The 121,896-nt window shown below is 40.9% G+C and overlaps 3 protein-coding genes across 7 annotated transcripts; 1 reads left to right on the top strand and 2 right to left on the bottom strand.

Moving 5' to 3' along the window:
- The first annotated feature begins 50,349 nt into the window (after positions 1-50,349).
- On the top strand, positions 50,350-57,692 carry tecrl2a (trans-2,3-enoyl-CoA reductase-like 2a). Of its 2 annotated transcripts, XM_076888055.1 has the most exons (11): positions 50,350-50,410; positions 50,591-50,642; positions 54,566-54,669; positions 54,759-54,874; positions 55,051-55,156; positions 55,506-55,578; positions 55,663-55,706; positions 55,777-55,834; positions 55,952-56,040; positions 56,140-56,185; positions 56,325-57,692. In XM_076888055.1, the coding sequence occupies exons 3-11, from the start codon at positions 54,628-54,630 to the stop codon at positions 56,450-56,452; spliced, it is 702 nt and encodes a 233-aa protein (XP_076744170.1). In that variant the 5' UTR covers positions 50,350-50,410; positions 50,591-50,642; positions 54,566-54,627; the 3' UTR covers positions 56,453-57,692. The 2 variants fall into 2 exon arrangements, with proteins under 2 accessions (XP_076744170.1, XP_076744169.1); XM_076888054.1 differs by lacking the exons at positions 50,350-50,410; positions 50,591-50,642 and having other exon boundaries at positions 52,959-54,669.
- On the bottom strand, positions 57,212-88,396 carry abca4a (ATP-binding cassette, sub-family A (ABC1), member 4a). Of its 3 annotated transcripts, none has more exons than XM_004569522.6 (51): positions 88,268-88,396; positions 87,717-87,828; positions 87,333-87,426; positions 87,085-87,226; positions 86,787-86,926; positions 84,637-84,764; positions 83,887-84,084; positions 82,031-82,120; positions 80,266-80,500; positions 79,106-79,245; positions 76,784-76,900; positions 76,308-76,505; positions 74,197-74,402; positions 73,940-74,116; positions 73,509-73,731; positions 72,532-72,753; positions 72,068-72,272; positions 71,895-71,972; positions 71,529-71,741; positions 70,410-70,587; positions 70,184-70,315; positions 69,913-70,052; positions 69,651-69,788; positions 68,797-68,975; positions 68,450-68,552; positions 67,840-68,045; positions 67,505-67,559; positions 67,236-67,316; positions 66,423-66,580; positions 66,144-66,268; positions 65,867-65,965; positions 65,593-65,782; positions 65,348-65,442; positions 65,230-65,262; positions 64,908-65,013; positions 64,699-64,773; positions 64,415-64,584; positions 64,096-64,273; positions 63,868-63,983; positions 62,009-62,156; positions 61,766-61,889; positions 61,279-61,408; positions 61,018-61,138; positions 60,845-60,907; positions 60,655-60,761; positions 60,363-60,504; positions 60,137-60,271; positions 59,908-60,011; positions 58,899-58,991; positions 58,523-58,772; positions 57,212-58,327 (listed from the first exon to the last, which is right to left on the bottom strand). In XM_004569522.6, exons 2-51 carry the CDS (start codon positions 87,780-87,782, stop codon positions 58,208-58,210), a joined length of 6,966 nt encoding a protein of 2,321 aa, XP_004569579.3. In that variant the 5' UTR covers positions 87,783-87,828; positions 88,268-88,396; the 3' UTR covers positions 57,212-58,207. The 3 variants fall into 3 exon arrangements, with proteins under 3 accessions (XP_004569579.3, XP_012779678.3, XP_012779679.3); XM_012924224.5 differs by having other exon boundaries at positions 62,000-62,156; XM_012924225.5 differs by lacking the exon at positions 67,236-67,316 and having other exon boundaries at positions 62,000-62,156.
- A 281-nt stretch (positions 88,397-88,677) lies between these two features.
- Positions 88,678-121,436, bottom strand: arhgap29a (Rho GTPase activating protein 29a). Of its 2 annotated transcripts, XM_004569524.4 has the most exons (23): positions 121,202-121,436; positions 119,620-120,013; positions 105,466-105,609; positions 102,529-102,625; positions 102,140-102,212; positions 101,599-101,659; positions 100,848-100,994; positions 99,924-99,988; positions 99,716-99,826; positions 99,527-99,607; positions 98,908-99,090; positions 98,540-98,677; positions 98,200-98,390; positions 96,197-96,366; positions 95,613-95,741; positions 94,086-94,184; positions 93,793-93,956; positions 92,856-93,044; positions 91,913-92,050; positions 91,400-91,635; positions 90,967-91,282; positions 90,667-90,775; positions 88,678-90,577 (listed from the first exon to the last, which is right to left on the bottom strand). In XM_004569524.4, the coding sequence occupies exons 2-23, from the start codon at positions 119,885-119,887 to the stop codon at positions 89,676-89,678; spliced, it is 4,011 nt and encodes a 1,336-aa protein (XP_004569581.2). In that variant the 5' UTR covers positions 119,888-120,013; positions 121,202-121,436; the 3' UTR covers positions 88,678-89,675. The 2 variants fall into 2 exon arrangements, with proteins under 2 accessions (XP_004569581.2, XP_004569582.2); XM_004569525.6 differs by lacking the exons at positions 105,466-105,609; positions 119,620-120,013; positions 121,202-121,436 and adding an exon at positions 103,552-105,448.
- Between the last annotated feature and the right edge of the window lie 460 nt (positions 121,437-121,896).

Raw genomic sequence — 121,896 nt, forward strand, 5'->3', positions numbered from 1 at the left:
GAAAGGCGTTTTCTGCATTCTTTGCTTATGTGCCCAGTACACAAACAGCCAAAACAAATGCGGTTCTTTTTAAGAAAAGAAATCTTCTCATCATGAGGTTTCTTATCAAGCAGAGCGCATGACTCCAGTGTGTGTCCGCCTTTGCAGAAAAAACAAGCCTTCACAGTGCTGTGACGATCTTGAGCCTCTATCTGATTCTGTCTCTCAACATCAGAGACTGTTGTGGCGAAGCTACTTCCGTTAGCTTTTAGATGTGGAGAACATTTCCCTCCATTGCTGCCCTTGGCTGCTAGATGTGTTGCTGGAACGTCACATAGATTTCCAAAGATGGGATCTGTTACAATTTTAACTTGACGCTCAAGGAAGGAAACAATGTCAATGAATGCGGCTCTGCGATGTTGCCTCTCCTGAATGTCATATGCTACTGTTCGCCATTTGTCTTTTAACTTATATGGCAGTCTTCTAATCACAGCAAGCATATTGGCAGGTGTATTTAATTCAGAGAGATCATCAATCTCTTCCATTGCATTGCAGCATCCACGTAAGAACAAACAATATGCCTGAAGAGCTTTTCCATCTTCTGATCTAATCAGTGGCCATGAGTGAACTTTGTTTAAATAAGCAGATGCAATCACATGTCCATTCCCAAAGTGCTCGTACAGCAGAGTCTTTGCCTTTACATATCCAGCACTTCCAGACATATGTTGACAGCTTTTAACAAGTTCATTGGGCTGCCCCTTGGTGTACTGTGCAAGATAATGCAGGCAGTCGCCAGCATCGCCAGTCTTTGCTTCTATGACCTGTTCAAACGAGCGCATAAAGGCCTGAAAATGTAAAGGGTCGCCATCAAAGGTTTGAATCTCCCTTTTGGGCAGTGAAGAAAGACTTTGCTGATGGACCAACATACAAGTTAATTCATTTTGTTTTTCCATAATGGACAACAGATTTTCATTGGCTACTGGAAGAGCAGCTTGTGGCTTAGGCAAAGGTGGAATTGATCCAAAAGCGTCAGAAGGCCCCATGAGAGCTGGTGCAGGCCTTTCCCTTTTCATATTCTGTTGCACTGTTTTTACTTGAAGCTCTGCATTCCCAGTGATTGCATTTCCTTTTGCAAGCATCTGAGGAACAAAAGTCTCTGCATCCGCATTAAGAATTTCAAGGCTGTTTCCCTTTGTTTTAAAATATGATTCCATTCCATTAGATTTCCGTGAAGCGACGCTCCGCTTAGTGGATCCAGTTCTCAGCACGTTCACCTTTGCAACAGTTGCAGCTATATCTGCTTCAAGCTGAAGTTGTTCTTTCTTTCTCCTCAATTGTTCCTCTTGTTCTTCAAGAGAGTGTTTTTCTTTCAGCATATGTTGACGTGCGAGCAAGGCGGCCATTTCAGCTTCTGCCCTGAGACATGCAGATGAAGTAGATGATACTCTTGAGCTTGACCTACTGCCTTGATTTGACACACTGTCGGATGGCAACACGTCATCATTAACATCATTCTGAGGATTAAGAGATAATTGAGGTTCTTTTCCAGTGTGCTCTCGCACCTCCATTTCTCCTCTCAGGGAAGTTTCCTGTGACTGCGCTTTGTCAGATGATGGCCTCCCCGAATGTTTATCAGTTTCAGAAAGCCATATCTTAACATCCTCCATAAACCCTTTATTGTATTTAGAGATGCTTGAGAACCATGTATTTTGTTTATCTTTCTCATCAAATGAGATTAGAGAAAGTAAAGATTCATGCAATGCACTGGCATCCTTAAACAGGTGTGTTAACTCATCAAACTGTTTTTTGACTTGTGAATGATTTTTATCATCTTTCATTAGCTCTTTAAGAGACATAATAACACTTTTCATTTTGTTTACATGCCTTTTCCGATCTGTTTGGATGGTTTCAATTTTGTTTGCAAGAGCTTTCTCAGTGAGGGAAGTTATTCTTTTATCCTTTTCAGTTTTTCCAACAACAGATGCAGCCTGTGATCCACTCATTTTAAGCATTCAACATAAGCAGCATGCCAAAATCCAAAACAAAGGCAACAGCAATTCCTTCAAACTCAGTTGAACGCCTGCAGAGCCACAACTCACACACACCAAATCCAACAGCAAACGTAGCGGTGGGCGTGTCACAAAAACATCTTCGTATGGTCAGAATCCAAACTGCGTTCAAACAAACAATACGCAGCACAAAAACACAGTTTACATACCACCGTCGTCTTCTCCTTATCTGTCGGTCTAGCCGCTTTTACGGATGTAGTGGCGGCGGTGTGTGGGCTCGCATCGGCGTTTATTCAGCGCTGATTGCGGGACGGTCCATTGCCGTCGCACTTTTTGCTGACAAATATTGGCGACTATCAAGCCTTTGAGTCGCCGAGCAGCTGAATAGGGGAATATTGTTGACGCGCCCGCTGTTTAAAACGTAAGTCAAAGTTCCAAGTTAAAACTCCTTTATTTGTTATCAAATCCTTAAAATCCGTAGAAAAACAGTGATCAAAACATTCCAAGCTTGAGCGGTCAGCAAAAGTCGACTTCCCCCATCACCCACTCATTCACAAAATTTCCCTCGGGCCGTGAACAGGTGATATAGCAATCACTATTACAGACACCACGTGACCCAAAGCTACGCCTATCCATAACAATGCCCCTTCCTGATTCCTTATGTTTTAACATGTTTGTTACACTTACATGTTTCCAGTTTCAAATGTTAACACAGATGTTCAGAGTAAATACAGATTGTAGTTTTTTAAATGATGGTTTCATTTAGTTTGGGGAAACAGCTCCAACTTTACCTCATGTAGAAAAAGTCATTTCCTTCTAAACCTAATAAGTGGTTTTGTCATCTAGCAAGAACTGCGATCAAGCATTTGCAATAACTAATAAAAAAGCACTTGGGACAATTGTGTTGGTGACAGCTTTTGTTATAATATCAATAATATTCATATGAATATGGGATACTGTTACATGTTTGCATAGACTTTTGTGGAATATGGAGACACTCCTGGCATTATATGAGCAAAGTGAAACTCAATTTTTAGGGTTCATGGAGATGAGTGTGAAGATCCAAACAATCCCTGTCAGTGATGGAGAAGCTTTGATGAAAATATTTGGTAAAAAGTTCACCAGCATGAAGGAAATGAAGTTTCAAACTTTCCTTAGGAGGAGCCCAGCACGCCTGCTTAAAGAAAAGTGAGTGTGGCGATGTGGATGCTTGCAGCGACTGCTGTATAGAGGCCATCCTGCTACACATGAAACACATCAGAGTCATAATTGTTATTTTAGTCACGTTGTTTATTATCCTTATTGTTTTATCTGGGACTGTTTGCAGACATCTCAGAGAGAGGAGACACCAGCATCTGAACAGAGACTCAAACCAGCAACCTGCAGCTCCCTGCTTGGCTGCTCCAGTTTTCTCCTCACTCATGTTGCCCACCAGTGATTTCTAGCTGCCCACCCACACAGCAGGCTAGAATATGTGCTGAGCCTCAGCACCCAATACTTGGACATGTTTTCTTTATTAAATAATGAACCAGACCCCAAAAGTAAACAGCTGTTATTGCTAGGCAACGGGAGCAGCATTTGGTCATGCAGCACCTGACATTCCTGACCATGTGGGCGGAGCATGCATGAAATGGAATGTTCAGTAGAACTGTGCAACACAAGAACTTAGTTCCAGCATGTTTCATTGTATCCAGACACAGCTAGAGACACATCTACAGCAGCATCTCTGTGCAGGACAAACGACAGTTGACGAAGAAACATCGAAAACTTCACTTCACTCCTCTACAAAACGTTGGCTCCTTTGTTTAAAAGGCCAAAATGAATCGAGGGAGAACGAGAAGAGGATCGGCGAGTGCTTCACCTCACAATTCAGTACAGCTGATTAACCTGCAAGAAGAACTTCAAATGATACAGGCTGAAAATGTCAAATTAAAAGAAGAGGCAGAAAAATCAAGAGGAGAAGCTAAAAATTCACAGTTTGAAACTGAAGTAGTATTGCAGGAATTACTGCATGTGGGCCTCAAACTTAAAGGAGAGAAGATGGGAAAACAACAGGCAGAAAAGGAGAATGAAAAGATGAAGAAAGAACTGTTGGAAGCTCAAAAAGCATTGGAGGAAGAGAAAACCACAGCACAAGAAGCCAAAAATAAATATCAAACTGCAAAGAAGGAGGCAGGAAATGTGCTGCAGGAATTACAGGAGGTGCAGGAAGCTTTTGAAGAGGAAAGAAGGAAAATGCAGTTGGCAACTCAAGAAGCTGCAAATGTAACGGCTGAAGCTGAAACACTAAGAAAGGAATTACTGCATGTGAAGCAACAACTTGAAGAGGAGAAAAAACGTAAACACGAGGCAGAAAATGAGATTGAAAATATGAAGAAAGAATTGTTGGAAGCTCAAAAAGTGTTGGAGGAAGAGAAAATGAAAATAGAGGAAGCAAAGAAAGAAATGGAAGATACAAAGAGTCACAATGAAAACATGAAGAAGGAACTGATGAAAGTGCAAGAAGAACTTGCAGAAGAGAAAATTGAGGTGAAGGTATTGAAGAAAGAAATGACGGTGACCAAGAAAGGCTGCAAAGACGCACTGAAAGAACTACGAAAGCACAAAAAGGAAGCTAAAGAGCTCCTCAAACACAAAGGGAAACTGGCCAAACAGCAGCTGAAAGAAACATTTAAAGATGCCGAGGAGCAGCTCAACAAGACCTTAAAAGAACTGAAGGCAAAAGAAAAGCAAGGCGAGGACAGGAGGGGATTCTGGAGCAGACTGCTGAGGAAGAACTGACCCAGCAGCATCTCAATAGTTTCTTCCTCCTCTCTCCACCTTTCTTTCTCCCCATCCTTCTTCTTGGGACGTTTGCTTGTTTTTTAAAAACTCTAATCTAAATACATGTACTGAAACACACAAATAAAATTGCCATAACTTGACCTCATGTTGCCTGCTTCTTTTCTTGTGTGTCTGTGGATGTAAAACAGTAACACACTTCCTGCTCTGTGTCTTTAATTGTAAATAAATGCAATGTTTTCATTTTAAGATGCAGAGCAAAAATCTTCTGCTCTAAATCTTTTTTTTAGCAAAAAGCTTTTTTTTTGCCTGTTGTGGAAGTTTTCCATTAAATAAAGCCTGCAGACGAGCGGTGAGCGGTAGCTAACATTCTTTAATCAAACACACAAAGAACAGACAACCAAGCTTGATGAAGTCCCTGCATGACCGCGGGACAGACGGTCAGCAGAGTCTCCCTGAGCCCAGCATGGCTCTCAGTTAAATACCTTCTCCAGGAACAAAAGGCAGCACACAGCTGTTTCACACCTTAAGGTTCACACTCCCTTGTTACCTCCCAGAGTCCTCGAAGAGACAAAAGACTCTTCCTGTGGAGTTGTCTGCTTCCCCCCAACTTCCTTACTACACCCCCACCATCTGTCTTACTGTATGAGTGTGAGACATGTTTAAATCCAGTGGCACCAAGGTATCATACAATAAAATAATCTGATTAATACATAAGTAAAAGAAATTCCTATACATGCCTATTGGCGACTATCAAGCCTTTGAGTCGCCGAGCAGCTGAATAGGGGAATATTGTTGACGCGCCCGCTGTTTAAAACGTAAGTCAAAGTTCCAAGTTAAAACTCCTTTATTTGTTATCAAATCCTTAAAATCCGTAGAAAAACAGTGATCAAAACATTCCAAGCTTGAGCGGTCAGCAAAAGTCGACTTCCCCCATCACCCACTCATTCACAAAATTTCCCTCGGGCCGTGAACAGGTGATATAGCAATCACTATTACAGACACCACGTGACCCAAAGCTACGCCTATCCATAACATTCCGGCCCCTAATTATTACATTTTTACAGTAATAATTACACATCCAACACCATACTCACAACACACACTTCATCATATCACAGACACCCAGTGAGACAACATAACATACTCAAAAAGTCCACCAAAGTTATTTTCTCATGTCTTCTCTTCTTTTCTTCTGTCTGCACATGGTCAGTCAGTCATAGGCCAGAGGTTACCAGCACTTAGCCTAAATATAGTCAGTCTTATGTACATCTCATAACATTAAAGTCAATTCAAAGTTAGTTATGTCACACTGTGTCAAAAATGTCATAGTCATGGGTCAGAAGTCTCCTGAAGAAGGCATATCTTTGTGATGGGTCTGCACACATGGCTGGTTGGGGTCTTAATCCAGACCTGACGCACAAGCCCCTTTTCATCTGGTGCAGCTCTGGTGACTCTCCCAATGATCCAGGAACCACGAGGTGCAGAATCATCCACTATAAGGACCACATCTCCGGGAACGAAGTTGCGTTTAATCCTTCCCGATTTCTGGCGCTCTAATTCTGTGACTGGGACTCTCTTTGCATATCCTCTAGATATAAGATCTGTCATGAAGGCAGTGTAGTCTTTGTGAAAGTCTTTATCTCTGATGAACCTTTCCTTCAAACCTAAGGCTCGTTGCTCAATTGCACGGTTGTCAGGCATTCTTATGTCTCGGTCTTTCAGTGGCAGGGCAATGCTGTAGTGCCCATCCCCCAAAGTCACCGTCTTGCTGGCCAATTCCAGGAACTTCAAGTCTTCCTTTGACAGCCCCATCTGTTCATCATCGCTGCTCTCGGGAAAGTCCATCTTGAACTGCTGTTTCCATAGTTTGTCCAGTGTGACAGCAGAAACTCTGTTGACAGTGACTGTTGCCAAACATCCTGGCCTTCCACAGCATTCTCGATTAAGTGGCCCATTCACAGTCCAGCCGAGCACAGTCCTAATGGCAAAAGGACCATCGCTAACACTCCGGATGACCTCCAAAGGTTCTAGAGCTCTGGGCATATTCATGCCAATCAAAAGCTCAACATTGGCCTTAATTTCTGGCAAATGAACATGCTTCAAATGTGGCCAGTCATCCAGGTCCTGTTGATTTGGGATGTTACCAATATCTACAGGCATTTTATGCTGAGTGAAGAGGTTAGGCATATCACAGTACATGTCACTGTCCAATCCAGCAACTTCAAGTTCAGGTACAATGAAACTGTCCACGACTTTCTCCTGTCCCATGGTGCGCAGGAGAATCTTTGTCCTCCTCCCAGCAATATTCAGCTTGTCCATAAGACCCACTGTACAAAAGGATGCTGAACTCCCTTGGTCCAGAAAGGCATACGTTTCCACTATTCTTTGACCTCTCTTTGATTTTACTTTAACTGGCACAATGGCAAGCTTACAGTCCTGTTCACCGGCCCCAGTAAGACCACTAGTCTGGATCGTAACAGGAATGTTATCTGCCTCATTATTAGGTTTGACTTCATTCTTCTCTTTGTGGTGAATATGGAGTATACTTGCATGTCGGAGGCCACAGATTTTACATGAAAGGCGTTTTCTGCATTCTTTGCTTATGTGCCCAGTACACAAACAGCCAAAACAAATGCGGTTCTTTTTAAGAAAAGAAATCTTCTCATCATGAGGTTTCTTATCAAGCAGAGCGCATGACTCCAGTGTGTGTCCGCCTTTGCAGAAAAAACAAGCCTTCACAGTGCTGTGACGATCTTGAGCCTCTATCTGATTCTGTCTCTCAACATCAGAGACTGTTGTGGCGAAGCTACTTCCGTTAGCTTTTAGATGTGGAGAACATTTCCCTCCATTGCTGCCCTTGGCTGCTAGATGTGTTGCTGGAACGTCACATAGATTTCCAAAGATGGGATCTGTTACAATTTTAACTTGACGCTCAAGGAAGGAAACAATGTCAATGAATGCGGCTCTGCGATGTTGCCTCTCCTGAATGTCATATGCTACTGTTCGCCATTTGTCTTTTAACTTATATGGCAGTCTTCTAATCACAGCAAGCATATTGGCAGGTGTATTTAATTCAGAGAGATCATCAATCTCTTCCATTGCATTGCAGCATCCACGTAAGAACAAACAATATGCCTGAAGAGCTTTTCCATCTTCTGATCTAATCAGTGGCCATGAGTGAACTTTGTTTAAATAAGCAGATGCAATCACATGTCCATTCCCAAAGTGCTCGTACAGCAGAGTCTTTGCCTTTACATATCCAGCACTTCCAGACATATGTTGACAGCTTTTAACAAGTTCATTGGGCTGCCCCTTGGTGTACTGTGCAAGATAATGCAGGCAGTCGCCAGCATCGCCAGTCTTTGCTTCTTTGACCTGTTCAAACGAGCGCATAAAGGCCTGAAAATGTAAAGGGTCGCCATCAAAGGTTTGAATCTCCCTTTTGGGCAGTGAAGAAAGACTTTGCTGATGGACCAACATACAAGTTAATTCATTTTGTTTTTCCATAATGGACAACAGATTTTCATTGGCTACTGGAAGAGCAGCTTGTGGCTTAGGCAAAGGTGGAATTGATCCAAAAGCGTCAGAAGGCCCCATGAGAGCTGGTGCAGGCCTTTCCCTTTTCATATTCTGTTGCACTGTTTTTACTTGAAGCTCTGCATTCCCAGTGATTGCATTTCCTTTTGCAAGCATCTGAGGAACAAAAGTCTCTGCATCCGCATTAAGAATTTCAAGGCTGTTTCCCTTTGTTTTAAAATATGATTCCATTCCATTAGATTTCCGTGAAGCGACGCTCCGCTTAGTGGATCCAGTTCTCAGCACGTTCACCTTTGCAACAGTTGCAGCTATATCTGCTTCAAGCTGAAGTTGTTCTTTCTTTCTCCTCAATTGTTCCTCTTGTTCTTCAAGAGAGTGTTTTTCTTTCAGCATATGTTGACGTGCGAGCAAGGCGGCCATTTCAGCTTCTGCCCTGAGACATGCAGATGAAGTAGATGATACTCTTGAGCTTGACCTACTGCCTTGATTTGACACACTGTCGGATGGCAACACGTCATCATTAACATCATTCTGAGGATTAAGAGATAATTGAGGTTCTTTTCCAGTGTGCTCTCGCACCTCCATTTCTCCTCTCAGGGAAGTTTCCTGTGACTGCGCTTTGTCAGATGATGGCCTCCCCGAATGTTTATCAGTTTCAGAAAGCCATATCTTAACATCCTCCATAAACCCTTTATTGTATTTAGAGATGCTTGAGAACCATGTATTTTGTTTATCTTTCTCATCAAATGAGATTAGAGAAAGTAAAGATTCATGCAATGCACTGGCATCCTTAAACAGGTGTGTTAACTCATCAAACTGTTTTTTGACTTGTGAATGATTTTTATCATCTTTCATTAGCTCTTTAAGAGACATAATAACACTTTTCATTTTGTTTACATGCCTTTTCCGATCTGTTTGGATGGTTTCAATTTTGTTTGCAAGAGCTTTCTCAGTGAGGGAAGTTATTCTTTTATCCTTTTCAGTTTTTCCAACAACAGATGCAGCCTGTGATCCACTCATTTTAAGCATTCAACATAAGCAGCATGCCAAAATCCAAAACAAAGGCAACAGCAATTCCTTCAAACTCAGTTGAACGCCTGCAGAGCCACAACTCACACACACCAAATCCAACAGCAAACGTAGCGGTGGGCGTGTCACAAAAACATCTTCGTATGGTCAGAATCCAAACTGCGTTCAAACAAACAATACGCAGCACAAAAACACAGTTTACATACCACCGTCGTCTTCTCCTTATCTGTCGGTCTAGCCGCTTTTACGGATGTAGTGGCGGCGGTGTGTGGGCTCGCATCGGCGTTTATTCAGCGCTGATTGCGGGACGGTCCATTGCCGTCGCACTTTTTGCTGACAAATATTGGCGACTATCAAGCCTTTGAGTCGCCGAGCAGCTGAATAGGGGAATATTGTTGACGCGCCCGCTGTTTAAAACGTAAGTCAAAGTTCCAAGTTAAAACTCCTTTATTTGTTATCAAATCCTTAAAATCCGTAGAAAAACAGTGATCAAAACATTCCAAGCTTGAGCGGTCAGCAAAAGTCGACTTCCCCCATCACCCACTCATTCACAAAATTTCCCTCGGGCCGTGAACAGGTGATATAGCAATCACTATTACAGACACCACGTGACCCAAAGCTACGCCTATCCATAACAATGCCCCTTCCTGATTTCTTATGTTTTAACATGTTTGTTACACTTACATGTTTCCAGTTTCAAATGTTAACACAGATGTTCAGAGTAAATACAGATTGTAGTTTTTTAAATGATGGTTTCATTTAGTTTGGGGAAACAGCTCCAACTTTACCTCATGTAGAAAAAGTCATTTCCTTCTAAACCTAATAAGTGGTTTTGTCATCTAGCAAGAACTGCGATCAAGCATTTGCAATAACTAATAAAAAAGCACTTGGGACAATTGTGTTGGTGACAGCTTTTGTTATAATATCAATAATATTCATATGAATATGGGATACTGTTACATGTTTGCATAGACTTTTGTGGAATATGGAGACACTCCTGGCATTATATGAGCAAAGTGAAACTCATTTTTTAGGGTTGGTGGAGATGAGTGTGAAGATCCAAACAATCCCTGTCAGTGATGGAGAAGCTTTGATGAAAATATTTGGTAAAAAGTTCACCAGCATGAAGGAAATGAAGTTTCAAACTTTCCTTAGGAGGAGCCCAGCACGCCTGCTTAAAGAAAAGTGAGTGTGGCGATGTGGATGCTTGCAGCGACTGCTGTATAGAGGCCATCCTGCTACACATGAAACACATCAGAGTCATAATTGTTATTTTAGTCACGTTGTTTATTATCCTTATTGTTTTATCTGGGACTGTTTGCAGACATCTCAGAGAGAGGAGACACCAGCATCTGAACAGAGACTCAAACCAGCAACCTGCAGCTCCCTGCTTGGCTGCTCCAGTTTTCTCCTCACTCATGTTGCCCACCAGTGATTTCTAGCTGCCCACCCACACAGCAGGCTAGAATATGTGCTGAGCCTCAGCACCCAATACTTGGACATGTTTTCTTTATTAAATAATGAACCAGACCCCAAAAGTAAACAGCTGTTATTGCTAGGCAACGGGAGCAGCATTTGGTCATGCAGCACCTGACATTCCTGACCATGTGGGCGGAGCATGCATGAAATGGAATGTTCAGTAGAACTGTGCAACACAAGAACTTAGTTCCAGCATGTTTCATTGTATCCAGACACAGCTAGAGACACATCTACAGCAGCATCTCTGTGCAGGACAAATGACAGTTGACGAAGAAACATCGAAAACTTCACTTCACTCCTCTACAAAACGTTGGTTCCTTTGTTTAAAAGGCCAAAATGAATCAGGGGAGAACGAGAAGAGGATCGGCGAGTGCTTCACCTCACAATTCAGTACAGCTGATTAACCTGCAAGAAGAACTTCAAATGATACAGGCTGAAAATGTCAAATTAAAAGAAGAGGCAGAAAAATCAAGAGGAGAAGCTAAAAATTCACAGTTTGAAACTGAAGTAGTATTGCAGGAATTACTGCATGTGGGCCTCAAACTTAAAGGAGAGAAGATGGGAAAACAACAGGCAGAAAACGAGAATGAAAACATGAAGAAAGAACTGTTGGAAGCTCAAAAAGCATTGGAGGAAGAGAAAACCACAGCACAAGAAGCCAAAAGTAAATATCAAACTGCAAAGAAGGAGGCAGGAAATGTGCTGCAGGAATTACAGGAGGTGCAGGAAGCTTTTGAAGAGGAAAGAAGGAAAATGCAGTTGGCAACTCAAGAAGCTGCAAATGTAACGGCTGAAGCTGAAACACTAAGAAAGGAATTACTGCATGTGAAGCAACAACTTGAAGAGGAGAAAAAACGTAAACACGAGGCAGAAAATGAGATTGAAAATATGAAGAAAGAATTGTTGGAAGCTCAAAAAGTGTTGGAGGAAGAGAAAATGAAAATAGAGGAAGCAAAGAAAGAAATGGAAGATACAAAGAGTCACAATGAAAACATGAAGAAGGAACTGATGAAAGTGCAAGAAGAACTTGCAGAAGAGAAAATTGAGGTGAAGGTATTGAAGAAAGAAATGACGGTGACCAAGAAAGGCTGCAAAGACGCACTGAAAGAACTACGAAAGCACAAAAAGGAAGCTAAAGAGCTCCTCAAACACAAAGGGAAACTGGCCAAACAGCAGCTGAAAGAAACATTTAAAGATGCCGAGGAGCAGCTCAACAAGACCTTAAAAGAACTGAAGGCAAAAGAAAAGCAAGGCGAGGACAGGAGGGGATTCTGGAGCAGACTGCTGAGGAAGAACTGACCCAGCAGCATCTCAATAGTTTCTTCCTCCTCTCTCCACCTTTCTTTCTCCCCATCCTTCTTCTTGGGACGTTTGCTTGTTTTTTAAAAACTCTAATCTAAATACATGTACTGAAACACACAAATAAAATTGCCATAACTTGACCTCATGTTGCCTGCTTCTTTTCTTGTGTGTCTGTGGATGTAAAACAGTAACACACTTCCTGCTCTGTGTCTTTAATTGTAAATAAATGCAATGTTTTCATTTTAAGATGCAGAGCAAAAATCTTCTGCTCTAAATCTTTTTTTTAGCAAAAAGCTTTTTTTTTGCCTGTTGTGGAAGTTTTCCATTAAATAAAGCCTGCAGACGAGCGGTGAGCGGTAGCTAACATTCTTTAATCAAACACACAAAGAACAGACAACCAAGCTTGATGAAGTCCCTGCATGACCGCGGGACAGACGGTCAGCAGAGTCTCCCTGAGCCCAGCATGGCTCTCAGTTAAATACCTTCTCCAGGAACAAAAGGCAGCACACAGCTGTTTCACACCTTAAGGTTCACACTCCCTTGTTACCTCCCAGAGTCCTCGAAGAGACAAAAGACTCTTCCTGTGGAGTTGTCTGCTTCCCCCCAACTTCCTTACTACACCCCCACCATCTGTCTTACTGTATGAGTGTGAGACATGTTTAAATCCAGTGGCACCAAGGTATCATACAATAAAATAATCTGATTAATACATAAGTAAAAGAAATTCCTATACATGCCTATTGGCGACTATCAAGCCTTTGAGTCGCCGAGCAGCTGAATAGGGGAATATTGTTGACGCGCCCGCTGTTTAAAACGTAAGTCAAAGTTCCAAGTTAAAACTCCTTTATTTGTTATCAAATCCTTAAAATCCGTAGAAAAACAGTGATCAAAACATTCCAAGCTTGAGCGGTCAGCAAAAGTCGACTTCCCCCATCACCCACTCATTCACAAAATTTCCCTCGGGCCGTGAACAGGTGATATAGCAATCACTATTACAGACACCACGTGACCCAAAGCTACGCCTATCCATAACATTCCGGCCCCTAATTATTACATTTTTACAGTAATAATTACACATCCAACACCATACTCACAACACACACTTCATCATATCACAGACACCCAGTGAGACAACATAACATACTCAAAAAGTCCACCAAAGTTATTTTCTCATGTCTTCTCTTCTTTTCTTCTGTCTGCACATGGTCAGTCAGTCATAGGCCAGAGGTTACCAGCACTTAGCCTAAATATAGTCAGTCTTATGTACATCTCATAACATTAAAGTCAATTCAAAGTTAGTTATGTCACACTGTGTCAAAAATGTCATAGTCATGGGTCAGAAGTCTCCTGAAGAAGGCATATCTTTGTGATGGGTCTGCACACATGGCTGGTTGGGGTCTTAATCCAGACCTGACGCACAAGCCCCTTTTCATCTGGTGCAGCTCTGGTGACTCTCCCAATGATCCAGGAACCACGAGGTGCAGAATCATCCACTATAAGGACCACATCTCCGGGAACGAAGTTGCGTTTAATCCTTCCCGATTTCTGGCGCTCTAATTCTGTGACTGGGACTCTCTTTGCATATCCTCTAGATATAAGATCTGTCATGAAGGCAGTGTAGTCTTTGTGAAAGTCTTTATCTCTGATGAACCTTTCCTTCAAACCTAAGGCTCGTTGCTCAATTGCACGGTTGTCAGGCATTCTTATGTCTCGGTCTTTCAGTGGCAGGGCAATGCTGTAGTGCCCATCCCCCAAAGTCACCGTCTTGCTGGCCAATTCCAGGAACTTCAAGTCTTCCTTTGACAGCCCCATCTGTTCATCATCGCTGCTCTCGGGAAAGTCCATCTTGAACTGCTGTTTCCATAGTTTGTCCAGTGTGACAGCAGAAACTCTGTTGACAGTGACTGTTGCCAAACATCCTGGCCTTCCACAGCATTCTCGATTAAGTGGCCCATTCACAGTCCAGCCGAGCACAGTCCTAATGGCAAAAGGACCATCGCTAACACTCCGGATGACCTCCAAAGGTTCTAGAGCTCTGGGCATATTCATGCCAATCAAAAGCTCAACATTGGCCTTAATTTCTGGCAAATGAACATGCTTCAAATGTGGCCAGTCATCCAGGTCCTGTTGATTTGGGATGTTACCAATATCTACAGGCATTTTATGCTGAGTGAAGAGGTTAGGCATATCACAGTACATGTCACTGTCCAATCCAGCAACTTCAAGTTCAGGTACAATGAAACTGTCCACGACTTTCTCCTGTCCCATGGTGCGCAGGAGAATCTTTGTCCTCCTCCCAGCAATATTCAGCTTGTCCATAAGACCCACTGTACAAAAGGATGCTGAACTCCCTTGGTCCAGAAAGGCATACGTTTCCACTATTCTTTGACCTCTCTTTGATTTTACTTTAACTGGCACAATGGCAAGCTTACAGTCCTGTTCACCGGCCCCAGTAAGACCACTAGTCTGGATCGTAACAGGAATGTTATCTGCCTCATTATTAGGTTTGACTTCATTCTTCTCTTTGTGGTGAATATGGAGTATACTTGCATGTCGGAGGCCACAGATTTTACATGAAAGGCGTTTTCTGCATTCTTTGCTTATGTGCCCAGTACACAAACAGCCAAAACAAATGCGGTTCTTTTTAAGAAAAGAAATCTTCTCATCATGAGGTTTCTTATCAAGCAGAGCGCATGACTCCAGTGTGTGTCCGCCTTTGCAGAAAAAACAAGCCTTCACAGTGCTGTGACGATCTTGAGCCTCTATCTGATTCTGTCTCTCAACATCAGAGACTGTTGTGGCGAAGCTACTTCCGTTAGCTTTTAGATGTGGAGAACATTTCCCTCCATTGCTGCCCTTGGCTGCTAGATGTGTTGCTGGAACGTCACATAGATTTCCAAAGATGGGATCTGTTACAATTTTAACTTGACGCTCAAGGAAGGAAACAATGTCAATGAATGCGGCTCTGCGATGTTGCCTCTCCTGAATGTCATATGCTACTGTTCGCCATTTGTCTTTTAACTTATATGGCAGTCTTCTAATCACAGCAAGCATATTGGCAGGTGTATTTAATTCAGAGAGATCATCAATCTCTTCCATTGCATTGCAGCATCCACGTAAGAACAAACAATATGCCTGAAGAGCTTTTCCATCTTCTGATCTAATCAGTGGCCATGAGTGAACTTTGTTTAAATAAGCAGATGCAATCACATGTCCATTCCCAAAGTGCTCGTACAGCAGAGTCTTTGCCTTTACATATCCAGCACTTCCAGACATATGTTGACAGCTTTTAACAAGTTCATTGGGCTGCCCCTTGGTGTACTGTGCAAGATAATGCAGGCAGTCGCCAGCATCGCCAGTCTTTGCTTCTTTGACCTGTTCAAACGAGCGCATAAAGGCCTGAAAATGTAAAGGGTCGCCATCAAAGGTTTGAATCTCCCTTTTGGGCAGTGAAGAAAGACTTTGCTGATGGACCAACATACAAGTTAATTCATTTTGTTTTTCCATAATGGACAACAGATTTTCATTGGCTACTGGAAGAGCAGCTTGTGGCTTAGGCAAAGGTGGAATTGATCCAAAAGCGTCAGAAGGCCCCATGAGAGCTGGTGCAGGCCTTTCCCTTTTCATATTCTGTTGCACTGTTTTTACTTGAAGCTCTGCATTCCCAGTGATTGCATTTCCTTTTGCAAGCATCTGAGGAACAAAAGTCTCTGCATCCGCATTAAGAATTTCAAGGCTGTTTCCCTTTGTTTTAAAATATGATTCCATTCCATTAGATTTCCGTGAAGCGACGCTCCGCTTAGTGGATCCAGTTCTCAGCACGTTCACCTTTGCAACAGTTGCAGCTATATCTGCTTCAAGCTGAAGTTGTTCTTTCTTTCTCCTCAATTGTTCCTCTTGTTCTTCAAGAGAGTGTTTTTCTTTCAGCATATGTTGACGTGCGAGCAAGGCGGCCATTTCAGCTTCTGCCCTGAGACATGCAGATGAAGTAGATGATACTCTTGAGCTTGACCTACTGCCTTGATTTGACACACTGTCGGATGGCAACACGTCATCATTAACATCATTCTGAGGATTAAGAGATAATTGAGGTTCTTTTCCAGTGTGCTCTCGCACCTCCATTTCTCCTCTCAGGGAAGTTTCCTGTGACTGCGCTTTGTCAGATGATGGCCTCCCCGAATGTTTATCAGTTTCAGAAAGCCATATCTTAACATCCTCCATAAACCCTTTATTGTATTTAGAGATGCTTGAGAACCATGTATTTTGTTTATCTTTCTCATCAAATGAGATTAGAGAAAGTAAAGATTCATGCAATGCACTGGCATCCTTAAACAGGTGTGTTAACTCATCAAACTGTTTTTTGACTTGTGAATGATTTTTATCATCTTTCATTAGCTCTTTAAGAGACATAATAACACTTTTCATTTTGTTTACATGCCTTTTCCGATCTGTTTGGATGGTTTCAATTTTGTTTGCAAGAGCTTTCTCAGTGAGGGAAGTTATTCTTTTATCCTTTTCAGTTTTTCCAACAACAGATGCAGCCTGTGATCCACTCATTTTAAGCATTCAACATAAGCAGCATGCCAAAATCCAAAACAAAGGCAACAGCAATTCCTTCAAACTCAGTTGAACGCCTGCAGAGCCACAACTCACACACACCAAATCCAACAGCAAACGTAGCGGTGGGCGTGTCACAAAAACATCTTCGTATGGTCAGAATCCAAACTGCGTTCAAACAAACAATACGCAGCACAAAAACACAGTTTACATACCACCGTCGTCTTCTCCTTATCTGTCGGTCTAGCCGCTTTTACGGATGTAGTGGCGGCGGTGTGTGGGCTCGCATCGGCGTTTATTCAGCGCTGATTGCGGGACGGTCCATTGCCGTCGCACTTTTTGCTGACAAATATTGGCGACTATCAAGCCTTTGAGTCGCCGAGCAGCTGAATAGGGGAATATTGTTGACGCGCCCGCTGTTTAAAACGTAAGTCAAAGTTCCAAGTTAAAACTCCTTTATTTGTTATCAAATCCTTAAAATCCGTAGAAAAACAGTGATCAAAACATTCCAAGCTTGAGCGGTCAGCAAAAGTCGACTTCCCCCATCACCCACTCATTCACAAAATTTCCCTCGGGCCGTGAACAGGTGATATAGCAATCACTATTACAGACACCACGTGACCCAAAGCTACGCCTATCCATAACAATGCCCCTTCCTGATTTCTTATGTTTTAACATGTTTGTTACACTTACATGTTTCCAGTTTCAAATGTTAACACAGATGTTCAGAGTAAATACAGATTGTAGTTTTTTAAATGATGGTTTCATTTAGTTTGGGGAAACAGCTCCAACTTTACCTCATGTAGAAAAAGTCATTTCCTTCTAAACCTAATAAGTGGTTTTGTCATCTAGCAAGAACTGCGATCAAGCATTTGCAATAACTAATAAAAAAGCACTTGGGACAATTGTGTTGGTGACAGCTTTTGTTATAATATCAATAATATTCATATGAATATGGGATACTGTTACATGTTTGCATAGACTTTTGTGGAATATGGAGACACTCCTGGCATTATATGAGCAAAGTGAAACTCAATTTTTAGGGTTCATGGAGATGAGTGTGAAGATCCAAACAATCCCTGTCAGTGATGGAGAAGCTTTGATGAAAATATTTGGTAAAAAGTTCACCAGCATGAAGGAAATGAAGTTTCAAACTTTCCTTAGGAGGAGCCCAGCACGCCTGCTTAAAGAAAAGTGAGTGTGGCGATGTGGATGCTTGCAGCGACTGCTGTATAGAGGCCATCCTGCTACACATGAAACACATCAGAGTCATAATTGTTATTTTAGTCACGTTGTTTATTATCCTTATTGTTTTATCTGGGACTGTTTGCAGACATCTCAGAGAGAGGAGACACCAGCATCTGAACAGAGACTCAAACCAGCAACCTGCAGCTCCCTGCTTGGCTGCTCCAGTTTTCTCCTCACTCATGTTGCCCACCAGTGATTTCTAGCTGCCCACCCACACAGCAGGCTAGAATATGTGCTGAGCCTCAGCACCCAATACTTGGACATGTTTTCTTTATTAAATAATGAACCAGACCCCAAAAGTAAACAGCTGTTATTGCTAGGCAACGGGAGCAGCATTTGGTCATGCAGCACCTGACATTCCTGACCATGTGGGCGGAGCATGCATGAAATGGAATGTTCAGTAGAACTGTGCAACACAAGCACTTAGTTCCAGCATGTTTCATTGTATCCAGACACAGCTAGAGACACATCTACAGCAGCATCTCTGTGCAGGACAAACGACAGTTGACAAAGAAACATCGAAAACTTCACTTCACTCCTCTACAAAACGTTGGTTCCTTTGTTTAAAAGGCCAAAATGAATCGAGGGAGAACGAGAAGAGGATCGGCGAGTGCTTCACCTCACAATTCAGTACAGCTGATTAACCTGCAAGAAGAACTTCAAATGATACAGGCTGAAAATGTCAAATTAAAAGAAGAGGCAGAAAAATCAAGAGGAGAAGCTAAAAATTCACAGTTTGAAACTGAAGTAGTATTGCAGGAATTACTGCATGTGGGCCTCAAACTTAAAGGAGAGAAGATGGGAAAACAACAGGCAGAAAAGGAGAATGAAAAGATGAAGAAAGAACTGTTGGAAGCTCAAAAAGCATTGGAGGAAGAGAAAAGCACAGCACAAGAAGCCAAAAATAAATATCAAACTGCAAAGAAGGAGGCAGGAAATGTGCTGCAGGAATTACAGGAGGTGCAGGAAGCTTTTGAAGAGGAAAGAAGGAAAATGCAGTTGGCAACTCAAGAAGCTGCAAATGTAACGGCTGAAGCTGAAACACTAAGAAAGGAATTACTGCATGTGAAGCAACAACTTGAAGAGGAGAAAAAACGTAAACACGAGGCAGAAAATGAGATTGAAAATATGAAGAAAGAATTGTTGGAAGCTCAAAAAGTGTTAGAGGAAGAGAAAATGAAAATAGAGGAAGCAAAGAAAGAAATGGAAGATACAAAGAGTCACAATGAAAACATGAAGAAGGAACTGATGAAAGTGCAAGAAGAACTTGCAGAAGAGAAAATTGAGGTGAAGGTATTGAAGAAAGAAATGACGGTGACCAAGAAAGGCTGCAAAGACGCACTGAAAGAACTACGAAAGCACAAAAAGGAAGCTAAAGAGCTCCTCAAACACAAAGGGAAACTGGCCAAACAGCAGCTGAAAGAAAAATTTAAAGATGCCGAGGAGCAGCTCAACAGAACCTTAAAAGAACTGAAGGCAAAAGAAAAGCAAGGCGAGGACAGGAGGGGATTCTGGAGCAGACTGCTGAGGAAGAACTGACCCAGCAGCATCTCAATAGTTTCTTCCTCCTCTCTCCACCTTTCTTTCTCCCCATCCTTCTTCTTGGGACGTTTGCTTGTTTTTTAAAAACTCTAATCTAAATACATGTACTGAAACACACAAATAAAATTGCCATAACTTGACCTCATGTTGCCTGCTTCTTTTCTTGTGTGTCTGTGGATGTAAAACAGTAACACACTTCCTGCTCTGTGTCTTTAATTGTAAATAAATGCAATGTTTTCATTTTAAGATGCAGAGCAAAAATCTTCTGCTCTAAATCTTTTTTTTAGCAAAAAGCTTTTTTTTTGCCTGTTGTGGAAGTTTTCCATTAAATAAAGCCTGCAGACGAGCGGTGAGCGGTAGCTAACATTCTTTAATCAAACACACAAAGAACAGACAACCAAGCTTGATGAAGTCCCTGCATGACCGCGGGACAGACGGTCAGCAGAGTCTCCCTGAGCCCAGCATGGCTCTCAGTTAAATACCTTCTCCAGGAACAAAAGGCAGCACACAGCTGTTTCACACCTTAAGGGTCACACTCCCTTGTTACCTCCCAGAGTCCTCGAAGAGACAAAAGACTCTTCCTGTGGAGTTGTCTGCTTCCCCCCAACTTCCTTACTACACCCCCACCATCTGTCTTACTGTATGAGTGTGAGACATGTTTAAATCCAGTGGCACCAAGGTATCATACAATAAAATAATCTGATTAATACATAAGTAAAAGAAATTCCTATACATGCCCCTTCCTGATTTCTTATGTTTTAACATGTTTGTTACACTTACATGTTTCCAGTTTCAAATGTTAACACAGATGTTCAGAGTAAATACAGATTGTAGTTTTTTAAATGATGGTTTCATTTAGTTTGGGGAAACAGCTCCAACTTTACCTCATGTAGAAAAAGTCATTTCCTTCTAAACCTAATAAGTGGTTTTGTCATCTAGCAAGAACTGCGATCAAGCATTTGCAATAACTAATAAAAAAGCACTTGGGACAATTGTGTTGGTGACAGCTTTTGTTATAATATCAATAATATTCATATGAATATGGGATACTGTTACATGTTTGCATAGACTTTTGTGGAATATGGAGACACTCCTGGCATTATATGAGCAAAGTGAAACTCAATTTTTAGGGTTCATGGAGATGAGTGTGAAGATCCAAACAATCCCTGTCAGTGATGGAGAAGCTTTGATGAAAATATTTGGTAAAAAGTTCACCAGCATGAAGGAAATGAAGTTTCAAACTTTCCTTAGGAGGAGCCCAGCACGCCTGCTTAAAGAAAAGTGAGTGTGGCGATGTGGATGCTTGCAGCGACTGCTGTATAGAGGCCATCCTGCTACACATGAAACACATCAGAGTCATAATTGTTATTTTAGTCACGTTGTTTATTATCCTTATTGTTTTATCTGGGACTGTTTGCAGACATCTCAGAGAGAGGAGACACCAGCATCTGAACAGAGACTCAAACCAGCAACCTGCAGCTCCCTGCTTGGCTGCTCCAGTTTTCTCCTCACTCATGTTGCCCACCAGTGATTTCTAGCTGCCCACCCACACAGCAGGCTAGAATATGTGCTGAGCCTCAGCACCCAATACTTGGACATGTTTTCTTTATTAAATAATGAACCAGACCCCAAAAGTAAACAGCTGTTATTGCTAGGCAACGGGAGCAGCATTTGGTCATGCAGCACCTGACATTCCTGACCATGTGGGCGGAGCATGCATGAAATGGAATGTTCAGTAGAACTGTGCAACACAAGAACTTAGTTCCAGCATGTTTCATTGTATCCAGACACAGCTAGAGACACATCTACAGCAGCATCTCTGTGCAGGACAAACGACAGTTGACGAAGAAACATCGAAAACTTCACTTCACTCCTCTACAAAACGTTGGTTCCTTTGTTTAAAAGGCCAAAATGAATCAGGGGAGAACGAGAAGAGGATCGGCGAGTGCTTCACCTCACAATTCAGTACAGCTGATTAACCTGCAAGAAGAACTTCAAATGATACAGGCTGAAAATGTCAAATTAAAAGAAGAGGCAGAAAAATCAAGAGGAGAAGCTAAAAATTCACAGTTTGAAACTGAAGTAGTATTGCAGGAATTACTGCATGTGGGCCTCAAACTTAAAGGAGAGAAGATGGGAAAACAACAGGCAGAAAAGGAGAATGAAAAGATGAAGAAAGAACTGTTGGAAGCTCAAAAAGCATTGGAGGAAGAGAAAAGCACAGCACAAGAAGCCAAAAATAAATATCAAACTGCAAAGAAGGAGGCAGGAAATGTGCTGCAGGAATTACAGGAGGTGCAGGAAGCTTTTGAAGAGGAAAGAAGGAAAATGCAGTTGGCGACACAAGAAGCTGCAAATGTAACGGCTGAAGCTGAAACACTAAGAAAGGAATTACTGCATGTGAAGCAACAACTTGAAGAGGAGAAAAAACGTAAACACGAGGCAGAAAATGAGATTGAAAATATGAAGAAAGAATTGTTGGAAGCTCAAAAAGTGTTGGAGGAAGAGAAAATGAAAATAGAGGAAGCAAAGAAAGAAATGGAAGATACAAAGAGTCACAATGAAAACATGAAGAAGGAACTGATGAAAGTGCAAGAAGAACTTGCAGAAGAGAAAATTGAGGTGAAGGTATTGAAGAAAGAAATGACGGTGACCAAGAAAGGCTGCAAAGACGCACTGAAAGAACTACGAAAGCACAAAAAGGAAGCTAAAGAGCTCCTCAAACACAAAGGGAAACTGGCCAAACAGCAGCTGAAAGAAACATTTAAAGATGCCGAGGAGCAGCTCAACAAGACCTTAAAAGAACTGAAGGCAAAAGAAAAGCAAGGCGAGGACAGGAGGGGATTCTGGAGCAGACTGCTGAGGAAGAACTGACCCAGCAGCATCTCAATAGTTTCTTCCTCCTCTCTCCACCTTTCTTTCTCCCCATCCTTCTTCTTGGGACGTTTGCTTGTTTTTTAAAAACTCTAATCTAAATACATGTACTGAAACACACAAATAAAATTGCCATAACTTGACCTCATGTTGCCTGCTTCTTTTCTTGTGTGTCTGTGGATGTAAAACAGTAACACACTTCCTGCTCTGTGTCTTTAATTGTAAATAAATGCAATGTTTTCATTTTAAGATGCAGTGCAAAAATCTTCTGCTCTAAATCTTTTTTTTAGCAAAAAGCTTTTTTTTTGCCTGTTGTGGAAGTTTTCCATTAAATAAAGCCTGCAGACGAGCGGTGAGCGGTAGCTAACATTCTTTAATCAAACACACAAAGAACAGACAACCAAGCTTGATGAAGTCCCTGCATGACCGCGGGACAGACGGTCAGCAGAGTCTCCCTGAGCCCAGCATGGCTCTCAGTTAAATACCTTCTCCAGGAACAAAAGGCAGCACACAGCTGTTTCACACCTTAAGGGGCCGATTAATGCTGTTTTGTTTTCATAATAATATTTCCATCCCGTGCCGTCAATGCTTGTCAGTATTTGCACTCTGAATTCAAAGTACCTGAGTTTCTGTGACAAATATGTGTTCAGTGGTAACAAGGATTAGAAGGGTGCAACGCTGCGGTGTGAGGTCCTAAGCTGTGTCCGGATGTCACTCTTACTATACTCTGCAGGCTCAGAAACAATAAAGGATTCATGACAATGTAGGAAACATAAAACAACATCACAGATTGTTAACGGTTTGATCTTTTAGTCATGCTCATGCCCATTCTAGACATTTTGGCATGGACATAATTGCCATTATACAAGCCTTACGTCTGTCAAATCTTACTGGATCCATAAAAGTTTGGGTTTTTTTTAAACTGCAGTAAAAAGCCAGTGTACACCCTTAGCCACTCTTTTGAGCTCTGGTCCTTTTTTAACAGCCTCAGATCTTCTATTTTCATTTTTTGCATTTTATGTATTGAATTTACTCATTAAGCTCACAGGGTATAGCAACTCAAGTTTGGTATTAGAGGATTGCATTGTATGTCAGTAAGCAGTGATAGGGATGGTCTCAAAGATGGCTATGGGTGTCAGAGCAGCAGTTTTGTGTCACTATTCTGCTGCAACACGACCAGGTTAGTGTGTGACTTTGGGTATAGAAAAGTTATGAAATGAATCTAACTGAGACGTATCAGAGAATCTGAAATTTAACTGTACGAACCCACTGTGTGCATCGTTCTGCGTCCTCACTGTTCTGTGGAAAACATGACAACAAGGATCAAAAAGAGAACAGATGTTTAAAACTGGTTGAAATTATCCAGCTTTATACAAATTCCAAGGACTCCTGCTTGTTAGTATGAATGCTAATGTACGACATACTGTAATTATAACAACTGTGAGTTCTGAGCTACAGAAATTATACTGTGTGAATGTGATGCTGTATATTATTATGTCTTCGATAGATTAAAAAGATTGGCAGTATATCTGTGGATTCTGTGATAGTCAACACCTATAGAAAAAAAATTACCCTCTCTGTTTGAACCAAAAAGAACAAAAAGGCTCTCTCACTTGTGTACAAGCACAACAGTCTGCTGCTGTGCCCGGCACTTCTTTGCCTTCACCTATGTCCCTATCTCATTTCTCCTCCTCCTCTGCCACAAAACAACCCAACTGTGAAGATGCTGGCTCGAACACAAAGACCCGGGGCTCAATAGAGGTTATGCAGGTGCTGTTCCAGTTTTGGCATTCTAAAGGAATATCTAGACCATAAACATGAAAGATTCCCATCAGCTTCCAAGCACTCGCGGCCTCAATCTCTAATAAATATAACGAGATCACAGGCTGTCTGTTGGGCAATGGACCTCAGGTTAGGGTTTACGATAGTGAATCCTCTCATTCCTCACTGAATTCCTCAAGCTGCCATATTTCATCAGTCTGGGATCCTCAGTGCATCCCAGAGCTCATTTTGTGATGAAATGTTGTAATTTACTTTCTTGGTCTAGCCACATTTTTGCCCCACCTACCTCGTCTACTTCTATTGCAGTTCCTGATTTCCTATATTCTCTCAAATTACTTCTCAGGTCTCCATGATAGAGAGTGATAGCAAGTTCTCCTCTGTGTAGAAGAGAAGTGATAGTGAAAAGAGAAAAAGGACACACAGCTGCAGTAATTTGTTTGAATTACACAGAATGCTGCTGAAGAGTGTTTTGTTTTTCACATGTTGATGATGACAAAGCACAGAAAAAGTTGCTGGGAATGGATTTTAAGATGGCAACAATCACAGTTTCACCCATGTGGGGTGAAAAAGTAGCTTATTGTTAAATCACTGTAAAATGAAATGTGAATAAGTGATTTCTCTGTAACAATATCTTCAATTATTAGCAATAACATAAACCTAAAGGGTTGTTCATTATCCAGGGGAAAAAATGACTAAATGTGATAAGAATAAAAAAAATAAATTCACAAGAAACCTAAAAACTGAAATGGACCTAGATGAAGAGGCGCAACCATTTTTTTTCATGTAATAAAAATAATTTCATTATTCATTCATTATTTACGTGATATTGGCTAAATTTAAGACCTACTTTATCTTATCTTATCATAAACAATTTAAACCTGTCCTGCCCCCTAACATAAAATAAAGTCCAGTGCGAGTCATTCTATTCATCTGGACTGGAGTGGTGGAGCAGTGCACTTAGAGGAGGTGCCTCTTTAAATACTGATGGATGCTCAAAAGATTCATTGTGTCACCTACCAATATGATTCAGCTTTCCTCCCAGGTAAGACTGTGGAAGCAGTATTTAGATAGTTTTTATGTTAGTCTGCTCAGAGCTGGCCTTAGTCAAACATGATAATGATGACAGGAAGCCAGAAGTGCCAAACTTTTGTTTGTACTCGAGCATTCCTGGGACCTGTAAACTCAGAGCGTGAGCGTTTCTTGGAGGATGCAAAAATATGCTGATCTGAGGTAACTGAGGAGCAAACTTTCTGAAAAAAAGTGAAATACCTGCAGTTTGCAGAAATTCGCCTGATTATTCTGTTTTCTTCACACTGGAAATTCCATAAAATCTTGCAAGAAATTGCTTTCTGGCCTAATGCTCCTGTCCTTTCAAATGTTCATTACATTCAAATTCTTACAAGTGCTTACAAGGCACAACCTGCATTTCAAACTTCAAAACTAGAAAAATTTGCATTTCCTGCGAAAATGCTGTGTGAATGCCTTGTAGTAGAATCTGAAAACAGCAGAAGGAGAACAATCTGCTGAAAAGAGCTGAAGTTTGTGCCGAAAACAGCTAAAGAATCTGGAATTTTTGCTGAAAAGAGGTGAAAGTCAAAAATTCTGCTAAAAAGCAGTGAAGAAGCCTAAACTTGCACTGAAAAGATTGAAAAAAAAAAAGACCGAAAGACTTAAACTATCTCCTGAAAAGAAGGTTTGCCACAAGCTGGGTTCAAACCCAGGCCTCCTGGCGTCAAGGCAGGAACTCATCTCACTGAGCCAAACTGGTTCACAGTATACAGAGAAGAGAACTGAATATTCTGCTTAAATGAGCAGAAGCAGTAGCGATTTGTGCTGATAAGAGGTGAAAAAGCTGAAAATTTGGCTAAAAAGAGGTGTATCAGCAGAATTTCTGCAGAAAAGAGGTAAAGAAGCAGAACGTTGTGCTGAAAAGAGGTTTCTGCTGAAAACAGCTGAAAAAGCTGGGATTTGTGCTGAAAAGGGGTGAGAAGCTTAAATTTGTATTGAAAACAGTTTAAAAAAAAAAGTAACTATGAACTGAAAAAATTGTTGCCATAAGCGGGATTTGAACCCGGGCCTCCCGCTCTGAGAACGGCTGCTCATCTCACTGAGCTAAAACACAGCTCAACCCAGCAAGCAAAATCAGTGACCACACGGATGATGTGGTCCATTCATGTCAATGGGCAAAAAAATTGCATAAAAAATTAAATATCTCAAAAAGTATAGAAGTAATGAGAACCAAAAGCCAGAGCGGGCATTAGCAGAAAGAGCAGAATTTTTTAAAGTTTGAATGGCGAAAATCGGATAAAAAACTGTGGAAGTACTTCCACGGCGAAGAATCATGGGGCAACTAGAATAAAGTATAAAGAATAAAGAGAAACAGGAACTCAATAATGCGAATGCCTGTGAGGTATTCACACAATAAATGCTTATTGTGCACTTATGAGCTTCATTTTGTCTTGATTTATGATTCATGATTGCTGAACGTTTTACAAAAGTAACTATTTTCAAATAATGACTCAAGTGACCCTATCTCGCTTGGATTGCTGTATTTTTTTAAACGTGGTATCATTTTTAACAGTTTTATTGTCAGTAACTCAGATTTAAAGGAGGAGAACCCCAGTTTGACAATGGTAACCCTTTAGAGCTTAATTCAGTGACACTGAGGAAATTAAAGTAATTAACTGAAGAGTTTATTTAATGGGAAAAGAAAAGTTTTTTCCTGCTTTTGTTTGGGGCTTCTTTTTTTTACTTTTTATTGCTAAACTTTCATATTACGCTTAAGAATCCCTGATATATATTTTAAAATTGTGAATTGTCTTTTCAGTGTCTGGATGCTGTTAGCTGAATGTATTAAACATAGAGTCTGAACTCGTTTTTCAGTGTTAAATAGTTGGCTCGTTAGCAATACTGTTGTTTTGATGTCAGATATTTGCTCTTTAAACATCACTTTGATATTCAATTGTTATAAACAGTAATATAGTCGTAGTTTTGTATATTCGGTTTATAAAGATCACCCATCATATTTGTAAAGATGAAGATTTTCTTTAAAAAAAGACTCCCTTTTTTGCTAACTGTGGTTGCATCAGCGTGGCATCATCCCATCTCTGCTGAATTGTCTTCCTAACAACACCCATGCTCTTCCTAAACTGAGGAGTTGACAGTCACTTTCATGGCTTTTTTTTTTCCAACCGCATCGGCAGATTGGTGACTGTCAGGTGTTGAGAAAAAGAGACAATTCGAAAAATGGCAAAATGTCACGTTTCATGCTTTGAAAGAGTTAAGCGTTCAAAATGTCCTTGATCTTCGCATATAGCCCAGAAAAAACATACGAATTGACTTAAGATGTGCAACATTCATGCCAGTACCACAATGACTTACTAACTTCATTTGACTTTAAAGTTTTGCATTGTCCTTACTTTTAAACAGCACATCCTGTCTGCAACACACCGCATGCAAAGCTTTTTATGCTTTCAGCTGCACCCAGTGTTTCAGTGTTATGTAACTGTTCTCCAGTGTGTCAGCATTTGGCACCAATTAACCAGGTTTATTTGTCCGTGTGCCTATTGTGCCTAGTGAGTAAAAGTGTTTCTGAATCCACTGTGGAATTGTGAGGGGGTTTATGGACCGTGAAAACTGTGATTCCAGTTTGATCATTTGACATCGCTGCATTAAATGACTGCTGTGATTTTTTGTGATAATTACAGGATTGTGAAATTTCACACCCACTATAGAGGCGAGACACCTATGCAAGATGTTACAATGGGCTTTTCAATAAAAAGCTCAAAAAAGCTCTCCCAATGTAACAGTTTACCACTATGTGAGTTGTTAAGAAATGTTAAGTGGTGAATCACTTGAGTATCCTTTATTTTATTATCTGTTAGACTGCATTTGTGTGCGATGTGATGCATTTAGCATTGTTTTTCTGATTTATAGGTGTCTTCTGATCAGCAAGGAGGGCAAAACATTCATTTTCAAGCTAAGCTTTGGCTGATAAACAGAGTTCATGAGGTCTTACAAAGACCGAGTACTTTGAAGACCCTGGCTTATCAGCAGCAGGTAGGGCAATGACAAATATTTTTAAAATAAAATATTTTAAAGGACATTTTACAGACCGAATTTCATAAAATGCTTTCAATTTGATTCAAATTTTCTTCATATAGCGTTAAATAAAAACAACAGTCGACTCAAGGCACTTTGTACTGTAAGGTAAAAACCCTACAATAATGGAAAGAACACCCAAAAAAATCAAGGAACACTCCCCTCCTCTTGGTCACGGTGGGAAAGAAAAACTTCCTTTTGAAAGGAAGAAAAAGAAGAGTGCCTCTTCTTTCTGCTCCCATCCCTACTCATGTTTATTGCCACTTGACGGACTGTTTATTCTTGTAACAGATCTGATCTTGAACTGTGTGTTGACCTGACTATAAATTAAATCCTAAGCATTAAATCCTGAGGTCAAACACTCAGGTTAAACACAAACTTAACAACGTAATGTATGCGGTACAGTGCAGTGAGGAATGCTCAGACCTCTACATTGGAGAGACCAAACAGCCACTCCATAAATGCATGGCACAACATAGAAGAGCCACCTCGACAGGACAAGACTCGGCTGTCCATCTGCATCTAAAGGACAAAGGTCACTCTTTTGAGGACGCCAATGTTCACATTTTGGACAGAGAAGATAGATGGTTTGAAAGAGGAGTGAAAGAAGCCATCTATGTCCACTGTGAATGACACCAACTGTCTGTCATCTATAATGACCTCAGGAAATCACATGAAGGGTGGGGCTAGGTTTCACAATGGTTTTACCTCAAACCTTGGCTGATTGTGACCCACCCCGTTTTCACTCCTTGGGTTGTGTGATTAGGTAGAGGATCAATAGGGGGTCCATGACCCCCTTGGGGGACACTCCCATAGGGCTTAAAAATCTGCGACTTTCCACCAGTTGCTCTTAGAACTGAAGAAGCTTCTCGGATGAGAGGTGAAACATCTTCAAGCGAATTAAGGGAGTCCAGATGCTTTTCTATCCAAGCTCCTTAGACTGTATATGATAAAGTGACTGTGACATTTTCAAATATGAAATTACTGCAATTCTAAGGGTTTCCTATAGAGGTTTTCCAGCTTTGACCATCAAAAAAGAAAAGAAAGAGTCTTGTATTGCCTTCCATCCAACCTTCAGTGGACTCACCTTACATTGTATGCTTCCTGCATTAACCAAAATAGCAAGTTAAGTAACAGAGCTGCACTTTCAGACTGTGAGAACAAAATAAAGCAAGCAAAGGGCAGTAACAGTTAAAAAAAAAAGTTAGCCCATATACACACCCAACTCCAGATCATTTGTCCAGGAATTAAATAAACAACGTTTAGTACATCTTTGAGGTGCATATTGAGCAGTTACAGTAAAGATCACAGCACAGGTTTTGAGGACTGAGCTCAAGGGGCAAAGCAGCATATGTGGTCTCAAACAGGGTATATCGGGAAATCGAACAGCCAGCCTGCTCAGTATGAACGTTATCTTAAAGTGCCACTCCTCCCTGATTATTATGGAGCTGAGACTTTTCCCCATAAGATAATCTATATGCTAAAGATTGAAATGACTGAGCGAATTGTGGGCTGAAGTGACATTTTTAAGGGTCAGCCATAAAAGAAGAGGAATTTCTGAGCTAGAGAAAAATCATTACTCTCCTGGTCTATGCTCCCTTATCATGCTACAACAGCCGCACGGCTTAGAAAGAGAAAGAAACAAATGCAGAGTTGGAGAAAGAGCCTTCTTGTGTTTTTATGCACGTCAGGTGTTGAGGCTGTAGCTCAAATATCATCTCACCAGTCCTCCTTCTCTTATAAATTACTAATTTAAGCCAAAAATTTTGAAGCTGCTTGTACAGGAAAATAAATTTGATGCCACAGATACAGCTGAAATCAACAGAAATGAACATCTACAGTAAGTTAATCAGTGTGGGTCATAGTACAAACTCCATTTGTAAGCCAAAAAAAAACCCCTCACTATGTATATTTATGCATCAGAGGCCTCAGGAGTTACTACATCCCATATCATGGATTTCAAAAAACAAAAAGAAAAAAGCATCTCTTCATTTTCCAAGCTAATAAATCACCTGTGTAGTTTCAACAGAATCCACACTACACGCAAGGAAGCTAAAGGTATGAGACAAACAAGGAAGAGCCTTTTCCATCATTCTTTTCTGAAGCAGGCATTGCTTTGCCTTTAGGCAACACTTTGTCTTTGCCTCTTTCTTTCCCACATCTGACAATCCTCGAAGGATTGGTGTGCATGAAAAAGTAAGGATCTGATTCAACTTATAGCATACTGCTACGCGTACAGTCTCTCTGAAAGACACTCACACGCGACAGCTGTGTGAGAACAGCAGGCGACTTCTATTTGTGATAAAAACATTTTAAAAAGCATACAGTTATAATGGTATGCCACAACAGAGCATCGTGTCATTATGGATTCACTGTGCGCAGTTCCCTATCAGTGGCAACTCCAAACAGAATGGCACAGTGGTCATGGCAGTACATGCAAGCTATTTCTCACTTGAACCTTCTCATTAGCTGCCCATCGTAGTGCAGGAACTGATGCTTAGAAACTCCAGGAAATGGTTTTCATTTGCACATTCCATGTTAGCTTCTCCTCTGTTCAGTGGCTCGGTTTAAAAAAAATCATGTGAAATGACAGTTCAGCCACAGGTTCCTCTCTCTGCTGGATAACAATCACTTTTGGGATGCGCACAGATCATTTAGCTCCAGGCTGGGTCACCTCCATCCCATATACATAAAGCTTTAATCTGACTTCACTGGGAGAACAGGTCACCTTTACTGTCAAACTCTCTTTATCTCTGGAATAATGCTGGGAGGAGTTTGGTTTGATGCAATATGAAGGCACATCTTTGAAGTATTTCAAATGTAGGTATTTAATTATAGCTTTTTTAAACCTGAAAAGAGAAACAATTTTAAAACGTGAGATTTTTCAGGCTTCTGAGAGTGTTAGATGTATTGAGTTTACATTTCTAACAACCTGTCTAACAAGTCTGCAGTTATCTAAAGCAAGAATTTTAGATAAAGATTAAAGTCGCATTTAGAAAAGAAATTCAGCATATGGTCAGGCTGGCAGGTGGAAATTACAAAATACTGTACCTCATACCTCAAAATAATTCAGATTAGTATGCAAATAAATATGCAATCAGTGAAAGCTCTGCTCACTGCTCAAACAGCATCCATGCAACAGGTCAAGGGTTTGAATCCAGGCAAATGCCGTGGTTGCTCGCAGGAAAACAACTACAGCTCAGCAAAAACAAGCTGCAAACGGAAACATCAAACATCAAAATGCAATAGGGCCATATCATTTGCAATGCAAATGTGACACGTATTAAAGCATTATGTTTATGGATCAGGTTAAAATACTGCAGGTAGGGAGCTAAAGATTTATTAGAAGTGAAAAAGACAGTGGAATATAAAGGAGGAAGGAGGCACTTGTCCATAAATAGCAGACACTGCAAACAATCTACTTTGAGTGCCTTTAATTGGCACCTTATGTCAGTCACTTTGCGCTACAACTTCACATCTCTTACAAACAGAAACCTCTGTAAAACGGGGCTATCATGGCTCAAAGAGTTGGCAGTTCGTCTTGTAACTGGAAGGTTGCTGGTTCGAGCCCTGGCTGTGTGCTATATAAATGCAATCCATTATTATTATTAAAAGATAGTGTGGTCAAGATAGTCTGCAGCAGGTCAGATTAATGGCAGTAAACAGCACGACCAGGTTTTGTCTGGCCAAGAGGAAAATTTAGTTTGTTGCTTCCAGCTGTTTGTAGGAGTCTTTTTTCTGACCTTATTACATACGAGCAGTTATCTTATGCAGAGTTTTGCAAATTTACCCATGTTGCAGCAGTAATCTCTAACTCCTAATGAAGACAGAATGGATCTAACAATACTCCCAGAACCCCACGAATTCTAACAGAAATTGACAAACAAAACTTTACATGTGTGTAATTAAAATCTGTTTCCAATATGTACTCGGTCTGATCCATCAGTATCAAAGCAATTACATCAGTACATAGTTACATAAGGACATAATGACAGGCATTACAGCTCATCTGAGCTCATTAGTAGATGAGTTTTAGTTCAGCTCTGTTTTGGTTTTCACCTCTCTTTTGCCAAATCTTTCATTATGTTCAGCAGGTTGTTGCATATGTTGCCTGTGTCCTGCTTACTGCTGGCAGGTTTTGCAGAGTACGTTAGTCCCATTTTTTTTTTTTTAATTAGCTGCCTGCTAAGAGAGCAACAAACTTGAGATAAAATCACAATGACATTTATAATACTTTACAGCTAATTTATGACAAATGGACTGACGGTGAAGAGAAGACACATGCAGTCCATGTTGGCTAGACTGTTTGTGATGCAGTTGTGCCCAGTGTCACATTTACAAGTTCTTTTACATTGCTTCAAATATTGGGTCTGACACAAACGTGTCTCATTTTATTAAATGCCTGTGGTGTTGAGACCCTCCAGTCCTCTTTGTGAAATCCACCCAGGTTTTGTGTTTTTCTGTCCGTCATCTACACTCTCTGTGTTTTACTTGTTGTGTCTGTGCTTGAGGGAGGGAGTCGACCTGGGTTCCCTCCCTTGTCACCTGCCTGTTCCTGATGAACTCATCCTCCACCACTTTAAGGTAGTGGCTGGCTTTCAGTCTTACCTGGATCAAACTACTCTATTTCCTTCTCTGTTGCGTGGTGAGAGTTTCCCCGAGATTGAGAAGTATTTCTGTGTGGATTTTACCTTCCTCCCTGGCCACTGGGCCATCATTACTCCTTTCTTTGTTTTTGTATTTGTGCTTGTGTAAAATAACCTGTTGAACTTTTTAAGACAAAGTCCCACGTTTGAGTCCTGCCCTGCCACACTAGCCGTGACACGTGGCCTTGACTACTCTCTCTCCTCATGTCGCTTGCACGCCTTTCTGCTAGTATCTCTGGTGGGAGGATCTAGGACATGAGGGAGGAGTCGAGAAAAGGAATAGGTTGAAGAGGTTGTGGAGTTTGGGAAATGAGAAAAGGGGGAATCACAAAGGAGGAAAGACAGACAGGAAGCAAAAGCACAGGGAAGTAAAACAAAGACAATTATGCATAGCGAAGAAAAGACGGGGAACTATCCTGGAAACAATTACACAAAATATTAGAAGCATAAGAAAAGACTATCAATAAAATAAAAATAGGCCCCAAAACTCAATAAAAACTAAACAAAAACTTGGGAGAACACGACACTACAGGGATATCATATTAATGGACTGTACTTGATGTCTAGGTGTATTCACTTGTTCTGGCTGTCATGGTATGAGGCATATCTGTTGCTTTAACTGATGCCCCTGCACCAGCAGCCCAGCCTTGTGGGCTTTATATTCATAACCATATCCTGGCTTGAAGATAAGTGTCAAACACTTTGACAGTGTCAAGTAGAAGAACCCAGTGTGATGAACTCCCACACCCCAAATACATACCATGCACCTTTCATCTTTGTGAAAAAAAATCAATAGTGTGTGTCCGCTGTGAGTTTGCAGCTTCCTGAGTAAACCATGGGTGAGTCTAAATGGGTGGACATGTTTTTTCTGTCGTGGCTAGGGACAGTACAGTTGAATCAATCCCCCACCCCCAGGCACAGAACAGCCTCGGGCTATTAGATGGGGAGCTCTTACTGTCAGACCCCAAGGGTTAATAGTGCTGACAACAGCACTCGAGCACTTTGAATCAGATGCTCAGATTAGTCTTTATACTGTTGTGTATAACTAAGTTCAGCTAAAATGTTGAGGAAAGGCTAACAATTAGCATGCTAATCAGCGCTGTCGGAGCTTCACTTTGTACTCTACTCTTGCTGACATTATCACAGCACAGCAGAATTCATAAAGCATGTTGGTCAGAGCCTCAGCTGCTGCCATAGCTTCAGTGCAGTAAGCTCAAGCAAGACTTTTGGATTCTCCAAATATATACACTAACAGTGACTTAATTGCATTTTGACTTTTTGGAGAAAGTGTGATGAAATCCAGAGTAATCTTGAGAGTCTTGTGGATGTTTACAAGGTGCAGTGAACAGTTCATATGCTGGTCAATTCTTTTCTTTCAATGGCACATATTTTTGAAGTTTATAATGAGGGCACAAGGGGAACGATACTAATCTAGCAATACAGATCAAATAAAAAACAAAGAATGTAGCATCATATGAAAACCCAGTTAGAATTAAAAGAGTCACTGAGACAGCTGTGCATAAAAAAGCCTTGCTGCGTCTACTTCACCCGGTGAATCTATCCCAGCTGCTCTGTCACAGTAGAAAGAGGACCTACGTGTTAAGAGTGTGTTACTCATTCAAAACCAACTCTGCCAGTGAAAATCCCATTACCCAACAATGTATTGTCCAGGTGGTCCAGTAAAGCCTCCAAAAATCTGAATTACTAAAGTGATTTTTAGAGAATTATCAATATAAAAGAAAATAACTGAGGAACGTGGGGGAAGATTGTGGGGACATTTAAAATGTAATCATACACTGAATCGTTTTCACCAAATGAATTCTTTCATATGACCTGAAACACATTTATATACAGTATATATAAACCTTGGGCTGCAGTTCCACACACCAAAACAGAGCCCTATCTAATGAAGACACACATACAATCTTTCTTTTAGTATTTGCATATGAACAAAAAAAATTACAGCACATAGAAAATTTGAATAACAGCCCAAACAAACCAGACTTCAAAGTGTGTGCACTTTGGAAACATGTAAGGGTAGAAACAGAGGCTACAGTCCTGCAAACCTGACTGCTTTTGTGGCCTGTTGGAGTTCAGCATCTGGCTGCTGATGATTGCAAAGAGCCAAATTTCGATATGCACACTATTTGATCATGCTCTTGTCCTTGCTTGTAATGAAAATAAAAGTAATGTCCACGTCTCTATTGCTCAAAAGTTATAGACCAATGCACTTGAACTTAAACCAGCAGATTACAATACACGTACACAGCATGAGAAAGGAATATGAGTTAGATTTTTTTTCTTTATCTTTTTTCAGATACCGTAAGTAGAGAGCTTTTGTAACACAAGTAACAACATGATCGTAACTATAATAATATAAATTATTATAATATAAAAATAAGATATGATTACAGTAACACGTTAGTTTGGAACTAATTACACCCAAAACTGGACAAACATGCAGCTTATGCAGTTGGCAGAAGTATATAAAACAGATTATCATAGTTGTTTTTGTGTGGCAGAGCATTTAGCAGCAACAGTTCAAGACTTTCAAGAGCTGATAGATGCGGTGCACTTATAATTTGTGCTCTCATAACAAGCAAGCGGTGACCAAAAGTCACCTTTACAAACAGCCTCCTGAAAGTTTGGCCACTTCTGGCATTAATAATGGCCCAGTACTCCATCCAGTTCTTCCAGTTCTCCACCACCAATGGAGTGGTTTGGGACAGATTCTGCTGTTGACAAGGTCAAGTATCATTGTGTAACTCTGATCAAATTTCTCACAGTGCTCACTCCAGCTCCTTGCATGGCTGACTACCATTGGTGTGGGTTTATTTATTTGTTTATTTATTATGGACTATTTCAAATTAATGGAAGATAATGACTGCCAGGCAGGTAGAACAGAGAATTTTGGAATATGCTTTGGAAAACGTTTGACAGCAGTGTGTGCAATTTCTAGTTAATGGGCCAAAACATTAACTCTCTGTTGGGCCTTTTTCAGCAGCTCGGAGGTGTTCACACTCCAGGAAAGGTTCTCCTCTATATTGACTCCCAGGAAGCGGAAGCTTGCCACCCTTTCTACACAGTCCCCATTTATGAATAGTGGTTGGATCTCTGCCTTTTTCCTTCTGAAGTCTATTATGAGTTCTTTGGTTTTTGAAGTGTTGAGGAGGAGGTTATTGGCCTTACACCATGACGTCAGCTGCTCCACCTCGTCTCTGTACGTAGACTCGTCTCCCAGGTCTTGTAGCTTGGCCACCAGTTTGTGTGGAAGGATGGTGTTAAAAGCTGAGCAGTAATCCACGAAGAGCATCCGCACATAGCTACCATGCTCTTCCAGGTGAGTTAATGCAGCATGGAGTGCTGTGACTACAGCGTCTTCCGTGGATCGGTTTGCTCTGTAGGCAAACTGGTGTGGATCCAGGCTGCGGGGCAGGGCTGCTGTGATGTGTCTGCGGACCAGCTTCTCAAAGCATTTCATTACCACTGGGGTGAGTGCCACCGGTCTGTAGTCATTCAGGCCGGTGATGTGGGGCTTCTTAGGCAAGGGGACTATGGTGGAGGACTTCAGGCAGAGTGGGACAGTCGCCTGTGCGAGGGATTTGTTGAAAATCCTGGTGAAGATCCCAGCCAGCTGTCCTCTCAGGAGGAATAACATCACACAGAGACTGCTGGTGTCCTTCTACAGAGCCACCATTGAGAGTGTTCTAACTTACTGCATATGCATCTGGTACACTAGCTGCACAGGGGCTCAGAGGAAAGCACTCCAAGGGATCATTAACACCGGCCAAAAGATCACTGGCTGCCCTCTCCCCACACTGGAAGTTCTACACAACGCCCACTGTTTTAAAAAGGCCCAAAACATCATAAAAGACACCTCACATCCTGGCCACTCCCTGTTCGAACTGTTGCCCTCAGGCAGACGGTACAGGGCAATCAGAGCAAGGACTAATAGACTCAAACACAGCTGTTATCCAACTGCAATAACACATCTGAATACTACAAAAAAAATGTCCATCACGCCACTCTTGTGTTAATCTATGCACGGTCTGAAGCATGTGTGTGGGAATGTATGTGAATGTTTTACTGTTATATCTTATTAGTATTTTAAGTATTCTATCTATTTTATTTATTGAATTTTATTGTTTTATTTATATTTTGATATTGCTAGGGATGATGCAATGATCGGGGACCATTCTTAATTTCGTTGTTCTCATGACAATGACAATAAAGTTTCTGATTCTGATTCTTATAGCATCAAAATATGCAAAACCAGCCTGCCTCCTTATTAGTGCAAACAACATCATCACATTATAAAGATGTGTTGACATTTCTATTAAACTTTTAGTCAGCAGTTTGCATTTATTGCCTCAGGATTAGAGGCACATTCTGGGTACATAAACAATACATAAAACAAGCATCCAATATTCCCCACTCAATACTGGAACAGCTGTGGAAGAATATGCAATACATGTTTAAAAATACATTCTATGACACTGGAAAATGATTTCTGTTTTAAAATATGTAACAGAATCATATGATGATTACAAAGAAATGGGTATGACAATAAAGCTGTAAAGTGGGGGTATATAACTCAGGGAAAAACTGGACATGCATTCCAGATCCAACAAAAACACATAAATTAATTCTTTTAAAATAATAATAAATGTCTTTTCTTTTTTTTTCTTTGAAAACAAAGAATTAAAAATCGTCTAAAACCACATAAAGGCATTTTGTAAGCTAGGGGTAAAGTGAAATAGTTTGGAAAAGCATAAGATACGAAAAAGAAAACTTGGGCAACTTCAAAAGGTGGCTTTCATGGCCTTATCTAAAAAGATGTGGCTACACCTTTTTACATAAACATTGAAAAAGCAGCAGTATATCGAAAAATGTATACATGCCAAGTTTTCAGATAATAGCTCTTGGGGAAATCACCTTGTTGATGCAGAAATACTATTTTATGCCTGTCAACCTGTTTGTGAGGCTTTATTCTTAGATTCAGATGAAGAAACATAGAGAATTTGAATGTTTGAATGTTTTCTAATAAAAACGTGCCTAAAGAAACAATTTAAAGTGAGCTTTTTGCTAAGTTGTCTCTTATGTAGAGACATGACACTCTTTCATCTCTTGAGTAGGATGCCTTTTTTATGCTTGAATAACTGATGGGTCAGTGTTAAGTGGCTTAACAAACAAACCAAAGGAAACACAAAACATTCTCCTAAAAATGGTTATGTACAAGTGAAAAAGTAACCAATGTCCAGAGGAAATCTAACCTTCAGAAAGCCTGGAGAAGTAATGCTCGAGACCACTTTTAAAAATGATAAGAACGTCTGGATCCTTAGAAGCAAAATACAAAGAAGGTATATAAATAGTCTTTTCTTTATTCTTCTTGATACAGTGACAGGAACATTAACAACTACATGTCTTAGGTGTCAGATGTCATGTTCCTATTCAATGTTAAAAGGGAAACAATCATTAAAAAGTAGTAGTGTTTTTACAAGTTTATGATTGGTAATCTTCACAGCTATCTCTAGGCTGGGTGTGGTCAGTTAGTCAGCAAGATATAAACCAATCAAATCAATAATTATTGTCAAATGCTGCCATGAAAGAAAAGTATGATTTAATGAAGACTTGAAACACTTTTCAGCCAAGTTCTCAGATCGAATGGAAGATCATACCATAAACACTGCTATATCTGGTCTAAAAGTCCTGCTCGATGCATTTTTCTCACCACATTTATCTGATCTGTAATTCTACAATCCCGTGCATTAGTGTGTCTGATTCACCGTTCAACAGGAGAAAGAATTTTTGAAAGGTAGTGTTAAAACAGTGTGGCTGAATAAAAGATTGACTTGAGTAGTAAAAATGCGAAAGACACGTGTTTATCACAGCAGCAGTCATGTCACGGCTGAATAAAGAAAATCATTGTGAAGTCACAGAGGAAGCCATCTGTTCAGACAGCATCTGCAATTTTCCCCAAACGTTTTAGCTGGGACACAAGCAGGTGGCAGGTTCTTGACAAAGTATCACCGTGTGATACTTTATAATTTCGACAAAACTTTTCAAATCGAAAAATCTCCCATTGAAAACATGAAGGCAACATTTATGTGTCTTCACCAGCTACAGCGTTTTCTGTTTTTAATTCATACAAATCCTCCAATTGTCTCCTAGCTGTTTTCCACAGCCCACTCTAATCTCCTTGGCACGCAATTATCGATTTTTATCTGTAATTTGTCTTTTTCTTCAAATACTTTGTCCTTGTCTTGTCTCTTATCCCCTCTAATAGAATTCTGAAGTTACCCATTAAGGTGCTCTTGTTTTTCCGGTTGTTATCTGATGTTTCTAGCTGCCTCTCTGCCTTCATATGTGCTTCACTTTTTCCAAATCAGCTTGTCGTTTCCTCTCAGATTTCTATTCTTTTTCTCATTGTTTGACGTAATCCGTGGCTGTCTGTGTCAGTCTGAACATTTTGTGCCAGTGGCTTTAACTTTCCCATGTCTGCCTCAGCTGTTCCACTTTCCTGCTCTTCTGCTCCTGACCTTTAGCACACACTAATGGTTGTTGCCCAGAAGGTCATTTCTATTTCCTCATTTTGATTTGAGGGGTTTTTTAACACCTGGATTTTCTCCCAGGTAGTTCTTAGTTAACAAGGAGGAGCAGAACATCTTAGTGCCTGCCAACATGCTCAGTAAGCCCTCCTAGGTCGAGGTCTTGGATTTGATTTTATCCCAGTCCCTCTGATTACTGGGAGACATTTTGGTCCGTGCTTGTGTTGTAAACTGAGAAAAAGAAAATGATGTAGTAATGACTGCAGCGTATTTTATTTTTTCTTGTATTTTTTTATTTCACTGAAGTTTTGAAAACCAGAGATGAGATTCCTTTTAATCTGAGATGATTGTTGTTCAGTTGTTTTTCATATCTGCTGCACAGAGAGATTAGTGTCCCTGGTATATTGTACAGCCGACTGCAAAATTGCAATGAACACCCAAAGTCACACATCTCTGCCCTTTTTCTTTTTGCTTTTTTTACAGAATAATATCCCACTGGTGGAAATGGCAGTTATCAAGCTGTGCCTGTTCAGCAAAACTTTATGTACATGGCAGGAACTCATTTAGGAATAACTAAACTCCCATTTTATGATCTGTATCAGTTATGTAGTTAACTCGTTTTTATTGCAGTATATCTGTATTATTATCATACTGTGATAGCCTACATATTGTGTCTTCTTTATGTATTGTCCTAAATGTCCTGCACAGCTGTTTGGTCAGAACAGATACACTCAGCAAGACAAAACAGACAGTTGGTGCAGTGTTACATTCACCAAGACTTTACAGGAATGAGACAGTAATGTTCACATCCCTGCACAGATTGCTTCTATCTGTTGTTCAGTTTTTCTTTTAAGACGTGATTCAAAAGCTGCGTTTCACAATGACCATGTCCACTAAGAGTCAGTAAGGCAGGACAGATACCCTGTGCCTATGCCGTTGTCATCGTCCACGATTAGGCTTGTGCAGTAGTGTGCCTACGCTGCCCTGCACTAATAAGTGAAACTGAGCTAGTCATGATGGCCTTGGAGCTGATAAGTAATTCATGTCAAATGTCAAAATACATGGACATGGAATTTTTGTGTTGAGTAATTTTACAGATGAGGTTTAAAGAAATGGAAATGGGAATAAGGTTTTCACATGCATAAAAACCAGACACATTTCGCTGACATCAGTGTCTAACATTCAATAATTTGCTTTAGATTGTGTACTACCAATATGAAAATGTTAATCTTATTGTGTTAATCTACAGATCTGCATTTCAGAGAGTCCTGATTACAGGATGAATAACTCATGCCAGTGTACTGATGATTTAAAAAGGCATTCAATTTGCAATTGTAAGAATATAAAAATAAATAATAAAAAAAAGTTACAGACATGGGTGGCTTATTATACTGAATAAAACTGTTGCTGAGGGGGGTTTTTTTGGACTGAGAAGTAAGCCTTTTAGCTTTGGCTTTGAATTGCTTATCAACACCAACTTATAGTGCATTATTGCACTATTGTTGAGCAGCTGAAAATGCCTAATAAAACGTCAGATTTTCAGACAGAGAGGCTTTTTCACCCCCCAAAAAAGGGCAGGTCAAAAAGGGATTTTTGAAAGTCAGAAATGTCAGCACTTAGGCAGGTAATCACCGAGTTGCTGTTATGAAGCGACCGCTCCTGAAGTTCATAAATGTAAAGAAAGGATGAATAATGTATTCCAAACTTAAAATATGGTATTACCCTGTGAAACAAAGAAAAACAGGTCGCTGGGGGATTTGTCACTGCGCATGCTCAGATATGTGCTGAAGTTCATTCTAATGTTCAAAAAGACATTTGAGTCAAGACCCCAATAAGACATGGAGAGAGTTAGAGTAACTTAATTCTCCTCCTGATTGGTGTTTGTGGCAAACTGAACTCTTTCAGTAGTGTGTCACAGAGAGAGGGGGAAAATTTAAAGCCAGCAAAATGAGTGTTAAGGATCCAGTAGTAACTACTTGACACCTTAAGGTTAATAATAGTCGTGTGCGCACACAGCCAGCAACACAAACCAAAAGCATAACTCCTCTGAGAAGTGACAAACAAAACAACATGATCTCCAAAAATCTCATGCAAGCAGAGGAAAAACAGGACCCCAGGGCTCCTCTACTGTATACAGGCTGCCATAGAACTTTCATAATAGCTGCCAGTGCAGCTGACTGCTTTACCATCTGTCTGGACAATGAAGATGACGTTACTTGAGTAAAACTAATGAAAACAATGATGTGTGAGGCTGCAGTGACACATTGTAATATGTTGACTGATTACTCGGGATATCTTCCGCAGCAGTGGTAATATCTTTTCCCTGTAGCACTGACAAGGCAACAAAAAGCAGCAGTGACATCCCTCCTTACGAGCGCCTCATATCTGCAGTTTATGTGGTGAAACATTTACTTCATCTTTGCTGCGATGCAGGCATCAGCGTTGTTAACAACAGACATTGTTGCAGGCTTGATTGTCAACACATTGAAGACTTACAGAGTTAGGGTTAGCAAAAAATTACGTGTTTGTGCATGAAAGTGATGGAGCAACTTCTATGAGAAAAGCTCCTTTTTTTACTTGCAGTGGGGAAAGTGTGATTAATATAATCATTAGTACTAACAGATGCAAAAGATCACACGTTTTATCAAGGCTAAAACCCCTTTACCTTCATAATCTCTCAGTGTCAGGTCATTAGCTTGTTAGCTAGCTTGTTAGTATTCTACACTTTTTAGCTAACACTTTCAAGCTAACTACTTGAAACTTCATATTTATCACCAATATGTTTTGTAGGCTGAACAAAAATCAATCAAGCTGAGATTGTGTTGTAGTGAATGACATACCTGAGAGACTGGAGTGTGCCATTTTCCACACAAATGGATTTTGATGAAGGTCATTTCACAGAATTCTCGTTATTTCTTTTTAACAAGTCATTAGTTTTTCTAAAAAAAAATAAATAAATTAAAGGGTTGTTTTTGCCTTGGAAATTAGTGCACCCAGTCACTTGTGTTCTCTCAGTTCACTTGAGTCTTTGCTAATGGAAAAAAATCAAAGTAATTTTTTTCCACTGTGCTGCAGAAACAGCTCTGGGTAAAGCATACCCAAAACTAAACGATTAATTCTTCATGATTTTCTATTCTACTTCAAATTCAAACTCATTTGATAGAAATAAAACACAGAGCATAGCTCATAACTTCAGCTCAACTCCTTCATTTACCTCAGAATTACTAGTCGTCAACTCGACCACCATATGCTCTTAACTCACATATCATTTATATTAATAAAGAAATACTGAGTGCTATAAAATTGGAAAATGTGTATTCTTTTAAAAAAGGTTTAATGGTAAAAGTTTAGCTGACTGTCTTTTATACTCTACAGGTTTAATTTTAAAGTTGACAAACTTCATATAACTCGCTGGAAGTTAAATGTAATTAGTCTGTATTTTTTTTTTAAGTTTTATAAGATTTACTTCCACCTCCAGCAGAACTTCTCTTCTCAGACATCAAGAGGAACAATAGGTTGGCTGAGTAGTCTCCCATATGAGTTAGATTCCTCAACACAGACCGGAATCTAAGAAAGACGATCAAACAGAGACACATGAAAGAAGGTGGTTTAAGAATTTAAGAGATCCTGGCTTCATTCAAAAACTGATTCTGCAGGATACCTGTACTACCCAGTGGTAGGCCACTATCTCCCCCTATTGGAGATACACCGGTTTCACTGGAGAACAAGATCAAATAATGTGCAGCAGACCTTAATAAACTAATATATTGCCTTTAAACTGTAGATTAGTTTATAGATTACAATTTGCAGCAGCCACACTGAAGTGTGAAGAGGTGGTTGCAAGAGTGTATCTGCTATAGATTTAATAAATAAATGAATTTTAGCATGCATCAGTTTAAAGCAAAGTAAACCCCTATATATCAGACATGCCAGATGCTTATTTGAATTCCAGCCCATGCCTCAGTAACCCTTGAAGCACTAGCATAAGAGGCTCTCATGAGAGCCAGGTGGGAGAAGTGCTGCAGGCCTCCAACCTTACTCTAACACTAAATAGATGACTTCAGTTCAGGTAGGGGGCGGAGAACTGTTCCGAATAGTTAATGTTTCCTGCAAATATGTGGAAGTCTAAGAAGGGGTCCTCTGACTTTTTCTCTCGTCTGAAGTGTTTTGTTTTTATTCCGCTGTTACTTTGCAAAAAGGGACATGCGGTTCATGAGGATATTTCATGTATGAACCATGATGCAAAAACACCAAGATGGTATAACAGTTTTAGGTCTGCATTAAAGATTCATTATAATATTTCCTGCTAGAGGCATCAAGCACTAACATGCCAGGGTTAGGATATTAATAGTTTATCTCATGTACATTGAAAAAGAACCTCATGTACTAATTTAACACTACAATAAACAGTATTTTGATTGTTGTTAGGAAAAAGCAATAGAGAGAGACACTCTGGCTTATCAAATCTCTAAACGTCCAATATTATGCCTCAGATAAGCTTTCTCTTTTCAGCATTAAACGTCATAGACTTGGCGGTATGCATGTGCATGCACTGCGTGGACACACGATGTCTTCTTGCAGAGGGTCGCCGCCTCAGGTCTCGACAGAGAAAGTGAAGGAGACATCCTGCCAGCCACCATCACACCCCCTCACCCAGCAGTGAGCTGATTACATTTAGCTATAGCCTCTAGCTCATTTCCTACTAAACTCCACATCCCGACAAAAAAAAGAGCCCCAAACTACAATGAGCCGGAGCTCTCGGAGGTTAGAGGGTGACGCAGCCTGATGGAAAAATCAATAATGGCCCATGGGATCAGCAGGCGACAGGACCTGATGTAGACTTGGAATTTTTTTTTTAACATAGGAGTCAGCTACCATGAATAAGCTTTAAACAGCGAATCCGAAACTGCCCATTAAACTCCAAGATAAGCATATTACACTATAATTAAGTCACAACAAATTCTAATAATTTCCCCCTTTAGCGAATTGCAAAATACATGATCCCGAGCGCGTTTTTTATAAAGATAGATTATGTGTTTGCCTTGAAAGTATCTACCAAACTCTAACCTGTTAACTGGCCATCAGTTTAGCATCTAAAGTTTAATGTGTGGTCCAAAAACAGCTGGGGATTGTGGAGCATGCAGAACTAGATAAACAGCCACAGTAGGGTCACCAAGAAATACTGACCACACTGACCAGCAGAGGACAGTCTCATCCTACATGGTATAAGGAACTCAAAGTGGGAGTCTGTTCAATATAATTCCCTAAAACATTATTCCTCAAGTTGTCATGTGTTATTTTTCTAATAAGGTATCTACTACTGTACAAGTAGCACCTGGCACATATATTCAGCTTTACATGTTAGTGTGATACTTGACCTTGGTTAACCTTTTATTAACTGTAATTAGTATCAGTAGTTTGCAGTCAATCAGTGGGAACATTCCTGAAAAAAAGTGCTGGTGTATGTTTTTAAGTGATGAGCACATCAAATAAAATCAAACAGCACACCACTGCATAGACTGAATCCATCATTCCTTTGGAAGTTGCTCGAGCGTTCTTTAAAAAAATAATCTAAGACTATCGAGATAATTTAAGGAAAGTTGATGCCTGAAAAAAATCTTCCACTTTCTTTGATTAAGAAAGATTTTCATTCTAGATATTTGAAACTTTCAGTGAAGCACGGCATCAAGGAGAAAGCAAGAAGATGACAACAGTGCTGATAGCTACTGAACCTTTATGTCCACGGATATAGGTATATGAGTTTTAATTTGACAACACTGATTGATTTTGGATCTGTGAAACATCCTAGATTTATGATTAATATAGTTACAAAAAGTTAAATAACATATGTGCCATGTGGTATTATCAAATTACAAAGGTTATTCATTTCTGTATACCTGCTCAGGGAGTAAGAGGCTGTACAAATACAAATACAGATACCAAGTCTTATACTGTACAGTGAATAATCATTTTGACTGAGGCCTTTAGAGTCTGGTTTAGCATCCAATAGCCTTTCAATCCCACAAACCAAATCCCCCTCAAGTATCACAACAACAGAAGTGAGGAGATGTTCTCAACTTGTTTTTTGTGTCTGAATCTACCTTTGAAGGGGACAACTGGAGAAAATGCTGAGTAAGTGCATGTGGAAAAACTACTAAAAAAAAAAAGCAGGTTAGAAAAAAATAACTTACTAAGCAGGCAATGCAAACTCAAAATGTCTCACCAAGGCTGTGCAGGAGGGGTAAGTGAACCCAAAGACAGTCTGCATCTTTGGGCAAGATACTGTACTCCAAGTTGTCCCAATGACTGTTATTGTCCGTGTGAATGATAGACAAAGTGCTTAAGTGTAGAAAAAAGTTAGTATAGAAAAACACTATGGAAGCACCAGTCCATTCATTTATTATGGACCTCAGTTGTGTAAACGTAGCATATGTGTTGTGCATACAGCATATAGAGCCGCCTCAGGAGTGTGTGGACAATCAGCAGAAAAATATTCTGTGAAAACATCTTTTATCCTTGTAAAAATTTGTTGTTGCTATTGCGACAAACTTCTTTTAGTCATATTCAATTTGGATTCTTTTCATTGCAGGTGTTACCAGAAAGAATGTAACGCTTTATAAGAAACCATAAAGTAAAACCTCACAAAATATTCAGGTGGAGAGACCTTAGAATTCAAAGATACTTTTGGAAACAACAAAACACTTTCAAAGTGTTAAAGGTTTCACTCTGACAGGATTCAACTGTGAGGATGACTTCACGCTGAAGACAGTTTTTCACCAGAATGTGTGAACTACATGCACTCAATTAAAAGTGATTACAGTGTGACTCCATAATAATCTACTTTTGTCCTCTTCTTGTGGCACAGCTCAATATTGCATTTTAAGACTTACATTTAGATTAATGAAGTCTCAAATATCTCAAATGAACTGACATTTTTCATCAGTATTTCTTTTCACAAGGGAGTTATAGTTATTTCTTGCTCTTCCATTTCTGCACTCTTAGCCACTGCAGCAGACCATTTTATCCACAGGAGAATTTCAAGTTTTGTGCCATCTTGTGTATTTTTGAAACACTACTGTTCTTGTGCATACTCCACTCCTTGAGCATCTCAGTTTCCAGTGGCCACATGAGCCAACACAGACTTATGAGCCAAGAGTGTTCTCCAAAGATACTTTAACAAACAGGGAAAAAACAGAGTGAGAGACAGAGGGAGGTGGGGGGAGGAGGAAGTTGGAGAAAAGAAAATCAAGAGTAAGACCACGAGCAGGATCTCTACAGTGCCTCTAGTGATTCTGTGTTCCCAGCACTATCACGGATAAAGAGAGGAAGGGTGAGAGAGACAGAGAGGGAGAGCGTGGTGAAGACTCGGAAGAATAAGGGTCAGTACAGGGTTTGTCTTTGAAAGGAGAGGAGCAATTCCTGCATGTGTGAGAGGGATCTGTGCATGTGTTTTGTTTGCTCATACTAATAGTTAAGGCCATTCTTTCACCGTGTGCACAGAGGACATATCAAAAATAAGCCACCGCCATGAGCCGGACCACCTTCTTTGAGGTAAGCCAATGCACAGTTTTACTGCTACTTGAATAAATGACACGGGCAACTGCCACTTCCTGATAGAGTGAGTTACTGAAAGGCACTTGACCAAAGGACTCTACAGAGTGATAAGAGGTGCAGCCAAATTTGGGGAAAACTTAACAAGGCTGAAAATATTACATGTTGTTCTAAAGGGATCGGAAAGTTTATAAAGTCCAAGTTTATTGTCCAGATAAGCTCAAAGCTGGTGGTGTTTCTATGATTTTTCTGTAGCCTTCAGTTTTGGCTTAAGGGCCTGACAAGCTTTAATGAAGAAGCAGACAAGTAATTTGCTGTAAGTGCAGCAGGCCTATGAACTCGAGCTAATTACAACATGCTCTGGGAAGTGTGCCATGCTCTCAGAAGCTGTTATTGAAAAAACTGAGTCACAGTGGAAAATATGGAAATAGTTAAGCTTCCAGTCTTTACAGTAAGACAGCCAGAAAATCCACCTTCACACTGACTGGACAGTTTTAAAAATGGTACTGATCCTCTACTTCTGATATATAAGAAAAAAGGAGGTTTTGCAGGATGGAGGCACATTTGCCGTAATGTTTAACTTTCCTTTAACTTCAGGCTGCCATTAGATTGGCACTACAATATTTAAGAGAGTATCTTTACCTTGATGCCTTGGAGGCTTTTCAGACGTACTTCATCCTTCACTTAGGAAACGTCATTTTCAACTTCATGAAACAGCCATTTAAGTAGTGGACTCTAATTTGTGTCTATTTGTGTGTAGTGTACAGGGTCAGACACACGTGAAAAATTTAAGACAAACTAAGAGGTGAATTACTGTCCTTGACTGAAAGAGAAACTGTCTAGATAGTCTGTCTATCTTATAAAACTTAAAAAAATTAAAAGTATGTGAGGGTCATGCAGGACATTTATGAAGACAGCGAGATAGTGTCGAGGTGTGCGCTAGGAGTGACAGATGGGTTCAAAGTGAAACTGGCTCTGAGCCCCTTCTTGTTTGCACTGGTGACGGACAGGCTGACAGATGAGGTCAGGCAGGAGTCTGTGGACTGTGATGTCTGCCGGTCACATTTTGATCTGTAGTGAGATTGTGAGGCAGGTGGAAACGTGTCTGAAGAGGTGGAGGTATACACTGAAGAGATGAGGAATTAAAGTCAGTAGAAGCAAGACAGAATACATGTTTTTGAATGGCAGGAAGACAGCTCACAACAACAGTAGCCTTGAGGGGATTTGTTGAACTGGTGCTATATAAATAAAACTGAATTGAACTAAACTGAACAGTGAAGCTATGAAGAGTAGAGGTGGTGAAAGGTTAATGAGTTTAAATACCAGCCATCCAAAACAACAGACAGTGCACATGAGAGGTGAAGGAGACCGTGCAGGTGAGGTGGAGCGGGTGGTGACAAGTATGAGGAGTGATTTGTAGCAGAAGGATGGCAGCAAGAGTGAAAGGGAAGGTATAAAGATGCTGGTGAAACCTGTTATGATATATTGTTTGGAGATGGCAGCACTAATAAAAAGAAAGGAGGCCAAGTTGGAAGTGCCAGAGATTATTAGATTTGTGATTAGAAAGGAAAATATTAGCATGACAGCTCAGGCTGAGCGGTTTGGAAACAAAGTTAGAGAAGGACATGCAGAGGAGGGACAATGGATATACTTGACAAAGGGTGTTGAATATGGAGCTGCGAGGCAGGAGGAAAAGAGGAAGACCACACACAGCAAAATCTCCAGTGTTAAATTAACACTAGAGAGTGTCTATATGGGTCCACACCTCTGAGTGTTAAATACAACACTGTTGAGTGTTAAATTAACACTTTTGACAGTGTTATATGTTTAAAAGTAACCTAGTCAGTTTTGAAGATTAACAAAGACTAACACTGAGCAGTGCTGTTTTGCTAACACTGGAATATTTCTAACATTTTGAGTTATTTTCCAGTGTTAGAAAATCAGCACTGCTCAGTGTTAGTCTTTGTTAATCTTCAAAACTGACTAGGTTACTTTTAAACATATAACACTGTCAAAAGTGTTAATTTAACACTCAACAGTGTTGTATTTAACACTCAGAGGTGTGGACCCATATAGACACTCTCTAGTGTTAATTTAACACTGGAGATTTTGCTGTGCAGATTCAGGGATGAAGGAAGACATGCAGAGAGCTGGATGTAGCAGAGCAGATGGAGGAGGGTAGGGTGGAGATGAGCAGGTGTGGGGACCCCTAAAGGGAACAGCTAGAAGACGAAGAAGATTATGGATGAGAGTTTTCTCCAGTTTTATCAGTTAGTTATATTGGTCCAAAGACAATATGTGTTTGTTTTTTTTAAATTAAAAAGCTGGCAAGCTCAGTTTCTCAGATTTTACCCAGCAAACATAAAATAAGTGTTTATTTAAACATTTACTTAAATTTCCCCTGCATCCCCAAGGCCTCTGCAAGCATGTGCATGTTCTGTACAACCTGTGCTGTCAGCACTGCCGCCTGCACAGGAGGACAGGAAATCCTAATGATCGGTTTTACAAAGCCATGGCACATCTGAGTGCACAGTGTGCAGCCCAACGACACCGTGATGCTCTTTACCAGCATGCTAATACATCAGCGTGTGCCACCAGAATGCAGCTGGGAAAGCTGGCAGATGGAAAGCAAAACAATCCCATCTCCCACGATGCGCTTTGCTGAGACATGAGCATGATTTGATTCCAGATCCCGCAAGCATCCTCACACATCGCAAAGAGTGAAAGGGTGAAATAATCATTTTATATATGGAACACTGAGGTTTGCAGCTAAACTTTTTACTTAAACCCCTGTATGAATTAAATGTCCTATAAAACTTCATTCACTCTATCCAAAGAGGCTGATGGCTTTTATGTTGAGCTTTTCCTCATCCTCATTCCCTCTGTTGTGACTGTGCACTCAGCAAATCTTCAGATACCCATTAGCGGGTTATTACACTGTCCAGTAAAGGAACCTATTTAGCTAGGACAGCTCTGCTGAGCAGCACGGTATGGAGTGCTTTCAGAGCAAATTGTGGGCCCACCCACCCACCCTCCTTGCATATGCTATACATCACCGCTGACATGGTCTAATTAAGATGAAAACAAATGTGTGCAAGAAAGCATATCACTAAGGACAAATGGACACACTTTGCAGTAGGTATTTTAGGAGCAGACGTGACCACATTTTATTTGAGGCGTTTATATTTTATTCAAATTGTGTTTTTACAGTGATGATTACATGTGCAACAATGTCTACCTTACAGCTGCAAGAAAGCAATACATAACTAAAAGTAGCAATAGAGTTTAATCTTGTGCTACTGTGATCAACAAAGCTGAAAAGAAATCTTAAATCTGGCTTTTACTCTGTGGGTTATATACATTATAAAGGTGCCTCATTTTCTTTCTTCAGGTGGAAGTTCTTGATGCCAAGACAAGGGAGCAGCTTTGTTTTCTAGACAAGGTATGCTGACATTTTAACACAATTCAAAGGCCCCCAGGATACGTCTTAAGTTTATAATTATGAATAAATAAGGACATGAAAATGACTTTTCAATCTCATTGACACAGTGCTTTGTATTTAGTGCTTGAGTCTGACATAAAGTTGAGTTTATACTGACTGTAAACTTTCTGTTGCATTAAGGTGGAGCCCCACTCGACAGTAGGAGACATAAAGAGCCTTTTTCACAAATCATGTGAGTGCCTATAATAGTAATGTAGCGCACAAATGAGCCTGTTTAGAATTGTTAGAAGCACATGTGGCTGTAATTTTGTTAGTCTTGCTGTTACCTAGAACCCTGTCAATAAATAGAACAAGACTTGAGTTATACTATAATTCAATAAAACACAGAAGATCAGTGCTCCTAGTTCTTTATTATCTTTCACTGCATGTTTACTGTAAACAAATCCTTCAACTTGTGGTTATTGGATAAAAAAACATTATTACACTATCTCTGAATGAAAAATCTTACAGTTCCTCCTATTAAATCTCTTCACCAGAGAGCTGTCCTTCTAAAAAACAATTTTTTATTTACTTCTCTGAAGCCCACAGTGCTTCTGTCATCAGCATGTGTCTGGTCAGAAACGTTACCAAATGTCTGCTGAGCCCAAGGCCATCGGCATCTATCAGAGTAGCAGAGCTCAGCGTTATTCCATTGTGATCAATTATTTTTGGGCCTCAGGCCAAAAAACTGTGTGTGCGGTACCAGCTATGTCCAACACTGCGACTGTGTTTGTGTGTGCATACGTGCTCGTTTGATCGGCACAGATCCTCACTGGTATCCAGCAAGACAGGCCCTGAAGCTTGATCCAAGTAAGTGGCTGTGTTGTAAATCTAGCATTTAGTGTGTGTGTGTGTGTGTGTGTGTGTGTGTGTGTGTGTGTGTGTGTGTGTGTGTGTGTGTGTGTGTGTGTGTGTGTGTGTGTGTGTGTGTGTGTGTGTGTTTTATAGCATTAAACACTACAGAAGGCAATGTGGCCCCAAAGTGTCAAGACTGGTTACTCAGTTCAAGTTTCAAACTGTCTAAAATATTTGGACATCATTACCCACAAGTACCCGTATAGATAAGTATGAGATCTTTTTTCGTCGTAAAGGCCAACATCTCTACAAATACTCTTGATTTTAGTTAAAACTCATTTATTCATAGATACGTCTGTATTGGTCTGTATCCATCACCTCAGGTACTGCTGTTTTGCAATGCTACACTTACAAAACTGGGGTGGGACTTAAATACTGTATGTCTAGCTCAGTACATTTGAATCAAGCTGTGAATTTGGGTTTTGCAATAAATCAACAAAAACTGGAACGTAGAAATGTTTGGTCTGAGATTGTGTTGTACTTTCCAGGCCATAAACTTTTAGATACACATGCAAAATTGGATGCCACAATAAAGTCAAAGCTTTAAACAAGAAGCACTGTGAGAGCACAAACATCTTCCAAAGAAGCTCACTCTGTGGGCGCTACTTACTTTTAAGGGAATAATTTTGTATATAATACTTTGGTTTCTTTGATTTTTTTTTAAAAATATATATTTAAGAAGTTTGTAGTGCAATAAAAATCAGATAAGGGAAGCATAGCAGATATTTACTTTATTTACAAGTATTGATTTGTAAATAACTGGACATGATTAACTCAAGCTTACTGTATAATATTATACTTTCATTAAAAATGTAACACATTTGGAGGTCAACTTGACAGATAGGCAGACTTGAAACGTAAAAGTGAGGTCAGAGGTCAAATGTGAATAATATTTAGATCCAAATTATAATGTGATAATTATAATGTGATATTTAGAATCCCCCACATTGATATGATGTTCTAAATGTTTTCAGTACAAACAAAGGCAAAAGCATTTTTTAAGGAAAAGGCATAAGTTCTATGGTTTTTTGTCACTTTCCTGACTAATTAGTCATTAAGTTGACCATGAAGACTTCAGATGACCTCATTGGATATAAGATACATTTTAGTGGATTGTTAATACGACCCCGCTCTACACCAGTAAAAAGTTTTATCACATTGTGACAAAGTGGCTAGGACTGAATTCATTTACCATTTGTTACTTGCATATATTGTTATTTTGTGTTCTGTTATCTAATCATAATGCTTTAATGTAAACACAGCGCATGTAACCTCACCTCTGCATACTATCCCGGGTCTGTTTGTGGTAGTATTGGTTATACTCATTACAGCAGTGCAAATGTTCTCAAAGCTAAATGTCACTTCATCATTAGTTGATTTGAATCTTTCATTTGTTTATGTAGTTTGGTTATACTTGTGTGTTCCTTTGTGCAGGTCCTATGTGTAAAACAGGTATGTGGGAGGGGGGAAATTAAGAACACTTAAAAGAAGCTTGAACAGTCTGCAGATGCCATCTTCCTATCACTTTCCATGCTGCTTATGTTATGCTACCCCACACACATTAATTGAAACCTTTTTGAGCTATCATGTTTGCAGACAGAATCACACCCACATAATCACTACCAAAAACATCACCTCCATGGCAGAGAAGGTTTATGTTAGTATAGAAAGAAAAGTACGTGTGAGGAACACAGTTCCTAGTTACAGTTCTGAAAGTAAGCCTACACCTGACTTCTAAATGTATCTTTGGTGCTGTCAGTTCAGTATTTTCAGGTGTGCTCCTGACTTGATGGAGAGCTAAAGTCCATCAGAAAGAGGTCAGAGGTAAAAGGTTTGTGATAACCTACAGTTGGATGCATCCAGAATGCATCCAGAATGCATAAAGAGGATCACACATCTTCAGTCCCCAAAGCACTTTTGTAGTGTTGCTGACCACTCAAAGTGCTTTACACTACAAGCCACATTCAGTTTTTTCACACAGCACTTTATGCTGCGCTCTATGCTGTGCTCTTTCAGCCACACTTATGGCTAATTCAGATTCACCATTGAATCTAACCTGATGTAAATGAAATAAATACAAACTAAACCTCTGCAGGTGCACGCTGTCTAGTGTTTGTCAAGCAAAAAATTTGATTAATCAAACAGACTAATGCAGACAACTGATGATATCTGTTTGACCTGCTCCCCTGCTCCCCTCAGGCAGGAGGCTCCGGTCCATTCACACCAGAACCTCTCGCCATAAGAACAGTTTCTTCCCCTCTGCTGTTGGACACATGAACAATAACCATATGACTGTCCCCGCCACTAACACATGACCCTACGCTGTGTCACTGCATCATTCCATGTTTGGCACTGATCACCACCTGCACTCATGTATATATCTTTCAACGTAGCACTCTTAATTCTTATTCTCATGTATATATCTCATGTATATCTCATGCACATATCTTTCTACGTAGCACTTTTAATTCTTATCCCTACTTTTATTTTTTCATGTCTATTTAAGTGCTATTTATGACACTATGTTTGCACTGAAGCACCGCAGCAATTTCCTAATGTTGTAAACCTGCTCAACATTTGGCAATAAACCCCTTTCTGATTCTGATTCTGATTCTGATATGCCACCTCCTAACCCTAAAAATATCCTTGGTTGAATATAGGATCATTTGCTATTGATAAAAGTTTATCCAATAAGTTCTGGCATATTTATCTTTACACTCATCCTGTACTTCAGTGAGCAGTGAACCATTAATACATTTCAGCGTGCTGCTTCCACTATGAAATCTTTTGTCCATTTCTCCTTTATTGTTTTAAAGACCATTTAATATGCATCACTGCTCCATCCATTTCAGCCCAAATTAAAGCTGTAAAGGCAAATACAGCCTAACCTGATGTATGATGTTGGAAGGCTTTAGTCTTGAATATCTGGGATCTACCTGGCTGCTAAGAATTAGACAAGAGAACTTTGGTTCAAATCTATTTGGGTCAGTTGCCCCTCAGGATATTCTAAAAATGCTGCCCAATTAGTAGAGCAAATTATCTGTGGCCGTGCCCCCTGGAGCTTGCAGGTAGAGAGAACGTGTGCTGAAAACCTGAAACTCTGCACAGCGCTGCCTGTGTCACTATGAAGATTTCTGCTGTTTTGTCCATTTCTCAAGCCCACATTCTAGAGGCGATGATCTCTGTTGAATAGTAAAAATGTTTGTTGGTATTTTTCCAGATGGATTTGTTTGCCTAAAGGTTGTTTTTGTTCTTATACAGAGGGAAAATCACTCAGAGATGATGAAATCTTACAGAATCTACCAGTGGGAACCACTGCCACCATGTATTTCAAAGATCTTGGTCCACAATTAGGCTGGACTATGGTACGATTAATTCAACAGGCATATTGGCAGTTGTTTTTTTTAATCTGTGACACATTAAAAAAGAAAGTCATCTTTTCTTCTGTTTTCAGGTGTTTCTTGCAGAGTATATCGGGCCCCTTCTGAGCTACCTCCTCTTCTATTTTCGAATACCCTACATTTACTCAAACAGATATGCACTTAGTTCCAGCCCCCACCCTGTTGTCACGTACGTTGAAAATGAAATATCAACTACAGCACAAATTACGACAGGCCACGGCTAAATTAAAATTGTTCTATGATGAAAACATGCTATTCTAACTATTATATATACGTATACATGTACTATGCAAGAGAATGACCTGTTGCCAGAAGCCAGTCTTATCCCTCGGCTCTCTCTCTCAGACTGGCCTGCGTCTGTCATACCTTCCACTACACGAAGAGGCTGATAGAGACAATCTTTGTGCATCGCTTCTCACATGGGACCATGCCTCTCAGGACTATAGTCAAGGTGAGGTACGTCTAAAGTTAAAGAGGAGAGCCTCTGATAATAAGCTCCTCTCTTTCACAGTGTGTGGCCTCATTTTTACTGTCCTGCACCAGTTTTTGTTTTTTCATGTTTTAATGTTTATTTATAGCTACAAGCATGTAGCACGTACCACTGCCAGTTTCCAATGCCCATCCACACAAGGTCCTTGAATGCACTATAATTCATGAATGTCATAATAAAGCTAAACAAAGCTTCGTTTGGCAATGCAGAATACAACTTGCAGTCTCTACACAGTATCTTTGTGAGGACTGGAACTTCACTGATCATTTTCACATTAAGTATTTATGTATGTGCTCATTTCGTCTTTCAGAATTGTGCCTATTACTGGGGGTTTTCAGCATGGTTGGCTTACTATATCAACCACCCTCTCTATACGCCTCCATGTAAGTCAGTCCGAGTATGCCACATACAACATGTTTTTCTCCTGTATTTTCATCATATCAAAGCCAAACTGTCTTTCTCCACAGCATACGGAGAACTGCAAGTCAACTATGCACTAATTCTATTTGTGGTACGTATACTAATAATTACACATGGCATATCACATATACAGACTCCTGATTTGTTTATTTCTGCTCTAGATGTGTGAAATGGGCAACTTCTCCATTCACTTGACTCTGAATAAGCTCAGGGGAGATGGTGAGTCGCTGAGCTTTGTTAACATTCATGGATGAAGCAGGGTCACCCATCAATTCAAATACTGTAAAATGAAATTATACATATGTAATCCGTTCACTGGACGAATTATCTTTGCAGGACCCAAGGGTAGAAGATTTCCTATGCCAAATAAGAACCCCTTCACCTGGCTTTTCTTCTTTGTATCCTGCCCAAACTACACATACGAGGTAACACGCAGCATTCAGAACGGTTTATCTAGCATTAAATTTTCATTCATGCTTGAGCATAATCTCACTTTCTGCTTGCACACTGGACATACACTGTAGGTTGGAGCTTGGGTGAGCTTTTCTATCATGACCCAGTGTCTGCCAGGTATGAGCTTCCTTTCACCTTTTGCTGTCACCAAGTGAGCATGTCCATAAATATAATCCATTGTGGAACTGTATGGTTGATGAGAAAGCCTGCATAGTCCTCTTGGTTATCCCCACATGTTGTATATTTTGTCTTTCAGTGGCATTTTACACATTACTGGGGTTTATTCAGATGACCATCTGGGCCAAAGGAAAGCACAGAGCCTACATCAGGGAATTCAAGGACTATCCCAGTCTCCGAGTGGCTATTATACCTCTGATTCTTTGATAAGGCTTAAAGCATGAACCTCATACAAAGAAACAAAGAAGTCTGCTGCTGCTACTATGCAATTTTGTCTACAAATGAATGAGCCGAACTAGGAGGAAACAGAGCAATAATGTGGCTGTTTACGTGTTTAAGGCTTTAAAAAACCTTTAAAGTCAGCAATAATAGCAGTGTTTAATATCAACAGAAGATTGGATTTCTTTCTCAGAGGTTGATTTAGCATTGTGATAAAACTCAGAGTTCCTCCTGTCATATTAGCTACGCTTTAACATTTGGATTTTCTATGTTTGATTCTTTCAGAATATTAAGGAGTGTTTGAGAAACCAGCGAGGAGTGCTGACTGCATATTGGTTTGTTAGCATACGTTGTTGCTTTTTATTACGAGATGAAAGTTTTCTAGTTACATGTAAGTGAAAGAAATTGAGCATCCTCATCCTCATCATAAAGTGCCTGCGGAAGCAAACGAAGAAATTTGAAATGTCACAGCATCCATTTAAGAGTGCGACATCACTTTTAAGCTCTCAGGAGGAACGCTGATAAAGCAGGTGTTTAATCACGCTAAAGTTAAGCCCTTCTAATGCTTATCTCAGATAGTTTTCTCCAGAGAAGTGCAAACTGTACTGACGTTAATGTACAGAGACTTTATCAGGTAGTCAGTGATAAGCGCTGCAGTTCTCAAGCCTATATTGCCTAATCTCAGGTTAAAACTGTTCTTTTTTTGGTTATAAAAGTGAATGCAAGGTCTGAATAAAGGTCCACATCTTAAAGAAAACGCACTTCATTATTTATTATACTCTGCCTCACAGAAACACGTCATCATCTTCTAATGACACTAGGTGCTGCAAACAAATCATGAGGACAAAGCGCAAAAATTAAAAATGAATGGCATGAAGAGATCATATTAATGAAATGTATTTAACAGCGCAAGAAGGATTTTGTAATGATTATGAGCTGTATTACACAGATCACCAATAAATCTCATGATGCTTCGAGTAATACTGCATCAATAAGGTGCTAAGCCTTTGCTTCTCTGAGCCCTTACTCCACATATCTAAAGAAGGCAGTGAAAGTGAATCTTGCTTGGCATCTGAAGCAAAAATATATATATAAACAATCTATGCTTTCTTTACACACCCTTTCTTTACAGGTTGTTTTTTTCATATTTCAGTTGCACTGAAGCACCGCAGCAATTTCCTAATGTTGTAAACCTCAACATCTGGCAATAAACCCATTCTGATTCTGATTCTGATTCTGTTAAAGGCCTAAAAGGTGAGCAGAACGTGGAACAAATAGCAGGCAGGCACAGAAATGCTCCACATTTTCCAAAAAGTCAAAGCCCGCTAACATTGTTTACTGGAGAAGCAAAATCGAGCAGCATGCACTTTTGCCACGAGTGAAATCAGTTTAAGGGATCGACTTCTTCACAGGCTGCGCTGTGAGGTTAGAAGATGCAACAGATCGACTGCAACATTCAAAAGACTCCATCAAACGTGGATTTAAAACACAAAGGACTTCTTTTCCGCAAAAGTCGGAAACCAAAAGTTCATCCTCTGTTGGCATCCAAAAAATGATGCGCCTGTCACTGGTGTCTGTTGGGTTGGGAGGGATTTTTCTGCAGACTGTCTCAAATCAAAAGGTGGCCCCGATTATGCCGACTAGCTTTCAGTCCCCTCAAAGTACACACATCAATAGGACTTTGAACACTGGCTGCCAATGACATAAAAATGATCTCTTCCAGCTGAGCTCATTAAATTAAGTTCACCTCCCCAAAGACTTGATGGGTGTGGTATCAATATATCGCTGGGCTCCAGCAGCTTTTGGATGCAATACAATACTTTCATCCTCTCTTGACTGCTGCTTGGCAAAATTCACAAACACCTGCAGGGACAAAGAAACAAAAACAAAGATTTGATTAAAGCAGCAGGTTGACATACGCCATAAAATTAGGAGCCAAGGCACAAAATGCAAAAGGAGGTTAAAATATGACCGACGTGCAAAGTCTTGCAACATAATGAAATAGATCTTTTTTCCATTTTATAATTCATTGTGTTGTGCATTTCTGCACCTATTTACCTGGTCGAGAGTGGTTTGTGACACTGAGTAGTCCTCTATTTTGAGTTTCTCCTTATTAGCCAGGACCATCTGAAAGATCCTAGCCAGGGAGGATGAGGAGATCTTGTACTGTAGCGTGTTGTAGTGCTTCTCTCTCTGGATGCAGCCAGGGAAGGTACTTTCCATGAATGCTTCAGCAGGGTTCAAGTCTGGGGCACAACCGGGCTTAGACGCCCTGATCTTCATGGTGACCACGTAGCCATCGCCAAATCTAAAGTGTGTAAAAAGTCTGGCACTTTTAGTGAAATAGTTACTGAAAGATTGGTGGATAGGAAAGGAGGAAAATGAAGATCAGGTATTTTGTTATATGAATAAATAATAAAGTAAAATGACCAACTTGTATTTGAGATGCTGAATAGTTCCCAAACACTTGAAGGATCCATTAACCATAATGGCCAAGCGCGTACACAGTGCCTCACATTCCTCCATACTGGAAAGAAAATCATAACAATTAGATGCCGTGCTCACTCACATGTGTACACACATAATACAGAGAGACAGGGGAGAAATCAGACGATCAGAACAAGAAAAAGTGTCTTTGTAAGTTATTTGGACACCATACACTGCTAGTATTGCCTCAGCGTAAGTTGTAAAGGGCATATGTATTATCTGGACACTGGGAGTGGGGACTTTAAAGCAGTAGGGTGGATGGTTTTCCTGCAGGAATTTTTAAGTGACAAACGTATTACTTCCTGCTTCCTAGTGAGATTTTGTGCATTGGTTTATGGAGTAAAAAACAAAATTCATTCACCAGGTGTGAATTCAAAATCCAAAGGAAAATAATGCAGTAAGGTTATCTCTGACTTATGGCATATGATTTACTTTTCCGTCTTCCTTTCTGCATTTTCTCTGGGAAAACAGCCCAGAGTATTAAACCCATGTTGCCCTATTATTGGGGGTACTGTACCAGAAGATGCCTCTAAGGCATGGGTGTTAAACATAAGGCTTGGGGACCAGAATTGGCACAGTAAAGACTTCAATCTGGCCCACTGGACAGCTTTGGAAAATGCGAAGGAGGGCTTATATGTTTAGGCCTTTCGCTACTGATGAAGACCTGCTCTCTGGCCTTTCATACACCAAAGAAATTAAATATAAATAAATAATTAAATGGCAGAACTTCTTTACACTGACAAAAAGTGGAGCTTCTCTGGACCAGACCATTTAAGATCAAAGTGTGGTCTACAGTGTAAAGTTTGACATCTCTGCTCTAAAGCAACGAAACATGTCAGCATAAAACCCCCACGGCATAACACAGCTGTGGAACGTAGGAGTCAAGCATTCAGATTTTTTTGCTTTATATGTCAGTTATCCATATGTATTTGTTTATGTTAAAATATATGCTTTACCTGTGTGACGTGAGGACCACGGCTCTTTTGTCCTGAATAACACTCATGATGGAGTTCCACAGAAAACGTCTGGAGAGAGGGTCCATACCTGTAGTAGGCTCATCCTAAAGTGCAGGAACAACAAACAAATTAGCTTTGGCACATTTGAATTTTGTCCATTATCTGCTTAATATTCTTATAACTGTAATATCCACTCATAACCCACTAATCCTGTTATTGTTGGACTCACCAGCAGCACCAGAGCAGGACAGCCAATCATTGCAATGGCTGTGGAGAGTTTCCTCCTGTTACCTCCGCTGTAGGTCCCAGCACTGTGACCTGCATATTCTGAGAGACCCAGCTTCTGGATGGCCCACTCTGCAACCTAAGTTAGAAGAAGATAAAGTTCCCCATTTCAAAATAATGTCACAATAAAACTTCATCCATCAACTGTCAGACCTAGTTCTGCATCTCACCCTGCTGATCTCAGACTCTGGCACTCCACGAAGGCGAGCGTAGAGGTGTAGGTGTTCTCTGCCTGTCAGCAGCTCATCTATGGCATCAAACTGAGGGCAGTAACCCATGTTCTGATGGACATCCAGGATATTGGTCAAAATGCTGTGAGAGATTTATGCAGATAGGTGAAGTGTATCAAACCTTCTTTTTCACCCAGCATCAAAGAAACTTAAAACAACGGCGATTATCAGCAACTGAATGTATTCGACATCAATGCTCAAATTCAGCACGGAACAACTGCGATGTACAAACCTGTGACCTGCAACCGAGGCTTCTCCTGAGGTGACATTAATGTCTCCAGTCAACATCTTAAAGGTTGTGGTTTTCCCAGCTCCATTTACCCCCAGGAGACCGAAGCACTGTGGATATTTGGAAGCAGAAAAAGACAGCCTTAGAGGTAACATACCGTACCATATATCAGTTTAACCAAACCTCTACAAACCTCTCCAGGTGATACTCCGACACAGATTCGGTCTACTGCAGGGATAATTGTTCCTGTGTAAGTCTGGTAAGAGAACATCAGAACAAAAATAAAGCTCAAACTCAAATCTTTCTCCAAAATCAGTTTTCTTTTTTTGTTGTCCACAGTGTGTCCTAATAAAGACTAACACTGACCTTGGACAAGTCTCTCACACGTAAAATGTCATTTGATTTTCCACTCTGATAAATTCGCTGTCTTTCCTCTCCAACATCCACGTCTTCATCCAAAATGTGAGGCTTTGGGCAATCGGGTATCCTGCCAGCGGGAAAAAAAATTGCTACTCAGTCATGGTTTGATTTGGTGTGTTATCTGGACAATGACTTTCATCACATGTGTAAATTTCAAATAGCATTTATTCATGTGCATCTAACAAGTTTGATAACACATTTACTTGCCAGTTATTCAGGAAGAAGCAATACTGGAAGAGAATATTAATGATGAAATAGATAAATCCCTCAACACCCATGCAGAACAGGTTCTTCCCAATAAAATCCCAGTTATAGGGATCTGGACTGTAGTCCTCACCTGAGAAAATGTAGAAACAAAATTCCTATAAATCCTACTTTCCCAGTTGGTGCTTTTCATGTAAGTTTCTCCAGCCTTTGTAATGTGGAAAACACTGGAATGCATGAACCGTTAGATACACATCATTAATATTTCATGTTGCATCTTTAGTTCACATTTGCATAGCAATAATGCTGATTCTGCTCCAGGGGATCTTGTTGCCTAAGCAGTCTTTGCAGCAAGACTGCAGCTGCTTCGGGTCATGGTGGCAAATGTATGGTATGAGATTTCTGATGACCTCTTTATTAAAAAGACATTGTAGGATATTTTATAGCTACATGTATTTGAGGGGTATGAGTCTGTGTGGTTCATAATTACCAAAGCGGGCATAGACATCACTTATAGCTTGGTTCATAGCCATGTCTATGAGACCTCGGCCCAGGCAGTAATGGGGGAACATCAGCATCACCCTCTTCAACAGCTGGTTGAACCCATACAGAGCCTAGATAGAAACCCAACGTGTAATATTAAGTTTGACATTTTTTTATTTTTTTATTTTTTGTTAATTAAGTTTGACATTAAAATTGGTTGAAGTGGTAGAAACAAACCTACTGGGCTTACCGTGTTGCTCTCAAACAGGTCCAGGATGAAGGTAATGGCACTGCTGTTGATGCCAATGAAGAGGTTGATACATGACAAAGAGACGTAGGCTGTGCTGGGAACACTGAACACGTATGACATGGGGTACATCATGGGTGTCACAGACCAGCTGAGAGAGAAGGAAGGAGATTAGAAAAAGGATCAATTAAAGGGAAAGCCCAGTGCTTGATGCTGATGAGAGGAAAACGCTGCAATAGATCACGTTTTATGTTTTTTTGACAGTATGTGCTCTCCAAATCTTTGCCAAATAAACAAAAATGCTGCAATATTTTTACTTGACATGGTATTTAATGACCCAGCCGGGCAATGTAGTGAAAACCTGATATACACGAGTTTAATAAGAATTCAGTGATGCAGTAGCTCACATTTAGGCCAGATGATAGGAAATATTTACCAGAGAAAGATTATAAAAACTCTACCCATGTAGACCAAACTCAAAACCAATCAATAATAAAATAATATTAGAATAAATATGTGATAGATATATGCAATATTAGAAAACCAGTCAGCTGTGAAATTAATTCAAGAAGTATGCTTGAAGTTTCCTTTTGATTCAGATCTACTTTCTTCTTGTTTTGTCTGTATTTCACAAGAATGCAAATCCAATGTAGCTCTTAGAGGACAGGCTGGAGTTTATGGTGTGACATTTAGTGTAATTACATTAGGTTACTGCAGGAAACAAATGTCTATGGAAAACTGGAGACATCAGAGACTGGCTGCTTTAGATGTCATTTTTACTATTTTCAAACAATGTGGCTGTGACAATACCACATTATTACTAGTGACTTCAGGTGACGACTAATTTCTCAGTTGATTAAAAGAGAAGAAAAAGTTAGAATGACTAATCTAAAACTAAGAAACTAACTATCGAGCTAAATTAGAGGACTGTTTGATGGGCAGTGTCACATTCTTCGATCGTGCTGTTTCACTGTGTGTCTCGCGTCATTCATTATGAACACTGCCTGTTACAGCCCAAACGGTCGCAGAAGTAGAAGAATAAACTGATATTAAATATGATATGAAAACACTTTACGACAGATGCTTACATATTATTAAAATATCACAAATTAACATTAAAAAAACAAATAAATCGCAGATAAAAAGTGTTGCGCACAGCGTTGTGCCGTGCATTATTAAAGAAGCACATTGTTCTGCAATTAATGACAACCAATAAAATAACCACAATAAAAGTGCAAATCTGAAATAACAAGAAACAATAAATCATCCGTCCTTGTCCGGGGCGGCAGCCTAAGCAGTGAAACGTAGCCACGTCTTTCACCTCATTTGGGGAAACACCAAGGGTTTTCCAGGCTAGCCGAGGGATGTGGCCTGGGAACTCCAGCGTGTTCTGGATCTACCTTGTGTCCTCCTCACCCAGTAGGCAACCACCTCACCTGCCTCCATTCAATATGAAGGAGTAACAGCTCTACGATGAGCCCCTCCCGAATGACTGAACTCCTCACCCTATCTCTAAGGGAGAGAAAGCTCATTTAACCACTTGTCTCCACAATCTTATTCTTTTGCCTTCAGAAAATATCAAAAAATAACAAAAATCTCATGCCTAGATTAACATTTTTCCACAATATTGTTTGGGCTGCAGCCCCACCTGGTGGCAGATGGCTGAATAACAGCTAAGACAGTTTACTGGCACTGGGAATCAATTAGAATGTTAAGAACTGGATTAAATGACTATTATGTCTGACACCGAGTAGTTTGATCAGTGACAATTATTCATCTAGTCATGCACATCCATAATTATTACACCGTTAGTAACTAAAATCACACATGTAAAACAGTAAACTAAAAAGATTAAAGCTTACCCGTAAAGCATAAGCAGAGCAATTAGTGGTTGGAGGTTGGTTGGTGAGGTGTAGCACTTCCTGTCGAAAAAGATGAAAATTTCCACCACCATTGCTGCACTGATGGAATAATTAACCTGAAGAGAGTTACAGAAATACCAGTGTTTACAAAAAGCTACTGACGGGTCTTCTTGATTGTACTGAAATCTCAGCCACTGTCACAGTCTTAATGTAATGCTGCTGCAGTACCATGTCCCACAGAAAGTTGGCCATCCAGTACACCAGTGGACTGACACCACTGACAAACTGCAGGTGTTTGGCCTGAGTGACCCTCTCCTGGATGAGATAGAGGACAAAGCTGGCTGGGACAAAGGACATGGCAAAGATGACACAAATGGCCACCACTGCATCCACTGATGTGGTCAGACTGGGAAAATGAGAGAGAGATGGATTTATTTATTTATTTATTTTTTTAGGAGATCTTTGTGCAACAAATATCTTTTTTGGCTCTCTTAAAAACCCCTTGAAATAAGATGGGGTGATAACTACTTGGCTGAGGTTGACTCACACAGTGATCTCAGAGAGCTGTTCTTTGGTGAGGTTCAGAGGATGGTTGATGGCAGTGATTCCATATTCAGCAAGGTTAGCTTCTCTGGGCAGGTTTGCACGGAGGATTGCATTGTTGGCCACGTTCATAAAAGATACCATGGCATGCCAGCCCTTATTGTTATACCACACCTGCAAAAAGGAATAGATGCTGCTGCTGATTCCTAATATCAAATTACAGCATGATCTTTCATATTGTGTAGGCAAGTTAATTTTAGAGACGAAGCTTTCATTTAATTAACTGACCTTGACATTGTTTTCAGTCTCCATGTACCTAAAGAATGTCCCTATATCCTCTAGCGTTTGTTTCGAGTATTTTCCCTGCAAGCACAAATTTGAGGCTTAAAAAATAATCACAAAGGAACAAAGTGATAAACATGCAGAAACAGAGATACAGCAACAATGACTCAGACCCTCCACAGAAAAAAACATAGTATTTGGCTTCAAAGGCTTACCCCTGTTACATTGAGCAGTCGTCCCAGCTGACCTGCTACGTCCTGGATGGTCTTTGGCTCCACCCCTAAAACAGGGAGCTGTGCTCCCACTGATATACCCCCGTACCTGGATGCCACACAGAAAATCCCTTTGACAGAGCCTTTCAGTAATCTGCCTGCTTTCATACTTAAATTATTACCTTATTTCAACCACTAGAGGAAGAACTATACCACTGCACATAACACAACGTCTATGAGGTGCACTTCAACCATGTCAGACATTTCCACTATTTGGACTGAAATGGATTTTCCAATAAATTAGTTTGATTCAAATTTAAATTACCTTTGTTCATTCACCCAGTATTTGCTTTTCAAGCTGAAAAAAAATCAGATGCAGTAATTAGATATTGTTTTCACCCTGGAGTATATTAAAACAACTGGCAAGAACTTGTCCAAAACACCTGGTTCTGATGATTCCGGGGTAGGTTTTCACCAGGTAGTCTGAAATATTCCTGCCTGTTAGGTCCATGAGGACATCTCCTGTTGACTGGATCCTCTGAGGAATAGGAACAGGATTTCTCTGTTAACACTTATCAGCAGCAGTGGATCGAATGCAGATGTAATTCCACTCATGGATCTTAGCGTTGTACTTATATAATTGCATGCACATAATGTGGTCATGTTCAGTATCAGTTACGTAACCTACCTGTGGAGGTGGCAGCCCTCCAGCTCCATCAGGACACACAGGAAGCATGGTAAGTTTTGTAGGTGTGCTGCACTTGCATTGTGGAGACGGTCTCAGGGAGCTCCACTCTGTGCCAGCCAGCATTTCTATGAGAGCAGGGTTGACCAAAGGCATCTCCCATTCTGTGGTGATGTTGTTACATGGGAAATCTCTTCCAATGGAGGAAAGGAACTAATGTTAAACAAAAAACACACAAGACAGTGCAAGAACCGCTAGTTCTGTTAAGTTGACTTACTCCAGCGGTTCATCCGCCATGCACCGAGTCCCAAAGCCGGGCTTTTCCAACAACACCTCGCCGAAATACCTCATCTGAGCATCTGGAGGGTGCTCATTACTACATTGGGTAAAGTGTAATGAATACAAAATAGCAAAAATATGAAAATTCTATCCATTTACACATTTTACACAAACATTTGTTAAAAGATGTTTTATTTGAGCCAGACTGATCAACCCAACTGAACAGGTACATCTTCTCGTAACAGCTAAACCTTTCATGATGGCCTAGTGCATACCTGAAGAAGGTGTATTGTTGTCCATACATCCATGGGCTGAGGGTCAGGCTCGGATACTCTCCAAAAGGTGGAACGATCAGAGTGAATGTCAGTGCCAGGAAAACAAAACTGGCAGGCAGGACAATCTACCAAAAACAGAAAAACAAAAACCAATCTTACAGCTGAAACACATAGTGCACTTTGTTTGTTTCCACAGCCGTCCAAGGCAATGGTAGTTCTTAAAAGAATAATGATAATGACAATGTCTTTTATTAAGATATCATAAAATAAGAAGGTTACCTGGGCAATGAAATCTTTGTAAGAGCGTGTGGCATGATGCAACCTCTTGATTACCAAAGCAAAGAATTGTTTGGTGGTCAGACAGAGGCCTCTGACCTGGTAGGATCCTCTGCCTGCACTGCCTTCTGATGTGTCACATGTACTCTGGCCATTGGACTCTGAAATAAAAGCTTAAATTAAAATGACTTCCACCAGAGATCTCAATGCTAAATTACAGCCGCATCTTTAGTCTTCACTGTGACCGAAAAGCATTTGCCAGCAGTGCTCAGTAGCCTGACTTTGGCTGGCCTAATAGCAAAGCTGAAGCTCTCTGCATTACACTGTTGCCAGGAATAACCTTTGCCAAAATAAGTAGTAGAAACAAATACATAAAACGAGATTAAAAGAGTATCTTATAATCTTATAATCTTAAATGTTAGAGTTTCATCAGTGACTGATAGGATTTTCTGGCCTGGTGAGGTTCTAGTTAGCTGAAAACAAATGCTACAAGCAGAAGGAAACAGCTAGCATGGCTTTGTATGTTAGCCTTTTCAAATCTACTAATGGAGCCATTATGTACCAGAGTAATTAATGGTCACTTCCTTTGTGTATAAAATGTTTCTAAGCTTTTGAAAACTTTATTACAAATGTTTTGTCAGCTTTTTCATGTTTTTTATACATGCTAGGCTAACTAGCTGTTAGTAAGTACTTTTATTTTTACCATGCAGAAATCTCTTTATGTTATTTCCTTTTTAGTGTAACCTTCACAATAACTATTGTTTTCCTCACAACAGCAGCTACTGGCCAGAGCTGTGAGCTTAAAGACGCTGTCACCTTTTAGCGGTTCCATATCAACAGCGACTCTGTTGAATCCACAGAGACTAGCTCGAGAAATCTGTTGCCATGATTTGTTGTCTGAGAGAGTTAAAGAATGGATATGAAGGACATAAAACATGATTATAGGTGGACACGGTTGGACTGAGAAAACAATCAGAACTGTCAGGCTCCAATCAGGCTTTGATAAATCAACAGGAAGAAAAGAAGTGGTGAAAAGAAAATTCTGCCCTAGATTGAGCTCTTTCTACAGTTTGTTCATGCTTTACCTTGAAAACATTTCCTCTTGGTTGCATTCCCATCTGCAGTGACCTTCAGAAAGATCTGCAAAAAATATATATATCCGTTTTAATTTCAGGACATAAGACGAAGAAAGTTTAATGAAAAAAACATATAAAATGTATCTTTTTACAGAGACAGCCAGGCAGTGACAGACTGCCGGTTTTTAAAGATATAATAATTATTTTTTGCTTCTTTATTTCTAGTTTTATTTATGGAGTCACAATGTTAATTTGCAAATGTAAATGACTATTGATATTATTCCTATTATTGTAACTGCATGAAACTACTGCTTTTACTTTCAGGGTTATTTTTTTCCACACACCTCCTCCAGCGACGTGTCAGACACACCAAAGCTGCTGAGGCCGATGTCCAAGAGAGTTTCCTCCAACTCCCTGAAGAGGCTAGCATAAGCCCTGGGCTGGAAGTTACGATTGGGCAGAAGAAAGGTGAGCTCCTGGCCAATAGCCTCGATCAGGCGGGCCTGGGGCACATGATGATGGACCAAGGCTGTGATGCTTTCCATGTTACCTGCAGATAAGAAGATAAGATAAGAAATATATTTTGCCTTAAATCAGCCTTTTACACATTATTCTTTGCATTTAATCTGTTACTCAGTGCACTTAATTTTCACACTAACTAATGATAATGATTTTAATTTTATAGGTCACAGTATTTCACAGTGAATATAAGGTGTTTCTAGGTGTGTTGTCAGCAGATACAGTAACCAGAGTGACTGCAATCCATTGTAAAGGTATTATTCATCAACATGACAAAGGGAGTGTGCCCTATAGTCTTAATAATTAGATTAATAGCCTAAAAACAGGTTCAACGAAAATGACAATAGTGTTGTCATAACAAAGTGATTATATACTAATAATATAATGAATTAATGGCCAGCTTTTCCCACGGTAAGTCTTCTAAATGTGACTTACCATCCATCTGTCTGTCAGGGGTGTGACTCTCCTCCCGGTTCGCTTTAAATGTCGAACATTTCGAGCACACACACGAGCAATCCTCTGTGCAGTCACAGCTAGGCTGAAGGACACCGTAACAAGATATTAATGAGAAATCGCTGTGTCGCAGTGTTAAATATACCATCAGAAAAATAAGAAATCCCGCTGTGTTTTCTTTGTAATGTTGGGGGTTTTACAAATGTTATAAGGAGGAAGGAACTTAACTTTAAACCAGGTTTACTTTAATTTGCAAAACTACAACATCTATAACTTTAAAGAGGATAATGCACAAATATACAACAGGTTCCCTCTTCCTTAGTTCCCACCTTGAGAGTGTCATGCTTCATGCGGCGTACAAGAGTGAGGTAGAAGCCAGCACCAAAACAGTTCTTTAAGAAGATTGGGGAACCGCAGCAGTAGAGGCGACCCTGAGAAATGATAGCCACGCGGTCGCTCAGCAGGTCAGCCTCGTCCATGTGATGGGTGGACATGATCACTGTGCGCCCTGCAAACAGCAGAGAGAGAGTGAATTTAATAAAGAGAGGCTGAATAATGGAAATATGCGTTTGATTTAAGAAAAGCTTTTCAAAGCTGAGTAATAACTCGTTTTTATTATGGCGATTTCAGTGGAGCTGGTCTGATTGTGGTGTCATAAATCCTTCCCGCCTAAGAATATATTAAACACAGTCATCCATGTTATACTGGAGGCATCTGTCAGTTGTCATAGAAAATATATCATTTATTATATATTTCACTTTAAAGTTTTAGTTCAGCAAGGTTAAAGTTTATGATGGTGATATGAGGTATGCCAGAAAAGTGTAATACGTGCTGTTGATAGTGGTTTAGTTGCTATAATGATTTGTGCAGGATCTAAGCTTAATTATTTGCTGGCTGTCTGGACAAACCAGTCAGATTTATTCATCGTCTAACCTCTACAGGCCATGTTGTGTAACAGGTCGAGCTAAGTGTGTTTAATGATTTTCATTTTAGATTTCTTCTAATGTGAATAGTCGGGTTGGGTAATTAATTCTCTGTATGAGCACTCTTGTACTCAGAATATTTTCGTGTAACACATAATAATGTTTTCTTAGTACAATCAACAATCGCAAATACAACACATTGGTATAAATATTTTAAAAACCTTACATACTCATCTAAAATCAGTATTGATCAGTGTTACCTGCACGGTATTTGAGTAGCAGGTCCCAGATAGAACGTCTGGAGTAGGGATCCACCCCAGATGTGGGCTCGTCCAGGATCACCACCTTGGCCCCGCCAACAAAAGCCAGAGCAACAGACAGCTTCCTCTGCATGCCCCCTTGAACAGAACACCATCATTTATTGATGGGGAGTACATTATTGTGTGTGTGTGTGTGTGTGTGTGTAGTCTGCATTACAGTGAGCTTTGATAGATCTATGTGTGCATCTGCTTCCAAACACACCTGAAAGGTTCTGGGTCAGTACATCTCTCTTGTGAGGAAGACCCAGATCCTCCAGCATGTTCTCCACCTCCTCCTCAGCCTCTGCTATTGGACGGCCTTTCAGCAGAGAGTAGAACAGGATGTGCTCTGCCACAGTCATACTGATAAAGAGCAAGAGAAAGACAAGGAAACAGTGATCCAGCTATACAGTACGGTGCTATCTTTATATCTGTTTGCTCATGTAACATGTCCAAAAACTACTTCTGTTATTAATATGTGAGGAAGTACATACTACTGAAAAAGGACATTGTGTTGAGGACACATTCCCAGAGACTGTCGGATAGTGTCCATGTCTGTGCGGATGTCTTTCCCATAAACGGTGGCTGTCCCTGAGGTGGGAGGATACATACCAGTCAAGACAGACCTAGGAGAGACAGGAGAGAAGAAAACAGATATTATTATATTTTCTTTAGACTATAGATATACATCGATGGGCATCTATGTACTGTTTGGCATACATAGTGGTGGTCTTTCCAGCTCCATTGTGCCCCAGAAGGGCAGTAATCTGGCTCTCATAGAAACTGATGGAGAGGCCATCCACAGCCGGTCTGAAGCAACTACCGAACATCTTGACCAGGTCCTTGATGCAGACACCCTTTACTAGATCATCTGGCTCTGCCTCGAAGTAAGGCTGCTCTGTGGACACCAAAGACACATTTCATCTCTTTCATTTGTCTGGATATGGAGTTAATAATGCAAGACAAATGAAAACTACTGAATTCCACAAAACAGAGTGACAGAATATATGTTTTTCAGTAAATTTAAAAAAAATGTAATATTTCCCAAATGAAAGCAGGAAGGAACATATGAGCTCAGCCAACTGGAATGCCATACAGTGCAAAGGAAACGTTTCCATCACTTATTAACTAAGCATAAACCTGAAGGGTTAGCTGTGTACGTTCACAAATGTCAGCAAGTGCAAACACATACAAGGACACTGAGTTCCCACACAGGTAATGTTGACAGTGATAAATGGAAAATGAGGGGCAAAGTGAATGCAATGAAAGAGAGCCCTAATCCTGCATTGAAATCAGCTGTTTGCCTGGAGAAACATTACATAAGTCCAAGTCATAAAATACATAATTAACTGTACTGGCGAAAATGCACCCTATGGGAGGAAGCTAGTTCACTCACGTATGAAAACACAGACATGTATGTTGATTTATCAAGTTATTATCATGTATCATATCACTGTATACAGTGATAAAAACCATATCAATATGAATAATAGTGACACTAAAGATGCTACTGGATTAATACTAGCGTAACAGGATACTGTTCAGTAACCATGTGAATGGTGTTGAATAAATTATGTTTTCTTGGAAGTGAAAAACACACCTGCAATGTAAACAACAAACATACAGCAGATTTTGATCATCCTGATACCCTTTGTAGGTTATAAAGTGCGTTTCATTCAGATTGATTCATGTGTTTAGAGGGAACAAACTTGTATACATACTGTATGCTACGATCATTATAGTAAGATGTGTTCTTTAAATTGAGAAAGTAGCAGACAGTTAATGTAGAAGCGTGTTGTATTTTTATACACTGTGGTAAAGCTGCTCCATCCGTTATACCGTCTTTCTCCTGGTTCTTCTCGGGCTTGTTCTCCTTCCCCAGCCTCTCACGCTGGTCGTGATGCTCACAGGAAGGTGGATCCTCTTTACCCTTGGTTTTCTCTGGGCTATTCTCCTGATCATGGATTCCATCTTCTTCTTTTGTTTGCTCTCCTTGCTCTTTGTTTGCAAGATTATCAAAGCCTTTTTTATCCAACTCCATTCTGGTGTTGCCTTTGGGAAATGAGATTTAAATTAGTTTGTTGCTAGATGACAAAAACAATATATTAGATTTATGACTGTTTCTTATCTGTCTGCAATACCCACTCTCAAACAACTTAACCCTCCCACGAAAAAGCATCCGGAAATGTATAATAGCAAACGTACCTGAAGCTGGAGCCACAGTGTTGAGCCAATAACAGGGCAGAAAGGGAAAGTAAAATGGACGGCCAATTCCATACTGTCCTATGATGAAAATAAATCGTATTAAATAAATGAACACAATTATTTATAATGAAATAGCTGTAATAAGACCCTTCAATATTCTCCTACACACTAACCAGGGAATACATTGTCCAGGTACCACGCCAGAACCCCATACAGGACTGTGTCCAAGCCCATCATGCAGATGGAAGTGAGGAAGGAGAACTCATCCCCCTCCAGGGGGCTTGTCTGGATGTTATCCCACTGAAGACCCAGACCCTGCTCCTCATACCTTGACAAATACTCTGTCCCAAACCCAAATGCCACTTGAGATAGTAGACTCTGAGAAAGGAATCAGTGCTAAGATTATCTTTGCTTGACATTTAAAGCAAGTCTATCAACCATCTGTAGTCTCATGTGTTATTCCTATTGTCTGTTCCTAAGTCTGCATCAGGGTTAAAAGTAAGGAAACAGAAGTAGCTGTGGTTGGTACACATACTGTGTGTAAGTATTAATGATTTGAATAAGCTAATCCTGTTCTATAACTAAAACTAAACAACAGTCATCATTAGTAAGCATGCTTTCAACTTGAGACACCCACCACCAGGAGCTTCATGTCTTTGGTGATGCGGTCTTGCCAGGCGAAGCAGAAAATGTGCGGAAGGTAAAGGGTGAAGTAGATGATACCACAGCAAGCAGCTGCCAAGTTTGCCTGGTTGAAGAAGACGCTGAGAAGGAAGCACTGCATGATGGTGGCCGTGGTGAAGGTGAGCAGAAACAGGAAGAGGATGACCGGGTTGCTGTAGTTCAACACCCTGCCTCCCTGTAGTTAAGGCAAAAAAGTGCATGGATGATGTTTAGCTGCTCAGTGTGCTTGTACACTGGAAGAAAAATGGTCTTTAAAAGAAATATTTGATGGCTTGGGTAAGTGAAAGACTCATTTATTTCCCCCAAACCAAATTTACTGGGTCATTATGAAGCTTTTGAAAATTTTGAGAATATAAGATAAGAAGAGCTAATAAATAATCACCACAAAAACAAGAAATACTTGTGAATTTTCACACATAATTTGGAAGTTTTAATATTTATTTTTTGTTTTTTTATACAATACTCCCACTAGATGTCACAACAGCCCATTTTACAATAATGTGCCTGCTGAGTAACTTGCTGTCTACATGAGAGAAGTTGTGGCTTAGAAGTGTTAATTATTCACCGGCACATTACTGCAAAGACACTGACATAATTCCCATGATATCACAGTATTCACAGTTATTTCATTAATGATTTATGGGGTCAGTGAGAAACTATTATCCATTTATTATTTCAAGGTAAAACACTTGTAATGATTCACAGTGTAAGTCATGATTTACTGGTGCGTTATATAACAGATGCACTGACTTAATCACATGTACTGCCTCTGGTAAAATGCCAGATTGCGGTGCAAAACTAAATGGTTAAATTGTAACTTCATGCAAATAAGGAGAGAGGTGTTGGTAATCAGATATTTGCTTGGATGAGTTGAATAAAAGCCCAGACACAAAAGGAGCTTCTAGAAAAAGCTAAGCTCTTTTTTCTCACCATGATGATGGCCGTAAGAAGAGCTGTGCTAGTGCCCATCACAATAAAGCTGTCAATAAACCAGGTGGACCAAATGACACCGTTGGTGACCCCTACGGCCTTAAGGGTCTCCTTCAACCGCAGTTCCTTCTCCAGAACAATGCTCTTTGCAATCATGGACACAGAGTAGACCCAGGCCAGAACCATGAAGATGGGGAAACAGCGATTGAGAGTCAGCATGAAGCTTTAAAGGAAGACAAAGAGGGCAAAAGTGAGAAATGTGCAGTGATTGTTGCATACATCTCACAAGTTGTCAGCTTTCCTGCCAAGACAGATCAGTTTTGGCACATGGACAGATCATTTATTACTATACCTTGAAAGTAAAAGCTATGATCTGCAATGACTGTTAAATGTAATTATTTGCATTCTTTAATTATAATAATTCCACTAACAGATCATCCACGTAACAAGGGTAGGGCATCTGCTGTAGGTAAACACCCAGCGGCCGCTCCTTTCCTGTCTGTGTCCTGATGATGGCATGCTCTATTATGTCCTGCAGGTAAGCGAAGCCACCCCAAACGTAACGGAGGTCATCCATAGGATCAGCTCTGGGGCCTGGATCCCAGTACCTGAGGAATACACGCATATTTAGCTCCTATGTGTTTACTGTGCGACACTAAATAAAAATTAAGTAGAATTTCATCCTAACCTGTCTTTGACCTTATTGGTGCGTTCCACTGCATCAATATCCATACGGATCTTGAACTTAACATGAGGCGGGGGATTAGTAGTCCAGGAGTACATATTTACAAAGACGAGGCCTGCCCAGAACTTTCTGTCCTCCAGCATTCCTAACGCCCGATACGTAACGGTATCCTCATCAGGCAGAGCCACAAATTTATCCAGAATCACACACTGGGAGCGAGAGAGGGAACAGAAGAGAAACAGTCATCAACTCAAAAACTCAAAATAAGTTTCCTAACAGGTCGTGCCGTCAATGCTTGAGTTTACCAGAGGAGTCAATGAACATTTATCAAAAATTCAGTTCAGTTCAAATTTATTTATATAGCACCAAATCACAAGAACAGTTGCCTTAAGGCGCTTTACATTGAAAGGTAAAGATACCAACAATCAGACGACACCCTATGAGCAAGCATTTGGCGACAGTGGGAAGGAAAAACTCCCTTTTAACAGGAAGAAACCTCCACCAGAGATTAATAATGATGATTAAATGCAAAATGGTGTATAAACACTTTGTGTTTAATCCTAACCTGTCTTTATGGTCAATAAGGTTTGGAACCTCGACAAGTTAAATCAAATGAACATTTACCAAATGAATAAAAACGTACAGGATAAACTTTTAACTGGTGTAAAAGTCTTCAGTAAAAGTTATAAGAAGACAAAAGGGAAAAAAATGACTGAAAATCATGACTGTCTTTACAAAAATGAAAATTTTAATCTGCAGGTGGTGCTAGAGAAAAGTACATTACCAGAGTCGTCTTGAATTCAATCAGTTTGGAGAACTATGAATATCAAAACTTCATTTGTGGCTGCTCCATAGGGACAGACAAATACTGCCATTACTCAAACCAAACCTAACAGAATAGCTCGAATGTTAAAGACAACAGAGGCTAGTGAGTCACAAAGACATGTGTGTATCTTCACACATGTGCAGTGGCATTGCAGTGGTTGTCTCTTCACTGAAAACCGTGTCTGATACAGCGATTCACTGTAAGTGAATGCAAATAGGGAGAGCCTGGTTTCAAAAGGGATCCCGCCACAGCAAAAATATTTACCTCTTTGTGTGCAAACACACATATGCATCCACGTATATTCATCTACAGTATGCATTTATAAACCCATTATCCAGAACACGTACTGAAAACTACTCCATATCCAAAAGGCCTCCCCTTCATTTAATCAAGCATCCAACTAACAACACTGCAGCCCAACTGGGTGGTGAGATCTGAATGCGTGCCACCAACCTGACTCAGCCAGCCATCAAGCTCACGTTCATTGTTGCCTCTTTATAAAGGATGGTGGACAGAGTGACAGCTGTATCTAATCGGCCTCAATCGTTCCCACTCTCGCTGTCACACAGAAGTGCTGTAAGCTTCAACTTGGACAAAAACACAGAGCACCAACGATCTACCCAACCATGCCCCCAGATACCCCAGTGTCACCCCCAAGTGTGATAGGCCTCTCATCCTGCTCAGCCTGTACAGGGAAATGGGTAACTTTGTTTCAAACACATTGGCCCACTCATAGTGGAGGGCACTCACAAGAGATGGTCTGTGATGCTTTTCTTTTATTTTACCCTCCCTCTCAATCAGCAGTAAACAAAAGAGACTTGACAGCCAGTTTGCTGCTCTGGCTCAGGCCCACCTGGGTGGATTTCCATGTCTTTGGACAGGGGGACAAATTACAGTTCCCAGAGACACTATCTAAATGTTTAGATCATGTCAAGGGTTGCATTGAGCACGTAGCGGTTAGGTAACCAGGGCACTGAAATCAGCGGGTGACAGGACCTGTGGATAATTGGATTATGTCATGAAAAAGCCTGTCACCTTTTCAGGTGAAGTGAAAATTGCACAACAGTCTGCACTCTTACTGTCAAAGTCAGACAGGTGAAAAGGTAAAAAAAAAAACAAAAATTATTCTGACACTTTGGATTCATCTAGAAACGCCAAGCTCCCTTTGACAAGTCAGTATAATTCCACACACTGATACACACTTCACAAAAACAGAAGACTGGTACTGGAGAGGTGACCGCAGGAAGGAAATGCTAAATTCCCCAAGAAAAAAGCAACAGCCACTCACATCCCCATACTGGTTAAGCATCCGAATCACCCGGTCTGTAAGGTTGAAGATGTCCCGCCAGTCAAAATCAGGCACGTCATCTGGGCGTTCCTCTGGGGGGCCGCTGTGCAGGAAGTTGAGGATGTGTTTGGAGGAGAAAGGCGCCATCTCCAGACTCCGGTCGATGAAATCCATCACAGAAGGATTACGGATGGTGTCCTGAAATGAAAGGAAGAAGGGTCATCACACTTACTTAACTATTTTTTCCCCACTAACAGAAGCAAGAACCAGTAGGAACACGATAATCCTGCCAAGACAAGAACAAAGCATGCAATAATGTTACTGTTATCTAACGTTATTAGACTGATAGGTACTAGATTGTTGAAGACAGGTCACTTTATTAGGACATTAATATTTTGTTAATCTACTCTGTGGTTATCTTTTGATGTTAAATGAGCCTCAATCACTGACACCTTTTCATTCACACAGTACCCTACCCGGACCATCTTGACTTGGACTCCATCTTGGAAGAAAGCCCAGATCTGAGGAGCAACTTCTTCCCAGGCCTTCCCCATAGTCCTCAGCCTCTCCAGCTCCTCAAAGGTAGTGTTAGCCTACGGGAGACATGCAAATGTGCATGTCAGTAGTTGGAAAGCGTTAGCCAAAGCGAGGCAAATCTATTCAAACTGTTCCCCATATCTTAATGGAAAAACAATCAGTAACATAGGAACAGGTACAAACACAACCACAGTTCAAACAATATACAGAAGAATTCATTAAATCTGCACGTGTGTACACAACATTCAGACATTCAAACACACACTCTGTCACAGATCTCCTAATCTCCCGCTACATACCATTCCCACATTAAACTCCCTGTGAAAACAGGATCAGCAAAGACAACACACACATTCTCACACAAAGAATTCCTGTCGGCCTGTATAGATAACCGGCAACTGTGCAACAAATATTTACCACACGCTTATCGTTAAAACCCTGAATGTGCGTATGGGTACGCTACAGTGCTTTGTGTGGCACACACCCAAGGCTGGCTACTTCAGCATTCAGCCGTGTGCAGTGGGGGATGAAAGCACTCAAGAGTACACCCAATTAAACGCCTTCCCCTTGTGTGTGTCTGATTTTGGGTGACAATGGGGACAATGGAGCTGGGGTGACAATGGAGGCTGTTGGTGACAACTGGCTGAATGCATTCAGCCTGCCCAGTGAATCCCAGTCAGGTTCCCACAAGTGAGTGCTTCCTCAGCCCATGAGGCAGTTTGAAAACAGCAGGCAAAAGGGGAGAACAAGGGAGCTAGGGGGGATTACTTAGTTCCATAATTTTATCAAAGAAAGCAATCAAAGTATCTTTCGAGTAGCTGACGTGCAACTTTGAATATGAATATCTATACAGACACAGCAGCACATATGATGCATCTAATGTAAGAGACACTGTAAAGATAAAAGTGGATGTTGATTGTGCCCTCACAGAATAAATACGCCTCTATCTATGCTTTCCAGTAAAAAGAAGGCTCTGAAGTATGTGACTTTGCACTTTAAGATAAATTCTTACAGTGTAACAAATGAAAAATAAGCACGGTAACAGCAGGATACAGTACAGACAAGACCTACGTGGCTTACATAAAACAAGGGCAGTCACATAAAGCGTGATAACATATGTTTAAGCGCATGGTTCTTCGCTTTCTTATGAAACACACTGATGCATGACAGGAGCTGAGAGCATGACAACAAAGAGCCTATAGAGGCTATGTTTTCAGTCTTGTAAAGTAATGGATTAACCCCTTGCTCATTACATTCCTAGACCAATCAAGTTCGCAATCTGAGAGAAGAGGAAAACAAAGAGGTCATTAAAGGTTGGGAAGGGGGAAACGCACGTTTTTGTGTGTCTCTTTTGTGTCCGATCACACATCCTTAAGGAGACACTTTGTTGCTTACACAACAGTTAAAAAGGCCACGGCGCCATTAGACTGCGCCGTGGTTTCACCATAGCCGATCAGCTTGTGCTCTTGCATTGCGATCAAACCATCCATGACCGCTACCAACCCACCCCCGCCCCTCAAAGGCCTTTGACCAACACGTATCTACATCTAGACACAAAAGGTTGGACATGACTTGATGAAAGCTGATCCCCTTTTGAAGGAAAATGCATTGTTCACTACAGTGGACGCTGCTCCAAAAGACAAACAAAGACATGGAGGTTACTGAGTAAAACAAATCATCTAAAGGGGGTTATCTGTGATACAAGAAATTTTCAGTTTTTTAGATGTTTTAACTATGTCTCTTTACTTGGTTCAATCCTGTTAACTGCCAAGTTATTTCGAGTATTCACTGTTAAAATGTACAAAATGTGCAATAAATCCCTCACGTATTAGTATCAGAGTTGGAATCTACCAGGCATTAAATACATCAAGCTACGCTTTAACTTGCTGACTGTATGGCACCTGTGTTATATGAATCAATACAACATACCTGCTATAGTTGAAATCTCTGAAGCACATGTGGCTGAATTATAATAAAATATCTCAACTGTTGCTGCCAAAGTCCTCCTATCAGCCATCCTATAAAACACCTCCAAGCACTTGTTTGGGCAATTATTTTGAACTGCTCAAATAGGTGCATTTATTAGCCAAACATACTTTACTTTGAATAGATATAAAGCTGGATATAAAAACTGCATAAAAACACACAGAATCACCAGTCAGAGCTCATTAAAAACAATTTAAAAGCTGTTTTTATTCCATAGAACAAGGTTTTGGTTTGACACCATGAGCTCCACCTGTCATCTCCTAAATGCCGCTTACATTTTGTATGATCTTTCTGACAGCTGGAGAGTCAGGGGCAAAGAGGATCCGTCCCATCAGCATGGGCTTCACAGAGTTCCACACAATCCTGGTGGCAGGGTTGGACTCCAGTTCTTTCATCAGGTCATTGCAGAAAGGAGCTGAAGGGAAAGATTATTTGTTATGTAAAAGCTGTTGCAATATAGGTCAAGCTAGGCACTTAAACAGAACCCTATCAAAGATGCCATGGCACAAAGAATTATTTGGAAACCAATTACAGAGTGCATAATTATTTTTATGCTCATCTAAATGTGTTGCATAGGTTGGGCAGGGTGGAGATCAAGTTAAAATTTGCTGATAAAGATGAGAGCAGCCAGTTTTTCAGTCATTCAGCCATGCATCAATCCATCCATTGTTTTAGCCCATTATCCAGCTGACAATGGGCAATCCACATGCAGAGACGGTGAAAGTAAAGAAATGCTGCTGCAACTTCCTCCACTTCCAAACTGCATAAAGCAGGAACACGACTGACAGCTGAAAACTCCAGCAACACTGGCTTTAACTTTATAGTTAACTGGATTATGGATAACTGGATTAACTTTATAGTAGGTGATGATCTAACAAAAAAGCCTCTTATCATGGTCAACACATTGCTGGAGTTCTTCCTTCCACAGCATGAAGAGAAAAAAGTATTGGGAGACCATGTGCTAAATCCACAGAAGATCTGAGCCCAGTTCTCCAAGAAACTTCCATATTTGTATATGGCTTTTAAGAGAATTTGCAAATCAGCAAAGTGGGTTAAAATCACAACTCTTATACAAAACTAGAGGGTTTGCAAACTAAAGGTTACTCCAAAAAAGAACGGCAGCAGTCTCAAGAACAGTACTTTTAGTTTGGTCTGTCATACAAGGTAATACAGATGTATATGTATACGGGCAGGGATAGCTCAATAGGTAGAGTAGCTGCCTCATGATTGGAAGGTCGTGGGTTCGACTCTACTGAACGGCTACCCTGAGGTACCCCTGAGTAAGGTACCGTCCCTACACACAGCTCCCCGGGCGCTGCATTGGTGGCTGCCCACTGCTTCAATAGGTGAATGGGTTAAATGCAGAGGAGCAATTTCCCTACGGGGACTAACACATACATACACACATATACACACATACACATGGTGTACTCACTGGTGCTGTTATCATATGTGTAACGGTCCTGTGCCCACCCAGTGCCAATACCCAGGAAGGCTTTGTAGTTATTGTCTTCATACCAGTTAAAGGAGGTGACTCGGGAGAAAGCCCCCTCAGTGTACCCGCATACAAGGCTGGAGGCGGCAGCCATCACTTCCCTGAAAGACAGATTTTTCTGGAAGAGAGGAGTCACGACTTGGATGAGCTCCCTGAAGCTACTCTTCTGGAACAACTGCAGAGAGATAAGAAGAATCATTCAAGCTTCAACAAACAAAAAAAGAAGATGAAAACTTTTAGATATAATCTAGCAGTTATCTAATGATAAAGATATGTTCAGCAGAAATCTATAAATAGGCTGGTGTAAATGTGTTTTTTACACATCCAGTTTCTGTCATAGGTGTAAACAGTATGCACCTGATGGGAAAAAGTATACACCTTCAGGTGTTTTCAGCTCCATTGCCAGAGTGTATACAATCAGGCACTAGCCAGTCTGCCTTTACAAACATTTGTTAAAGCCCTTCTTCCCTCCTAGATATTCCATGATCAGCTGTAAACAGTAAATGGAAGTGCATAAAAGTGGCCAGATGTTCCAAACCTCATCTCGCACTACTATCATCACAAAAACTGTGTGCCAGCAGCTTCCTGGCTGAGCAGCTCCTGTAGGTGTAATGTGTACTTTTGTCCATATATTTTATCCTCTTATTACAGGGTCAGCACAGCCACTAAAACACTGCATTAAAAATATCCTCGAGATTATGTGTAACCCGGCTGCAGTCTTCTACATCTTCCATATTAACTTGTTAAACGTTTTAGTGTCTGAGATATTAAATTACTTAAAACTGACATGTGCAATATTATAAAAAAAAAGATTTTTACAGATCTTAATACATACAATAAATATAAAAAGAGAAAGGGGGCTCTGTTATATCAAGCTACCCTCTACAGAGGACTAAATATCCCGTATCCTTTACACATGATTAGCATACGTATCAACATTAGTCAGTTATGATATATCTAAATAACAGCTGGCAGGTGCATAACTCAACAATTATTGGAACTTTTGACAAATATTTAATGTCTAATTTTAAAAAAGAAGAAAGAATGAGTTTATTTTAATGCCTTCCACTTGGATCATACGCTCTCTATAGTCCTGAGAGAGACAAGTGTCTCGCCAACAGGATGCCAGACTGTCAGTTTCAATGAATGTCCCATGGAAACATCCACAACAAACAAAACAGTATTTCCACATACAGACATAAATGGTAGTTTGTGAGCACGCCTAATTCTAACTTTAAGTCACACTCGTACAATAAATTTGGCTCTTTGGCAATCACTAAGCTGAGGCCTGCTAAGGTGTGAAAAAATTGTTTTTCCAATGACAGCAATTAAAATAAGTGAAAAATCATGTTCATAGACTTTTTAGTGAGAGAAACACATACACTAACACAATCATTCATCACCAGGGTTTTTTAATCTATGCTGATTGGAGACTTTTACCTGTCCTTGCAGCCTAGGTCTTTTTTGCTATGTTTGGGGGGCGTTTTTCCAGTGAACGGTCCCATAATGATGATCTATCTGCTTTTGCTGTTTTTGGGGGGCTAAAATGCCATGTTCTGAATTTAGCCTTCCTTATACGCACTAGATAATATCCCCCTACTGTCTGTTTGCGTAAAAAGCCAGGCCAGAGGAAGCAACTGTTTCCTGACAACTAAAAATAGCAGGCGGTGAACTTTTGAATTGAGCTGCTGGAGCCGGGGCTTACCTCTTTCAGTTTGTCCGAGGCAGAGGAGACAACCCGGACCCAGAAGTGAATGTCGATGCCTTTTGAGTGATTGTCCAGTACAAGAGGAAGCTAATGAGAAATACAAATGAATGAACATTTTCTGCTTTTGCATTCATACAAAAGCTGTAAACTTCCAGTATTGTACTTCTCAAAATGAACACATTTCCCATAAAGCCACTGTCTTATGAGGACATGGTGATATTATGTGATGCAAACAGAATTTTGAAAACCATCTGTAAAACCCTTCTCTTATGTTCATCTGAGTACTACCTTCTACCAAGGATCTTGCTGGTTTGCCGAGAGAGCTTCCAGAAAGTTCACAACACAATAGGCTAAAGGTTCAGGAAGCAGAAGAAGGCCAAGACACAGAATCACCAGTGGAAACATCCTTCCGCTTTGACATATGTTCCTATCTCAGTGCACGCGGACACTAAATGGGAGGATGTGTGGTTTGAGTGAAATTCATTTCTAAAGCAAGGCAGTAACATTTTAAGCTATTCCTGTGCCTGAAGTCAAACTACACAACAAACAATGGAGGATAAGGTTAAAAATAATGGTATTAAGAGTGGACAGAGTGGCAAGAACACAGGGATTGAGGCTTAAAAGAATTAGCGGACAGACAGGTTCATACAGTTAAGATCACTTGGCCCAGTCCCATATTCCTGCACCTGGATGAATATAAGGCAGAGGGTGTCCATTGTTTTCAGCTGCTTTTTTATGGTTTGTGTTTACTCTCACTCTTACTTATTCTAAAGAAAGCACTGTCTCTAACCTAAGCTAATCAAAGAAAGAGGCTAAGTCTGTCTCGCTGGCCAAAGCTTGCTCCTTTACAAACTGTTTGTATCACTACTGCCTACTTAAAGCATGTTGATAGACACTTCATTTTTATGAGGTAATTACAGCTCATCAAATACATAAGGAAAAATTAAAGCCATCTTTCACCACACAAAGTAGTGTATTTGACATTGTACATTCCTGGGGAACGACGCCTTGTTTGCTTTGCTTTTTGCATTTCCCAGAGAATTTTTGTTTTGCCCCACCCCATGAGTCATAGCTCTAATAAAAATACTAACATCTGTTTATCCTTTGCATCTCCTGACTTTGAACAGGAGGTATGTCAGGCGACAATAGGCGTGTGTCAGCTTGTTGGGTTTTGATCTGGAGGACAAACTATGAATGCAGTGCAATCAGAGTCTAAAACACAAAACGTGCTAAAGCATGATGGGACATACTGAGCTGAAGGTGGATAATCATGCATCATGGTAAACATGACGGTACCTCTTACTGTTTTTCTCTTGTTGTTTTTACAATATACTAGAAACTCGTGGTACAATCTAGTCATGTTACTTGATTACTTCATTTACTTCATATTTTACTCAAGTGTGTTTTTGTTGGTTGCCAACTACATGTATGTAAGAATTAGAAACACAGCAGTTTATGATACTGTTTGATAACTGTTTTTGAAATCATATCCTGGCAAATCCTACACTGCCCTTTGCCAGCTTGACCTCAAGTCGCTTAGCCAGCACATGGCTGACTTACCCAAATGAATTTTTAAACATGGCAAGATCCCAAACTGGATGTATCCAAATACAGCTCTATACATTCATGAACCAACCAGATCACTGCCAAATTGTGGTATTAAGTGTATCCATTCAGTGCACAATAGATAGTTTAGTCAAAGGTATAAAGATGTAATTACAGACTGAGTGCTCCCAGTTTAACTGAGCCAGAATGAAATTTAAATTGTGCAACTATTTTTTAAAAGGTAAGCCAGTGATCCTTGGTGATTTCCATGTCAGCTCTCTAAAATCAAGAACAAAACTAACACTCACCAGCCGGAAAAGTTTGAAAAAGTCGACATTGGCGTAGAATTTGTACTCAATGATCTGTAGTCGCTGTGGAGTGAGGATGCACATGGCGTTGCGAACTGCGTAGAGTCCTCGACGGCTGGGGAAAATGAGGAATCGCTCGAGCAAGTTGAGGCTGCACGCAATGTCTTTTAAATGCAAGTCCGGGACTCCAAAAGCAAACTGGAAAAAAGCAGATTTATGCAGATTCAGATGACATCAGCAAAAACAGAAGCAATCTGATGTGTATGTCACTGCGCCGTGACGTCTTTTGTCTGTTAGCTTTTATTCTATGTCTTGAATTAAACATCTGTATATTGTCGTGATGCATGCTTAATCACCCAGGTAACCAAGTCCTGTTCATCTGTATTTGGATACATCTGGACATCCAAGTGGCATCTTCAGTCTCAGCTGGCTGCAAGTTTCCCCAGCTTTATAAACAGTACATTTGCATGATGACTGAAACTGGTAACTACTGACTAACAATGGGCCGTGGTCAATTTCATGATGGTTAATTTGCAGTTGTCATGACCACTGATCGCCTGTATATTTCCCTTGTTTTTCTTCCTTTACTGTGTCATATTACCATTTGTGTTCCATACTGTACTCCACCAGAATCCTTGCCTTGGTGGTATGAAGCAATATCAGTGTCTTGACTTCTTAATGGTAAAATGTCACACTGTGTACCCTTGGCTGTGTGCGTGTGTTTATGCATGTGTGTGAGCACCCGCGTACCTGTTCAGGCCTGATTTGGGCATTAACTAGATGATACACTACAGACTCGGTCAGAGGAATGTCTCTGAGGAGGAATGACGTCAGAGTCTCGTCATCCTTCAGGATAGTCTCCACTTTTACCCCTCGACCTGTAGACAAACAGAGGCAGTCGGTGTAATGGAAAAATCATAAGAACGGTTTCATGTCTTTAACTGTCTTTAACCTTTCACGGTGAATGACTGTCATGGCTAGATAGATAACTGTTCGCTGTTTGATATGGAACTGGATAAACTGGACAAGTTGGAAAAAGCTTAGTTTCATAGTAACACATATTGGGCAAGTTGTGACAAATGTGTTTCATTAAATGACACAATTTCCAGTAGCCTGTCTGTGCATGAATGAAGGCTGCATTGCCAGGCAAAGTGCTGTTTTGGCTTTTATCCAGGCTGTGCCCCTGATGAACATGGTTTGAGATAAACACAAATTAAACAAACAAAGCTGAAACGTGTGTGTGTGTGTGTGTGTGTGTGTGTGTGTGTGTGTGTGTGTGTGTGTGTGTGTGTGTGTGTGTGTGTGTTATTGATGTCATTAAAGAAAAATACTAGCAGTAAATGCTGTATCAAGACAATTCTAAATATGTTTTAGCCAAGAGGTTTAATCTCAAATATTTCCTTATTTTTCCCCTTTTTCTTTTCTCCTCCTCTGTCTCTTTTTTTGCGTTCCTGATCACTTCTGCCACTCCCTGCCTGTGAACTCTGGAATTCCTAAAATGCACATATACTAATGTGAATAACAAATACGTAAAATGAAATCAAACATGAAAAAGAGTAATAAGAGAAGCCAATTGAGCAGGGTTGTCAAACATAAGGCATGGGAGCCAGAATCAGCTCGGCAAAGACTCCAATGGCTTTGGAAAAAGTAAATGAGAGGTTAAATCTTGGAGTTTTAGCTATATTTTCATAGATTTTATAGCATTTCCTGTTGATAAAGACCCCCCAACATTAAGTAATTAAGTAGCAGATGAAAAACAACTAAATGACAGAAAAGTTATCTGAGCAGTAAAAGACAAAAAAACCAGGATATTTTCTTTCGATTGATAAAAACTTTCTTTTTCATAGTTACAGAAGGGTCTAAGGAATAATTCTACAGCAACATTTCCTTGTTGTGTAGAAAGTCTGTACTGTTGAAACTGCACTGATTTTTCTTATATTAAGACATCTTAGAAATTGAATCTTTGAATGAATCTTTACACTTACACAAAGGTGAGTTTTACTCATCCAGCCCACTTAACATCAAAATGAGCTGCGCGTGGCTCACAATGTAAAATGCAAAGCAAATATGTTTGGCACAACAGTGCACGTGGATCATGATTCTGCTTGCTAATAATGCCAGATGTGTGAAAAAGAGGTCGGACTATTTTCCTGTTTAATATCCATGAGTCACAGTCGTCATTTATATAACTTTATTCTCAACGTGATTTAGTTTTCCTTCCCGGGGCTCATGGGAACACGAGTGGAATGTGGATGTGGATCTCTGTTAGCTCTGTTAGTCCATCTACATATTTCTGCATGAAAGTGGCAGCACAGAGAGCAGCCAGACATAATCATTCAAAGCCTGGAATGCACTCAGCTCCATTCCACTCCCATCATAAAGATTTATTTTGCCAGTAGGGAAGCATGGCATATGTACAGTGCACACGTATATATGAACAGAGCGCAGTCTGCATGCAGGCCCTTGAGATGGGATGAGTGTTTCTGGGAGTGTGAGGGGTGGTAAACCGTTGTGATGTAATCGTGTTACTCCACGCAGACACCACAGACAGACTGATGGGAAAGAATGTGAGGTGTGATGTAAACTGCGATTACCAGGCGACGTGTTCAACTTTTAAAAGATCAACATCTTATGAGTCACAATACCCCTAAAAAAAGCAAAAGCGTCTGAAGTAAACGACACCCGTGTTGTATGATCTGCAAGAGGCACGACTGATTTGATATTGATTGTATTCATGGAGTATATAAAGATTTCAATAAACTACTTATTTTAAACCATTGTTCAGAAAAAAGCTTTTATTCCACTGCTTTAATGAAAGAACTTTATAAATGAACCTTTCTGACCGTGGATTTACTTCTAAAGGCTTCTGCTGGATGTTGATGAAAGCCCAGAGCACTGACCTGAGACTTTTTCAGGATGAATACGTAGCGTGTCCATGAAGTTGCTCATAGCATTGAGCTCCCTCCATAGGCGACCAAGCTGCAAAAACTCTGGGTCCGTAAAAAGAAGCTCTTCAGCATCCGAATAGAACCGAGCCAATCTGAGGAGGAAGGCCATAATATTAACAATTATTATTAAGGCTAAATACCTAGATTCATCTCTTTCACTCGACTTAATAATTTTGCCTGTTCATCTTAGATCAGACACTTAATACGAATCCAAAACTCTTCCCACTGCCAGCCTACAGTTGATGCTTACATGGAGTTGTTGTAGTTGGACACCAGGCCAGGAGATTCACCACGGGTGGGGTATTGAAAACAAGGGTTGTTGGCATTACAGAAGATTCCTTGGATCCATGGCAGGACCCCAGCAGAGGGCATGGCTTTATTGGGGAAATGACCTGAGGCGGATGAGAACATTTATGAATTGCACTAGATACAGAGGATATTGTTTTTCTGTCTCAGCGGGCTGTGCTAATATTTTCCAGCGAAGAACTGTTTGCTCACATTCATGTTGGCGATAAAGTGGATTTACTTTTCGTAGCCACACCAGCCCCATGAACAGCATAACAGGCCACAAGATCTCCATGAACAAACGTACCTGGTTAAAACAGACAACATCTTTTAAATGAGCAGGTTTTCCAGTTTTAGTTGTGGTTTCTATCAATCTGACAAATTCTCCACTCTTACCAACCCCAGTTTGGGACAAAATCAGTAAAGATGCGTTAGTTTTTAAGTATATTCTGGGCTCGCATAAAAAAAAGACTTGCACTGTATAATATGCATTAAAAAAATGAAAGATATATTTAGTAATGTGTGAACTGGTGGGGTCAGAAGCTCTGGAGGCATAGCTTAGCCTTTACTGGGACAACTGGAGTGTGGAGCTTTTACCCTTTGCCTCCTGCGGATGGTCCAGTTCTTCCACAGCAGGAGTCTGACCTGTCTTCCTGCCCCCATGGTGCCTCCTTTTCACCCCCGCAGGGGCTGGCTATAGCCAGTAAATCTGTATTGAACCAGACCATAAAACATCTTACGGGCCAAGTAAGGCTAACTTTTGTCTTACAAAACTACTCATGACTCTAAAATGCAATTTGCATTTGAAAGGCTAAATTTTGTCGATGAACTCACAAGTCGGTCCATTCATCTGGTGAGAAATCCATGTGAAAGCTAGCAGTAGCTTAGTAATGAGGTTAATGAGCTCAAGACCTTGACATGGTCAGATTTACAATTATAGACTTGTCAAACGCTCTTTCGCTACAATTTCTGGTTAACGCCAATCCCCCCAAAATAAAATAAAATGAAATCCCACACTGTCTGTGCAGCCACACCATACATTTAATCTAGTTTAGTTCCAATCATGATGACATTCTCTATCCATTCACTGTTTCCACATACTTCCACCATAATCCAAAGGACACAGTGCAATTTAAATTGTCACTTACCTCAGAAGAGCACCTGTACTGTAGATTGATCGCCAATAACAACAAAATAACTCTGCATATTCTACAGACTGTTTGCTGTGGTTGCAAACACAGCTTGTTTCCAGACCTCCAGAATAGTTAAGCAGATTGTTTTAATCTCCTTTCTCGGTGCTGGGAGCCTGCTAACACCTCTCTGCCATTTGTAGAGGCCTGCATGACCCGGCCACCTGACATTAACAGTGCGGTATAATCCTACCACTATTATAATCCCATCACTCTCACATTTTCCTTACATTTTAACAAAAACTTGAATCTCCAGTCGCAGATTATCATCCTGCACAAACTGCATGAACTCAGTTTATTGCATTACACAGATTAAATTAATATTCCTGTAAAAAAAAACAAAAAAAAAACACACGCACAAAAGACCATCACTGTTGTAAGTTGTCAGATATATTTTAATAAGTTACAAAAGGGTGTTTGTTTTATGTACCTGTTTTCTTACACTGAACTTTCAACACTGTGCCAGGCTTGTACATTACCATGAAAAACAGATACCATTTAAATAAATGATGCACTTCCCATTACTTACAAAGAAAGCATAAGATTCAGGTTATTGATAAAACTACTCAAATTGTAAAAAAACAAACAAAACAAAACAACCAACAACAAAACCAACAAAAAAAAAAACAATGAAAAAAAAGCTTTGGCTATTAAAAAATGTACATATATTAAAATTAGGAAGAATAATGCCATGTCAGAATCCTGTAGCATTTCTAAAAGCTTTTCAGACACATTTAACACCACGCAGTACAAAAACGAGTGGATTTATACCCTTTGTAAGTGATGCTTCCTTACATGACCAAACGCAAACACAGACATCAGAGTACATCACGTAACAGATGTTGTTAAATTGCAAAAAAATATTAGCAATGTTTTTAATTACAGACTACTTGTAACAGCTTAAAACACTCTTCAACGGTGCAGGCAGAAGGCTGATGGTGAAAGAGCGTTATCAGGTAAGTGCACCACACATCTCCATAACGTTATGCAGTATTGTTACGCCTCGAGGGCTTTTTTTGGTATAGAAACATACATACGTGAACCTGTAAGAATTTTACACAAAATATTCAAACAAAAACAAATTGCACAGATCCAAAAATTATAAATATCCTGGCTGTGTGCCAGAGTATACTGAGCAAGTGATTGGTAAATGTATGATTTGTGAATCAAAATTTACAGCATTATAAGTGCATTTTTTTTCTTTTGAGGATCAAAGATATCATAATACTTACAATAGATCTACACAGTGCCAGTCATACATCTGCTCATTTTCTCTACAGAGTCAATGCAGATGTTTCTGCGTGTTCCTCCTAACGTGACACACATTGTGATTCTCGGAGCTCTAACAACAATGTCTTTAAGTGGCTTAAACAAAATGTGCCTCTCTGTGTTCCACCTCTGGAAGACGCCTGGGCCTTAGTCTCTGGTACACTGGTTTTGCCTGGTTTTGGTCCATTTCCTCAGGGCTACAGCTGGGAGACTGAGATATGGCTGTCTGTTCAATCTCAACGTCTTCCTCAAGGGGCTCATCTACAGACACCTCTATCTCAATGCCTATTTCCCCCTCCTCATCCTCCTCCTCATCCTCCTCTTCATCTTCTTCCTCAGCACTGTTAGCTTGTGCACAATTCTGCAGGACTTTAGCTTTGCTTCCCGATGGGGGCTTGTAGAAGGTTCCTGGGGGGGGCTGAAGAGTTCTGGGGGCTCTGAAAGTTGTTGCAATGGGGCTATACTTTGTGACATTATCTTCCCTTTTTATAGTCCTGTTGGGTCGCACTGCGACTGTGTAAGTAGTTCCAAGGGAGAGGGTTGATGGCACAGAGGTTGACAAGCCTTCCACTGCTGCACTCTCTGTGGATGAGCTGGCCTCAATTTTGACAGTTCTTGAGGCAACTTCATGTTTGTATTGTTTATCCCAAGTTCTACGTAATGTCTGGGTGTCGATAAAGGTACTCCGGAAATGTGTGGCCGCTCTTGTTTTTGTATTCTCAGTCTCGTCCACTTCTTCGATGGACTGGTCGCAACCGCTTCCCTTCCTGTCATCTTGGTCAGTGGCGTTCCGGGAGTTATTCTCGTCTATTTGGCTTCGGTTAAGTATCCGTTCGGCCGGCATGCTAAACGGCCGTGACGGTAGCTTGTTGCGAGGGTGTCGAAGCTGAACCCTGGTGACTGTGATGTGATGAGAACGACACAGGCCTCTCTCCCCAGATTTTGCGACTTCAGGGACACTTGACGACAAACTGAGGGTCTCTGAATCAGTTTCATCAGCTTTAAAAAGAGGACAAATAAAACTTTTACGATAAAATAACAACATGATTGTTATTTTAATAATTATCTATTACTGTGACAATACTGACCTGGTTCAAAATCGCTTCCATCAAGGCTTGGCATCCTCTCCTGAACCTCAGTCAATAAGTGTGAAGAAGGAATTATAGACGAATGCCTTTTAAACACCTTTAAGCTCGACTGCAACACAAAGACAGACAGTAAGAACAGAAAACAACCCACCACTCTACCACATGCTAAACAAGAAGAGTACTGTGTATAGTTTTTATACTTTATCACGCTATATAGATAACAGAATAGCTCTTTACTATCATTGTACATTTACAACATCCTGTGTCATTCATGTATCGTAGTGTTGGCAAACCAGTTACCTCTTTAATGTCTCCCAGTGACTTGGAGTGCCTGATCAGCTGCTGCTCTTTGTCCTGTTGCATAAGGCGAGTGTTAGCGCGGGTCTGGGCATCAACCTCTGTGGGCGAGGTGCCACTTACAGGACTCAGAGGCGTGTCAAAGACCATCTGGTAATGTCTGATCAGGAGCTCCACAATGAGCGCCTGATAAGGGTAATCCACCAGAGAAGAAAGGGAAACTTCAGCATCGGCCTGCCTTGGCTTGATCAGCGTCGGGCCAAAGATGATACCCAGATTGCTGGCGGTCATCTTGTTCTCCTCTGATTGCTCCGTCACCCTGGAAGGAGAATGAAACAGATAAGAAATGATTATTCCTACTATTATTAAAAAAAAGGAGCAACACATCCATGTTGTATGTAATGGGATGCCCAGAAATCCATTCAGCCCTCCCTACCGGTGAAGATGCTCTATGAGGAACTGCAGCGTCTTGTAATTAGCTGGTGGCAGCTGTCTTAGCAGATCCTTGATCTTGAACAGGACTCGATTGAGCTCGACGCTAACCTGCGCAGGGGTCGCAGTGGTGGGATTAACTCTCTGTGCTTCCAGTTCCTCCACAATGATACTCTGGCTCTCCTTGGCCAAACCAATAAAGTCGTTATAATAGCGGAAGAGGATGAGTGGCTCTGGAAGCTGGAAAGTACGGAGGAAGAATTAGATAAACAAATGAAACAGAGATGATAATAAACAGCAGCAACCAAAATATGGACATAAATACACAAGTGGTACAGAATTAGAAAAGAGATAAGCACCCTGGTGATAAGCGGCAGGAATTATGCGCCAAAAATAAACAGACAAATGCACATTTTTAGTATTAATGCAGTTTGTCATCCAAAGCCTACTTTAGCCATCTCCTTCACAGGATGAAAGCTGAAATACCTCATTATGCTAATGACCAAAAGCAACCCACCTGTCTCAGGTACAGTTTGAGTACATTGCTAATGTCATGGGGAGAAAGATCGGAAAGCTCCACCAGATCCTTGCCGTTCTCAAAGGCCTGGCACAGCTTCTCTACTCGAGACTTTGCACCATTCACACGGTAGATCCCCTTCAGAGCACACAAAATGCAATCAGCGCATGAAAATTACACACAAGTTTTTGGAATCAATATGAAGAAACTGGGCAAACATATGAGCAGAATACTAACAAGATCAGCCAAAGAAAAAAATGGGAGAACACTTCATTCTTATTTAAAAAGGGTTTTGGTCTTGTTTGATAAAACGTAACGGAAACAGAAACCAATAATTATCAAATAATTTAAAAAGCATAACAAATATCGAAGGTGAAGTGGAGGACTCGTTTTTCTAATTTCACTTTCACTCTGTAAAAGACTGCATGAACAAATAGCTTTGAAGGAAGTCTCAAATACTTTTATCACATACAGTGTGTTAGCAGTGCCAATAAAGATCCAGAGAAGCCAGAGAAATCTTTGTACACACAGGACAAGGCTGAAAACCAACACAGAGTGCCCATGACCTTTGGGCATTCAGGCTGCACAGCATTAAGAACAACTGATGGAAATCACTATGAAAAACCAAAAGCTTTCATCACTAAATCCACAAAAACTATTTTTTTGCCAACATAGTTTTAGAAAAACATATTTTTGCATATGTCGCTAATACACTCATTTTTTACATATTAGATAAATTCCCTCAACACATTGTGATTAGTCCTGACAGCAATGACAGCCTTTCACAGCGCAGCCACTTTTATGGTCACAGTATTGGATGCTTTATAAGTGAACTTTAATGCCAGTGCCAGCAGATCTATGCTACAGTTTTGGGTTCTTGTTTCATGAAAATTAATGATCAATTTATTTGTAACCAAACCACTAAAACACCTATTATAAGTACCTTGATGCTGAGGGCTCTATTCTCAATTTCCGACGTGCACTTCCGTATGATGAATGGGATGCCATCCTGGCTGTTCTTAGCCGACTGTGTGAAGTCAATGCCAAATAGGTGAAGCCTTCCCTGGAGCTTCTTGTGGCCACACTGGATAGCCAGGGTTTCCAGACACTTTTTATGGCACGCCAAGGAGCACTGCAAACACAGTGACACATACCTCAGTTATAAGAGGGACAGAGTAAAACATTTCTAAGAAAATCCTGAACAGTTTTAACTGTATGTCAACAAAAACAGTGGAAAAACTGACGAAAAAACACGTCCTCACAACATAGCTATTTTTGTTAATTTGCCCAAAAACCAAGTCCAAGAAGCAAACGAGGAAAGCTTCACATCTAGTGACCCTCTGAACCACTCACACTGAATCATTCCAAGACTCTGCAGTGAGCTGCATTCCTATGTCAGTTTCTTCTCAATATGTCTATTGCGTTGCATAACCTCTTTTAAAAGCGTTTCTCCAACCAAGAGCCGCTCTTATTGTCTTCTTCAGTGTATCTAATACATATGGACAGAAACTTGATCTAAAATCAACAGTGGACAGAGGGTGCACAGGGACGATGGAAAGGACTCCTCAGAAGACGAACAAAAGGTCCTCAGTTTCTAGCGCCCATTCCCCCAACTGAGACCAGTTAGTGAATTTGGTCACAGAGGAGAGCTTGCGGCCAGTTTCAACTTTTCCCTTTATTTCCTCATCCAAACATGCTGATGAGGGGAGAGGTGGCTTTTCTCTTTTGTTTCTGCTTGATTTTTTTGCTGGCCACGAGTGATAAAGAAGCTGTTGTGAGCCTCTGGCAATCTTTATCGTGAATTTGTAATACGCTGAATGCTGTGGGCCGCAAACAGAAAGGAATAATACAAATAATAAAAGAAAGGAATCCAAGGTTACCTCCTCACACTCCGCTCCATGAAACACCACCAGGCTGTCACACTCACGACACTTGGAAGGTGCTCGAAGCTTTCTAAGCTTGTGGGTTTGGGCCGCCTTAGACATCTGAGTGTTTCTAAAGGGTCCTGGAGAGCTCGCCGTTTCGATTACCATTTCATTTAAACCTGCAGTGGCAAAGGAGCATTGTTACAAATGTAAATATGTGGCCTATAAGTGTAAGGAACACATAAGAGTACCTTAAAAAAAAAGGAAAAAATAAACACAAAACCCTTATACAAATACAACTGACTTACCATTATCAGACGGCGAGGGAGGCTCTCTCTCATCCAAGTCATCAGCAGACGACATGGTACCAGTGGAGGGGGTTCTGGGTAATCTCCTCTTGAAGTCTCCTGAACAGTAAGGTAGGACACACCAAAAAGTCCACATCTTTACAGTCACGTCAGGACACTGTTTTCCCCCCTGTCTCCTATGCTCTAGATCTCAGCGGTAAAACTGAGAAGCAATACGGCAATTTGACGAATTTAAAGTAGCAAATGAAAAGGTGGGCTTAACATATTGTTGGTAACTGAAACCAGCATGTTATTGTTGGTGGTGGATTAACACCTGGATTGGCTGATGAGTAAGGGGGTTGAATACTGATCAGAGCCTTTTCAGAATGTTTTTGATCTTCTGATGAGCTCAATAACAGGTTAATCAGAGATAAGTGCTGCCATTGTTCACACTCTGGGGGCTGGGAGAGCTTTGTGGCAGACTCCAATACACAATTTAACACCGTGCACCAACTTTCTCCAGTCAAGACCCGCCCATAACAACTAGCCATGCCTTACACACAGGTTTGGTAAAATCAATTTAACAGGAAATTGTTTGATGTTCTCCAAGGTTACTACAAACCTGGTGGTATTACCTAAATTTGTCACTGTAACATATAAAATGGGCATAGTGCTATTTAAAGTTTTCAATGTAAAGTCCATGACAGGAACACATAAAATAACAATTATAGCTACGTTCTTCTTTGCAAATGGCTTTTTGCATTCTGATTATAGTCGAACCGAAAGCTCAGAGCACTGCATTTTAAGAAAGTGCGTGCAAATGGGCAAAACAAACCAACACGGGAAAACATCTTAGCAAAAAAAGAACAAAAAAGTAGGCCCAGTGCAAAAGTATGGAAAACAAAAGAACAGAAGGGTGGTGCATATACAGAAAAACACCATTACAAAAAAAAGCCCCTGCAAAAAAAAACAAAAAAAAACAAGAACTACAACAACAAACTACAGGACGCAAAACACACATGTTGTTGCACAGCAATCAGGGAGCACAGGGAAACCGTTGCAACATTCTTATGTGTGTGCGTACGTTGCAGAGTGCAACAAAGAGGCATGACTGCCTCTTTACTCTGTGATTACACACCAACAAACCTGGGTGAACATCAAGTTCGCTAGGGGAAAAAAAAGATGCGTGCTGCCCTGAGGTGCTCTCAAGACAGTCAGTCCAGAAAAATGTGCCATCTCTGGCTATGGGTGGTGCTTTTAACCGTGATGAAAGACTGACACAAATGAGTTTGATGTTGTGCAACTGTGGAGGGAAAACCCAGCGTGCTGCCTTTATTATCGGGACAAAAAAACATACCGACAGGAAGTGAATGTGATTTTCTTTCTTTCTTTTTTGATAGCTCAAGTGTGACGGCATGCAGAGATTTACCCAGCAGATAGACACAGCATTCGTACTCGTTAGCTAAATAGCTATTGAGTGCGGTGTCGCACTAAATCAGTTCTGCTAGTGATCATTTTAGGGGGACTTCACAATCTTCACAATCCTACCTGGGCTTGCAGTCGGCGAGTCCATGGACCGGGACTCACTGCTCCCTCCAGCACTTTCCGAATCACTGCACATCCCTCCACCCTGATTGGCCGAGGTCCAGGGACGAAATGGCGCCTGAATTTTAAGTGCTTGTTCAAAAACACAACATTAAAAGATAAGAAGTCCCATGTTAGCTGCATGCTATAAAACTGATCATAAAGTCAGTTGAAGTCAGTTTCCAATTATGTTACAAACACTTAAAGGCGGGCCTAAAGGTAATGAGGTCAACACCTGCACACATTACCAAAAACAAAACAAACCACAGGGAAGTTGGCTCCAGTTTAAATCTTCAACCTGGTTACCCGAACTTCATATTTCAAAATGTTTACTTGCTAGGCATTGAGCAAACTGTTGTGTACCTCCCTCAGCAACAATGTAGTGGAGTGCAAAACTATCTCTAGTGCTAGTTTCCGTCTTTGTTGTGCAGGTATTTACTCAGTGAGATTAGTAAGCTGTGTAAAAGTTTTTGTACTTTCTCTCAGGATGTCATGATTTGACCCCGTTTCTGTTGATTGCATTTATAGAAGAAATCCTAAACGTGTACCTTGGATGTCACCGCTACCGTTGGAGCGTCTTTCAGCAATCTTGGGGTGTTGGGCACTGATGGGGCTGTCCACATCATCTCCAACAAGGAGGTCAGAGGTCACAGATGCCTGTGACAGGTTACTGTGGGAGGAGTGGCTGCCACTTAGTGAGCACTTATTGAAAGGCATCCTAGGGTGGAAAAAGACATCAATTTGTATTATTTACTTAAAAATCACAATGCCATATCCTAGTTATTTAAAACTGTTATATGTACAGTTGTTTACATTGATCTAATTAATAATATGGAGATCAAAGTATCCCCCCATCAGGGACTATTACACCCCAACATTATTTATCCCCAGAATAGGGAAAGTTCACAAAGAGCAAAGCTTTCAGCTTTCTGGCTGCCAAATGCTGTTAGTCCCCATACAAAGTATGAATATCTAATACCTACAATATTATATTTGAGGATTCCTGTCTAGCAGTAAGACCACTGACTTCAAGACAATTTTAAGCTCAGTCAACATCCACATTTCCTCCTCTGCTGATGGAACAAATTTCCACTTACAACTGTAAATCTCATCAGTTTTGATACGATCCACGAATGATCAGCCAATCAAAGACAGCAGATAATTAGAGCATAATGACAACTAACTGACACAGATAAGCTCGGGAATGGCAAAAGCTACATGTGATGCCATCCATTGTTAGGCTAAGTATCCAGCTGCATCTAACAATATACAATAAGTAGGTCACGGGTCTATATTTAACCTTTTGGTGGCCGCTGCACTGGGTGCATGTGAGAGCATATGAGTGCTGGTGTGTGGGCCTAAGTTTCATTTCCTCTTTCCCAAGCTGAATTCTTTTGATCAGAGGGATCAGAGGTGGGTGTGGTGGAGGCAGGAGAGCGGGGGTCGTGGAGGGAGAAAACTAAGTGAGAACAAAGCACACTGTTATTTCCATCTGTCTGGTATTTGTGTGTGTGACCCCAAACCCACGTCAACAAAACTCTCTCAAAAGGGAAACCGTCTATTTTTAACCATAGCCTTCAAAAGAAGTCGATACTACATTTGCCTAATTATGAAGTGACCAATGTGTGTGTCATCTTGGTCAATCAGACTTTGTGTGTACATGAGTTTAATGGTGCTGAAAATCTTCAAAGAGCTGTTTCCCCTTGTGTGAGTAATGTGCAGCAGTGACCCCTAGAGAATTAGGCCAGCCATAGATGACTGACAAATGTAGAGACAGTGGCACAGCTCAAAATAAGAAATAAGAAAAAGTGGGGCTACATTTGGTAAATAAACTAATTCATCTTTTAATTTTGTTGTTTTCTTGCTGTGGCTTCTTACAGTGGGCTAGCCTCCACCCCAAAACTAATGCTAGGGGAAACCCTGACGGGGTTTAGTAAACTGATGGTAAGCCCACTGGCCCAGCTCCTTTCTCCCGTGACCACAGTAATTTCCGCAGGAAGCCCCGGCCAGCGCGATGTCACAACTGTTTCAGATTTTCCAAAGCAAGCTCTCTGACTCTGGAACTCCACCTATCACCGCTAAAGTATGTGCAGTCTCAGACAGTAATAGCTACAGTACTATATTTACTTAAATTTACAGTTCCAACAGTGAAGCTTTGAGGTGTTGAAGTAATTGTTTGTCAACACAAAATGTAGAGACAAAAGCATTCAATTCAAATCACATAGCTCCAGGAAAACATGGTTAATATAAACAGAATTGGTTCCTGCACAGAACCCTGCAGAACTCCATTGCATGCATCCTACTAAAAATACGACATACCTTCTAAACGATGCTGAAATTAAAATCTTCAAATAAATAAATCCACCCCCCCAATAACAAGTAAAAACCTTTAGGTAGGTAAACTAAGATAAGGTCATTTGATTACCTTAAAAACACATCACATTTCAATTGAATTCAAATGTTCAAATAGCTAAACTAAATTTAAACACCTGTTTAAAATGACAAGCTCTGACCACATTCAGACAGCAAATAAGAGGAAGGGACATCGCACCCTGTGTTTTGTGTGACAGGTGAATCCAACGAGTGACACTCAAGTCGAGGCGCATCCGTAGGTAAACTCCTGACAAAGTCGATGTAACGCTGGCCAGGCTCGTACAGCTTGGCATTTTCACACAGAGTCTGGTGGTTGACAGGTAGAGACACAACCTGGGCCTGCTGAAGCTGGAACCAGTTGACGGTCACCTGAAACAGGGACACATTCCAGTGAATGATGATTCAGCAACTTTGAGCCAGTGTTAACTTATCGGTGGAGGTGTGCATTATTTCTACCACTCAGCCTGGTTTCAGTTTAAATGAACATGTCTTTAAAGACTTAACGTATTTCAACTTACGGCCTTGAGGGTGAGGTCACACTGGGAGACCATCTCTCGGATCTGAGTGATAATCTCATTCTTGGTGTTGACCAGCTCGACTCTCTTCACCCCGACATCAACCTGACAAGCTTTGCAGTGATCTTTGGCCTCCTCGGCCTGCCAACAGAAAGAATATAAATCACTGAAATTTTCAATTAAAGTGATGGATTCAAATCTGGGGGAAAAAATAGGAAATAAGAACTTTAATGACTAAAAGCTGATCTTCATGTTGCAAATAGAGACTAATCACTTGTTCTCGAATGGCAACTGAAGGCTTTATAATCACAGGAAACAAATTCACTGATATCTAAAATGGATAGATTGGACTATTAGAGGTGATGCTCTACCTTCTGCAGCGCCTCCTCCTCCAGCCTACGCCTTTTTTCTAGCTGCTTTGCCGCTGCCGCTCCCCCTCCCCCTCCAGTCTGCTCCTCCTCCAGCCGACTAGTCGACACCTTGGCCTTCTCGTATTCATCCTGTCGCTGGGTCTGCAGGAGCCGGGCCTTCCTCAGAGCCGTGTCTGCTTCGTGCTGCAGATGTACACGTATTAGTTTGAGTCACACACAGATTCATGCTGTGTACAACGTGAATGCAACCACAGAAAAAGATGGCTTTTAAGTTTTTGATAACATGCAATAATTGCTATAAAGATACAATTCACAAACAGATTTGCAGAGATAATTCATGTTCAGTAACATTTCTATTATGGTGTCCAACTACAGAGTTTAGGACTTTGACTATTTCTTAGATTTAGTCACTGGATTAGTGTCTCTCAATCCGTCATACGTGCAACAGAGCACTTGTCTTGGCAGGTTAAAAACAAACTATTTGTCTGGATTTGTATATCGGGCTGAATCACTTCAAGAGCATTCTTGGGCTGAGACCCCAGGTCAATGAAGCTTTTGATCCAGTGTGCATTTGTGTGTGGTCCTCTTAAAAGTGCAACCTCCGTGACTGTCGACTCACCATTTTCTTTTGCTCTCTCTGCCACTGCTCCTTGACCTCTTTTCGCAGTTTGTCCAGCTCATTTTTTCTGGCCAGGAGAGGCTGGAAAGAAACACAGAAAATCCACACCACACCCACAAAAGCAGTAAGACCACTTGTTTCCATCATACAACCCATGATAAAGTTAGATTTCATGAATGCAGCAGTTACCTGCATGAATTTGTTGCTTTGGAGTATTGCTGCAGTTTGAAGAATCAGCTGGCTATACTCGATGTCATTTTTGAAAGCTGTCATGTAGATCTCACGGAAAGGCATGAATTCCTTGAACGAGGCAGAAGAGGTTTAAATCTCAGTCCCTAACATGTGTGAGATGCACACGATGCCGATGTAAGTCAAGTTAACTGCAGCGTCAACTTACCTGTTGACTAGCAAGCGTCTTAGCAGTCTCAGCCATCTTGGCGTAACTTTTTGCACACTCAATATCTGCAAAAAGACAACAAGATTCAAACAGGTTCAAATAGATTAAACAAACATTACAACACAACGTCCTTTCTGCTGGTTCAAAAATGTATATTTTATTTAAGTATCTTTCATTTTCAATTAATAATTGGATCTCAAACAAATGTTTTAAGTCATTAATGCTTTCCAAATCAACTGCACATTGTCCTTAATTCTGATAAAAGATAAATCAGTGTGTTTAAGAAAAGGAGCTGATAATATGGACTGCACAGCTTGACTGAGCGTTCTGTGTCACAGGATAAGTGAAACCATTCATTAACCAATCTATCAAACAAAAGTTTGCACACTACAAACTCAACCTTGAGCATGAACAAGACTTCATTGTTTTACGTCCAGCTCAGGTGATCAACATGGTTTCCCGGGGAACTAGCCTTTAATGGATCACTACACTGTCCACTCACTAAAATGATGTGTTTAGCTAGAAAATGTACAGCAGTTATCATTGACATTTCCCAGTGATCTTGTAATGGAGCTACTTTTAAGATCAAGTGGACAAATTAACTACTAAGATGGCTGAGACTCCATTAGTGTAGCTTTGCATGATTCAAGTTCATATTCATTAATGCCCCTTTTGAAGCCCCTCGGCTCATCTACTGTCCAAAACAAGACGTTTTAGTTCCCATCGTCATAAAAAGCTAATGAAAGGATCTCGTATGGCAACTAAAGAGTCAAGCACATGACCGTGGTCCATGACACCAACTCATGACATCATTTTGGATTCTTTTGAGCTACTTGGGCGTTAGTTAGTGACTTAGTACTTAGTTGCTGCCTCCCAACAGTACTTCAGAATTGGTCTTGTGAATCCACCGGTGTCATAACTCACCCATATTGAGACGCTTCTCCACCCATGCCAGCAGCTCTTTGGTATACTTGGACCACGCCTTGGCGTAGGCCAGTGCTGACTCCACTCCGCTGTCCTGCCTCTGCAGTGTCCTGTCCACCTCTTCGGCCCGAACCGGTGGAGAAGACTCTTTGATGAGCACACGAAAAAAAATAAAAAATAAAAATAAATCACATGAGGAAGCGTGTGCAACATGATCCCCACTAACCAACCAACACACATCGAACATGGCTCGATGGAGTAGGTGCATGTTTAGCAACATCTATGACTGTGAGTCAGCAGGAAAAAGCCCATGCTGACCTTGAGTTAGCAAGATGTGGGCTAATGCGGCTAAGATGTGGGAGCAGGGACAGCTCAGTAGGTAGAGTGTTTGGCCCCATGATCGGAAGGTGGGGGTTCGAATCCAACGAATGGCTACCCTGAGGTACCCCTGAGCAAGGTACCGTCTCTACACACTGAAAAAGCCCATGCCCATCGGTTAAATGCAGAGAAGAATTTCCCCACAGGGATCAATAAAGTATACAATATTAATGCCTTTTGAAGGGAAGCAATGATGACAGGAGAATGACCACATGCATTAATACCAGAATAAGGTGACTGGACATAATTGCAAATAACCCCACAGACATGCCAGGGAGAGGACAAAAAACAGAGTCAATCTCTCCCCACTCCTGAAACTTCCACACTGGAGAACAGTACAGTACAGTAGCTGTGTGTCAGTGATCTGCCTTACCTGGCGGATCATCTTTCTCAAGACCGGATCCTCCAGATTCCACAGAGAGGTTCTCAAAAGACTGGAAAACAAACCAAAAAAGTGTTTTTGAATAAATAAATATGAGACATAGGGGAGGTGCACGAAGGGTGAACTTCCTTGTCAAAGCAGAGTACGCTCGGCTAAAACGCTTGAAAAAGGCTTATCAGAAACTTGGCTTCCTCCTTACATCAGTTACAAAAACTGCAGTGGGAAAACAACAAAGCATGACATCAATTCATCATTTGAAGAGGCCATTTCAGAATCATGCTGCAACCTGCAGGTATGTTGCTTCACCCCTGATCTCCGCTGGGCAACTTTTCATATCTTATTTTTGACAATTCAGGGCCAGAAGCCAAAATCGTACACTTAACAGGAGAGTCCATGAACTGATGATGAATCTATGTTTAATAATGGAGCCCATATTCTAAGGTACGAGTTTCATTTTAAATCTTAAATGCAGTTCTGGAGGATGTTTATCAGGAAGTTAAAGCCTCACTTTTAAATATTGCACTTCTCTTACCCTGCTTCTCTTAGTCAGGGGGAGCCCCAACACTGATCCATTCTCTACATCTCCCATAAGGAAGTCAGACACTCTGAAGAAAAACAAAACAAAATAAAAGAAAGGTTCAGTAAAGAATGAAAAGCACAAAAGGAAATACACACAAAAACACGACTTAAATTATGTTCGGGGGGTTTATTTAGCATAAACAGAGTTTTTATCTGCACTCACAAAAAAGAACTGCTTTTATTTTTCCTTAGCTCTTATTCTCTCTTTTTACACAAGATTAATAAATATCGGCTGGCCTCCATTAGCTGCGTGCATATGCAAACGAATTGAACGCAGTAACAAACATCATCGAGTGAAATGAGCCGTGGAAGGAGCAATCAGAGTAATGACATCATACTCACACATTGCCAAAGGTGAATGCCAATGTGTCGATTGCGGCGTAGATCTCTCCGAAATGCTTATGTTTGTTGTCTTCGTTCACCTCCTTAAAGTTCACTCCTGTCAAATTATGGTGAAGTAAGACTGAGTCAACTTTCTGTAACAACCCCAAATCCTGCATACTGAAGACATCCTGTGTTTAAGGCAACAATCACAAGATATGATTCATCATCCTGTGCATGATGTTAACAACAGAGTGAATGAAAATCTCTTCTGACTCAGACTGTACTCCTCAAAAGCTCTGAGAGCTAGAGGACTGTTTGTGTGTAGACCTTTTAGAGTTGAGCAATCCCTCAGAGGCATCCAAAAACAACTTTATGTTAAATCAGTGAAGATAAGCAAAGACCGTGAGTGTGTATATTTGGCTGTAATCTGCTCTTGCAGTAGTTTCCTGCTGAAAATCTAAACACAGTGATGACTGAGGACAGAATGGAGGAAAAACACCAGTGTAAATACGGCTGTAATCAGTCTTCACAATAAACTTCCTGGCCGGACTGAGCAGAGGGAAAATAAACCAGGAGAGAGATGCTCAGAAATGAGACCCAGCAATAAATCAGTGATGTCACTGGTCATTCAGTCTTTCCTTTCCAATAGAACAATGGAGATTTCTAGAGTTCAATGACTTTCAGACATTTTAAATAGAAAACTAACAGAGTTCACTTGTTTTTTATTAGCTAAGCTCAAAACCTACTTCAATGTCTTGACTTTTGAACATTAATCCTAAGCTGGGACAACTTCAGAATTTCCTGAACTTTAATAACTTCTCAAATCCTGAAACAAAACTAGCCTAAACGTCATCCACACCTAGAGTCCTAGATCTTCCACCTGGTCTCTTAGTATCTGCTTCACATAATGCAAACCACCTACAAACGCCTACTATAGACCTTCCCAGTCTTCTAAACTGCTATTACATATTGCCTCGTACCTCAAAATGTTTTCAGAAGGTGTTGCTAAAGAAGCACACAAGTGAACCAGCAATTACCTACCTCAAAACAGGTTTCTGTCCCGCTTTGTCCTAAACAGATATAAGCCTTGTTGATCATGGAAATCAACACCTGCTTAAGACTCCTTGGAAGAAGCCTTAAACATGACACCAAAATACTTGCAAATCTTTAGCTGGTCCAAGAAAAGGATTCCTTTGACCAACACGAGGAAAGACTGACCACTGAAAATAAATAAAATAAATTCAATGGGGGGAAAGAAAAAGTCTTCAAATTAAATTTAAAAACTGATTTTAACGGGGTGTCTCCAAGCCACCCCCAGCAGTTACCACCATTCAAATCATACAGCTCTGCTTTCGCATCTCCTCTCCCGCACAGCCCCTACCCCCCAACAGGACATCCTGAGGCTTGCTGGAATACAATGCCAGTACTCGCTCAGGCCCCAACCAGTGGTCCAAATGTGGAAGTTACATCATCAGAGAAAAATGGTATTGTTTCACTCGAAAAGCACAACACTCTCGAAACACTCATCAGTAGCAGAGTCCTGTGCTGCAATTAAGGGATCGGAAGCTCCAACAGAGAGTAATTGAAGACGTACTGAGGTATGCCAAGGAAACAGAGTATCACAGGGTGGGAGGTTCAATTTTCCACCAAAACAACTCTTTGACGTAGGGTCAGGGTGCACTTCAAGTAGAAATCCAAAACAAATTGCTAGTTTTGCCTCATATGTACGTTATTGTGTAAAATATCAGGCTTGGTGGCTCAAAAACAATGGAGCAAAGCTGATAACACACTGGCACCGTCTACATCTCTCTTTTTTGGGGGGGTGGGGTATCAAGAAGTGGACAGGTCTGGCCACCTAGTGGTAGAAAGATGTTACAGCACTTCATATAGTTATGGAAAGAACAAGTAATTACTGTGTTATAATATCTACTATTCACTATAGGAACTTCCTCTGAAATAAAAATAATAATACCATTACTCAGAACTATTTAAAAAAAAGTTTGTCTAACAGCTGAAGACTTTCAATCTATATACTTATGAATCCTCCTAATGATTAATGCAATATAATCACGAGCATTAATAACAATGTTTTTACAGAATGACTATTAAGCTCTCAAATCCAAGCCTTCCTCATTGACAAAGTTGTGCTTTTTTGTCTCGCTTGTGCAAAGACATGTTCCAGTGCCACATAAACACTCAAGTTACTGCATGAAAGACAGGACTTGCAAGAGCTTATTTTTTGTGGCACATATATGCACACGCCCAAATGTGTATGGACTCATTCCAAGTATTTCAGCTAAAGGTGAAGCCCATTCACATGCACATGCAGAGCCTCCTCAGGCCTCTCCATCATGTCACCATTCCTTAGAAGTAAAAGCTTTTTATGCAGCCCCTCTCTGCCCCTCTTTGCAATGCAAATTGAGACGAGGTATACTCTAGGGATTCTTGTGTGGCCGCCAAGTTAAGAACTGACCTGCATGCCAGATCATAATCTTAAAGAATGAGCGACTGAAAAGGATTCCTCTGTGCAGTTCCCACTGGACTGGCAGACAAAGCACAAAGGACACCCGCTTCTCCCTGGATCTTCAAGTATCAGGTACCCGACTCCCAAATATTATTTTCTTAGTCTCTATATGGGGTTTGAAACACACGTTGCTGCATTCAAAGTGCTCGAGTGACTTCTGAAGAACTGTGTCACCTTGAAGCTGAAAGACAACTCCAGAGAAACAGTCTCTGGGAAGTTCTTTAAACCAGGATTGGGAAGACTGTATGAGAGACAGGACGTGGTAATAGTGAATGCCCAGCAGAGAAGACTATCAAGGGAGAAGGGAGGATTAGATAAGCAGAGACAGAAAACAGACTAAAGGAAGAGTGGAGGAGTATCTGGCATGTTTTACAGGAAAGCCGAAAGTTATGAGGGTGAGCATTTAGGGGGAGCTGGTCATCTTTGCTCACCTTTGACCGTGGCGATGACGGTTCCAGCTGTACTGAGGATATCCACTGAGTTGAGGCTCTGGTGTTTGCTGATAATGGCCTTCAGGACTCGTAGCAGCTCACCGAGACGTTCGTGGACCGCGTGGTGAAGACAGTCTTGGTGCTCTGGAGATTGTCAAGACAGTTAAATAATGCTTATTGCACACATTTTCCACCCAGTCAGAAAGATATGCTCACATTTAGTCCAGACTGATGAGAAAAGGAATCCCTTAGCCCCTTAGAACATTTTGGCAATAACTAACATGCGATATATGAAATCAACCATTTCAAATGACAGAACTGACATATTATACAGCCAGTGGATTATCCATTAGCCTTGTTAACCTTTCACCAGTAAGAAAAGAGATCATTGGCAGTGTTGCTCCGTCTCAATGATGACAGGTCATATGCTACATGATACTGTAGAAGCTGGAAAATTAAATGTTTCCAAGGTGCCACTTTATGCTATGAACTGTGTCTGCAGGCCCACTGTGTTTCCAAACAGAAGTGTATCAAACAAAATGCTATCACGTTTTATAAACCCTGAGCAGATTAGTCCTAGGACCCACCAATTTACAGTGGGGCAAAAAAGTATTTAGTCAGCCACCGATTGTGCAAGTTCCCCCACCTAAAATGATGACAGAGGTCAGTAATTTGCACCAGAGGTACACTTCAACTGTGAGAGACAGAATGTGAAAAAAAAATCCATGAATCCACATGGTAGGATTTGTAAAGAATTTATTCGTAAGTTAGGGTGGAAAATAAGTATTTGGTCACCTCAAACAAGGAAAATCTCTGGCTCTCACAGACCTGTAACGTCTTCTGTAAGAAGCTTTTCTGTCCCCCACTCGTTACCTGTATGAATGGCACCTGTTTGAACTCATCATCTGTATAAAAGACACCTGTCCACAGCCTCAAACAGTCAGACTCCAAACTCCGCCATGGCCAAGACCAAAGAGCTTTCGAAGGACACCAGGAAAAGTATTGTAGACCTGCACCAGACTGGGAAGAGTGAATCTACAATAGGCAAGCAGCTTGGTGTGAAAAAATCAACTGTGGGAGCAATCATCAGAAAATGGAAGACATACAAGACCACTGATAATCTCCCTCGATCTGGGGCTCCACGCAAGATCTCATCCCGTGGGGTCAAAATGATCATGAGAACGGTGAGCAAAGATCCCAGAACCACACGGGGGGACCTGGTGAATGACCTGCAGAGAGCTGGGACCAAAGTAACAAAGGTCACCATCAGTAACACACTACAACGGCAGGGAATCAAATCCCGCAGTGCCAGACGTGTTCCGCTGCTGAAGCCAGTGCATGTCCAGGCCCGTCTGAAGTTTGCCAGAGAGCACATGGATGATACAGCAGAGGATTGGGAGAATGTCATGTGGTCAGATGAAACCAAAGTAGAACTTTTTGGTATAAACTCAACTCGTCGTGTTTGGAGGAAGAAGATACTAAATACTTTTTTGCCCCACTGTACATACTGGTGACAAGATAACTATGTGACACCATTCCGGGTTTGAGTTCTCCTGTCCTGGCGACAGCACCATAAAGTGGAGGACGGCAGAAACGCAACACACGAACCCAACTGCTATGTGCATAAATAAACGAGACCTACTATGGTCTTTTAGCAATCATCAGCCATCCAGCGAGCGAACCAAAGAAAACACGGCATCTCAGGTATGTGGTTCTCTGTACTGCACGTGACTTTACAAACAGTGAGTCACAGCCATTAACAAGGGGACAAAACACTCTGTTATCATCTAACCTTGAAAACGTGCTCTCGGCTTAGTCAGAGTGAGATCATGAACAGCGCAATGCATTAACTAAGGTAGGTAAGGCTGAGGTATTTTTTGCTACTTACTGGTAACATACAGTGGAGTGTGACCAGACTGCTGACACAACATGCATGGGTGGCTTTCTTAGAAATAACCAGTACAAGAGGGTAGGCACGTCTCCCTCTGTTCCCTCACTCATGCAAACACAATATACACACATACTCACATAATTACACTTGTGATCTAGATATGCTGAGTCCTAAACTATAATCACACTAAATACACAGGAGGCTGTTTGGGAGGTTGTTTTGATTTCATGTTTTAAATGTCATATGACTTCACTTTAATAGTTGTTTCCAGGTCACATATCTTTGCAGCCAAATACAGGTTAAACGAAAACACACAAACAAACATACACACACACACACACACACACACACACAAAAGACACAGTCGGTCAAAGCCGCATTTTGTGCTGACGATCACCCCTGGATTACCCTTCATGGAAATGGGGATCAGGAAGACTTTAGCTGTCTCCCGTTTTTTCTTTTATTCGTTAGCTCTCTCTTTTGGAGTGGGACAAATAGTTCCGCCAGTGGAGCTAATAATGCTAGGTCTTTGTGGCCACCGTGACAATACTAGCTGAGGCCTGAAATGTAAATCCAGCCGACTGACCAGTCTGTGACAACTTCACAGTGATCAACAGTTCAGGTAAAACGTTTTGAACAGAACAGCTCTGACATGCAAAATGTCTATATATTCTGCTGCTTTACTGGGAACTAGAGCTGGGCGATAGAACGATAACGATATGTATCGCGATATAACTTTTACTCGATAGAGAAATTAAGCTATCGCGATAGACCTCGCCACTCTTGTTCTCTTAAAAAAAAAAAAAGGTCAGCCGATCCAAATTCAGTAGCGCAGAGCCGAACCAATCACAGCCGCAGCGTCACGTCGCATGACTTGTTACGTACAGCACAAGTGCCAAGCCGCACGTGTGTTTGTTTGGGAAGCAGCCAGCGGGTAATGGAGGAAATGAGTATGCCGACTAGAAAAATCAACCGAGCGTGACCGAAGAGAAAACAGATGATGGTTCCAATGCCGGAGAGATTGTCGAACAGAAGAGCCATAGAAGTTCCGTAGTGTGAAGGTATTTCGGCTATTTCAAGTCTGACAAAAAACAGAGTAGCGTGCACTGTAAATTGTGCCGAAAGCAAGTCTGGAAATACAATAAACTGGTGCATGCGTCACACTGTGCGCCACGTTATTGTTTCGGTGAAATGAATTTCTACAATACTGTTACTGTTAATTCTACTCTCTGCAGTGTTTAAATGCTTACATATACACACAGTTACTGTCCCTCCACACATACGACTCGGTTCTGCTTCTATGCCCCAGCTTTGTTTACTTTTTCCCACCGAGGCTTCTAGACTTCTGATTGGCCAACATTTCTACACGGTTAGGAATCTAGCGCCACCTGATGCTTTGGCATGTTCATAGCAGCGTTTTCCTTCATTTCTGCCTTTATGTGTGGACGGGATTATTTTTTAAAACGAAAACGGAAAATCTCCGTTTTCAAAAATACCCGTGTACGTGTGGACGTAGCCTCAGTCTCTGACTGGAAGCGCTAATTCGTCATTCGGCTTTTGTCAGACTAAAGTAACTGTTAAAACTGTTTGAAAAGCTCAGCTATACAACAAGGAGAGATTGAGAATTTCCTTTTAGTTCTCAGTTTATTTGATATTGACAAAAGTTAGTCAGTTTTGTCTGTTCTTCTGTAAAACAAACTAAGATTTATTTTTAGAATTAATATTTTGTTTCTAAGTGGAATTGACAATTTAGTCTGTTTCGTTTGTTCTATTTTGAAACTTAAACGCTTTAGCGGCTGCCTTTTGTGTAGTTTGCAATATTTGCCTTTATTTATCTGAAAAAGTCTCATGTTCCTTAAGTACATCTACCCTGTTGAACTTATTATGGGAAATAAATATTTAAATCAAAACAAGCTGCTGATTATTTCACATTTTACTTGTGAGCAACGGCACATTTAAATCTTACAAATAGTTATTTGGCTTATATCGTGATAGATATCGTTATCGCCTGAAATGAAAAAAACATATCGTGATATGAAAAAATCTCATATCGCCCAGCTCTACTGGGAACTTTATGTCCAGCCGACTAGACTGTTGAGAAATATCATCATAAAGACAACAAGCGGCAACTCAAACCAATTAACCAGCAAAAGATTGCCTAAAATGTGTGGAAATAACTAAATAAGCAGCTCATTACCAAAAACTATTTCATGAGGGGACAAGCTCAATCACAAGACTGTTTCACTACCACAGTGAGATGGTCGTCCATGCCAACATGCTTGCTCCTTCTATTTTGCCAAAAGCTTCTCCACAGGACCTGGAATCCCATCTTTATCCATAGCAACCATCTTCATCAATCATCAGATGCCATGTGCAGCTCCTTCCAGTGCCGAAGACCTGGTGGGTTTTGAGGGCATAAGCCTCTAGTCTTTTTGTTTCAGCTGCCCAGCTCCACACGAGGCAGCAAAAGGAACCAGTGATGAACTTCTGGCACAACCAGACATCATAATAAGACTCAGTTCTGCCGTACAAAACTTGACAAACGTTGTTTTGTAATGGTCCAGCAACTACTCTGTTATTTTTACTGTTACTTTTAGTATTTTTGAATGTAGATTTTTGCTATTTTTATCCCTGGTGCTAGGGTTTTCCCACAACCTCTTTCTGTCACTATCTTATATGATAAGGGTCAACGTTTACAACAAGTTGCTTCAACCCTTGAGCCCTTAATGGGTCCTGGTCAGTTTAGATCCCATTTATGGACATTATCCTTTGAAAGACAACATACACACAATGGACTAAATCATCCCCACAGAGGCAAGATACCCTATTCATCTACCAAATAACTGGATACCGAATCCTGAAAGCATCAAGCTTGGGGAGACTAAAGGTTTATTAAGGACAAGCCTAAAATCATGAATGCCCACAAGACAGAGGGTCTTCCTTTGCAAAGCTCCATGGGCTTCAATCGTCAATGGCAGCTGTGTGGCCTATTGGAAAAACCTAAATAGAGGCTAATTAGCAAGACATTATGGGTGCATCCACCAGCCCAGCATGACACAGGATAATGTACAGAGACTGATTATTTAACCCCTAAATTGCCTTTCTGGCTGGAACACAAAGAAAGGACTGGTTCCCACTGCAGAGTGCCTTTAAAAAAAACATAATGGCAGAGGTATTGACAGTGCAGTGATGGAAGACGTTTCAATTTGCAAATAGTTGAAGGATTTCTGAACACTGGTAAAAAAATAAACACGCCTCTGGGAAGATCATTCTGTTTTCCCCTGGGAAATCTAAGGACTCTGGAGTGAGGACTTGTTTGAGTACCAAAAACTCCCCATTGTCCCTGGGGCAAATGGCAAACAAGGGGGATTGGTCACCTCATGGGCCTGCTACATGAAGCATTTATGGAACATAAATCACAACAAAGGCTTTCCACAGGAAAGAAGGAGAGGAGTTTGTGCTTATCTTTGTCCAAGTGTGACAGTTAGCAGAGGAAAGATTGTAAGGAGTAGTAGGGGAGGAGTTTTAGTTTGATGGGAGCCAGAAAAAAAAGTGTGTGGGGGGGTTGTGTGTTATTTGGGGTAGTACTCTTACTGGGGATTTGTCCAAAATTTACCCCAGCACCCCACATCCCTGCTTCAGAGGGGGTTATGAGGGAGGGAGTGAGTGAGAGACATTCCTGGGCATAATAAGCCCTGGTGAATGAAGGCTGCAGAGGGATCAGACTCTGATCCTGATGAGAAGGAGGCCGCAGATCAGGAGCTGCTCAGAGGCTGCCAGCAACGCATTGCCAGGTTTTTACTTCATTAGCGTCATGGAAACCCAACATTCCAGCCTCTTGTTTGGGAGCGCGGACGGGAGTTGCGGGAGCGAGGAGTGGAGGGGGATCCATAATGAAAACATTGTCAGATCGCTCACCACTGAGATGACACGTCAACACCAAAACACTGTGGAGCAGATGCTCTCTTGACACCTTCACGTGATGGACTTCAAGATTTAACATTAAGTTTAGGATGCATACTTCCATTTGATAAGATTCATGATTGGTTTAGGCTACGTAGTATGCAGGAAAGACATGTGGCACATCAGTGAAGCAGTGACGTGCACAGGAATTATTTGCCCGAGTTGTGTCTGTTTGGTTCTCAGAACAAAAAAGGATTTAAAACAAACAAACAAAAGACAAAAAAACATATTAAACTTAGACTAAATAAAAAAAATAAACCTTCTACTTCACGTTACCCACAATAAAAGAATAACCATATAATAAAACTAGCCGCTTTTGTTGCAACCCCAACGTCTTTGCTTGATGTGTACCACATGCCAGCTTTCACTTTTTGGGCCTTCAATGATTCGACTCTTTGAGGCACAAAACTTCCACTTGGGTCTGACACAATATGACTTGGCAACATTCCTTTTGCTGCGACCCTAGCTATGCTCATTCATGCATTGCAAATCATGGGAGCAATGTATTATTTATGCTTCAAAACATTTGAGAGGACAGAGGCTGCGCATTGCCACAAAACGAGTGTGAAATCGCTAAACGTGTCACGACCGGGTCTGCGCCGCTCCGATCAGATGGAAGCAGCTCAAGGCAGAGGGGGCTAAATAATATGTTGGACAGGCAACCCATGACTAATGTCAATCAAAACCACTCCATGTGTCCCATTGAATAAGACCGCAGCAGGACATTCCTTTGACTCACCCCCTAAATAACCAGCTGGCACTTTGGAGTGGCAGTAACTTGAGCATTCATCAAAAGCTACGGTAAGATTTGCTAAGCATAGTTTGACCCTTAGGTCTAATAATCAATCACTGTCTGACTCAGTAACCTTTTTATTGTAAAGGAGTCATATTTAATTGGCAAGAGTGAAATGCCACTTTCTACCACCTCTCTCACTTACAGGCAAAAACGACCTCACCACCATTTCAAACTATTTGCGCGACTATAAGGCAATCCTGCGAAATAGGTCCACTTAACCTTTAACACTCTGCCAGGTCACTGCAATGGGTGGCCTATAGATCCCCTCGATATCCCCCCTCCCCATCAAACTTCCTGTGGTCAACGGCCGTGTTCCACCTCTGTCGACAGACCACCGGCAGCCTGCTCTGTGGATTAGCAGATTACACTCAGCTGGTTAAAAAAGGCAGGGGAACATCGCCTACGTTTCTATGCTCATGCCAAACCATTCCCTGTTGCTTTACCTTTGAAGCCATTTTCCCATGGCTGCATGCACAAAGAGCTGTCATTCAAGAGAAGAAGAAAAAATACCCTTAGGCTAGACACGCAGCACCTTCTACCCAGGTAGGGGGCTTTTTTTGTTCCCACTCTGCTGGGAATTGCCTTTTTCAAGCTTGTTAGCAGTTAAAAAAAATAATTAAGAAAACGTGCCATCATGTTAACAGAGAGAAGAACAAGCTATAACCATATTAATAACAATTACAAAAATCCAATAACATGTTAAGACAGGTGAAAAATCCCAAGATGTGTTTCTCTAATGACACATTTACCCATCAGATATTTCCCTCTTTAATCCTTTGAATAGAAATGAGATGCCCAGTAGAGTGAAGAATTTGTTTTCATCCTCTTTCATTTCTATTTGGAGCCGTCTGTCACAGACGAAAGACAGGCGACCTTTCTCTCTAGATATCCCCCCAGATCACCACCCTGCCGCTGTCGCCCACTGTGGACGCAAAGCCCTGAAGGCTGGCATTCCAACTATGCTTTTTTTTTTTTAAAGAGAAACTTCAAATACCCCCACAGTGCAACCTCTAGTTTGCAGCCAAGCAGGCCAGGCATTAGACTGAAGAGAGTACGGGCAAAGGAAAATCTGCAGGACAGAGTTGGGAGAGCTGTCCAACAAGTGCACAGATGGGCCCCTTTAGTACACCTGTCAAGGGGCAGAATTGGGTGGTGAGGAGGCTGAGGTTGGGGGCAAACACTGCACTGAGAACAAGAGCACACTGTTTAGCTTTACTAGCATTCTAATCCTGGGAGAATGGGCTTTGTGGGCTAAAAAGCTTTAAAAAGACCCTCAAAACACAGTTACTTTCATAACTGTCAAGGCATTTAATTGACTGAAACAGTACATTTCAGTCAATAAAAAACATTCAAGAATTCCACGTTTTGTGAACTTAGCACATTGCTTTGTATAGCTCCAACTTGAACTACACCGAATATAAAAAAGGAATCTGGGAAAACCATACCAAGCATTTTAACTGAGCACATTGCACTGTTTTGTTTCTTGCAATTAACAGCGTGAGCAGACTCAGAACGTGCACAGGAGCGAAGGCATTCTGGGCTCTAGAGCCAGTGCTAATCTGCCACTCTTCTGTAAAAGCTTTCAAAGTTATGAACCAAGGAGTTTTCTCTTATATTAGTCATGACCTATTTCTGTTCTATCAAATGACTGGGAAGGTAATGGTTTAATTTTTGTGCTTATAATTCAATGAATGCACTCCCATCAGCTTTGTTGGCAGGTACCAACAGAGCTATGAGCTGTAAACAGCGTGGGGTTGGTCCAGTCGCATGCAAGCATGCACCAAGGTTAGGGTTAGCCCTGCGACAGACCAGCAACCTGTCCAAGGTGTACCCCACCTGAGATAGGCTCCAGCCCCCTGCAACCCTGAACTGGATGAGCACCATCATGCACCGTCAGCATTAATTTGGATATCCCCGTTTAATGGATGAATAATTTGCACCATAGAGTCTTGATGTCATTGCATAGTCTCAGTAAATCTTCAGCCTTCAAGTTTAATTAAAAGAGGCAAAAGAAAGTCTTACACAGACAAAGAGTCCTTTAATAAATCTATTATCTGTATTCTGAGTAATATTAATAAGAATAACATGACACTGCTATATGCCTGTTTTTCACACACACATAGAAAACATCTTCAGTATCCATTTTTTATATGGGCAAAAACCTTCTACTCTATATATGAAAGAATACCCAAGGGCTGATTCTCTCAAGCACATTCCCGCTTCAGCTCCCACAGTCTATCTAAACCTCTCGTGCCCAGTGTGGGAATCCTGGAGCTTTATCTCGGTGTGTGGCAGACATCGACAGCCTCCTGGAACAAAGCTGCTCCCACAACAACAGTGCCCATAAGTGTAAATCTTTCTGGAGTGTACGAAGGAGAGGGATACGCACAGAGAGGGAGCTTCCTAGGGTTCCAACTTGAAAACAACTTACAAATCTTCAAGTCATGTTGGACTATCAAACTCAACAAGTCTGCATGGCTTTGCCACCTGTATACAGCCTGCCTTCAGTGTACACATTGTTGTTGCCAAAAGATAGATAGTCAGCTCAGTGCGCTCTGTACAGGGTGCATCATTACATGTTTTGTTCCCCCAGTCAGAGAGGATAAATTGACCTGCCATATGTCACAAGACTCTGTACTTTAATCCTAGGGAGGGAGAGAGAACAATCCAAAAATCTATCCAACTCTAGCCCATCAACTAATACCAAGACAATAGCTGTGCTTTTAAACAAGGATCCCCCAGAACAATTAAGCTAATGTAATAAATCCAGTTAGGAGGCTTAATTTACAAGATAAGTGTCCAGCATGATTAAATCGAGATCCCAGGAATCCCAAACCTTGCATGTAAGTACATATTGGGGAGACTTATTATCTTGTGCTCAGGATAATTTACAGCAACTTTAAATACAGGCACAGTAAAAGAACCATAAAAGGAACTTTTTGGAGGCAAGAAGAAGCTTGCATGCATTACAGTGGATCCCAGACCCAGAGGGAGAGACTGTCTAAACACAGCATAGCTGCGGCCATTAAGAAAGTCTGGAACGGTTAGTGAAAAGTACAAGAAGGGCTAATTTTAGGCTGGTATTTCACAAGCGGTGATTTGGAATACAAATTACGAAAATAGCATTAGGGCTTTCTCTGAGGACCCAGATCAGAATCACTTTCCCACAGAGCCTTTTCAGCATGGCAGGATATTCAGCTGGCTTTCAAAAAAAAGACACAAAAATAAAAAGACGGGCACTTACGTTATGACATGTGGGAAAATATTTTCACTTCAAAAAAATTTCAAAAAAAGTCCAAAACGCCAATATGCAACTTGCTAAACTTACATTACCCATGAATGAACCAGCTGAACCAATTTCTTTTTTCAAGTTGTATTACAGGATGCCGTTACACATTACTCAACACCTGCAGGTCACTTTTAGAAGCCACCTGTTAATCATTAAAATCCAGAACAACACAATCTAAACCTCTGAAAACCCACACTGATTAACAGAGGACACCTACCACTCAAAGGCTGAATTAAAGAGGGCAGCCATACGAGTCATCCATTCCCCCTGACAGATCATAACCGTGACAAATGATGACGAAGCTGTAATAAAACCCAGTTTTTATGTACGTGTACTGCACCGCAGGCATTTCCAGAAAGAATGATGGGGACTGTGCAATATTTGACAATCACAGAGCTGCTGAGGCCACGGGCTTTGGACACATCAGCATTCACGTGCTGCACTGAAATCTCACTTCATTTATAATGCATGATTAAAGACTTGGCTTTAAACCCCATTGTGGCCCACTTTGTCAGCATGTAATTCAAGAGATTCGCTAAACAAGTGTGTGTGGTTTGTTCTACAGCAATGTAGGGTACATGTAACATGAGTGTAGGACACACACAATGAACTAAGCAGTGGATGCAGATCTGAGTTTAAGATTTTCTATGTGAAGTTGCGTGTTTATAGTAGTCACAATATATCAGCAGTCCACAAAAGCAGTCCATGGAAAAATACAGGGTGTCAAATTAAGGCAGAAACAGGGAACAGATATTTGACCGACAGGGAAACGCCCTGACACCGATGCAGGGAATATATGAAACACCGCATCAGCTGCTGTTAATGCCTTGTTACAGCATGCTAATCTGGTTAAAACTGTTCTGTTCAAAGACTGACCAGACAACTAGAAAAGCATCAGAATTACACGATTTACTCACTGTGCTCGGGTCTTTTCCCTGGTTTTTCTTATTCATCTCCTCCCTGAAAAGCCCTGCTGGTTTTACACAGCAACAGCACAACTACATTGAAAAAGCTCAAATCAAAGCTGTCTGTATGCAGACGGACTGCTTGTTTAGTCTGCCACCATCTTTAAATTCAGCGGATTTGTAAAGTAGTTAAGCCAACAGCAGCTGTCCACATCTCTCATTCTATCAGCAACACCTGCGATGTGCAGGAATGAGGCTAAATTGAACATTTTAAAGCTTTTGTTGCTATTTAGCTTCTACATAAAATATAAGTCCATTAACAAACCATATTATAGTCTTAAATATTACACTAACCGGCTTTATTATGGTTGAGTGAAAACACAAAACTGGGCCAGTAAATGTCTGAATGACCTACACTGAATGGTTTGCTTAGTGTTGCAGTTTTCCTTATTGCGCAGCTGACACATGAAATTGGCCACGATCCTCCTCGGTACTCACAACAACAGCGATGGCACACCTATCGTATCAGGACAGGCACTCCCTCACCTCTAAAATAGACGATGAGAAGCGACAGTCTGTTGCTTGGAGTTTGTTATTTGTTGTAAGAAGACACATTAGGGGCTAAATAGTTGCTTGACAAATCATATGATGGAAAGACTCTACTTACAGCTGTACGCAAATGCCATGAGGGCAAACTCCACAGCTCATCTGCAAAACAATATGTCAAAATAACAATCCCCTCCATCCAATTACTAACAAGTCTTTCACAAGCAACCACTGGACAAAGTCACGCCCCCAAAAGTATCTGTCACACTGTGAATATGACATGTTGTCAACATTGACCCAACAGCAATCCAGGAGGATAAACAGATTTCTCTTAGCAAAAGACAATTCAGACATGCGTCACTGACCCACAACTCAAGAGGCACTAAGTACTAATCACCATTTAAGGTTGATGTGCATTGCCAGAAAAATAAAACACAGGCTGAGAAAAGCCCCTGTGGGATCAGTCCTGTGGTCAGCAGCTATTCTGGACTTGGGAAAGAATCGTTTCTGCAAAAAGTTGCCAGTTAGCAGAAGCATGATAGTCTGGAGATGCCTCCTGGGACAATGAGTGTCAGACTCACATCAGTGACTGTGAATACAGGCAGTGTTACAGGCTACAGGGGCTCTGAGCTGACTGTCGCTCGTCACTCTGTGTCGTTAAAAAAAAAAGGAGGGTTCCCTCCAGTTTCAGCAAGCGCTGGGGGTAATGAGAGGTTGCCTCTATTGTGAAGCACCACAGAAACAATATGGCCATAAATTTTGGGGGTGGGGTGGGAGGAGGCCTTGGGGTGTTAAATCAAACCCAATCCAAGCACAAGTCAGCGACTTCCAACAATCTGTTAGCGCACTCCCTTAATGCCCTGAAGCCCTAAACCTTAACAATGACACGACAAGCAAAAACCACCCTGATACAATCAAGATAAAGACTTATTTCCTGAATCAGTACATATTGCCAAGTTTGGTAGCCTCTCTGTAAGACCCTGCCCCGTGCTTGCATGGGTTCACGATGTAACAATCAGCCTTTAAACATTACTTCTAACTCTACCTTTTGCTTGAGCCGCGATCGACTTTTTTGCCACTTCCCCCAGTAGCGGGCAGATCCATTTTCTGCATCGTAATCTGCCCCGTTTTCCCCAAATCTGCCCTTTCCTGTACTTAGCCAAAATAAGCCTTTCAATGGGGATACTCACAAGCTTTGCAATCACGTGTTGGGATCTCAACGACTACACTGGCATGACGGAGCCTGTGCTTACTAGACCTGTAAATGATGTGCAGTTACATAGGCAACGACTGTAATTAGCATTAGGAGACAAACAGAGATTACAAACCGGTTTCTTAACCCCAGTAACCAAAGGCAAAAATATCTACAATGACAGCTATGCAACCGTGATCCACAGCGAGAACCTGCGCTAGCACTCTATGTATTGACTTTGATATATTAAATCTGCTATTAAACTAAATGAAAACACAACTGTCTGTTGATTACACTCGACCAAGTCGTCAATCATAGAAAATGTGACGCGGTAAAGGCTTCAAGGTATATTTCCTAAATAAAGTCTCCTCCTGCCCCCATAAAACTGGAGACGTCAGTCGCTCGCACATGATGATTTACTGCTTTGATCTGCGGCGTGCTGACGGGTCGCTGAAAAGTCTCTCAAGCTGCCCAGCCGGGTCAAGCACCTTTGCTGACCTTTGCTGAAAAAAAAAAAAAAAAAAACCACTGGGATTCCTTTTTCCTAAAGCTTGAGTGTCATGGCAGTGCTAATGGGGGGAAAAGGGGACAGCCCCACCACCATATGTACCTTGACCTCATCTTAATAAGACCTGGGGATTAACAAATCTGGGTCTCATCCAAAAGCTAATGCACAACGTACCAAAGCAGGAATGGCGTAAACCTCAGTCCAGACCTTACTTCCCTGTAGATTGGTAACTGTCTAAAGGAAACGCATTAATAACTGGCTTAGTATTCCATCTAAATTCCTTACTGTCAGTATAGCCCAGCTGGAATGCTGCTGCTGTTGTTTTGGGGGGGGGTTTGTATCACGTTTAAAACAGATCAGAGCGGCGCCAACTTTTTATTCAATTCTCACTGTGTATTTTGTCTGAGACCAATTAAAAGACACATTATTTTCTACTTTACAGGAAAGATAAGAGCCATAGTGAAAGTGAGATAAGGCAGGTTCACTGACTGTGCAGTCAAGGCCGGGACATGACAAAAACAGGTAAATAGGGTCCGGACTGTGTCCTCTGCGGTGACAGCAAAAGTATGTGCACAAGAGCGGACCGGCAGCTACATTCAGCAATAAATCGCCGTTCCAACACTACTCAGCACTTCTGTGTCGTGAGAAGCCCGGCGTTTAAAGACCAATCAAGTGTTTTGGTTTTTTTATGACTGAAACAGAATAATAAAAAAGCAGAGGAGGTGTGCAGTGTTTAGTTAAGAAACAGGCAAACATTGCTAATACATGGAAGTACTCATTGGTGTAATTTGTTGAAAAAGCCCACATCCACAGCAGGCACACTGTTGTGGAAACAAACCACTCACAGTTACCCCCAAAGACACTCTCATAACAGCAGAAAGAGTCCAGATTAAGCGAGCCTTCTGATGCGTGTACACCTAATATGGTAACTAATGTGGTAATAATAACTGAACTGTTCGTTATTATCTATTGTTTAGTCAGGAGAGTGTTTGTGTCACTTTTAATCAGCTGTAGATTTTTTAAAGGTGGTGGCACATGATTGCATTCTCTTGTTTCTAACATACCTTTGGAGTTGAACACCTCTTTGAGTTGCAGAAGCACGTCAGCAAACTTGCGCACGTCGCTGACCAGCTGCATGATGTAGTTTGGGTCGGAGGCGAGGACATCTGGGTTGTCCAAGCTCACCGAACCGCTCTTGGAGGCTCTGGCAGGTCCTGCTGAACTCATGCTGGAGCTGGAGAGTCGGGAAATACCCAGAGAGAGTTTGGTTCCACCACCACCACCACCGCCCGATCCTCCGCCAGAACTTTGGCGCAGCATGGCAGCAAGCATGCCTTTATGGTCCAGTGGCCCTCGGGCCTGATGCTTGGTGTCCTTCAGATCAGCTCTGTTCTCAAACTAAAAACAGCACCCCAGCAGGGATGAAGAGCACTCCACAGAGAGAGAAGGTGTCTAATCCTGAAACATGAAATTACAATAAGATGACATTACAAAGCTTTTCCACAACTTCAATACAACCACATGTGAAATCAGAGAGGACATAAACTTTTAACAGCAACATGTACAACAAGACTATTTTTCATCCAGCTTTGCCACTGCTAGAAATCTTTTACTGATAATCAGCATACTCAGAAATCATATCAGGCATTTGTTGATACTCAACAGGTGGATTTTCCACGTTTTCTATGGCACTGGCAATCGTGACAGTCTGCAGTGAGCATGAAATGGTCAATATGTACAGTTCGCAAGCAGTGTGGTGCTTTGAACAATGTGGAAAACTGCTGTGATGTGAATTCATCGAAATAATCTGCATTTTCACGTAGTAATTATTTAATTTACAACATTTACAGCACAGAACATAATGTGACAGAGACCACCAAACTACAGATTACTACTGCTATTACTACAATGTACTGACTAGTGTAGCGTTTCTGCACGTTTGGCGCATTACCACATTCAACACAGCAGTCATGAAATGTTAACGTTCAAATCTGTAGCTATAATGTTATATACAGCCCTGTGTATAGTGTTATGAATCTAAAGGGGGGGGGGGGGGGGGGGGGGGGGGGGGTGATCATCGTGTGTACATTTAAGCCGCTACTCAAGTCAGAGTGGCCCCATCACGTCTACACGCAGATCAAGAACAGCATGACGTTTCAAGTTAATTTTAAACAGCGGGGCGATTTTTGACTTGTTGCTAACTCAAATAAAGGCCAGATTTAATCCTCGTTAAAGTCAGTGAAACATTATGACAGAGTGGGTGATTCGGCGTCCATAAATCTAAACTAGCAACACTCTGATCATAAAATATCATCTTTTGCTGCCTTCTCCGAGCCAGCCCGCGGCCACCATTTGAGTTTAGCTGAGCAGAATGACTGGAAGAGAAAAGTGAAGTTCAGCATAAACTCATTCATCTTTCGTGGTAAAGAGACTTTGTGTTTGTGTCGTAAAGTTCGTTATCCAACAATAAAGTAAAAAAAAGATAAGCACGAAGTTCGCGTGGATCTAAATAAAAGAACTGCGACTTAACCCGCACTTTTTATTCACTTCTCTATCCTATTTTGTTAGCTTGAAGCATTTACCAGCACACATATTCTACAGTAGAAACTCAAAAAAAGTTCTAATCTATCAAATAAAATCACATACCTGCCGTTAAGTCCTGAAACATTGCAGCCCGAAAAATCCTGAAGCGAAAAAGTGTCCGATGGGCAGCATTAAAAACACATAAATTAATCCACAGACACCGCTCTGTCCTTATCTTCACAGCTGTGTCCCAAACCCTCCGGTGTCCGCCTCAGCCCCTCCGTGTTCCGTCAGCTCTTCTCTCCATGTGATGTAAACTGGAGCTCGGTTAGGGTGTGCGTGTGACCTCACTGGCATTTTTGTGGTCTCTCCCTTAACAACAGGTGTCTGGAGTTTTAAAGTGAAAAGCACACCAAACTAGAAGGCTGAACCTTCCGGTCATTCCTTTCAAAATAAAGGCGTAACTTCAAACATATGTTCTATTCTTGTTTTATAAAAACTGCCACCGCTAGGGGCGCTGTGATGCCGGACGGGGAGGTCTATTTAATGAGTGACTTCACCTGACTCAGGGTCAGGTGCTGCGCTGAATTTTTGCTTCTATTTTTATCAGAAAGCCTTGGGAAGAAGTAAGTTAAGTATTAAATTGAAGGTAAACAGTGTATAAATGAAACTTTTTTACCAGTGATGTGATGACTTTAAATGATAAATAGTTTGGACATTATGATAACAGTATGGTGATTTTAACATCATGATCACTTTGCGGTTACAAAACATGTAACAAGGTGCCTGGTGCTAAGCTCTCAGAAAAGCAAGAGTGA

The sequence above is a fragment of the Maylandia zebra genome, linkage group LG9 (genome assembly GCF_041146795.1).
Source record: "Maylandia zebra isolate NMK-2024a linkage group LG9, Mzebra_GT3a, whole genome shotgun sequence".
Classification (NCBI taxonomy): Eukaryota; Metazoa; Chordata; class Actinopteri; order Cichliformes; family Cichlidae; genus Maylandia; species Maylandia zebra.

Coding starts and splice junctions, on each gene's coding strand:
- tecrl2a (XM_076888055.1), top strand. CDS start 54,628: ATGTATTTCAAAGATCTTGGTCCACAATTAGGCTGGACTATG. Junction 55,579..55,662: donor CCCTCTCTATACGCCTCCAT/GTAAGTCAGTCC, acceptor CTTTCTCCACAG/CATACGGAGAACTGCAAGTC. Junction 55,835..55,951: donor GAATAAGCTCAGGGGAGATG/GTGAGTCGCTGA, acceptor TTATCTTTGCAG/GACCCAAGGGTAGAAGATTT.
- abca4a (XM_012924224.5), bottom strand. CDS start 87,782: ATGGGGGCAGGAAGACAGGTCAGACTCCTGCTGTGGAAGAACTGGACC. Junction 71,973..72,067: donor CCTGGACAATGTATTCCCTG/GTTAGTGTGTAG, acceptor TTTTCATCATAG/GACAGTATGGAATTGGCCGT. Junction 60,505..60,654: donor GCCTCGGTTGCAGGTCACAG/GTTTGTACATCG, acceptor AATCTCTCACAG/CATTTTGACCAATATCCTGG.
- arhgap29a (XM_004569524.4), bottom strand. CDS start 119,887: ATGCTTGCTGCCATGCTGCGCCAAAGTTCTGGCGGAGGATCGGGCGGT. Junction 99,608..99,715: donor AAAGCAACAAATTCATGCAG/GTAACTGCTGCA, acceptor GTTTCTTTCCAG/CCTCTCCTGGCCAGAAAAAA. Junction 92,051..92,855: donor ATAGAGCCCTCAGCATCAAG/GTACTTATAATA, acceptor TGTGCTCTGAAG/GGGATCTACCGTGTGAATGG.